The sequence below is a fragment of the Micrasema longulum genome, unplaced genomic scaffold (assembly GCF_059751315.1).
Source record: "Micrasema longulum isolate JH-2025_06_02 unplaced genomic scaffold, ASM5975131v1 h1tg002263l, whole genome shotgun sequence".
Classification (NCBI taxonomy): domain Eukaryota; kingdom Metazoa; phylum Arthropoda; class Insecta; order Trichoptera; family Brachycentridae; genus Micrasema; species Micrasema longulum.
The window spans coordinates 1-137,784 of NW_028279421.1; the positions used below are offsets into that span (position 1 = coordinate 1).

General features: G+C 33.2%; 2 protein-coding genes and 1 long non-coding RNA gene across 3 annotated transcripts; all 3 read right to left on the minus strand.

Annotated features, from left to right (window-relative positions):
- Window positions 1-782: 782 nt before the first annotated feature.
- LOC148272632 (uncharacterized) lies at window positions 783-62,850 on the minus strand. Its single transcript, XM_088239780.1, has 2 exons — window positions 61,956-62,850; window positions 783-1,661 (listed from the first exon to the last, which is right to left on the minus strand). The coding sequence occupies exons 1-2, from the start codon at window positions 62,317-62,319 to the stop codon at window positions 1,585-1,587; spliced, it is 441 nt and encodes a 146-aa protein (XP_088095906.1). The 5' UTR covers window positions 62,320-62,850; the 3' UTR covers window positions 783-1,584.
- LOC148272633 (uncharacterized) lies at window positions 10,517-11,781 on the minus strand. The gene is made up of 3 exons (XR_015824810.1): window positions 11,492-11,781; window positions 11,001-11,091; window positions 10,517-10,844 (listed from the first exon to the last, which is right to left on the minus strand). It is a non-coding gene; the product is annotated as an uncharacterized LOC148272633 (long non-coding RNA).
- Window positions 62,851-81,047: 18,197 nt separating the features above from the next.
- LOC148272634 (uncharacterized) lies at window positions 81,048-137,437 on the minus strand. The gene is made up of 2 exons (XM_088239781.1): window positions 136,544-137,437; window positions 81,048-81,237 (listed from the first exon to the last, which is right to left on the minus strand). Exons 1-2 carry the CDS (start codon window positions 137,028-137,030, stop codon window positions 81,179-81,181), a joined length of 546 nt encoding a protein of 181 aa, XP_088095907.1. The 5' UTR covers window positions 137,031-137,437; the 3' UTR covers window positions 81,048-81,178.
- Window positions 137,438-137,784: the final 347 nt, after the last annotated feature.

The window sequence follows — 137,784 nt, forward strand, 5'->3', positions numbered from 1 at the left end:
TCAGCGGCTCAATCACAACTAACTATCGACGCGATAACAATTTCTCACCATGGTTGTTTATCGTATCCGCGATCACAATGCAACATCCGTGAACACCTAATATTAAATGTTAAAATGTTTTAAAATTTAACAAGTAATTTTAAAATACTTGGTACACTTCCACTTATTTATTTTGACCAATTAGCGCTTTCACCCTCTAATGGGCATCTCCAGACTGGTGAATATTATACAGTGTAAGGATAATTGATATAAAACTAAATATTATCTTGAGTGTAGGTACATTTAAAAATAAGTTGAAAAATATACAATACGCAATATTTCAATGGAACACAGTGAGACAAATTATTGAAACATGGTGAAAGCGCTAATTGGTCAAAATAAATAAGTGTAAGTAAATTATATGTGAATATAAGTTATTACATCATAACTTGTTTGTATTCGATACTCCTTATTTATTTATTTAACACTTTATATACATATATCATATATATACATATAAGGGCGGGAATATTGCCTTAAAGCAATTTCTTCCTACCTACCCAAACCGTTTAGTTTGAGAAAATTACAAATACATGGACATATTGAATCTTACAATTTTATACAAAAAATAAAAACAAATATTAACAAAATAAAAATAAATTTAAAAATTAACACTATACTATGAAGAGAGGAGAGGGGATGGGAAGGAAAGAGGAAGGATAAAGGAACAATTTAAATATTTAGATAGTGACATTTCAATCTTGACTTAAATGTAAATAAAGAAGGTCTACTATTATTTTTTATAGGAATCGCCGATTTTTCGCCAATGAACTGTATTTATTTACGAGGAAAACAAAAAACAAACCTACACGAGCGTTGTTTTAGAGATTACACACGCGTTGACTTATGACTTATGAGCATTAGCTTTTTTGTTCCGGATAATTACCTTGGACAGCGTCAGCATGGACTGTTTCACATTCCAATATACAGGACCAACCTGCCAATGGTTATGCCTGTCGGAAGGTCTATCTCTATGTTGAACAATATCACTTTGGACATTGATATTTTTCACGTCTCTGAGGGAGTTTTTCGTTACAAGATTCTCTTACTTTTTTAACTGGATATTATGTACACTAATGTGTTTTTGTTTATATTTACCTAATCTTTTCTATATGTATGAATTAAGATATTTCATTTTGTAATGTACATATTTATGAATAAATAAATAAAACTGAAAATTGAAATTAAAAAAAGACCGCGCTAACTTAAGCACGTTCATTGTGTATAAATTAAGATATTTCATTTTGAAATGTACATATTTATGAATAAATAAATAAAATTGAAAATTGAAATAAAAAAAAGACCGCGCTAACTTAAGCACGTTCATTATTGCTCAAATGCTAAGCATGTTTTTAAGCACGTCGATAGTTATTTGTATAGAGCTACAGAATCACCTTCGATATTTAACATTGCAATAGCGTAAAATATATCGTGTAATTTATCAGGCAGCTACATTTTGTTTTGTTCCGAATCCCTGTAACTTAATTTAATTTTACTTTCAATGTCATATTACCGAAAAGCAATAGCGGCTTTGAAACATCGAAATTATAATAAAACACTACGCTTACCATTCAGAAAAATCTTACGGTTGTTAGTACGAAATGTATACTGTCCAAACATACCTGCAACAAAAGAAAAAAACAAACATTAGATCATCGGATACGCCATACAAATGATACGGAATGCAGGGGAAAGACAAAAAGTGGTGAGCGAGTTGAGTTTCGCAAAGTGGAACACAAATTTACTACAATGGAGGAACAGGTATTCTAGAATCCACAACCAGCCGAGATGGCGGGAAACCAGGCACACGTTGAACCGAAAGCAAGGAGATTCGTTCTGTAGACTGGTCGTGAATTCAATTCAGATTTGTTTGAACACGATTTCACGGGGAAAAGTGGGTAGAGGATTAAAAGGATTCCTGAAGAGGAATGTCGGGGATTAATTAGAGAAAAAAGCGCGCAACATGCGGAGAGAGTGATGGTTGGTCGTCGCTTCAGGTCGTTTTTATCCAACAGACGGAAACACAAATCTGCAGAAATAAAGCTTTAAAGTTTTTTTACGGACTAAGCGCAAATAATGACTAGAACTTAAGACAAAATTCTTTTGAAAAACACAATTTTTTTCTGAGGCTTTCTCAGAACCCTTGTACATTTAACTAAATTTCGTTAAAAATGGTCTGTGGGACAAAAAAAACTTAACCCTCCCTCCCCGGTGATGTGTAGCTAGTACACATTGCGTCTAATAACTATAATATTTTTATAAATATAAAAAATATTGGGTTTAACAAATTACAACAGGGATGGAGAATACTTTAAATAAGGGAATATGGAAGTCAAGGCATTTACAGGGCTTATGACCTGTCATTGGCTGGTTTAAGTGGCCACTTTACACAATGAACATTCACCATTTTGCCTATGTTTCAACATCCAAAATTCTTCAATTCTTCCATTTGTTGATTTTAGTGAAATCAAAGAGCTAAAACCTTTATTGTTGTGAAGAGATTCATCTGACTGAATTATTTCACATACTAGGCAACGCCTGAAAACAATTTTTCAATTTTTAACTTCTTCTTGGACCAGTTGGTCCAGTTACAATATTTGAGTTTATCCAAATGTTCGTAGACAAAAGACAGGATTTCACCCCCTCGGGAGTCATTAAGATTAACAAATTACAACAGGGATGGAGAATACCTTATTCCAGTATTCCTCCATTACACATTTACGTATCGACTGAAATAATTTGTTATTAAATAATAAGTACTTATAAGGCACAAAAAAGTATTTATATGAAGTGTTACGAAGTGAATGCCGATTCAATTTAAAAAAAAAAACACTAATAGGCTTGTTTTTGCGTTTTTAATATCAATTTTCGGAAACAGAGTTTCATGATTGCATGAAATAACTGAAAGCCGATTTGATCAGTGATCAGTAATTTCCCATCACTAATGAAATTAGTTTGACAGCGGTCATTCTAATATAGTCATAATAGATTTGTAACAATGTCTCCCGATCATCCTTCTATACCTTTACTAAGCTCAAAACGAAGAACGGAAAAAATCACTTCAACCATCGAATTTACATAAATATGTTTGTTCATATTGTGTAATGGCAATAAATGTTAATAAGTAGATAGTGAGAGAAAAGGGGGTTTGAAATGACAAGTTTCAAGGTGTGGCCGATAGAAACATAAATTTAATGCTTCTTTAAAGGTTTCCTATACTTTTTCACCCTCGCTACGTATGTATGAAGTGTAAAGGAAATCGCATCCTCGATCAATGTAGCAGAACGTGCCGCGAACAAATGCTAAGGACACCGATCCGTAGAATCCAAACACCACAAAAGCAAAGGATCAGAGGTGTCGCAAGATGTTACACAATACAACAATAGCGTGTCTATAGAATTTCAAATAGAGGCATCAAACTAGATTACCATCCAAATAGCAAACTTAGTAGGAATTGTAAGAATTATTCCATTTATTTACCAGTTGATAATTCGCGAGTTGTTGGTTGAACGAGATGAATGTGTCTTTTAAACGCGATCTTTTCATATTATATGCGTATAAGATGAGGGGACGGGCGGGAGGTTAGGAAGTGGTTTGCATCTACGAATTCTTACGCATTTGTCCGTAGATCGCGTAACGCTTACTCCGTCTCCCTCTGGGTAAAGCTTGGGTTTCCTAGGAAAACGGTGCCGATATCTTAACGGCCGTACGAACGGTGATGCGGTGAACGGCCGCCGAAACGGTGACTAGAGAGTGGTTTCCTAGGAAAAACGTTGTCATATCTGGCGGCCACGGCAGCTTATCCGTCAAAAATATGCCCTAGAATGCGATCTGTCATATTTGTCGTTATTTATGAATAGTTTGTCACAGTTTTATTTAATTTTAAACATTTTCGAAGGCATGCGACCTTCTCGTGCACGAAAATTGTATTAAAAAAAGAGTCAACTCTTTTTAAGATTTTTAAGACAGTGAATTCAAGGAGAAATACTGTTTTTCGAAGGAAAATATGAGGCGCATAATTACTCTAGTAAAACTCGATTTGGAAGGACACAAACGAGATGAGAAAATACCAGTAGAACTCCAGGGCCTATTTGCTATTCGGTACTGGGGTAGTAATGAGGTATGTAATGAATAATAATTTTGGCAATATGTAAGTATCGTTTCTGTCAATTCATTTGACAATTTTAAATACGTAAATGTTTGATGCCTATAGATATTAACTTTTTGATAAATCTTCCAGATTCAAGACGACTCTGCTGATATACACGAATTTAGTCACCGAACTATTTCAACATCAACATCAATTGGCATGAAAAACACCGGACTATATTATAATGAAGCCAGTGTCCAGAACAAATGTAGTTATATCCGGCTTATTTTGTATGAGAGGATTTCTTAAAGTTATAGGTGCAATAGATTTTTTTTTTTTAAATTTATTAATAACAAATTTAAATACAATATTAAATACAATTTTTTAAATTTTCAATTACATATATTTACATTAACGTTTCCCATTACGTAAAAGAAATAAACAATTCTTGTGTACATAATGGGGAGTGACGTCTTATAATAGATTATTTTATTTTAATCAATATTATTTTTAGAATAACATAAATAAATTACAAAAAAGATATTAACGATGTTTTCAATCAGTGTTACATAAAGAAGAATTATAGATGTAATTTTTTACTTCTTTCTTAAATATATTGTATTCCTGACTGTACTTTTTATTATCTTTGTTCATTTCATTAAAGAAAAATATTCCTCTGTAAGTATAATGATGTTGTGCAGTAGTTGTTTTTAATTAATTTAATCCATCACAATAGATCTTCACAGGTTGCAGTGACGTCAGGAGTTTGTATACAAGGCCTACTTCACAATATCTTTGATATCCGATAATAATGCTATCAACAAAAAAGGCATTTGAATTGTTTCAAACAGATAAAATATTACTCCCTAGTTTACCTCACCCTTTAGATAATAGTAGAACTTTATTTTTCAAATTTGATCCTGTACTTACATTTAATTAAGTGTGTTTGCTTAATTGGATCAATTCAAAATAATCCTCATTTAAATGATTTCAGTATAATATTAGATGCTCAATTTCAACATTCGAAATTCATTAATGATCTTGAAAAAAAAACCTTGATCAAATTTGGGCACATGATATCATACAAAGTCCTATATCCAAGCAACATTCTAAAACAAAATGTATCCCTAGAGTTAAAAGTTTTTAATGAGAAAACAATTGGTGGGTTTAAAGTGCGTAGCGCCTAAAAATCCAGAACTGTTTGTAGAACCCGAGAGTACTCTAGATTTTAAAAGTATATTTTGTAGATGGTGGAAGATTGTAAATGGGTAAAGTGTATTTGAATTTCAGAGATTCAACAATCTTCACAAGGAACCCATTAGAGAAGATAGTGTAGATCATAAAAATTTTCTAAGAAACATGTCCCTTTGGTTAAAAACTTGGAGACTCTCAATACCTGAGAGTTAGTCTCTAGGTGTATAAAAATTTAAATCCCCCATTACTACATTGGATGCGTTTTCAATGTTGATCCAATATATATTTTCCATGCATAAAGTAGAATATTTACTCTTGAGTAAATTTCAAAACGATAACTTAAAAGCGAGGTTCGGCTGTTATCGTCAAACGAGTGGAGCTTATTATTGTATTATTTATTTGCAAGTCTTAGAGAGTGAGAGAAAGCTTGATTTAAATGTGCTGTAATATTGCTGGAGTGGAGTGAGGTTTTGGTAGGTATGTGAATATGAGAGTTAGTGTATATGAGTGTGAGGGTGGGTTTGTGGAAAGGGTGAGTGTGTGTTTGATACAAGTGGATAGAAACATCTTAAATTTATAATGTAAAAACAAATATATGATTTATAGTTTATATAATATATGTTTAGTCTCTCTGATTTGATGTTATATGTTAAACTTTAAATAGTATTCCTTGAGTATGTTGGATTTATAAATAAATATTTGCAATTTGTAAAATATCATAATTACTTATAATCACATCTATATAATAACTAATTTTAGTTTATTTAATCCTGTAATTATTGTTATTAATATCATACTAAATGGGATATGATAAGGTTTGCTGACGATATTGCTATGGTTGCTGAAAGTGAAGAAGAACTGCAAGAGCCCTTACAACTATGGAAAGCATTCTTCAAAATAACTACAGTATGAAGATAAATAAAGACAAAACAAAGCTACTGACTGTAGGCCGAATGCAACACCAGATAAGAGTAGTGATGTCGGGAATACCACTAAAGAACACCAAGGAGTTTCTCTACCTCGGGAGCAAAATAACTTTGGGATGGTTGGTCTAAGAGCGAGGTCGACAGCCGTATACATCAAGCTAGACTTGCATTTAATAAAAGGTCCAAAATAAAAGAATAAAATAATATAGACCTAAAACTAAGAATACTCCTAATCAAGACCTATTTATGGAGTATCTTGATGTATGGCTGCGAGACATGGTGCCTATCCGAAAGAGATAAACGGAGACTAGAGGCTTTTGAGATGTGGTCCTATAGAAGACTACTAGGAATTTCCTGTAGAGACCACATTCAAATGAGGAGGTTCTCCAAAGAATCGAAGGTGGAAGGCACCTGCTCAGGACCTTGTCCGAAAGGCGAGCGAGATGGATCGGTCATGTAATACGTCAAGAAGGCCTGCATGTGCAATGGAGGGGATGACCGGGGGAACAAATTCTAGGGGATGCCCACGCCGAGAGTACCTGGAGGACCTATTAGAGGACGTGCGCTGCTCATCATATGTTGACTTTAAATGAGCCGCACAAGACAGGGAGGAATGGAGGAGAAGAATGAAAGGAATTGCTGCCAGCCAATCCCAGGATTGAGACCAGAGAAGAAGAAGATCATACTCAAATAATTTTTAAAAATACATTACATAATAATTTATAAAATAAAAGGTGTATGTTTTTGATTAAATAAAAATAATATATGCAATAACTACATTTTTATTTGTAACTGATCTTGGTGCGTTCTATTCCTTCACAGGGCCAATTTCTAGTGTTTTGGTGAACAAATCATGATATCATGTAAACAGAAATAAGAGAAAGAAATATTTTTTTCTTTTATTTAGGAAACATTAAGTACTATTACATAGTTTTATAGTATGCAAAATTTTATGTCAATTATGTTTTTAATACCTCTTATGAATATACACATTATTGTTATTCCATTTTGTATTATAATTTTATATGTATTCTTCTCCTTTTTGTAAATCATGAGAAATGGAGTTTATACTCACATAATATATTCTCTATTGCATAATATTTATGTAAATTTAAGATCATAATGAAAAGTTCTCAAACGATAACGATACTAAAACGATTTCTTGTTTAGCATTAGGTCTTATACCCATATATATGTAACTCATATAATATTTGTACTTTTATACAAATATGAACCAAACTTTTCTTTTTTAAATATCTCTTTGTAAAACAAAAGAACCAGAATTCACTTTACTTTATGTTTTCTTTAATATTCATTTATGAACTTGTAAATATTATAGTAACAATTTATACTGGAACATCAGAACTTAATATTGCTTACTTTATATAAACTCTACAGATTTCTTCTGAAAAATTACAATCATTATACACTTACTTCTTACAGACACCATAATATATACTTATAACTTTCATATGTAATAATATACAAAACTAATTATTCTTTTCTCACTTAAAATTTTTATCTATTTTTTATTTTTTTGTCACATTTAATGTTTATATCTTTTTAATTTATGAAAACTTAATTGGTCTTTTTATGTTAAAAAATTGTTGTTTTTAATACTTATTTTTTATTTTTTTTAAAAAAGAAATATTTGCGTTCTTATGATTTACCCAAATATTTAATAAAATAAAATAAATAAATAAACTACAAACTGTAAGTTCGAAACCAAAATGTCTTCAGCGTTTAACTAATAATTTATGTACCTCACAACACAGTATTGTATAACTTTTAATTCTTTAGGAATATCATCTGCTCCATATCATACAAGTATATGTCCAACCTCTTTGAATCATAATTAAATTCATTTTATTAGTCTGTCAAAATATAATATAGTATTTTACATAGTAACAACAAATATAAAGAATACATTTGTCATTACAAAGCAGACATTGTTATCAATTCATTATTACTCTATTATAGCTATGTAAGTACTCACCTAGAATTTGCATCCATAATTTGGAATCCACAATACATTACTTATATTGACAGGCTGGAGAAAGTACAACATATTTTTTAAAACATTTGGATTTCTGATGCTTTCTTACATTTCGTGAGATTACTTAGCATTAGGTCTTATACGCATATATTATATGTAACTCATATAATATTTGTACTTTTATACAAATATGAACCAAACTTTTCTTCTTTAAATATCTCTTTGTAAAACAAAAGAACCAGAATTCACTTTACTTTACTTTTTCTTTAATATACATATATAAACTTGTAATAATTGTAGTAACAATTTATACTGGAACATCAGAACTTAATATTGCTTACTATATATAAACTGTACAGATTTCTTCTGAAAAATTACAATTATTATACACTTACTTCTTACAGACACCATAATATATACTTATAACTTTCATATGTAATAATATACATAACTACAAACTGTAAGTTCGAAACCAAAATGTCTTCAGCGTTTAACTAATAATTTATATACCCCACAACACAGTATTGTATAACTTTTAACTCTTTAGGAATATCATCTGCTCCCTATCATACAAGTATATGTCCAACCTCTTTGAATCATAATTAAATTCATTTTATTAGTCTGTCAAAATATAATATAGTATTTTACATAGTAACAACAAACATAAAGAATACATTTGTCATTACAAAGCAGACATTGTAATCAATTCATTATTACTCTATTATAGCTATGTAAGTACTCACCTAGAATTTGCATCCATAATTTGGAATCCACAATACATTACTTATATTGACAGGCTGGAGAAAGTACAAAATATTTTTTTAATATATTTGAATTTCTGATGCTCTTTTACATTTCACTTGAAAGACTTTTATTCTTTCTTTTTCCACTGCTGGTTTTATATTTTTAAACTTATTTGAATTACTTTTAGAATAGCATTTAAAAGTAATATATTGCTTTTTTTACCACAATATGTTATTATTTTTTTAAGATGTTTTTTTTAAATTAACTTAAATTTATTGTCTTTTTTTCTTTAAATATCTCTTTTTACAAAGAGATATTTAAAGAAGAAAAGTTTGGTTCATATTTGTATAAAGAACTAATATTTTATGAGTTATATGTATATATATGAGTATAAGACCTAATGCTAAACACGAAATCATTTTAGTATAGCATACTTGAGGATTTTTCATTATAATCCTAAATTTACATAAATATTATGTAATAGAAAATATATTATGTGAGTATAAACTACATTTCTCATGATCTAAAAAACGGAGAAGAATACATATAAAATTATAATACAAAATGGAATTACAATAATGTGTACATTCATAAGAGGTATTTAAAACATAATTTGCATCCAGGTAAAAATAGTTTGCTCTTATTTATTAGTACATTTTTGTTTTTATGATCAGTATTATTCTGGGAAGTGTTCATTTCAGGGGAGTGTCTGCCTTCCTGGAGGTGGATCTGGTGAGTCCGAAGTAAGTACTGCTGTGGGTATGGTGTCATTGGATTTTTCCATCACAATAGTGAAGGTAGATTTCAGAAAGTCTTGTCTCCCGTCTGTTCTACATTGTATGGCGTTCTGGAATGGTCTTCTGTGGCAGTCAGTAAATATAAATACGTGGCTCGTGTTGAGAAGTTCTTTGTGGATAAAGGTTTTCTTTGGACTGTGGTGGATGCCTGGTGTTTGTCTGATGTCTGCGAGTCTGAGTCGTAGGTCGTTGACGAATGTTCCCTTGTCCTTGCATGTTGAGGCAGTGAAGAAATCGCTCGGGAGCCTAGTAATTTCTGCTGGCAAACATTTGAGTTCGACTTGCACAGCAAATCTAGTAGTACTATCGGGAGAGTATCTACCCTCTCACTACTCGTATCTTGATCTGCACTTGGGTGAAAATAATTTTGTAGTATGTACTTAATCTGAAAATAAAATTCACAATGAATATACAGGAAAGTTATTGCAACCTACCTTATGTATCTAAATAAGAACTTATTACTGGTGTTTATGGAGTTGCTATAAAACTAGTTTGAACTTGTCTCAAATATAAATGGGAGCTCATTTACATACCATATTATTTAATTGAATTCGGTGATAAGAATCCTGGAACAAATGTATTAATAAGTCCCAAGTATGTCTACATTTAATCGTTTTTCTGTGCCATAAGTTTACTCATTAAAAACAATGTTTTGAGTATGTCCAAATGTTTGCAGACAGGCTGGATTTCCTCCCTAGGGAGTTATCTAGTTCTAAATTTGATGCAACAGAGAGGGAAAACATTTTCGAGAAGGGAATATGGAAGTCTAGGCACTTACAGGGCTTATGCTCTGTCATAGGCTGGTTTAAGTAGGCATTTTACACATTGTAACATTCTCCATTCTGCCTATGTTTTAACATCACATTTCCTCAACTCTTCCATCTGTTTTCTTTTGTGAAGTAAAAGAGCTGAAACTTTTATCATTTGGGTGAGATTTATTCGCCTGAACCAATTCACCTACGACGCAAATTCAGTATTCCCTTCTCAAAAATGTTTTCCCTCTCAGTTGTAACAAAAATTGTTTATATTGGTGACTACTCTTTGGTGTTTGTAGCTTTCTAGAATAAATAAATGTAATAATTAATGCAGAAAAAATATTATAGTAATGTTTATACAAGAATTACATTGGTATACTTATTTGTATCCATCGACAAATTTGTTGTATTCATTTCATGTTCAAAGGGCATATTTTATTTAAAATTCATCAAACTTACTCTGTTAAGATTATGTTCCAGGCATTTTTCTTGGCTCTTTAATATTCATGGAGAAATCCTTATTTTAAATCACACCCATGTGACTTTTAATCTGAAATGTTGTGTGTTATTTCATAAAATGTCAACTTCAAAATAGGTTAGGATTTGGTAAGGTAACCTAATAAAAAGTTTGATAATGTCCTTACAAGACAAAATGCGTCACATTTTACACCCTTGTAAATAAAAAAAATAAAAGGATAATTGAATCCAATAAAAGCGTTTCACTTTGGATACCTTACGAAATTTTAATACAGAATTCAACCAATTATCTGCAGACACAATAAATAGGTTAGGATTCCTTGGAATCTATTACGTATAAACAATGTTATAATAAATGTTTTGAATTAGAAAAATAACATTATGATAGATGCTTAGCTTTTTTCTTGTAGCTTATAAACATTTGCTCTGTTATTTTTATATGATTCTATTGTTATTTACATTTTAGTACATACCTGATATTTCAAGCGTTGTCCCGATATTTCTTCACGAACTTTGTTTCAACTCGACTTTTTAATAGTCTTTGCCCTTCCATTACATAAATCGTCATGATTTTTACAAAATTAATCAATATTTCGTCATTTTCAACATTCCGCACCACGTTTGCACTCATTTTGACAGCTAAACGGTAACCGCTTCGCGACAAAAACCGTTCGAAAACAGTTCGCACCGCTGTGACGGCCGTCCTGCAAATGGCGGCACCGTTGCTTCGACGTTACGTTCACGGTCAACGCTCTCTAGGAAACCGGCGCCATTGATTTACATAGTCAACGTTTTAATGACGTCATCCGCCGTCCCGTGACGGCCGCTTTGTGACGGTACCGCTGTCTTAGGAAACCATAGCTTTAGGGGATAGTGAATAGGAGCATCTTGTTTATTCGAGAGTCAATGGCCGCGTTCTCCTCCGACCTCATACACTCCTGATACACGCTCGGTTGTGAGAAGAGATCTTGTCTACTGTTTTCGCACACATACAGACTAGAATGTACAAAGTTTCTCTTTTTGTTAAAAGTTGTGTTAGCAAACTTCGTTTCCGATCATTGCAAGATGTAATTGAGATAAAATACTGTCTTGGAATTGTACGCGGTGCGTAGATAGTTAAATCACAATTGATATTTCCACCTGTTGCTTAACGGGCAGGTGTTTTTTCTGTTAATTTATGTACATACTATTAATGTGATCTTCATTTCTTCGCAGAATTGGCTCGAGGAAGTAAAACAGGCAGTTTAAGAAATAAGAACTAGGTATGGCATGGTAAATATCTTATGGATTTACTTGAAGAAAGGGTAATGAAGTCAACTCATTTCTTCTAGGTTTAGAAATGAGTAATAAGTTACAGAAGCAAAAACAAATTGCAACAGTCGAGCTGTAATCGCACGCCCATTACAATTTACAGCTATACAAATGTGTACACGCTTTAAGCAAGCGTTTTTATAGAATGTATCGAGGCTTGCATACATAATGAGAAAATCCACTAGGTAACGGCCTTAGAACGCCACCAGCTCGATATAAATATACAGTCACATTTGAAATTCCATTTCCAATGCCTAAACAGATCTTACTTTCATTTCTCGTGCTGACTTAAAGTAATAGTTTGCTTACCTTTGCATTAAACCACTCGGATTTGTCAATTTTTTAAGCCGCGTGTTGATAGACTGCGAAAAAAAGTCCGATAGAAATCAACGAGTTAACTATTGTAAGGCATTAAACATTATTTAAAAATAACCAAATAACAGCTTTTTTAGTTAACTGTCTACCTGTTTTTATATATGTGATAATATTTATATGGGTTTAAGGACATGGCGAATAGGGTGACTCAAGTGTTCATTGATAAGACCAGTTCTCCTTGGTCAGACGCAAACAAATGAAAACATGTTAATTACACCTTAACGAAGGGGTCACTTTTCACAGTCTGGGGAGCTAAAATAATGGACAACAGAATTACTTATGTAAATGCAAAATGTTATTTCAATCAAAGAATCAGGGAGCTTCAAATAAAACATTAGGTACTATGTGATGTTTGCGAAATTATTCACTTATTTGGGAAAAAAACAAAAGATTTTACATATACTGCATACAGACAACAAGAATATAGGTATATAACTAAAATTGAAAAAAACAGTCAATGCAAATTTTCCACGGTGATGTGCAATATAGGTATTATTTCAATCATTTGAATAAATCCGTAGCATGTGATAACAAAGTAAGTTGTTAAAATTCAAAAAGATACAATTAAATTTATTTACTTATAGAATCACTTTGTAAATCGCCTTTGAGGAATTACATTACGAAAATGACAATCAATAAATTATCCATAATATTTTTTATTTTTATTTATTAAATTGAAAACATATTATACACAATTCTATATAATATTACCAAGGAGTTAAAAAAAAACTCATTAAGGGACATGCAGATAACAATATTTATTTAAAGACGTTTTTATATTTTAAACTATAACATTATTTACAAAAGCAGAATAAAAATTATGATACACTACAAATTAAAAGGGTATGAAAAATATTTAAAACTAACAAAATAAACATAATACCTAGGTATGGAAATAAATTCAAAATGATGTATACATTATACAATCTGGGAAAAAAAAATTAACAAATATAAAAAGTTTAAAAATTACATGTATGTATATATACAAACTGAACTAGTACGAGAACGCAAAATGTTAAAAATTACAAGAATGAAAAAAGTTTTTTTAAATGAACAAAATATGCGCACCCAAATATGGGTTAAAAAAATATCGAAAACGTATTAAAATTACATATACATAATACAAGCTAAAAAAGTATAAAAAAACACAAATAATATTTCAATAGTATAAAAAAACACAAATAATATTTCAATAGTATAAAAAATTACATAATATACATGTTCAAGATGTTAGTTTATCCAGAGCATTCTCTGGATAAACTAACATTATTTATTCAAAGTACTTCTGGAAAAAATAATTCTTCAATTCGCACGTCCTGTTTCTATATTTTGAAATTGGTACTTTAAATTTTTGTGGCAATTAATTATATTCCTTTTTTTAATTTCATTTAATAATAAAATAATGGGCTTATTATTTTCATCCTATGACGTGCTAATCACGTGGACAAACTTTCCGCCTCCGTTTAGTAAAACTATTGGACCTAGCTAAAACTACCTGTTGAAACTAAATTCTACCCCCGAGACACACGTTATTACGGTCGGGAGGGGTTGATGTATTGTTTATTTATTTATGGGTTTTTTATTGTTGAGATACAGCAGACGTACAGAAACAATCGCATCAACACTTCGCCAAATCGGAAAGGGAATCGGACAAAGGCATACGGAGGCCTCTAATTATAAGGCTATTATACCCACCGGGGATCCGAAGACAGTGTTATTTATTACTAAAGAACCTGCACAAGTAGCGACTCAGCAAAACGGTCATGAATAAGATTCGGAACAAAGAGGCTCGTCCTAAAACGTGTCAATTATTTTAATGATTTTCGAAATGTAAAGGCATACCACAGGTTCATAACAAAGCAGATGGATTGTCTGGAAGATATTATTTCAAGTAATAAGCCCGCTAAAGTGCACGGATTTGTAAACTTGAAGTTACTACAGCTACCATCACGCCATTTCCCCATAGTGGTAGGCGGAGGGAATGGACCGCCATACACGTCTATCCTGGCATACATTCCTAGATTCTTCCACATTCATACATGCCCTTCGGTTCTGTCTGCTTTTGACATGACCAGACTTAAGATTTTGGTTTATCCGATCATGCCACGTCTTCCTTGGTCGTCCTCCTATCACGTTACCGTTCATTTTCGGCATATATACTTGTTTTACCATTCTTTCGTCGTCCATTCGTTCTACGTGACCAAACCATCTCTGAGACGCTTTCTTAATCTTATCAATTATACTTCTCAGAATTACACTCTCGCCTGATTTCATCATTCGTAACCCTGTCATACATTGATTTCCCACACATTCGTCTAAGAGATCGCATTTAAACCGCGTTCACTCGGCTTTCATCCTTCCTCTGCCAGTTCCATGTTTCACTTCCATACATAAGTGTTGGGACTAAAACTCCAATGTGCACTGCCAGTTTAGCTTCGATTGACATATTTTTATTAGCAATTATTGTGTTTAGTGCGGCGTTCATTTTTTTGCCCGCATTCACTCCTCTTTCAACATCTTTTTCTACTCTTCCAACTCTTGAAAACATCCTTCCCAGATACAAAAATTCTTCTACTTGTTCGAGACATTCGTTGTTTACATTTATTATGCAGTCAACTTAATGTTTAATATTTAAAAAAAAACACATATTGTTTTAAAATCTCCTTAGTATAACGAAAAAAATAATGTTGCTAATAAAATAAAGGCAGATAATATTTTTTTTATTTCATAGAAATGTGTCAAAGCCTCTTTTAAAAAAAATTGTCTTATGTCCAGTACCTTCATGAATTGGAACAATGTCTCAGATGGAAAGTGGGGGGACAACTCAGCATTACTCTAAGTATTAATTTTTGTACGTGATGCATGATTAAAAGCGATATAAGTTCCTTTTTATTTTTTAACATTCTTTTACAGATTTTGAAGCGTTATTTTCCGTTGGTTTGTAACTGATTATTTCACGAGACTCGATCGATGCATAACCTTTTTTCTCGGTCAGAACCAGATTTAGTTACACCACAAAAAATCTGTTAGAGCGGACAAAGATATAAATAATAGGGATGCCTCGTGATACCCGTTCCGAATGAGGTGATTACCTCACCCACCTTCCATAACAATGACCCGCGATCGTTGTTCGGTGGACGCCGCGTAACACGGGCAGCCGATAGCTGTACCTTCGTACCTTGCATCACCAGGCAATCCCCCTGGCCGTGCTCTGCCGCTGCCCGCTCCCACAGGACTAGGGATTAGGGATGCGCACGTTACATCGACGATGGTTCAGAAGAAATGGCGATTATTATTATTTATTTATTCATTCAAAATTACACTAGTTTAAATATTAATGAACTTATCGAGGCTTTTTAGGCTATGCCCGTGTCAAGCCATAATCATCAACAAAAAAATACGCGGTAAAATTAATTAGATTAACTTATAATGACATGTGATGCAATAGAATAGCAATCTAGAAAAAAAAGTAAAATATAAATTATACAAATTTAGATTCACACATAATCAAATAAACAGAATAATGTTATCATTAAAATCAACAAAATAATAGTAAAATATAGTAGCATAAAATTTAAAAAAAAATATAGTATCATTGAAATCAATAAAAAAAGAATATGTATATAAAAACATAGTTAAAATGATATTTGAGATATGTTTTGTAGAAACTCACTCAATACTATAGTAAGAAATATAAGAAATAGGAGTAAAAAATAAAATGCCATAAGAGTGAGTATTAAATAATACATAATGAAAAAATATCAAGATGATTTAATTCTTTATATTGTATTTTTTTAAATTTATGTCGTTTGTATAAAAAAAGTTTGTCAATTTTCTGTCTATTGTTAGTCCTAAGTATTTAACATGTTCAATTTCTGTAAGTCGTTCATTATTTATGTAAGCATCATAATTTTTATGTGACAACATTTACAATAACAATATTATGGGGAAGCCTCTTATTGGACTTTATGATATATATTTATAATATAACTGCATCTTATAAATTTATATATGCCTGTTGGCTTTCAAATAAAATAATAAAAAATCGACAAAAACATAGATTTATCGACGATTTTGGCAGGCGATGTTGCATCCCTATGCAGGACGGGTATTGTAATGCGATGTTAATCTCTGCATCTATACTAGGCGGGGGAAGGGGTACGCTGGACCACCGGAGAAGGATAGACGCAATAATGGCTATCCCTGGGTCATTATGGACGGGAATCTTAAAGAAGGGTTTATTTATGTTCTCAGAGGATTTAAAAACAACATAAATATCGATATTATAGTCGTTAAAATATAGCTTGATTAGAACGACAGCTGTCAAACTAATTTCATTAGTGATGGGTAATTACTGATCACTGATCAAATCGATTTTATAAGTTATTTCATGCAATCATGAAACTCTGTTTCCGAAAATTGATATAAAAAACGCAAAAACAAGCCTATTATAGTGTGTTTAACACAATTATTCACCAAAAAATGAGACATTTTTACTTTTTTCATGAACAACATCAAATGATTTTTTTTTTTATTCGATCAATTTATATTTATCAATTTGTCCCATCTCTAACGTTTTTGCAAAATGATAGAACCTTGTAAGAACGTCGTTAATAATTAGGTTTATTTTAGTTTTCTTTTAGTTTTAAAGCTGATTTTATATATTAATGTTGATTTATGTTTCAAGCATTGTATTAAAAAAATAAATCACACGCCAGATAGAAATGATTTTTCGTGTGTCAATATAAATAACTTCTTTGACGTTACTACAAAGTTATGTCGTCACTTTTTCTGACAACTGTCATTCTAATCATGTTACATTTTAAGGACTATAGTTTATACCGATGAAGATAGCCGTTCATAATCCCGGCCTAGAAGAGGAGATAGGAGTATGAGGACGATAGTAAAATGTGGTACATATACAAAGATTCAACTTTATTTTTTATTTTTAAAGAGACATACTTGAGTTATTTACTCAAATGTTTAAATTTTCAGTCCGTTTCCGAAAAGTTGTAAATAACTTGTGTTGGAAAAATGGAAATCGAGTTGTCGTAGAGTGGGATTTGAACCTCGGACCTTTGGCCCGTGAGTCCACAATACGTCCACGGGACCACAGCCCGGTTATAACACAACATGTGTTGACGTTACTAATTTAAAATACATTAGTATAAATACTGCTATTAAAAAATAAATTGTTGCGCAGGGTACGTACTCAGATGAGAAGTGAAAATTTATCTTTAATTTTATCTGCAAAGTAAAATTACGTTTTCTTTATGAAAAATACAATATATTTACTTTTTTTTTCTAAACATGTTCAATTACCGGTTACCGACGAAGATACTTTGAATTTTCATACAAATATACACACTTTCGTACATAAATTTCAATATTAGTTTATACCGTCTAAGTATATACCGATGAAGATAGGCGTTCATAATCGCGGCCCGAATACATGTTCAGCGTAGTAACGAAATTCATTGCTATCCTAGGAGGGATAGCGATGAATGTTAAGACTCACAAAAACAAGAATCCAGGCAACTCAGAACAATCTGTACCATAAAGGAATTAAGATGTTTAATGAGTTGCCAAAAGAAATTAGGGATGCTGGGTCTGTCTTTTTGTTAAAAACAAACATCCATATAGATAGAAAGAGTGTCATCGGAAAGCGTCTGGGATTAATAACAATGTTCTGTTTTTGAAATTATTTATATAAATGTTTATATATTGTATAAGGGTTGTTCAAATATTTTTTTTTTTTGGTACAACTATCTAAAAAAAATACACTACTAAGGTTTCGAAGCGGAATCTTGTACGATTCAATAGATTCGTTTGATTCGCATTTTTTCACCGATGACGAAAATCCAAAAGTATATTATACATTTAAAAAAAAAAAAATGTTATTACTATTTTATTTTATTTTTACATCTGAGCATGTTTTTCATTCTTTATTTCCATTCTTAATTCTTAATTACTCTTACAAGTTTTCTTCATTTTTAATATTATTTCCATTTGTAAATACTCACTACAAACTACAAACCTTAAAATATATTTTTTTCACTTAAATTTAAATTTTTGAACAACTTTCATTTATGTTTTCTTTTTCCTTCTCTTTTTTATACTTTCATAATTAACATTAGATTTAATTGCTTTTTAATATGGAAACTTCACTGGTCCATTAGAATTAAGTCCAATTGTGTAAAATATTAAACTTTGTAACTGTACTGTATGTTTCCTGAATAAAAGAAAAAAAAAAATACATAAACGCATATTATACAGTAAACGGAATGTATTTACGAGTTATCAATAAATAAAGTTAACCGGTCTTCAATATACAGGGTGTTCTTTAAACCCTGTCACATCCGAAACCACGATGATCAGTAAGGGCAAGAAGACATATTAGAATGTTTAAAAAAATATTTAGAACAGAAAAAAAAATAAAAATAAAATATTTAAAAATACAAATGATTGCTTACTTCTGCAGGGGAGAAGTGAGGGGAGCGCGGCGCAGTGTCAGACTCCCCCCCTTCCCCCCTCGTTATTTTTAATAGGAGCAAAAATTCATCAACATCATCTTGTATACCCACGAACAGGCCATGCCTTTGTGGGATATTTTTGTTTACTATTTTTACTATGAATGTGTATTTCATTGCTATGTAATTATGCTTTATTTTTTTAATACTCTCTTTTACCTCTTATGTATCTTGTAAAAAAACAAAAAAAAATGTATCTTAGTTTTTATTCACGCGTACTTCTACAATTAAATAAAAAAATTGTTATATATTTATGTTCAAGTGACATTATGTGTTCTCATTATATATTAAAATAACTACTATAGGGCGCATCTATATACCAATATGTCAATTGAAAATATGGTTTTGTTGGTCTTCCCAAAAACAGTGATCATGAACCAAGGCGTTTTTGCTTTTAACCCCCTCACACGCAATAAATTTAAAAAATAATTTCTATTTCAAAAACGGACCACAGATCTCAACTTGAGGACTCCGGGAAAAGGTCAGGTTTGAATTTTTTATCTGAATAACGAAGTATTCGAGCAACTCCGGCCGATGGAAGCGCATAAATCGTCCCGAGCGTGCAACGCATTATGACTTTTTTTATGCATTTACAGGGCGACTGTCTTACGAATGCATTTCTCGTGCGCGTTTAGTGACGCAGATAGGACGGAGAAGGGGAACATCCCAATCTAAACTGGGATAAGAGGGTTGAGTTTTTCTCAAAAAAATCTTTATCAATGTGTTCTGGTGGCTTAGTAGAACCCTGACACATCGCCTCGAGGACATGGACATGGAAGGATTAAGTTTTGAGTCCTAGTAATAATTCAATATTATTTAATTCCGTGTTCAATGCAGTCCATTCAAATATTTATTAAACCTTTGTTTATGAGTGAAAGCGGGCAATAAAATAAACAGCGCACTAAGCACAGTAATTGCTAATAACAATACTTCGATCGAAGCAAAACTGCCAGTGCACAACGGAGTTTTAGTCCTAACAATTATGCACGGAAGAGAAACACGGAACTGGCAGAGGAAGGCTGAAAGGCGAGTGAACGCGGTCAAAATGCGATCTCTTTAATCTTAGTCAGGTATAATCGATAAGATTAAGAAAGGGTCTATGAGATGGTTCGGTCATGTAGAACGAATGGATGACGAAAGAATGGTACAACACGCACATATGGCAAAAATGAACGGTAACGCGAGGCGAGGACGACCGGGAAAGACGTGGCACGATCAGATAAATCAAAATCTCAAGTCTGGTCATGTCAAAAGCAGGCAGAACCGAAGGGCACGTATGAATGTGGAAGAAGCTATAAATGTATGCCAGGATAGACGCGTGTGGCGGTCCATTCTCTCTGCCTACCCCTACAGGGAAATGGCGTGATGGTAGTAGTAGTTTATTATTATTTTATTTTTTCTACTCAATTTCGAACTGCTAATTTTGCACCTTGGTGAACATTTATAAAATTGTCGATGTTTAAATAATATATTTGAAAGGAGGGTGAGTGCCGGGAACAAGTGAACGGTGCACTGAAATCTACTTTGGCAAACAGATATTTATCGAAGGAGGCTAAACTAGCAGTTCACAATGGAGCTCTAGTAAATTGGAAAAATGATGATGAAAGTAGAATAAAGGCTGTCGAAATGCGATCCTTTAGGTAAATTTGTGGTAAAAAGATTTATGATAGGTGCACAAATGTCGAGATCCTTGAAGTGTGTAAGGCTGAGACATGCATTATCGACAGAATCAAGAAAGGGGTGCTGCGTTGGTTTGGACATGTAGACCGAATAGACAGCGAAAGAACGGCTCAAAGGATCTACGATGCGAATGTTGATGGATGCAGAAAACGAGGAAGACCAAGAAAGACATGGCACGATCAAGTTCATCAAATTCTTAAAGATGGACATGTCAAAAGTAGGAATAATCGGCGTGCGCGCATAAGAAGATGTATGAATGTAGAGGAAGAGAGGCCTGTATGCAAAGATAGAGTGATATGGCGTCTTATCCTCTCTATCTACCCCTACGGGGAAACGGCGTGATGGTTTAATGTTGTTGTTTTTTTTTTTTTTTTTAATAAAAACCTTTATTAGCATAAATAAGTAATAAATTTAGTAAAAGAATGTAACACTAAAGGTTGAACTTGCCAAAAAGGAGTCAGGCTCTTGTGTTAGGCAAGTTTACAAAATAACATAAAAAAGAAACAAAAAATGCAAAACAATATAATAAAATAAATAAAAAATTAAACAATTTAAAAAATTGAGAAAATATAACACTAAAAAATATTAAATAAAAACACAAAATTTATACATTTATAAACACAGGCACATTAAAACATACATCTCCATTTTCAAAATACAGTTAATGTTGATTATGTCAAGAAGCTTTTCTTTCATTTATCCTTAAATTTTCCGTAATTTATTTCTTGACGCAGATTTTGTGGTAAATTATTGAAAAGCTTCCGTCCTATGTAAGTATAATGATGTTTGGCCGTGGTAGTTTTAATTCTCTGTAGAGCGAGGCATCCTGCTCTTAACCTTCCCGTAATACGGTCCGATGGGAGGTTCTCCTTATGCACCTGGAGCATACAACACTTTCCGTAGATATCCTCCACTCTTAATACATTAAATTCTTTGAACAGTTCGGTAGTCGAGAACAAGGATGGTTTATAAAGTATTAATTTAATGATTTTTTTCTGTAGAACTTTAAGGGTCTAAGATGAGCGTTATAAGCCCCCCCCCCCATCCAACTATTGCATATTGAATGATTGACTGTACTAGAGCATAATAAACTGTCTTCAATTGATCCGTCGATAAAATATATCTAAGCTTTAAAAATATGTTATTATATTTGCGACCTTTTTATGATGCAATAAACGGGTGACACTTACAATGCTTACGAGGAGGAAATAGTAAATTATGATTTTTGAACGCAATATTGTGAACCAACTATGAGCTTGATAGTTTGATAGCCTCCGCATTATTGTGATTAGGTGTGTACCGCTTGTCAAATTATTGTTGTACCACGTGATGGGGGTTCATTAAACTTGAAAACGGACGATACATAAATACTGAACGCGTGTATGTATTTACTAATCTCGCTAGGAGGGAAGCGTGGATTCCTATCCTGCGAGGTAGTCAGGTGCGCGGTGCTAGCCGCTAGAGGCTAGGCACTAGGCACTAGGCACCAGGCACCAGGCACATACCTCGTGCGTACTAGATACTGGAGCTTGCTCGATGTGCCGCAGGCGTGACAACTCAGTCCGTCCCTCTTTACTATATCTATACCCGGTAACGACTAAAAAGGAAGACGGCACTGAATGAAGACCGATGCAAGGGGACACGCGCGTGCGACGAAACATGGGCTCGCGTCGAGCGGAAAGGAGACAGAACGAAAACATCCGTAAAAACTAAATATTTCGATCAGAGTGCGTTGCGCCTTCATCGAGCAGCACTCGGAATAATAAAACAGGATTCTCGTTCCTTTTCCGAAACGCTCGCGAGCGACCGGGACGCACGATCGTCCGCGGCCTTTCCCAGCCCGGCTGCCGGCGGCGGACGGGCGTCAGAGCCGCCGTCCTTCGCGCGAAACCGTCCCGTGCGGCCGGGGAGGGCCGAGGACGCGAGGCGAGAATCGAGTGCGGGAGTGGTGCGACGCGCGACCTATTGACGGCAGGGGGCTTCAGGGTGTAATGACCCAATGCTGGATCCTGACGTCACGCTAAGGACGACGTAACAGGCTTGGATTTCGGTAGTTTTTGTGGCAACAGAAGTAGAGGGCGGGCAGGGGGCGAGGAGGGGTGGAGCGTGGCTTTCCTAAGAACAAAGCCCGAAGTCAAGTTCGAGCATGCCACCGAGTTCGGAAAAACTTAAAACTGAGAGTTGTTTTGGAATGAATGCGTTTTGTGGACACCGTCGAACGAACTCGGAATTGATTTTTACTATTTTTTTATTTAGAATCATGAAATAAGGCACACATAAACTATTCTTGTGTGAGCTCTAATAAAAAAAATGTACGTATTATATTTCATTCATAAATTGTTTAAGACATATTTCTTAACCTTCTGTTTGAATTTTGATATTTTTTTTATTCAAAAATGTTTTTTTCCCATTTCAAAAAAAAAATTTGATGCCTTGTATAAAATAGAATTTTCTGACTTAGCCTTTATTTTAAATGGAAGTCTGATTTTTACATTTTCTCTAGTATTGTGATCATGTTCATGAAGGCTTTGATAATTTTTTTCCAAAATTCAAATTTTTTTTTTTTGCAATATTTTATTTTATCAAATTAATTTTTTACCAGCCAATGGCATCGTGCGTTTTGATCGAATAAAAAACAAAATCAATTTTTAATAGAAATTTTCAGGGCTGAATAAGGGGAAGGATTAATACAGTTATATTGGTGTTCAGTTATTTCGTGTAAATTAAATATACATCTTTGTTGCTCTTTTTATATGAATGTGTTATGTGTGTGGGTATATAACGTTGATACTAAAAATTGTAAATAACTAATGTATGAATGAATATACATATCATGTTTTCATCGCTCCCATTCACATTATGTATGGGAATTCAATAATTATGAAAGTAGGTTGAATGCCGTCGAAATGCGATCTTTTAGGCGAATGCGTGGTAAAACAATGCACGATAGGTACACAAATGACAAGATCCATGAACTACGTAAGGCTAAGACAAGCATTACCGATGGAATCTAGAAAGGGGTGCTGCGTTGGTTTGGACATGTAGAGCGAATGGACAGCGAAAGAAACGCTAAAAGGATCTACGATGCAAATATTGATGGGTGCAGAAAATGAGGAAGACCGAGAAAGACAAGGCACAATCGAGTCCATCAAATACTTGAAGATGGACTTGTCAAGAGTAGGAATAATCGGCGCGCGTGCATGAGAAGATGTATTAATAAAGTACAGGAAATAAAGTATGTATGCAAAGACGGAGTGATTTGGCGTTCTATCCTTTTTGCCTACACCAACGAGGAAACGGCGTGATGGTTTGTTGTTGTTGTTGTTGGTTTTTCACGCGAAATATAATTTACTTACAACAACAACAACAACAACAAACCATCACGCCGTTTCCCCGTAGGGGTAGGCAGAGAGGATAGAACGCCATAATACTCTATCTTGGCATACAGACCTCGCTTCTTCTACATTCATACATCTTATGTACGCACGTCGATTATTCCTACTTTTGACATGTCCATCTTCAAGTATTTGATGGACTTGATCGTGCCATGTCTTTCTCGGTCTTCCTCGTTTTCTGCATCCATCAACATTTGCATCTTAGATCCTTTTAGCCGTTCTTTCGCTGTCCATTCGCTCTACATGTCCAAACCAACGTAGCACCCCTTTCTTGATTCTGTCAATAATGCATGTCTCAGCCTTACACACTTCACGGATCTCGACATTTGTGCACCTATCATACATCGTTTTACCACACATTCGCCTGAGGGATCGCATTTCGACAGCACTCAATCTACTTTCATCATTATTTTTCTAATTCCATACTTCGATCCCATACATTAGACATTTTATTTTATTCAGAAAACATACAGTCATACAAAATAAGTATTAAAAACAACAATTTTTTTAACCTAAAAAACCAATTAAGTTTTCATAAATTAAAAAGATAAAAACATTAAATGTGACAAAAAAATAAATAAGAATTTTAAGTGAGAAAAGAATAATTGTTGACATTTGCGTTTTCCATGGAGGTAATAAATTAAAATAAATAAAAATACCGAATGTACACTCCGAGCCATCCACGCACACACATGAACGCACATATAAAACATACACATTACATGCGGCACATATACATAGCATAAACCACTCAAGATGCACATTCAGCAACTATCCCAAATAATCGACCCCATGAAGAAATTTTCTGTACAAATGCAACGTGCAGTTAAAAATGTCTACATCAATACTGAGTCCGTATATAAGCCTTTTAACTAAAAAAAACAACACTTAATAATTTTAACGAAATCAGCAGATGTTAACCAAAACTCATAAATGAAACAATCAATTAAAACACAGTGAAAATAAAAACAAACACAAAAGAGGTACTATTATAATTATGAAAGGATGAGTGTTGAAATTTAATACAGCCATTTTGAACGGGAGAAAAAACCATTTAGAGGCGTGGTGCGTTAAATCTGAGCCAATATACCAGAGAAAGGTTTTGTAAACAAATACACAGAAGACACGAGATTATTAGATGAAAAAAAAATAGGGCTGGTAACGAAAAAACCGCAGTAGTTCCAAGTTCTGGGAACTAGATATCATTACAAGGGATGACTTGTAGAGAATTCGTAAAAAAAAAGATTTCGTCAAGATAGGAGAAGACGTTGGGATGCTTTAGGATTCGGGTTAGAGGAGGGTTGAAAGCATCCACATTTGACACGGTTTGTGAAGAAATGCGAGCATTATCCGAGATCAGACAATAATTAGGTGTCGAACCAAATTCATCATGTTGAACATCCAATATGAAGATTCCTAGAATTTGTTTTAGATTCACAAAGTTAGACAAAACGTGCTGCCATTGTGTCGAATGAAAATATACAAAGTAGAGGACGCCAATTTGATCTCGCGACCTCATCAAAGATTCAATCTAGCAATCACATTTTCAATAGTTTGTACACAGAGCCCGCATTGGGTGGTATTCTAATTATACTATTCACTTTCGACCACTTTTTGCAGCTTTAGAAATCAAACAATGACACCTTGTTTAGACAAAAAATACACGTAAAAACGAAGTTCAAAGACCTTCATATTTATATCTAGAAGGCAAATTGGATTTCATCAAATGTTTTGTGCAGAGCGGCAATGCGAAGCAGAGATCTTCCTATAAATTATAATATGCGAAATACAACTTTGCTAAGTCCATCTAAAGTCCGATGTAATTGTCGCTTTTGTGATGTTTGCTATTTTTCAGAGAAAATATATTTACTTGAAACGGAAACGATTTCTTACTCATACAGTCACACATACAACAACGGAAATAACCATGGCCCGTATTCTAATGGGAAGTGCAAATTTATCGTCATTTATATCTGCAGAGTAAAATTGCGTTTTCTGTATGAAAAATATAATATATTTACAATTTTATTTTCATAAAATATAAATAAATTTTCAAAAAAAAAAAAAAAAAAAATTACAGGTCACCGAGGAAGATACTTTGAATTTTCATATAAATATACACATTTTCGTACAAAAACTTTGATGGGCGGACATAAGAGTATATCTGCAAGGGTGCAACTTTTCGGGAGAGCAAAAAAAATATTGCCCATTTACTAAATTTAATATTGTTACTGATGTTCTGTAAACGGAATGCACACATGAGTATAAAATAAATAAATATTACGAATCCATTAATCCAATATTGCTAAGTGCAGTTTTATTAAAAATTAACAGCGTGCAACGATAACATGACCCCGTAAAACGCGTCATCTCAGCGTAAACAGAGTCGTTGACATTTGCTTGTCATTGACACGAAAATTTCGTACGAAGGAACGGAAAATGAAATAAAAAGTGCTCAATTGATAAAATAAGCAAAATGAGTTGTTTTGGAGTTCGGAGGTGGGGGCGTGGTGGAAGGAGCGGATTGGAGGCGTCATTTTCCGCTCGTTGAAAATATTTACGTATGCTAAAAGGCCACGTGCACACGGCCAGATTTTATCCGACAGCGGAGGCAAGATTGGATTTTCACACGGCGGGCGCGCGGCGTAGCGTTCATACATGAAAATCTGGTTTACGAAGAACAATACAATTATCGCAAACGCCATTTATCACTGCATTTGAACTATCTTGTACTTTAGTAACTGACGCAATATTACAAATTTCGTTTTTATACAGTTAATGCATCGTCTCATATTTGGGTCATTACACTTTACCAGATGAAGCTGAAGTTTCTACATTAGCTTACCCACCACATACCGCATCTGAGGACATAAACCTCCTTGGCGGTGCCCACATACACGGAAAATTTGCTCTTTATTTATTTAAAATAAAACACTTTGTAAATTTACCACACAAGAGTTTATTACATTAAATACACGACTAGTTTCGGGTAATCATTATTACCCATCCTCAGGTGTAAATATAAACTGAGTTTATATTTACACCTGAGTTTATATTTACACCTGAGGATGGGTAATACTGATTACCCGAAACTAGTCGTGTATTTAATGTAATAAACTCTTGTGTGGTAAATTTACAAAGTTTTTTATTTTAAATAAATTCAAAATGTCTTTCCACAAAGTAAATGCTGAAACAATAAATAAGAAAATTTGCTCGTTGTCAAACGATAAAAGCTGCTCGAAGGAGCTCTCTGAAATCTGGTAGCCTTAGCATATTTGTGCTGAAAGAAAGTAATCCAGAAGCACATTATATGTACTTCATTGGATTGAGAAGAGAGGGAAGTGAATTCTTCACTGACTGGGATTAAATTGATTGGACATGATCAATTCGCCGAAATGATTACAAAACTTTTTAAAAGCCTCGAAATTCTTTTTAGAAGCCACCAGATCTGTATATCCGACAAAACCTATAACAGGGCTACGAATAGTAGTCAGAAGCTCCATTCGGTAATCATAGAGAAGGGGAAAGGGACAAGACCACAGGATGTGTTCAGAAGATTGGTTAGGATATCCGCAGCAGCACGAAGGGGAGTCAACAATATTAAAAACAAATAATTTTTGATTCCTGTTATTCGTGGCTGAATTGACTAGCAATCAAATCGCTCAAGCGGCCACACATTTCGTTATCTCCTGAATAGTGCAAAACTGCGTACGAATACCATTGAAATATAATATATAGAGACGACACACCATACAAATCCGAGCAAAAAGTTGTCCCCAAAAGAAAGGGAATGACCAGCGGAGGGAGCAACTGTCATCACGTTATATCACGTCGACTTTGGTAAGTAAAACACGTAGTACAGTAAAAAGCACGGACTGTTTACATCGGTCTACTGTAATTTCTATTCAGTATGTCGCTCCCTTCCGCATACGCGTCACCTTTATTTGTCGTTTCACTATGCGCCCGGCTAACTGAGCTGGAAACATATTAATAATAAAAAAAAAACATTAAAATAGCTATTTTAAACAAGTATTGATTAAGATAAAAACATTATTTACCGATTAAAGGTTATACCACCACTTTTTCTGTATTTTCTAGATCTGTGCAGTATCTTAGCGTACACTTATAGATATTTTAGTAAAATTACGAGGAGACAAAAGTTTAAAAGTAGCCGAACAATGCCCGCAACAGACTTAAGTCCGTTCTATCAAACATATGCCAATTGGCCGCAGCTTGAGGAACCATATTTCGTTTACTCTAGTTATATACCTCACGAATACGCGAAAATTTCATACAAATTAGAGGTCAAAAAGATCGGAGGGTTGGCGAATTTCACAAATATGTTTAAGATCCTGTTGACACGTGCGAGAGAACCGTAGACGTGAGAGCAATTAACGAATCAAATGACGTCGTCGTGTGCGCGTGGCCTAATGGTCTGCGCGTCAGTTTACGTTGTTTGTAATGATGGGTGTCCCAAAATTCACGCAAGAAATAGTTTTGATAGAAAACACAGGATTTTAATTAAAAACTGTAATAATTTTATTGATTTATAAAGTATACAGCATAGGGTTTTGTATGGAATAGCATATCGGATAAATAGTCTCCACGGCTTGCAGCACATACGCACTCTTTTGTAGAAATTTTTCATGACCGTATTCCATAAATGTGGCTGAATTTCGCTCTAAATTTTCTCCTTCAAGGCGTAGATAGCAGTGGCGAGCCGTGCTTTATTTTATAGGTAATCTATCAAAAATGTTCATTTATTTATACTACATATAAGTACTTACATAACATGTAAGTAATGTAATTATAAATGACATTTTTTTTGTAATTCTGTGAAAATCAACTCAAACAACAATTATTATTAACCACGCGATAAAAGTAGTTTTAATCTACACTATTTTAATACCATACTTGCACAAAAGTTTATTAACAAATACCACACTGACATTCCGCAGGTATTCCCATTATGATCTGTCATTGACAGTACTGTCAAGACTTGAGCACTGGCCGATTTCTTTTAAAATGAATAATGCCTAAAACGGCCACTGCGAACGCCACCTGTCCTATGTGATACACAATATGTCAACGGTATCCCTAATATAAGAAAAATAGTCCTTCGGAAAATATGTTCGAAATACTAGTTTCCAAATAGAGAATCTTCTAAAAATATTTGTAATCTGCAAGTACAAACTTGAAACAATTTAGTACTAAAAAAGCCGACTTGGGTTAAAGACGAAAAATACAGTGTACTTTTTTGTATGGAAGAATAAGCTGAGGTAATCGGCTAGTTTCATCGTTCAGTAAGAATGAGCTGGGCGCTGGCGCTGGGCGCGCATCATAGATATTTTTTTGTAGAAAGATATAAACGGTGATTTATAATAAATGACAATTACTTAATTTTTTTTCCCATAAACATGGTTACTATAATTTATTATTATTTAAAGTCAAATATAATGGTAAGCTGTGCATAATCGCTTACGTTGACGATTCGCCCCGGGTAGATAGTCGCGGGCTTGTTGGCTTAAACTTTAAACTTCAAAAAACCCGAAAGAAAAAAGTCAAACGGCGTTAAATCGCACGATCTGGGTGGCCAATTCTGAACACTAAAACGGGAAATACCCGACCAGGAAATTAATCACGCAGTAATTCAATTGTTTCTCCGGCTGAATGGCATGTGGCATCACATGCCGTCCACATCCATATCTTGCAATTCAGGCACAAAATCTGGATTGTCATGTCGCGATAGCGAGCACCATTAAGTGTTATTGTCTGACTAGCCACATTTTCTAAGCAGAATAGTCCGATGATGCCTCCAGCTCAAAATCTACACCAAACAGCGGAACGGCGAGGATGCGTTTGTTTTTCAACAATCTCTCGTGGATTTTCTATATCTACAACTTGACAAATGACGAAACCATCAAGGTTTAGCAGGAAAATCAGATATCGGAGATACAAGTTCTTCAGAACAGAGCTACCCAGAGCTACAGAGATATCCATGCCAAGGATATCTACCGACAGACAAAAATACTTCCTTTCAAGGCGATGCCACTGCATGACATAACCAATACTATTTTGAATATTATAAACTTTTTTGCTCACACAAATTTAAAATACACATTTGGTCATGATTTTCAGTTACAATACGCGTAACTAAGGGAATCTTCATGTATCTATGTTTCGCTCAACGAAGTTCGGCAAAAGGTCTCTGGAAAATATTGGCCATTCCGAATTCAATAATCTGCCCGATGAGCTAAAACACGAAAAGTCGAATAGCAAATCCAAAAGTGTCGCAATTAAAAAATATTACTTAAACCTTTTCGATAGTGATAGTTATTAATGTCATTTATATAGATGGTGTACTATTTCGGATGTATTAACTCTGTGTAAGACATAATATTATGTATTTCCACAAAAATGTTTTCTATTTATGAACGGTCCCTAATGAGTTTTTTTTAATAACTCCTGGGAGTATAATATTTACTACATGTATTATATGTTTTATTGATAATAAATAAAAAAAATGAGCCTCATCGCTAAAAACAAGTTTGTTCAGAAAACCAACATCCACCTGTTGTTTCATAATCCATGTGCTCTCTTCGCTGCGCGTGGTCTTACGTTAAATGACTTCTTGCATGAATTTTGGCTCACCCATTATTTAGTATTTATCTGCGCTAGCCACGACGACGCGGGCGCGGCCTAAATTATTAATGCCCCTACATAACAGAGAAAAATAACGGAAAGGCCAAAATCAAGACTTCGTGACGCGAGGACGCTCATGATAAATACTACGATCGTTGGCGGTTCGCTAGTCATGACTATTGCCGCCAATTATGGGGGCAGATTTTAATGCAATTGCATTACGCAACTGTTCAAACTACGGGCAAATGAAACAAATGTCTTTTGGAGACAAATTCCAATCATTGCTGTTGGCAACCGACCCACATTCATTAATCGATTTAAAGCAACTAAACATGCAGCGAAGATCATTCAAACACACGCAACATTGTCTTAATGATTATTTCGAGTACCGCAGCTGTCGGGAATAATTCTAGGGCATTCGGAGGGAACTTTACCTTCATAGTAAGGCACGCGACCGCTCACTGGAACATTACCGTTTATATTTAAATTTAGAATGTTTATTGCGACAAGCACGCGTTAAAGAGAGGGAGTTAAATGCATCAGTTTTGAAATGTACGTTTTAGGAACTTAAACTCACTAACTAAAGGAATTACAAAGATATAAATACAAAAGATCCGAGAACTCACGAGAAATTAGAGTCACGTGGCATACGATGCACCCGAGTACAGCCGGACAAAATCCGACACATCTCGATCGCAGGTTTCAGATGAGCCGAAACTAAAATCACGTAACTGAAACTTCGCTCGGTCGCTATTCGTCGCGTTGGGGAAACAAGGTTCTATGTAGAATCATAATTTTGATATGAAAGTTTGAAATTAAGACATTATTTTATTTAATATTTTTTATTAACATTGTCTTACTAAACTTAATAATAATATAGGATTGATTTAGTTTTTCTTTAAAATTTTGATGCAGATAGAACCGATATTGGAAAATAAATATAGTAAAATTTCAATGTAAAAAAACATATTTTGTCAGAAGAACCTTGTTTCCCAACGCGACGTATTGACGTCGTTCAAAATAGTTCGTTTATGTAAAAATCATTTATATTGTGTTTTTATTATTCGACAGGCGCCGTGGCGCGGTTGGTAAGACGGCTTACCGTGAAACTTGCGTCGCGGGTTCGATTCCCGCCAGTTGCAAGAAAAAAATCCAATAAAGATTTTTTCTCAATAGGTCTGGGTGTTGTGATGTATTTTTCATTACCACCTTCCATATCCTCTCTACCCCACCTGCTGAAAAGCCTCTAAATAGAGACTTAGCGGGTTATCCTTTAACCTAGCCGGACCGAAGGGGTGGATTCGAATCCCTCACACACCGATTTTAATTCGATAACTCGAGTATTGTTAAAGCTATTTGCACTATATTTTTTGTAATCGTGAAAATAATAGAAAAAACCATTTTTCTGTTATTGTTTTTAATTTTTCAAAAAGTTTTTTTTTTTTTTTAAATATTAAAGCAAAAAATACGTAAATAATACAAGGGTCAATTTCACTTTATGTACATTAGTATTCGGCAAACTAACAAAATGAATAAAATACACGAATGAGTAAAATATGTGTACGCGAAAACATGAATAAATTATTGCACGATCATAAACACTTCCAACGATTTATTCTCCTGACGCCATTAAAAGTAGGCGCTGGGGTCGTTTGGTCTCCCCGTTCGGATCATGTGTAATTTTTTGATGCTTAGTGAGCTTAGTTAATAAAAAAAAAACGTTTTCAAGAAACATTGCCGCACAATTTAATGCTCCAATTTTTTTTTTTTTACATTTACATTTTTTTTTTTTTTGCACCACAACAAACAGGCCAGGAGGCCTAATTACAGTGGTGAATTACATCACAGAGCACCCAGGCTTGAGAAAAATCACATTTTAATTTTTGTGTTCTCACCGGGAATCGAACCCGGAACCTTCCGTGCGTGAGTCAAGCGTCTTGACCACTACACCACGGAGGCCGCCTTTTAAAGCGCGTATGCTATATTTTTTATATCTAGTAGTAGGGTTGAATTTCATCATTGTGAAATGAAACGCTCGCCAGGATCCAGATTGTACATACGTAAATATTTCCCTAACAATCTCCGCAGTGTGTCATACTTTATCGCGCATTTATTCACAGTTTGTATTTACGCTCGGCACATGCGACAGACGCTAACCGCCGACACCAGCCCGAGGCGACCAGAATAGAAAGAACCCCACCAACTTTCTGCTCTCCTGCTCTCCCGCATAGAGCACTGTGGCGTCGTTGTCGGTGTGCGCGTATTGTCGTAGGTTAATATGGCACGCGTTGGGGAACCCACCTAAAGCCTATTTGCATTACGGCGTGTTGTAATTATCAAAAGGCACCGTGGAGCAATTGGTTGGACGGCCACTTGAAACTGGCGTCGCGCGTTCGATTCCCGCCAGTTGCAAGAAAGATTGTAGGCCAAACGATACGGCCTAAAATCTTCGGCTCAGCCGAAACCTGCGGTCGGGATTTGTCAGATTTCGTTCGGCTGTACTCGGTTGCATATTAAAGCACGTGACCTGCGTTGTTTCGGCTTTAGGCCGATGTTGACATAAATTATATGTATAATAATAATTATTATTATAAATAACTTATATAGCGCCATTTTCGTAATATAATACCTCAAAGGCGCTTTACAAAGTGATTATATAAAGATATAAATTTAATTTTAACTTTTTAATTTAAGAAAAATAATGTACTTTGTCACCACATGCTAAGCATTTATTCAAATGATTTAGAGAACAAGTGGGTTTTAAGTTTCTTCCGAAACATCACTTCACTCTCACAGTTTCGGACTTCTGATGGGAGAGCATTCCACGCCGTAGGGCCTGCGACCGCAAATGCACGTTCGCCGAATTTAGTGCGCTGTTTGCGTAGAGGTATAATAACTTTTCCTTTCGACGTAGATGTAGCTGATCTAAGCGTAAGACGTCTGTCAGCTAGTTCATCTGGAATGCATGGTTCCCTTAGATATTCTGGAGCAGAGTTGTGCAGTGACTTATACATAAGCCAACGGAGTTTGTATTCCACCCTCTGTGGAAAACGTAGCCTGTGCAATTCCCGAAGTAGTGGAGTGATATGACTGAATTTAGAGATTACAAAAATAAGTCTCGCTGCGGCATTCAATACAGAGTGTAGGCGAGTCATTTTATTCATTGGTAGACCTGCGTAGATACCATTACAATAATCGACTCTAGACACTACAAACGCATTGATTAATTGACGTAACATAAACGAAAGTAACATAATTAAAAAAAAATAAAAAAACACATGGATAAAAATTAAGCTACATAAACAAGAAATACATATAACAAATACAAAAACCTTACCAAGCCACTTATTATGGCTTGCTGCTGAAGTTTCATCATCGTAATCATCATTCCCTTTCCGCACCTAATAGTGCCTAGGACACTGCATTGGTACACCAATCGCAGCGTATTTTGATCATTGTTGTTACATGAAGATAAGGGGATCAGTCTTACGCTTCAGGTTCCAGTCTAGGGAATATGAGATATTCTAGTGTAAAAACACTCTTTCAAATAATAATAATGGTGAACAATATTTTGAGTTTGTCCAAATTTTTGTAGACAAGGACTGGATTCAACTCCCTGGGGAGCTGTTTATATTAACATATTACAACAGAGATAAAGAACATTAAATAGGAGGAAGATAGATGTTCAAATATAGGCAGAATGGTGAATGTTACACAGTGTGTAAAGTGGCCACTTAAACCAGCCATTGACAGGTCATAAGCCCTGTAGATGCCTAGACTTCCATATTACCTTCTCTTAAATGTTCTTCATCTCTGTTGTAATATGTTAATAATGGTGAAGTTTACCCACAAAAATATTAATTCTACTTAAGTAAATATCTTTACATAAACAATTACAGTCAATATAAGGAGCAGTAGTTTAGCTGTATCCGCTCAATCAAAAATAAGAAAAAAAAATAATAAGAAAAATAAATAGGTACTTCTATCATGAAAAAACAACAATATAAGTAAGGTTTAACAATAAGACCGCCTAATTTTTGGCGTTTTTTTTTGCACCACAACAGGCCAGGAGGTCCAATAATAGTGGTGAATTACATCACACAACACCCAGGCTCGAGAAAAATCACATTTAATTTTTGTGTTCTCATCGGGAATTGAACCCAAAACCTTCCGTGTGTGAGTCAGGCGTCTTGACCACTACACCACGGAGGCCGCAAAGTGACTTATTTAAATAAGTTTCTGTTTCGGCCGAAAATCTGATGACAAAATAAATTGTTTTACTCAAATTAAAATCATAGACTCACACTGTAAAGCGCCCTTGAGGTGTTATATAAATTATCCATAATAATAATAACATCAGTATTTACATAAGATAAGTTGGGATTTAGGAGACAGAGTTTAGACTTGATATATCTTTATAAAATAATATATTATAATGTTGATTCTACATTTTGTTTAGAGAATGTACCCCTCAATGTCCGCTGTCGGCGATTGAGATCGTACACAACATTTTATCTTCCAACCTGCAATAATAATATGGCGCACTTCAATGCATTATCACGTATGTTAAGATTGTATAATGTAGAAAATAATGCTGATATTGATATCTTTAACGATACATTCAATAATTATAGGAACACTCTAACGCAATTTAGTAAATAAAAAATAGTCACTTATGTTAGTTAGGTAAAATAGTTTGTAATATAATCTGTTACTAATAATTTATTGAAATAACTTTTATAACAATCATAGAATTCAATTAAGCTAGCCAATTTTAAAAAAATCAATTATATTTTTTTTTCTTTATTTGTGTATTGGTGCTGTGTTCACACACACAAATATATATATTTATTTATTAAAAGAAAACAACAGCCATTATACCAAAAAAATAAATATTTACAAATAAACCAAAATTGTAGGCCAATTATAGTTTTCTATACATAACTAAATACTATGTCAAAAAAAGAAGAAAAAAACTTTTCTTTAAAAACGTAACACGTAAAAAAATAAAATATTATGAAATAATAATTTAAAAAAAAAAAAAAAGTGTTTTGTTTACTCGGACTTAAAAATCCTCTCGCCGGCGCAGTAACCCCAGATCAGCCTTTCCTCCTTTCTTCTTTCAAACAGGAGAAAATAATTACAATATTAAAGTGCACAAAAAAATATTAGGTAGGTACAGTTAGATTAAATTATATCGGATCGGGTTGTGGTCCTGTGGGTAGTGTCTCGGACTCACGGACAAAGGTCCGTGGTTCGAATCCTACTCTACCCCAACTTGATTCCCATTTTCTAATAGTGAGTTATTTACAGCTCGTTGAAAATGGCCCTCAAAATTAAATATTTGGGTAAATCATAAGAACGCAAATATTTCTTTTTCTATAAAAAAAATAAAAAATAATGATTTTTTGGAATTAGGGTTCTAGCATTTTCTTTAAATTTTTTTAGAGTGGGGAAATATATGTATATCGATTTCAGTAAAAAACGTGTTATAATTATTTAGAATTCTGGGAAAAGATGCATTCTTATTATTATTTGTGCTTGAAATACCGACATTATGAACAATATCTTAAACAACAATTTGTGATTATTATACCGATGTCATATGTATTGTTTGTGAATCATAAATAAAATAAATTTCATAGACAAAACTACTCGTACACTAGCGCCCTTACTTGGCCGTTTAGAATTGGTCTGAGCTCTGACCGCAGTGAAAATTTTTTTGTAGATAACGTTTCATATTAAGCCCTCGCAAATGTTTTGTAGCAATCTCAAATTTTATCAACAATTTTCTCAACTAAGAGAACTTGCGAAGTCTGAATCATCCAATTGTTATAGATCATACATCAATGAAACTAAAACAATGTTGTCCATAAATCCCAAAAAGTTTTGGAGTTTTGTTTCTAATAAGCGTTTCAATAACGATCTGCCAATAAGTATGTTTCTTAAAGATAAACACGCATCTAATGGTACCGACATAGCTAATCTTTTTGCAACGCATTTTTCTTCAGTATATGTTAATAATTCTTCCAATGTTAATTCCTTATTTAGCTATACTAATACTGTAGACCTGAATAATTGTGAAGTGTCAGCTGAGGATGTCAGAATCGCTCTAAGTAAACTTGGTAATGGTAAATGTATTGGTCCAGATGGTATTCCTGAAATACTACTATCAAATTGTAAATCTAGTCTTGCCAAGCCTCTGTCTTTACTGTTTAATATGTCTTTAACAACGAGTGTATTTCCTGATATTTGGAAAATTTCTATAATAAGACCGATATTCAAATCTGGTGATAAATCTAACGTAACTAACTATAGACCCATTTCAATGATATCTCCTGTACCTAAACTATTCGAATCAATTATTACAAAAAAAATAACACCTATATTTAAAAATGTGCTGATTGAGGAGCAGCATGGATTTAGGACAGCCAAATCAACGACGACCAATTTGCTTTCTTTTACTGATACTATTTTTACAGCGTTCGAGAATAATCTTCAAGCTGATGTACTGTATACAGACTTCTCCAAGGCCTTTGACAAAGTTGATCACAACATTTTATGTGCTAAACTTCGTGCTGTAGGCATTAGAGATCCCTTTTTATCGTTTTTAAAATCCTACCTCTCACATAGAAAACAAAGTGTAAAAATCAATAACTTCATATCAAATAGCTTCCTAGTAACTTCTGGTGTACCACAGGGTGCCCACTCGGCCCCTCTTCTATTTAATCTGTTTGTTAATGATGCTGCTAATGTTTTTTCTTTTACAAAATTCTGGCTTTTTGCTGACGATAACAAGATACTTAAGCTAATTAAAAATATTGATGACTGTGTCAGACTCCAAGAAGACATAAATGCATTTCATACTTGGTGCAAAACTAATAACATGGAACTTAACATCGATAAATGCAAAATTATTTCATACCATAAATGTAAACATCCTTTTATTTTTGATTATAAACTTAATGGCCAAGTTCTTTCGATTGTCACCTCTATAAGAGATCTTGGAGTGATCCTAGATAATAAACTAACTTTTCTGGAACACTTTGATAATATAGTAAACAGATCCTTAAAAATTTTAGGCTTTATTAATAGAACTACGTCTGATTTCCAAAGTATGCTTACACTTAAAACACTTTATTGCTCTTTAGTTCGCCCTATTCTTGAATATGCATCTGTAATCTGGTCCCCTCATTATGCTGTTCATATCAAGCGCCTTGAATCAGTTCAACATCGTTTTATAAGAAAAATTGCATGGAAGATGGGATTGGAAAGAGGAGACTATTCATATTCTGATATGGAGAGGTTTTTAAGCATATCAAGTCTTGAAAAACGCAGATGCATTGCAGATATAATCTGCATGTATAAAATTATGAACTGTCTCATTGATGCCCCTGAAATTTTGCAAAAGATTCTTTTTAACGTTCCCACCCGTAGACTAAGAAATAATGAAATGCTTTTCCTCGGTCACTACAGGACCAATTATGGTGCACAGTCGCCTTTGCCCAGAATGATCAGGCGGGTGAACGATCATCAAGATCTTGATTATTATGGTGTAAGGATGTCTTTCTTTACAAATCAGCTAAAGAATCTGTATAGTTAGCCTATGCTTTTTACTTAATCTAAAAAATCTATCATCTGTCTTTGCTGCTTATTTCTGTTCCTTATATTTTTTTATTCCTTTGTAAAAATTTCTTTTAATTGTAATGTTTATAATGGACTTTGTCCGTAAATAAATAAATAAATAAATAAATAAATGTAACGATAATTATCAGATTACATACCCCAAAACGCCGCCCGCAGCCATACTTTCTACGACAGATACGAGATTAGCGATTAGTCAATAATGAGAAGAACAATGAATGGCACGACGCGCCATAATTAACGGGTTGTTGTACTCTCCTGACGAGACTAAATACCGCACGCCACGTCGTGTCGGTAATGTCAATTAAAGCGCGAACAAACATGAGCTTCCTGCGGGAACTGGTACACGAAATTCGGAAGTGAATGCCGAGTCCCGAATCATGTGTCCCTGATCCCGTGAGCGTGAGTAGGGATAGAAAACACCGCGCGATGACGCTGTTTAATTAAGAGAGACAGCTATGATGAAGATGAGCAGTGAAATATTTAAGGGAATATTGATATTTCTTGATAAAACTCCATAGTTAATGATTTTGACAGAGAAAACAATATTAAATTACTACATTTTGAAAACAAAGGGAAAAAATCAGATAAATTAGAATCATTAGAAATAAATAGAATAAAACTTAATGTAGTAATAATTAACCAGCAACTGGAATTATGAAACTCACCTTTATTTAAACCATTAATTTAATGTGTAACTACGCTCCGTTTGAGTTTCATGTACTCTCTTATGATAGAGAAAATCCAAAAGAAGTTTCTGAGATATCTCTACATGAGAGAGTGCTGGTATTATCCTTGGCTACAACAGTTTAGAGACTAGAAGGAATGTGTAGTTGACTACACATTTTTATCGATTGTTGCGCGGTGTGATCGATAATTCTGAGATTATGATGAGCATTGGTTTGTATGCTCCCGATAATTACCTAAGACAACGTCCGGCATAGATTGTTTCATATTCCGATATACAGGACCAACCTGCGATGGTTATGCCTGTTGGAAGGGCTACCGCTATGCTGAACAACATCGCTCTGGATGTTGATCTGTTCCATGTATCCGAAGGGGTTTTCCGAAGCAGGATTCTCCTACTATTTTGACAAGAGTCTCGATATGTATTTTTTGTCTTTTTATAATATGAACGTCTTAAATTTTTAGTTTGTAATGTACGTATTATTTCAAATAAATTAATTGAATTGAGTATTAATACAAGGCACAATAACCCAGAAAAACATCACAATGAGGTAGGAAGAAATTTCCTTAAGGCAATATGATGGCCTTATGTATTTTTTTTCTTTTATTTAGGAAACATACAGTACAGTTACAAAGTTTAATATTTTACACAATTAGACTTAATTCTAATGGACCAGTGAAGTTTCCATATTATAAAGCAATTATATGTAAGGTTAATTATGAAAGTATAAAAAAGAGAAGGAAAAAGAAAAACATAAATGAAAGTTGTTTAAAAATTAAAATTTAAGTGAAAAAAAGATATTTTAAAGTTTGTAGTGAGCATTTACAAATGGAAATAATATTAAAAATGAAGAAAATTTGTAAGAGTAATTAAAAATTAAGAATTGAAATAAAGAATGAAAAACATAAATATACACATATTTATTTTAAGGGATTCAAAGAAACGATGAGAAGAATCTTTAAGTGAAATATAATACAATAAATTTAAGTCAATTTAAAAAAACATCTTCAAAATTAATGACACATTATAGTAAGAGCAGCAATATATTGATTTTATTTACATATATAATATAAGTAATTAAAAGTAGTTTAAAAGTATAAAAACATGCCAATGCAGCAGAGAAAAAAGAAAAAATAAAGAAGGAATTACAAGTATAGCAAGTAATCTTTAAAATTTGAAAAAGCAATATAAGAAGAAGATTTTAAACCAAGAGAAGTCGATAAAATTTCATTAAAGCGATTTTAGTAGTAATACAAATTTCAAAAGAGAAAATAAAAAATAACAAAATAAACAGACAAAGAAAACAAAACAACCTCATGCAATTGGCTTTTTCGCTTGCAAAGGTACTCGACCGGGCGTTGTACGCGTAACGGGAATAATTCTACTCGTAAACCGTACACCAACTCGCCGTGTTTCGCGATCTTTTCTATTAGTTTTGTTTACCAAACATTCGTTGCTTATGTTAGGAACAAGGTTCCATATAATCAGTATAATGTAGTTTTATACAATGCAATTTAAGTTGCATCAGCAGAGATTTCCATTCCTCTGCATGCATTAATAACAACACTGGTCAACATGCTGTTTGTTTCACGAGTACCAATGGGTGCACGTAACGCAGTTTTTATGCTGCTCTCAAATATCTTAAAATTAGTGACGCAAAAATTAAAGAGGGAATATTTGTGGGTCCACAAATACGATCACTAATGCATGATGAAATTTTTGAGGAACTATTGAATCCACTGGAGTATGCAGCTTGGCAGGAATTCAAAAATGTTTCTAACAGTTTCTAGATAAGTCAGAATGTTCGAATATCAGGTAGTTAGGAATGGAGAAAGTGTTAAAATATTTTTTTGTTGCCTAGTGAAATATTTCTGACTGTTCACGACTAATTTATTATATGAAAAAGTTAAGATCAACAATCCTTCATTTCCAGGATTCCATCGATATGGTAATATTGTTTGTCTTGGCTCGGACACGTGGAGGGCTTTAACCTAAGTTGCCTATTCTTCACACTTGCGGGCTCCCGCCGTCCTGGAAGGCCGTCGATGACGATCTTTCGGCTTTATTCGGTGGAACTAAGGGACGCGGGATTGACGTAGGAGTAGGATGAGGCGAGAGTGCTTGCTGGCTGGTGATAGGGTCTCCTGGTGGCACCTGATGATGTCAACATGCTCCACTTAGGAGCGAATAAGGAAAAATAAAAAAAAGACGACTACCGTATAGTTACAGAACTGCATATTGTAGTCATGTAGGAGCATGAAAATTACTTGATTATGAAGTGTCAATATATATTATGTAATAATCGGATCTGTCTGATCGTTATAGTTATCCAGTGTCAAATTTCCCATCAGGGCTGGTATTCCAAACGTTCTCCGAGATAGACAGCTGCCCATGCAACGATGAAACTCCTCAAGATGTCCCTCACCTGTTGATGCATTGCCCCTTTTTCAGCTTTCAAAGGCAATAACTGGAGGCACGATGCAGAAGCCTGGGTGAGGATCTACGCAACATCCCATCGGTGATAGGTAATAAAGAACTCACACGAGAGGTAGTATCATACATGGTCAATATAGTGCAGGCAATTGGTAAAATAAACCAAAGTAGGGAAGAAAATGCCGAACACTCCTCTAGTGGAACGGAGGGCTTGTTGACAACTGCCAACAGGCCGGCTTCTCCTGAAGAGTTTTAAGTGGTTTCCTCTCCGCATGAGCAAATGATGAGAAGTTCCCGATTGGTCCACATAAGTATATCCCTCCTGATCCTAACAGTTTAGATAAATTTAATTGCTCAAAAACCCACCTTTTTATATATATATAAACCTTGTTTATTTTAAGCAAGGTAAATAATAAAGCAACTCTCATACAAAAATTAAAAAAAAAAAAAACGTTCTCGTGGCCGTATTATCTCGTGTATTTACATACAAAATACACGAGAAAAACTGTTTTCTCGTGCCAAGAGAGTGGTTCAGGATAGCACCCCAGGTGTAGTATTGAATACTGAGCAGTTGAATACTGGTAGTTTCAAAGGCGATAATAAGCACCGGAGTGAAGTATTTAGTATCGATTGAAACAATAAGGGGTTGCAGTTACCCCACGGATCGATATGGATAAAGTTTTCACACGATTGTTTACTAGGGTCGGCTCGATAAATAGACGCACATGACTAAATAATATAATACAGTTTGGGATCGCTAATCGATATGTTTCCCATGGCATGATGAATGATGCCCAATAAACACATTAGTTTGAAATAATAATAATTTATACAAATTAGCTTGCATTTGGTGTAGAGCCATCTGGTTGCATTGAGGAAATTTCTGGTCCTAAACGATTGTGTGTTTTTAATTATTCAAATATGAAAAAATAGATCCGCTGGTATGTTAGGTTCGTCGTAAAAACGGAGTTTTATTGCGTCACCGAAACCATTTGACTAAAAGGAAATCCTTTATGTATCTATCGATAACGATAACACAAAACGAGAAATATGACCACCTTTCTAACTATCGTAGGCAAATAAAATGGCTCAAAATTAGACAGGGAAGAGATTATCACACCCTCTCACTTTAGGATAACTAACCTTAGACTGTATACAATGTATTATTATTGCAATGATTTGGACATAATCAAACATTGTTGTATTATTATTGTATTTTTAAATATTTTTTTTTTATGTTAACTTATTAAAATTATTCTTATGTTGTTGAAATACCATTTGTCAATGCGTTTTGAAGCTACAAGACTTTTTGTGATGTTAGCTATCATATTATATGTATCATATTTTGTAAATGTGATCAACTATCAAATATCTAAATTTAGTAAATGGGGTCTAGAACTTCGACAGTCCATGCGCTCAGTAGCTGCAAGACTTCTTGCTGTCTTACTTATATTATTATAAATTTGCTTTTAATTTCGTTTTTAAAATGTAACTTAAACTTTAAACTTCACTGTTAAATAAAACATTTAAAAAAGAAAAATTTAAATAGGGGCTAGATTTATTACTGTCCATGCGCTCTGTAGCTGCAAGACGTGCTGGGATATTTATTTATTGTACAGCGCCCTTGAGGTGATTTTCACAAAAATGGCGCTATATAAATTATCCAAACATATATATATATATAAATCTACAACTCCAATTATGTATCCGTGTAAATTTGTCGATGAATCTCTTCACAACTTCACTTCACTAAAATCAACAGATGGAAGAATTGACGAAATATGAATGCTCAAACATAAGCAAAATGGTAAATGTTACAGTGTGTAAAGTGGCCACTTAAACCAACCAATGACAGGTCATAAGCTTTGCAAATTCCTAGACTTCCATATTACCTTCTCTGAAACGTTCTCCATCCCTGCTGTAATTTGTTAATATCTCTGTTCAAATCACACCAAAAAAAAAAGTTTATTCCTAGGCCGCGAATATTATGAACGGCTATTTTCATCGGTATATACTAAGACGGAATAAAATAATATCGATATTTATGTACGAAAGTGTGTATATTTGCATGAAAATTCAAAGTATCTTCGTCGGTAACAGGAAATTCAAAATGTTAAGAAAAAAACATGTAAACATATTATATTTTTCATATAGAAAATTTAATTTTACTTTGTAGATAAAATTGAAGATAAATTTAAACTTCCCATCAGAATACGTACCGTGACATATTAATGACATGTCGATATTAATTCATTTATACAGGATGTTCTTAAAACCCTGTCACATCCGAAACCACGATGATCAGTATGGGTAAGAAGACATATTAGCATATTTAAAAAAAATATTTAGAACAAAGAATTTTGTTTTAAATAAAATATTTAAAAAAACAAATGGTTGCTTACTTCTGCAGGGGAGAAGTGAGGGGAGCGCGGCGCAGTATCAGACTCCCCCATTCCCAACCCTCGTTTTACCCCAGCAGAAGTAAACAACCATTTGCTTTTTTTGATATTTTATTTTTTTAAATTTTATTCGTTCTAAAAAATTCTTTTAATGTGCCAATATGTCTTCTTGCTCATACTGATCATCGTGGTTTCAGATGTGACAGGGTTTGATGAACATCCTGTATATACACATAGCTAGGTTTTTCGCGTAAGTTTTAAAACGTAAACCATATCAATAACACCATTTATTTTATTAGTTGAAGAAATTTTCATTTGGTAATAAGTGCGCCACTACTACTACTACCATCACGCCATTTCCCCGTAGGGGTAGGCAGAGAGAATGGACCGCCACACACGTCTATTCTGGCATACAATCCTAGCCTCTTCCACATTCATACATCTTGTCATACATGCCCTTCGGTTCTGTCTGCTTTTGACATGACCAGACTTAAGATTTTGGTTTATCTGATCATGCCACGTCTTCCTTGGTCGTCCTCGTCTAACGTTGCCGTTCATTTTTGCCATATATACTTGTTTTACCATTCTCTCGTCGTCCATTCGTTCTACGTGACCAAACCATCTCAGAGACCCTTTCTTAATCTTATCAATTATACTTGTCTCAGATTTACACTCTCGCCTGATTTCATCATTCGTAACCCTGTCATACATTGATTTCCCACACATTCGTCTAAGAGATCGCATTTCAACCGCGTTCACTCGGCTTTCATCCTTCCTCTGCCAGTTCCATGTATGTACAAAAAGTTAAATTCCATTTTTAAAAAAATATATATATGTTTTTAATTCGTGTATTCAGTAAAACAAATTCAATAACTAAATAAGGTATTTTTAACGATTCGATTCGGAGATGTGTGTTTAGTGCGACGTTTTATTGAGATTTATAAGTGAAACAATCAGTGGAATCCAATGTGACATAATTTTATCAGTTTCGATCCGAGCATGACCCACTTAAAACAATGTGCAAAGCTTAATTGAATCAGTGTAAGATGAAATAAATATTTAAACCAATATGTTGCTAGGTGCTACACCTCGTATGCGAAAATTTGATATAAAATTACTGAGCTGTTACAGAAAGACAAAATAACAGAATGAGGAACTTCAGCCTACGGGAAATTGTATATAAAAAAAGGTTTTCTTGCGCGCGGTAAAAATTAAAGCATTAAATTGTACGGCAAAGTTTCTTGAAAATGTACGAAAAAATAATCAAAATATATTTTTTTTTAAACGCACTACTTTGAGCGACGTCACTGGTTCATATGAACCAACCAATGATATGAGAGCTGTGAAGGATATCTGGTTTGCTTATAGTCAACGAACCAATCGGAATAACTGACAGAGGAGAATCTCTGACGTCACACGCGGAGTTATTTTAGAAATACAAAACTTTCAAATATCATAGCGCTGATAATACGATATATAAAAATAAATAAATAAATAAAAAACACTGAACTTTCTTATTGTGGAAAATTAACAACTAAACCCATTTTTATATCAATCTATCTAAAGGCTATAAAATACCCGAACCTTTCCTTTTGATGGTTCTCTACTAAAACATTATGAAATTAAAACGTTATTATTTAATTACTTTGTCGGACCGATGTAAAACACATCGTAAAAATACCCTAAAAAATAATGTATCATAAAAAAAAATATACACTTTCATAAATTGACGAATATGCATTCTGCAGCGTCGATATATGTAGCTAAAAAAAAGATAATTCTGGCATTAAGATTTATATATACTTACCACTTGAATTTTTTTTAGTAGCGTATCTTAAGAAAAAATAATCTTACTGGGTATTTTTATTAATTGAAATGTTTTACAATAATTATTACCTATAAATATGTATAATTTTTTAAAAATTCTTATATTTTTATTTATTTTGTATGTTTTTACCATTTTTTTATATAAAAATATATAAAACAGTAATATATGGCTTTTGTACTCTGTAGCTTTATTTTACACCCCCTGAGCCCCAAAGTAATTCCTGAAGTACATGTATTTTTTTTAATAGATTTTATAAATGCAACAAAAAAATATATTTAAATCTGGTACTGAGAGGGTTAACAAAAACAAAAACAACAACAAACCATCACACTGTTTCTCTGTAAGGGTAGGCAGATAGGATGGAACGTCACGTCACTCTATATTTGCAAAAAATACCTCGCTTCCACTACATTCATACATCTTCACATGCAAACGCGCCGATTATTTCGACTTTTGACATGTCCGTCTTAAAGTATTTGTTGGATTTGGTCATGCCATGTCTTTCTCGGTCTATTTCTGCATCCATCAACATTCTCAAATAAAGTAATATTAGGTCTGTTAGAATCCTTCTATCGGAAATTTAAAAAAAATTTGCTAAAGATAACAATCGATTAAATAAAGCAGCTATGACATTGGACGCGCGATGTAAGTTATTTATTTATGAATTTATTGCACATACAAACATATTTATTATCAAATTATAACATTAAAAAAAGTAATAGTAATAATCTATACAACACAAGAGCATTTAAACATTAGGTTAGTCCGTTACTTAAACACACAGAAAACAAATTGCGACGCGATAACAACGCAATCGTGTGTAGTTTCGAACGAATCCGACGATAACGAAAACATTGCACGGTCGGGCGATTTGGCAGTTTCGCGCATGCCTCAGACCCAGAAAGACTATCCCGACCTTGCGTGATGTGGTACGAGACGTGAGTCATCTGGTTCGAAAACAAACCGCAAGATAATAATTTTCGTCGGTGTGGCAAAATGGCCGACGACACCTTCGGGAAATGTAAATTCCCCGTTCCGGGCGAGCAGAAACAATGGGGGTGTCGCTGGCAACGGCCGGCGGGATGCGCCAACGGTTTTCTGGTCTCCGCCACCCCTCCTAACCGACTAGTAGTGCGGCGGTGCGATATGGAGGGGTGGAGACAGATGTGCGCCCCGTGCGGGCAAGGGATACGGCCCGGTTCCTAGCACTCGAGGAGGAAATGTGGGTACGGTGACTCTGTCGGTGGCTCTGTACTGGCCGTGTGTCAAAGATGGCATCAGAGGCGTGTTCACAACGATGATGACAGATCCGCTGATAGCACGACGAGATAATCTTTGTATATTTCAAATTGTATGCTATGCTTAGAGTTCAAATTGTGGGAGAATTAAAAAAAAAAAAAAAAAAATTATTTAAAATTTATTTATCAACCCTTACGGATTATTACATTCATTTTACAAAAATAATATTTCATTTTATTTATGCTCTGTTGTTGAGAATTATATTTTTAACGCCTTTTGAAAAGTTTGTTTGAGTCTTTTGTTTAGTTTTGTCTGGTAGTTTATTGTATAATTCATACATATACATACATATTACAAAAAAATATAATAATAACGTATCCTAAACTCTATAAGACCAAGGGCCCTGTGTCGAGTTGGGATACAACACAATGGAAAGTGGAAGCACGTACATAATTAAATAATAGAAAAAATAAAATTAAATATGATTACATAAACATACATTTATTTCAAAGGTCATCTGGACAACACGCTTCATAGTATAAAAATCTATGTAATATATCGCGACAGTCTCCTGCAATGGTCTCTTCCCTTAGACAAAATCCAGACTTGTACACTCTTTCTGAAAATGGCTTTCGTTTTGGAGAATTTAATATGTTCATCCAGGAAATTGAACACTCTTGGGGCCACAAAAGAAAAATTAAATAATTCAAATTACAGGAAAACCTCGTACGAGCATTCTGCTGGGATCTACTCTTGTAGCCGCAAGACCAGAAATGTGTCGACGACTCTTTTTTAAAAAGTTTGCGATCGCGTGAAGTGCGATCCATCCCAAAGAATCCAAGTTGTGTGCAGAATTGACTAATCTTCACATTCTGGACATTGGGGCAGAAAAACAAAACTTGCTCACAGAAAAATTGATAAATAGTAGATTTTGATTTTATTATTTGTAAACAGTATTTTGAATTTTTACAAAGATTAATAAAGAAATGTGTTTCTCAAAATAAAAATAGATCTATTCAAATTATCTTTGCAAACAAACAAACAAACCATCACGCCGTTTCCCCGTAGGGGTAGGCAGAGAGGATAGAACGCCATAACACTCTATCTTGGCATACAGACCTCGCTTCCTCTACATTCATACATCTTCTCTTGCACGCACGCCGAGTATTCCTACTTTTGACATATCCATCTTCAAGTATTTGATGGACTTGATCGTGCCATGTCTTTCTCGGTCTTCCTCGTGTTCTGCATCCATCAATATTTGCATCGTAGATCCTTTTAGCCGTTCTTTCGCTCTAGATGTCCAAACCAACGCAGCACCCCTTTCTTGATTCTGTCGATAATGCATGTCTCAGCCTTACACACTTCACGGATCCCGACATTTGTGCACCTATCATACATCGTTTCACCACACATTCGCCTGAGGGATCGCATTTCGACATCATTCAATCTACTTTCATCATATTTTTCCAATTCCATACTTCGCTCCCACACATTAAAGTTGGCACTAGAACTCCGTTGTGAACTGCTAGTTTATAAGTTAGTAAATTATCTTTGCGCAAAGTAATACACGCATCAACGGGTCTCCCCTTCCCCAAATAGGGATAATATTGGTATGCATTTTGGAATGATTTATTTATACATTTTTTTATACGTATGAGTAACTGTGGAAAGGTAAACTGAAATGTGTTGTGGTTAGGTAAAATTTTACGTAAAAGTATGATTCAGCAGTCAGATATTCGGCATAACCACTTCCTTTAACCTTATAATGCTTTTTTTTAAAAATATAATCGCCATGTCTGCGTTTATACAATATTATATTCCTTAATTTCAACATAAAAATAAGTTTTATGTTTTTTTTTCGATATCAAAATCTAAATAAAAAAATATACGCATACACACATTCACATACACATGAATTCAATCGTCAGACACATACAATTACGTAAACTCTTTTCTTATATATTATGTGTCATTAGATTAACAGTGGATTTTTTTAATTGGACCTAGTATTGTCAATATATTTCTACTTATTTTATTTATGTCATAGCTGTAAAAATCATAAATAAAATAAATAAATAAATAACATGCCATTTATATTTGTTCTTCAATTTTTTTATTATTATCGGTATATTATCAAATTTATATTTATATTAAATTTTTATTATTATCGGTATGTTTTCCAATTTACGTTTAATTTCTTAATTACTAATGCTATATTTTATAATTTGTATTTTATGCTTCAATTTTTATTATTATCGGTATGTTTTCCAATTTATATTTATGTTTAATTTCTTAATTACTCAATGCTATATTTTATAATTCGTATTTATGCTTCAATTTTTACTATCACCAGTATGTTTTCTAATTTGTAATAATATGGTCTCATTTCTTAACTATTAATGGTATATTTTCTAATTAATATTTATGATTCAATTTTTATTATTGTTTTCTAATTTATATTTATATTGAAATTTTTTTTATGTGATTATTATTTTTTGAATTTATTAAGCCTCTTTTATTTATATTTAAAAAAAAACACTTGCAAAAAAGAAGGTCCTTCCTAAACACAGGAATTTCTTATCTAGTCGGGACCTGAAACGAAGAAACTCTGTGCATTTTAAAACTGTGAAATACATAAATAAATATGGAAATAGACGGAGAGGATAGTTATTATTATTTATGCTTTATTAAGCTAGTAATCACATCTTAAGAACTAATATAAACATTTAATTTTTGTGAAAGTAAATTATTCTACCAAATCCCAAAAGGAACACTCCCACACTAACAGAAGTCAAACTAGAGGATGGGTCATGGGGTCTATCACAAACTCTGAATTCGGGCAAAGAAATTTCAGGTTTCTGGGCCACAAAATATTCAACATGTTACCAAAACATTGCAAACCAATGACTCGGATTTAATTTAATAAATTTGTAAAAAAATTGGTTACTGGGTTTAGGTCGAGAAAAATCGGAAAATTTATTCAAAAACATTCTTACATAATAAATGGTATAAATTAATACTTTATTACTGTATAGTTCATTAACTAGTAGATAATAATGTTATTGTTTATTTTGCATAAAAAGGTCTGCCTTAAAACAGGTTGTACATAGTTAGGCAGACTAGACATGATCCAGAAAAATCTATTACCTAAGTTTGTATGTAGTAGATAAAGTAATTGTTATTTTTGTTAATAAACCATGATTATTATTATTAATAATAATATTTCATTTTTTGATCAAAATTTCTCAATGCTTTCTATTTATATTATTTCTTTGGAAGCTGTACAATGAATTGTACAGCTTCATCCCCTGTACAATGAGTTTTGAGACTCTGTTTTTCTCCTCATTAGTAACCTTTTTTTTTATTATCCCTAGTTTCATATGTATGACATTGTTGGTTAAATTTGATTATATATATTTTTAAATTTATTTTATTTATCCCCTTATTTATATTATGTACAAAAATCGCTACATTATATTTGGATAAAAGGGAGATTCATATTTTTTTACAACAACAACAACAACAACAACAAACCATCACGCCGTTTCCCCGTAGGGGTAGGCAGAGAGGATAGAACGCCATAACACTCTATCTTGGCATACAGACCTCGCTTCCTCTACATTCATACATCTTCTTATGCACGCACGCCGATTATTCCTACTTTTGACATGTCCATCTTCAAGTATTTGATGGACTTGATCGTGCCATGTCTTTCTCGGTCTTCCTCGTTTTCTGCATCCATCAACATTTGCATCGCAGATCCTTTTAGTCGTTCTTTCGCTGTCCATTCGCTCTACATGTCCAAACCAACGCAGCACCCCTTTCTTAATTCTGTCAATAATGCATGTCTCAGCCTTACACACTTCACGGATCTCGACATTTGTGCACCTATCATACATCGTTTTACCACACATTCGCCTGAGGGATCGCATTTCGACAGCATTCAACCTACTTTCATCATTATTTTTCCAATTCCATACTTCGCTCCCATACATTAGAGTTGGAACTCTTTTTTTTTTTTTTTTCATATTTTTTTTAATAACCAGCACTATATGATGCATATTATATATTTAATATTTCCAAGTACAGTAGAACTTCGTTTATCCGAACTCCTGTCATCCGGATTGCCAAATATCAGATCTTTTTAAAAATATTTTTTTTATTTAATTTAATTGTGCAATTAACTTTGCTGGACACGTTAAATAAGTTTTTAATGTGATTCCAAATTGCTGTATTATTTCAAAAGCAACAAAATCTGGCACTCATTAATCTGGATAATTGGACTTATACTATATTTCTTTAAATTAAGGCTATTTCTCCCTTATATATTTATTGTTTTGCAATAAAATCTGGCACTCATTAATCTGGATAATTGAACTTATACTATATTTCTTTAAATTAAGACTATTTCTCCCTTATATATTTATTGTGTTTTTTTTCCTCGAACAACCTTCAGAAATATACTTAACTTAAAATTCAGTAATTGGCCGTACTTTTGCAAATGTCATCATGTATTTTTTTGCCCAAGACTAAAAGATTTCTACAATAAATAAAATAAAATAAACTAATTGATCGCATTCATAAATCGCACCAAAACGCATACATAGGCTTACGTTAAAAGCTATATTTTAAATTTTGAAATATAAAATACATTATATAGGTTAACAAATTACAACAGGGATGGAGAATACCTTAAAGAAGGGAATATGGAAGTCTAGGCTTTTACAGGGCATATGACCTGTCAGTGGCTGGTTTAAGTGGCCACTTAACCCACTGCGTAACATTCACCATTTTGCCTATGTTTGAACATCCATATTTCTTCAATTCTTCAATTTGTTGATTTTAGTGAAGTTAAAGAGCTGAAACCTTTATTGTTGTGAAGAGATTTAATTGACTGAATTTTTTCGCATACTAGGCAACGCTTGGTCATAAACCCTGTAAATGCCTAGACTTCCATATACCCTTCTTTAAGGTATTCTCCATCCCTGTTGTAATTCATTGCATAGGTGTTTATAATGAACAAGATTTGCCTGCACTATTATCAATGAATTATTTTACTATCAGTTGGCGGCCCCGTAGGTTTAATGGTTAAGACGTTCGCCTCACACAAGGAGAGTTCCGGGTTCTATTCTCGGTGAGATCAAAAAAGTGTTTCAGGCCTCTTGGCCTGTCAGGTTAAAACATTGTAATAGTTAGGATAGGTACTTTACATCTAAAAAAATGACAGGCAAATAATTTATTTTGTCACAGCTTTAAGTGTTAAAAAAAAAGATGAACCCCACATTACGATATGACTATTTTGAAAGCAGCTCTGGAGACATAATTTTTCTTGAAAGAGCATCAGATTTTGGCATGGTTTAAGCAAAATATATATTTTGGAAAAAGTGACAGATATACTCTTTAACATCTGACTTATTTAAATTATCACAATTTACAAATAAAAGACAGAAAGTATGTTTCGATAGAATTATATAATTGTAATGCCACTATGCAATTAATTTATTATTCCCTAATGATGCATAGGGCACTGCATCGATATACCAATCACAGCGTAATGGACCTTCTATAACATAAAAATAAAATTATCGGTCTTACGCTTTAAATATCCTGTAACTAATTAAGTCATCATCCTCGGTTAGTATAAGACTAATTATGGTTTCCAGGAACCTCAACTCAGAATGATCAGATTAGAAATAAGTATATGAATTATTTTGGTTGTTAATAATAAAATTCAATATTCAATGAATGCCTTTTACCCATAGTAAATCTAGATCCCACAATGTTTATTTATTATATTTATTTGCCTTTTAAAAAAATGCTTTATTTCTAGTTTTATCTTACTGTATATAACTGTATTTTTTGTTATAATATATGTAAACATGCTTAAAATGATCTTAATCCGTACATTTATTGAAAAATTAAACAAAAAAAGAATACAGAGGAATCGAATCCGGAAACTTCGATCTATGATATACACAGTCTGCAAGAATTGATGATTTGCAATAAATAATCAAAAACACGAATATTATTCCGATAAATTATCATTTTCGGTGCAACAGAACATCATCAGATAAAGGGGTGGAAATACGGGGTGGATACACGCAGAACATACGAAGGGGGTGATATGACACGTGGGGTTTAAACAGCTGGGCATAATATATTACTAACCGGTTATGTTGGGATAATAAAATATTATACTTTTGAAAACTATTGCATTTTATTGTTTACAGTACGCAAAAAAATATTAGGGAAATTGGCGGCCTCTGTGGTGTAGTGGCCAAGACGCTTAAGCTAGGGTTTCCTAGGACAGCGGTGCCCGTATTTTAACGGCCGTAGTGAACGGTGATGCAGTGGACAGCCGTCGTAAAGGTGATTAGAGAGTGGTTTCCTAGGAAAACGGTGTTAAATGGTGTTGATAACACCGTTTTCCTAGAAAACCACACTCTAGTCACCTTTACGACGGCTGTCCACTGCATCACCGTTCACTACGGCCGTTAAAATACGGGCACCGCTGTCCTAGGAAACCCTAGCTTTACGCACTGATGGCTACGGGTTCGATTCGAGAACACAAAAATTAAAAATGTGATTTTTCTCAAGCCTGGGTGCTGTGTGTTCGTAATTCACCGGTGTTATTGGGCCATCTGGCCTGTTCCTGTTGATCACAACTATATATTAATTTAAAAAAACACATAGTTAAGAAATATTGTGCGGACCGATTTTACAGTTCATATTTTTCGTACCTACTGATGCATAAAGAAATGCATTATTGAAAGAATCGCACTGTAATTGCATTTTACTAGCGGATTAAAAAAAAAACATATAAAAAGCTTCAACCGCACCCGGTGGTGCTTATGGCACATCATTATTCATACAGCGCATTTCGACAATCTGTTATAGGAAGGCAAGGTGATCAGACTTACGCTTCAGGTGCAATGAAATGCTTCAGTGTAAAAGCAACTTTGAAAACAGATACTTCATGTTAACCTTCCCGGGACCTCACAAGCAACCGCTACATCAGAATCTTTACCCGAGAGTAGCCATATCGATCCAAACACTCTTGTCCAGAATTCTGTTTTTTTACACACATAGTATTGTTTTCTTTATCCGCCCGGACATAGAAATTTATTTCTAGTTACTTAAATTTTTGTGTTCAATTCCCAGTTTAATAAATATAATAGATAAGTTTATGAAAAAAATATCTATGCAAGAGAAAACAAAAAATGGCCGGTAAAATTGTTAAAATAAAAACATAAAATGCACGTTTCAAAACGGATAAACTTTAAAAAAAGAATTCGATTTTTTAAATAAAACCGCGAACATTAAATAACAAAATAATCGTTAGATGTCACTGTAGTACAACGCACGAACCGTTGAAAAATTCAAATTCTGAATACATTTGCCCGTCGCTAGCGGCTAGGGCTGGCTTCATACGAATCAACGAGTACACGGCGATACGTATCCTTATCTCGCTCTTACATCTGGGGAACTAAAGAGACGAAATATTCTAGACTGCGGCAGTCATCAAAATACAAATGCGCATTCGTCTCTCTCTCGCGCATTAGGGACAGAAGACAAGGAACAAGCGGCGTGCATAAAAAGAGTGATACGGCAAACGGATTTCGTTGTTTTTTTGCTACGGGGCGTGATTTGATTTCATCGGGTGAATTAATTTTAGTCGCGTGGTGATCGCGAGCGGGTTTCGGTAGTCGGCGGCGTAATGGCCGTCGTCGGTAGGTATTATTTTCGTCTCCACGTAGGCTCGCCAAACACTGAAGCAGATAACGCAACAAATTGCCACCGTTCAATGGCGGTAAACAAGTGAATGCGAATATTTTCTCGGGCGGGAAAATGGAAAGAACGCGGAAAGCGTGTTTAATGTTGTGTTTTGTTTGTTTACTTAGGTGCTAGAAAATTGATAGGAGATGGATTGTAAATTTTATCACAATAACATTGATAACGCATATTTCACAGCGCCATTTTTTACCACTTCGTTCACACATATACAGGATGGTCGGAGAAGTGACGTCCGAAGGTAAAATATAGGTTCCTAATATTGAGGAGAATTCGAATCACCTCACGTATGTTCCGCGATTTTGCGTACACGTTTGCGTGACGTTTATTGGTTTAGAAATAACGATTCCCGGTTGCGAATCCGTAAATATCCGATGCAATATCCACCCCGGTATTAGCCAAAACAAACCAAATACTTCGGGTTAGTTAATAAAAGTAACAACTGGTAAATGAAATACATAATGAAAGTGAGTTTCTACGTTTCATGTCTGATTTGCATGTAACATTTTCATATGGCATTAATTTTACTATAAACAACGTGTATTTTGGTAAGGATATCACTACCATGAATAAACTTAGTATTTGTGTTTGTTTGACTAGAAAATCAAAATGGCCGCATAAGGCACAGTGGATCAAATACCGTAATAAACAGTGAATCATGATCCATTGAGTATCTAAGTTCTTAGAAGTGTTTCTAAATACATATTTATTTACCGTGTACAGGGCACAGTGGATCAAATACCGTAATAAACAGTGAATCGTAATCCATAACACAAAAAATTAGAAAACTTTCCCATTTCTTCAAATCGATAAGTAACATCTTATCCCTAATTAAACTCAAACAACTATATTTTATTTTATGTAATTCAATTTTAACTTATGGCATAATAGGATGGGGAGGCACTAATAAATCTATATTAAAACCTTTCGAATCTGCTCAAAAATTAATAATTAAAATAATTTTTAAAAAGCCCTTCAAGTACCCCAGCGTCAAGTTATTTGAGAAATTTGAGATCTTAGATAAAAGGCAATCATATATTTTAGAATAATAATGTTTGCGAAAGCAAATTATTCTATCAAATTCTAAAAGGAACACTCCCACACTACCAGAAGTAAAACTAGAGGATGGGTCATGGGGTCTACCACAAACTCTGAATTCGGGCAAAGAAATTTCAGGTTTCTAGGCCCCAAAATATTCAATATGTAACCTAAACATTGCAAACCCATGACCCGGATTCAATTTAATACATTTGTAAAAAATTGGTTACTGCGTTTAGGTCGAGAAAAATAGGAAAATTTACTTAAAAACATTCTTACATAATAAATGGTATAAATTAATACTTTATAACTGTATAGTTAACTAGTAGGTAGCATTATTATTGTTTATATTTATTTGCCGTGTACTAGAATGAACCACCGTTGATTCATTTGTGATCCACTGTACCCACCCGACCACCCGACCTAGATTACACAGTGGATCATTTCCCATTTTTTTTAAAACCCTAAAAAAAACAATACATTTCGAAAATGCAACAACCACAGTGATACCAAATTTTAGTTTTCGTGTTCAAATCATTACAAAATTACAGCAATGTTTTGAGTATGTCCAAATGTTTGTAGACGGGCTGGATTTCCTCCCTATGGAGTTATTTAGGTTTAAATTTGTTGCAACAGAGAGGGAAAACATTTTTGAGAAGGAAATATAAAAACTAACTAGTATAAGATGTATAAAAATTTAAAAATGGTTTTAAGGCGTTGCCTAATAGGTGAAATGGTTCAGCCGGATGAATCTCATCCATACGATAAAGGTTTCAGCTCTTTTTTTTTTATTATTAAATCATACAATTTTTTTTTTGTACTCCCAACAAACTCATTTTGAGACAGAAAATATTTACATATAGGTATGGTAACAATAATAATATAGTAACAAGTAATAATATGTACATAAAAACTGAAATAAGATAGCAAGCAAATATATGATACAAAGAAATTTAAACAATAAAATAAAAATGATATATTTACATATTGCAAGAAAGAAATATTTAAGGAAAAAAAAGAACTTAAAACTAAATTTCACCCTCCACGTACCTCCTCAAGTAGTAATTTTTTTAATGAATACAGTTATTTTTTGACGTTCTATTGGACTTCACAAAAGTCAACAGTTGGAAGAGTTGGGGAAATGTGGATGATTAAACATAGGCAGAACGGTGAATGTCACACGGTGTGTAAACTGGCCTCTTAAACCAGCCAATGACAAGTCATAGGCCCTGTGAATATCTAGACTTCTATATTCCCTTCTCAAAAATATTTTACCTCTCTGTTGCGACAAATAAAAAAAATTACAGCCGTAAAAAAGGGTTAATCCTCTGTCGGCACCCTGACCCAATACATATCTCACTGTTCGCTTTAAATTAAATTGTAATGTTTATAATTTTGTGCATCCACTTGAAAACAAACATTGATAAGTAAAAAGGAAATAATGTATTTGATTATAATTTAATCGAACAAGGAAAACAAGCGGAATTCCTCGTTTTGAAACGTGTGCATCGTAATTCAAAAGATACTGATATAAATTATGTAAATGTTTATAAATTTCGGACTATAAAGATTATATAAGTATTCTTAATATCGTCGGGTTTCCGGAGCAAGCGCTGGTGAAGTATTTGACTACACATTTTTATCGATTGTTGCGCGGTGCGTTCGACAATCCTGAGATTATGATGAGCATTGGTTTGTATGTTCCTGATAATGAGGAAATTCAGTGTCATTTTTTTCTTTTTTTATTTGTTAATGGAATATTAAACTAAGCCTTTTTTAAAAATATATATCGTATTATCAGTGCTATTATTTTTTTAAGTTTTGTATTTCTGAAATAACTACGCGTGTGACGTCAGAGGTTGTTCTATGACAGTTATTCCGATTGGTTCGTTTACGGTGACCGAACCGGATGTCCTTCAAAGCCCTCATATCATTGGACGGTTCATATGAACCAGTGACGTCATTCAAAGTAGTGCGTTTTTATTAAAACATTTTAAAGAAATTTTACCGTACAATTTAATGCTCTAATTTTTACCGCGCGCAAGAAAACATTTTTTATATCCAATTTCCCGTAGGGCTGAAGTTCCTCATTACCTAAGACAGCGTCAGCACAGATTGTTTTATATTCCGATATATAGGACCACCCTGCCGATGGAAGGGCTACCTCTAAGGACAAGCCTCTAAAATAGAGGCTTAGCGGGTTAATCCTTTAAAAAAAAAACTTTTTTCTACAAACACACAGTTTCCCTGAAGATGGCTCTTGCAATGGTAGCCGAAAAGTTGGAACAAATCCAACACACACGGTATTATTACCCAAAAAAGAAACATATTGATTTATCATAAAATTTATATGCAAAGCAAAATTAAATTTTCTGAATGTGGCACAAGTGAAGAACCGATAGTTTTTGTACGGTTGTATTGTGTATGTTGCACGTTGAACACGAAGATACGATAGTTTACTACGATTGTATTTTACGCGGAACAGCTGCCAAAATATTTTGAGAAATACTTATTTTTATTTGAAACGTTTAGAAAAACTTCAAGGTAATATGGAAAATGGTGGAAGATAATATATATGTATTTTCAAATCGTGTTGTGGTCCCGTGGTTAGTGTTGCGGACTCACATATCAAAGGTTCAAAGTTCAAACCCCAGTCTACCCCAACCTGATTTCCATTTTCTTATGGTGAGTTATTTACAACTCCTCGAAAATGGCCACCAAAATCGAAATATTTGGGTAAATTATAAGAACGCTAATATTTCTGGTTCATAAAAAAAAACAATTAATAGTATTTTTTGACGTCGTGAAATTAAAACAAAAAATATTACGAAAGTTGCACTATTAAAAACATCGTTTTAAAACTTTCAAATTAGCTAGTAAAATTTCAGAGTGGGAGTTAAATTTTAAAAACGTCTACCTAATTCATTTGTAAAAATGAAAAAAACTTATAAAATATTACGGGGCATAAATAAAATTAAGTATCCCTATTTTTACAAAAAATACAATAATAACGTATCCCAAACTCTATGAGGCCAAGAGCCCTGTGTTGTTGGGATACAACATAATGGAAAATGAAAGCATGTACATAATTAAATAATAGCGAAAAATTAAATATTATTATATAAACATACATATATTTCAAAGTGCACCTGGACAACACCCTTAATAGTATATAAATCTATGTAATATCTCGCAGCAGTCTCCTGCAATGGTCTCTTCCCTTAGATATTGAATTATCTAAGACTGTGAATTCTTTCTTTTAAAATGAATTATTTTCAGAGATAATTCTTGCAAATAAGTATTCATTTTAGGTACAGTGTCGCATACTTAATAGTTTATTTGATGTCCCGACTATTCTCCAACAAATATCTCTTAATGTTCCTTCATGTACACTCAGAAATAATGAAATTCTGTTCCTCGGTCATCATAAGACTAATTATGGTTTCCATGCGCCTCTACCCAGAATGATTAGATTTGTAAATGAAGATCTAAATTATTTTGACTGTAAATTGAATTTTTTTTTAGACTGAAGGAATATTACCAATAAATTGACTGTATATTTGTAGAATTAACTTGGATTCCATAATGCCTGTCTAATGTATTAACTTGTCTTTGCTTTTCTTTCTTGTATTCCTTCTATTATTTGTTACTGTATTATTATTGTTTTTCGTTATATAATTTTTTTAAATTGGACATTGTCCGTAAATTTGTTAAATAAATAAATAAGAGCAACGAATCCAGAAATTAAAACATAACTATTTTTTACTTCTGGTCTAATCGGATCTAATACATGAAAATAGTATTTAATACTTTTGAGCATTTTTGGACACATTGGCGAAGAACAATTCCAAAATGTAAATGTTTTATTTTGTTACTAAAGCCAGATTGTTTGATCATTAGTAATAGTTAAAAAAGCAAAATAATAATTTAAAAAACATTTTTTTTTTTAATAAAAAAAAGAAAACTATTTTTAAATTTAATATCTCTTAGATTTTTAACTATTGTTAAAATGATCAAATATCACGGCCTAAGCGGTACTTACGCACATACATAGAAATTGAACGTGGGTTGGTTGAATGAATTTTGAGTATGCGCTTTGTAATTTTATTAAGAATGAGTGGATTATATTGGGCTAAAAAATTTCATGAATTTGAAACTTATTTTAAAATATCCCAAACATTCAATACGGAAAATCTACATAAATTATTTTAAGGTTAAACGGTAGACAATATTTACAAAATTAATTATTTCATACAAATTTACAAAGAAGAAAAAATAAACGAATTTGAATAAGTCACTCGGATACCAAAATAATATCTAAATTCCACACAAGTCATGGTCAAAATAGTTTTTTTTTCAAAGGAATAAAAAATTACAATAATCTCCCCAATGAACTAAAAACTATAAAACTAATACATCAGTAAATAAATTCAAGGCAAATTTAAAATTTTTTTTTGAACCCGAGTAAAATCAGCTTTCTATTCAAATTAGTCATTTATTCATCATTATTGCCTTTCCACATATAATGGTGCATTAGGCACTGCATTGGTACACCAATCTCAGCGTATCTTGATTATTTTTGTGAAGGTGAGATGATCAGTCTTACGCTTCAGGTACCAGTCAAGGGACTATGAAATATTCTAGTGTGAAAACACAATTGTTAATAAATATTTCACATCAACCATGTCGGGAATCAAACCAATTGTATTACTGTATTATTATTTTCTGTTTTTCTTTTATTTTGTATATTTTTTTTATGTATATTTGAAATTATATAAATTCAAATTAAGAAGTAATCAATATACCTTTGTTACACTTAAATATATAACTGATGAATGTAAAGGCCAGTAGGGCGTATAAATAAATAAATAAATAATGTCATAAAAAACAAAAAATAAACTTTTGTTTTCAAAATAATAAAAAAAAAACATTAATCTCCCCAATAAACTATTAAAACAGATAGCTATATCAGTTTATTAATTCAAAGTAAATTAAAAGTTTTTTTTTAACCCGAATAAAAACAGAATTCTAGTTTAATTAATATAACTGTATTACTGTATTATTATTTTCTGTTTTTTTTTGTATTTAGTACAACTTTTATTTTCATGTATATTCGAAATTATATAACTTCAAATTACCAAATGTCACTTTCCAAGCACAAGAGCTAGTCTCTTTTTTGGAAAGTTACAGTTAACATTAACTAAATATATAAATATAGATTGGATTATAGAAAAAAAGCATGTATCATTTATGTAACTATAATAATTAACGATAATAAGTAACTTTATATTTAAAGAAGAACTAACACACTTCTGGTCGAACAATTTTATTTGTCGCACCAAGAGTGTTCAATATTTTGGAAGAGCGTATTACGCTCTCGAGGACAAAAACTATTCTCACGAAAGGAGTTAAGGACTAGATTTTCCTTAGTGGAAGAGATTTGAGTAGGAAACTCCTTGATGATTTTCCGAATGTTTAAGTTTACTGTTTACCATATTGATGAGCCATATTTATTTGATTTATTTATTGTGTTTCTGGTTCACTATTTGTGATGATATAGTCATGTGTCTTAACTAATTGCTCGTCCCATCTCAACACAGGATTTTTAGTCCCATGGAGTTGGGACTTACGTCTCAAATAATGTGTAAAAAACTACATGCATGTAAATGAATATATAAATCATTTTGAATTGATCAAAAAAATACTTAAGTTTAGCGAGACGTATCCAATGTCTTGAAAACCTTATAAAAAATGTAAAATATTAAATAAAATGACATTCACGAAAAATTTTCTATTGTGGCGGGAATACGATTATTTTTATTTTTTATCTAGCGTTTTCCAAGGGGTTCAAATCATACGATTATTATTAGATTTCAGAATATGTAACGAAGTGTTAGGACAGCGGATTGCACAATTCAATGAAATATAAAAAAAATCTAACCTGTAATTTTGGTTTGAGTCATGGGTGATCCCAGGAATATGCGTTTTCTGGTTTCTATGACTGCTGCAGGTCGAGACTCTGTCTCCATAGGAGAGCCTATTGTACTCCTCCATTCGTATCTATGGGACCCGTGGAATGGACGCTCCGTTTTGAAGTTAAAGTTCCATTTTTCGCACCCCTGAGCCGTGGCTTCGGCTATTTCTTTCTCCGCGAAGGCTCTAGCCTCCGGCCCCGGGCTGCCGAAGAGATTTCTCCTCACGCCAGCCACGGCGGCTGGTCTTCCATTGCAGTTCTTAGGTCCTTTCATCTTCCGGAGCTGGTTCAGAACCTCCGGGTTCAAACATCTCGCGCTAACCGTAGACATTTTAAAGGTCAACACACGACAATTGTATATTTCAACAGGACACTGGTGTCACGATAGTTGCGTTTTATTTAGAATAACAAGTAACCGTACTATGAACGTACGTTTAATTTTGACGCGAGCGGCACACGTAAGGATGGTTACCAATAGCAAATGTGCTGATTGATTTATTTGGCGATTTACGCGAGAACTGACAACAATGTCACGTACTTGCACATATTTCGTATGAAAATACAAAAATATTTGGTACACTAACAATCTTTGGATAGAAGTCAAGTTTTTTCGAAAAATAAATGTGACAAGTCTAGCGCGCTTCTAACATTCAATAAAAATCACATCAGACATTTAGATCATCACTCGAAACGACACCATTTGAGTAATTTTATCACAAGTACGCAATATTTCGACACTGACATATGAATGTGTTTCGCAGTCTTCGGTTTTTGTTGAGGATGAAAGAAAAATGGATGCGCCCAGAAACAACAGCGAACCGCGCGCGACACGTCCGACGCAAATAACCATCGACAGCCAACTAACGAACAAACGAACTAACGCAAGCCTCAAAGTTAGACACAAACTTGGCTTTGACAGATCAGTGTTGTCATATACATATAAATTTTTTACTCGCTACTTTTACCACGATAAATGTAGCGTAATATTTGTAGATCTAAAAGTAAAACCTTAGACCACTTGTTTCTAATCAAATCGATTTCTATGGTTTTAAATGTTTGGATGTATTGTAACGAAATGTAAAAATATTTATTTACCTTTTGTAAAGGTGTATTGGTGATACTAAATTTTAGATTAAGAGAGTATTCTCCGAAGAAAAATATATCCGAGACATCTTTAACGAAAATCAAATAATACATATATTTAATAAACTTAAAATGAAGAATCAATAAAAAAAATCATGGCAGTGTGGAAAGGAACTTTGAAATATTGTTTGAACAATCCTACGTAGCTTATTTGTTTGTAAAATATTTGCAAATCGCACGGATAGTGACGAGTTCGATTCCTCGAGAGATCGCAACAATTCAATCCAACAATGTTTTGAGTATATCCAAATGTTTGCAGACAGGTTGGATTTCCTCCCTAGGGAGTTATTTCGGTTTTTCGTGGAAAGTGGAGGGAGTACTTTCACTGATATTTATCAAGCCTGTGTGTTCTGGCTTAATGTAGTGCAAAAACCAACACCAAAAAATTGAATTGCTTTATTAAAAATATTTTTTTGAAAATATTTTACTTTACTTAAATTAAAAATAGAATATTTTTTTGTGTATTCGTTTTTATTTTATTTATTTTCTTTTATTCAGGAAACATACAGTACAGTTACAAAGTTTAATATTTTACACAATTGGACTTAATTCTAATGGACCAGTGAAGTTTCCATATTAAAAAGCAATTAAATCTAATGTTAATTATGAAAGTATAAAAAAGAGAAGGAAAAAGAAAACATAAAAGAAAGTTGTTTAAAAATTTAAATTTAAGTGAAAAAAAAAATATATTTTAAGGTTTGTAGTTTGTAGTGAGTATTTACAAATGGAAATAATATTAAAAATGGAGAAAACTTGTAAGAGTAATTAAGAATTAAGAATGGAAATAAAGAATGAAAAACATACTCAGATGTAAAAATAAAATAAAATAGTAATAACATTTTTTTTTAAAAAAGGAAAAACATAAACACATATTTATTTTAAGGGATTCAAAGAAACGATGAGAAGAATCTTTAAGTGAAATATAATACAATAAATTTAAATTTAGGTCAATTTAAAAAACATCTTCAAAATTAATGACACATTATAGTAAGAGCAGCAATATATTGATTTTATTAACATATATAATATAAGTAATTAAAAGTAGTTTAAAAGTATAACAAGTATAAAAACATGCCAATGGCAGCAGAGAAAAAAGAAAAAATAAAGAAGGAATAACAAGTATGGCAAGTAATCATTTAAAATTTGAAAAAGCAATATAAGGAGAAGATTTTAAACCAAGAGAAGTCGATAAAATTTCATTAAAGCGATTTTAGAAGTAATACAAAATTTCAAAAGAGAAATTTAATTTATAATAATAATATGAATGTATGTAATTTGAGTGATATAAGAGAAAAAGGGACCAACCGGAGTTTTATTCAAAAGTTTTCAATACACTATTTTTAAATAATTGTAATCCTGTATGATATATATCTATATGGTTAAAAAAGCTGTTAAAAGTGGAACACGATCTGTGTAAAAACGAATTCTGGCAATAGTTCGTATTGACACTAGGTATTCTAAAGGTTGGGTGATTTCGTAGGGCACGTGATGGACAGTTAATTTGAATTTTATTTAGGAGCTGGGACGAATCAGCTAGACTGTTAATAATTTTATAGAGGAATGTGAGGTCCATTAATGTTCTCCTTTTTTCGAGGTTAATCAGTTTGTGAAAACGTCCAGATAAGTCATGATTTGGAAATATAAGAGAGCATCGGAAATTCAAATGTTTTAAAAATTTGTTTTGTACTTTTTTAAAACAATTATTGATTTTGAGCAAAAAAAAATCAAACATTTATAAAACCATTTTTTGTATTGGTACCTGCGTCATGTGAAGCCAAACTTCACGCGCCATTTTCTAGAAATTCGGAACATAAAAAAAAAAAATTCCGTCATAATTTAATTACATTATGACACAATTATTATTAAGAATTAGTATTTTATTATATAAGTAAAAAAGCGTTCTTGAGGTTTTATGTAAGGAAAATAGAGCTCTATAAGTTATCATAATAATAATATATGCCCTTTTGCACAAATTCCGAAATTTCACGGAACATAATGAAAATATTTTAGACTGGTAACCCTAAAATTCACTTCAGCGCCCTCTCGGTAAACCTGTAGTTTCTACGCCCTACGTTTAAATACCAAGTTTTGCATCCGACATCCTTTGTGGGAACACAATATTTAATGACGCATTTTATGAAGGAATTGTAATATAAATAAAAGATATTAATAGTAACATTTATAGTGTGTATTAAAATTATTGGTGTAGTTATATAAGCCCTCTAGCCGCGTGAAAAGTAAGTGCAGTCCTGAAACAAACGGCGCCAAAGTTATAAAATGGAGTTACAAACAATTCTCGCTGCTTGCCACGAGATGACGCTGATATACGACCGGGAAGTTCTGCCCCTAGTGGTAAAAATACGAACCTTGTTTTAAGAATTTGTGTAAAAAGGTCCGCATTGCAGTACGGCGAGTTTTCCGTATTAACGATAACAAGGTACACTTTTACTATGCCTTGCTTATTTAACAGTGAATTCTCATATTATGTAAATCGTGCTGTCTTGCGTGCGCTACACGATCCTAGTTTTGTAAAGATAAGACGGTATTTGGAAAACTAAATCCATAGGATAGTAATGATACAACATTACACATACGTATATTTGTCGTTACGCAAATATTTTATTTTAAAATATCCAATAGAAATCTCTTGAGTACCTATACACTAAAAAAAAATGGCGCTATCTATAAATTAAATAACATTTTAAATAAACAAACCCACATGTCATTTTCCCGTAGAAATAGGCAGATAGTCTTATTACAGAAAACGTTACTATTATACGTTTACGTACAAGACTCAATAATTATTATGTATCTTCTCTTACGCACGCCGAATATTTCGACATTTGGAATATAAATTTTAAGACATTTAACACTTTATACACATATGAAAACGTCAGCAAATAAATATTGTTATCTGCATGTCCCTAAATGAGTTTTTTTACAAAAACTCCCTGGGAATATTATATGGGAATATAAAATTATGTATAATGTGTTTTCAATATAAATAAAAATAAAATACATATAAGGGCAGGCATATTGCCTTTAAGCAATTTCGTCCTACCTACCCAAACCGTTCAGTTTGAGAAAATTCAAGTATATGGACATATTGAATCTTATGATTTTATAGAAAATTAAAAACAAAGATTAACTAAAAGAATAAAAATTTAAAAAAATAACACTACTATGAAGAAAGGAGAGGGAATGGAAGGAATGAAGAAGAAAAAAGGAACAACTTAAATATTTAGATAGTGACATTTCAATCTTGACATAAATATAGATAAAGGAGGGGCGTCTCTAACATTAGTGGGATCCAAAATCGATCAGCTACTACTGTGAAAGAGGTGGCAAGAAAATTAGAGCGATGAAAGGGTATTAAAAGGGTTCTCTCGTTACTAGAATGAAGAGATAGTCCGTGTTGTGACAGATGTTGGAAGAGCTCTCTCAGATAAACATGCAAAGTGGGATTATTCAAAATATTGCGAAGAAGTGATAGAATGTGAGTGTTAGCCAGTGTAGTTGCGTGCGGTATTCGGTTATGTGGTCGAATTTGCGAAGGTCAAAGATATAACGTATACAAACGTTCTGCAATCGTTCCAACTTATCAAGTAATTCAGAGTTAGCATCTGGATAACATACATCTGCATAGTCATGGTGTGGAAGAAGTGAGCTCTGGACTAATGTTTGTTTAACATTAATTGGCAAGAAATTATGTTCTTTTAAGTGAGTTCAAACTGCTATAAAGTTTACGACTAACTTCGTTAACCTGATCGTGTCACCCTAATATATATATATATATATAATATTATATATATACATAAATATATATATAGTTGGATAATTTATTTAGCGCCATTTTTGTGAAAACCACCTCAAGGGCGCTGTACAATTAATAAATATCCCAGTACATCTTGCAGCTACAGAGCGCATGGATGGTTGGGATTCTAGTTCCTCGTTTTCAATTAAGATCAATCAAAAATTATAACAGATAGGAGCTAGATTACAGGACGTCTTGCAGCTACAGAGCGCATAGACAGTTAGAAATTTAGCCCCCATTTACACATTGACAAATAAATTTATTGTATTAATGATATTTAAAAAATATATATATGAATAATAAAAAGGAGCAAGATTGCAACACGTCTTGCAGCTACTAAGCGCATAGACGATTGGAATTCTAGACCCCAATTAAAAAATTTAGGTATTTTAAAGTTGATATATGAAAGCTAGATAACCAATCATTGTGCAGCTACAAAGCGCATGGACGAATGGAATTCAAGCAAAGTTAAAATGATATCAATAAATTTATAAAAAATAGAGCATAGTAGTAAATTGGTCAACTGTTCATGCCAAGAAGTAAGCAATAAAAAACTAAATAAATCAAACACTGTTTCAACTCCATGGTTAACAAAGGGAGATAGATGTCCGAAGGGAAGCTTTTGTAGACAGTAGGTAGATACCGTCGCCATGTGGCCCACTGGCTGCTTGATAATTTCTGGAAGCGCACGTGTGTAGTTACTGGGGGATTATGCCTATTGTTCCAACGACTTGGTGTCCATTTTGGTCCGTGTTATTTCGTTTTATGAGACGCAGCATTCCTGTTCAATTCACTTTTTTACACGAATATTACACAAACGCGTGTATGAGCGGTTTGATTTATCATTTTGTATGTCATTAGAAGGCAGATATTTGAAATATTATGTATTTATCCCTACCCTAAATGCTTATGAATGATAATACCTAAGTTTTTGACAAAAGTCATGAATGGAATTTCTGTACCATCTATTTTGAAATGAGGAAGTGTGGAAAAATCAACTTTTGATTCGGTTTTTCACTACCAACAAGTACAATTAGTTCTATTTCGTTCTATCCTCTCCTGGCCTCAAATTTCGGGGGAACGGCGTATGTTTTGTTGTTTTTTTTATTTAATCGAAAATCATACCCGCACCCCGAATTAAAATCAACGTTAACCCCCATAAAATGCAGTACCCGATACATAACTGTTTTAAATAGTATCAGAGGGATTTCTTAGATCTATCATGCGGGGCCATACAATATAAATTTATGTCTTAATGACTCTTTATCAAACGCAATCCTTTTCACTTGAAATATTACTAAATGGTGTACCGAGCATTACGGAAAGAAATACGCATCTAATCGACTTATTTGTAGGGATAGTCAAGAACAACCTTTTAGGTACCAGTGGCAAATGGTGATTTTATTTACAGGTAAGCTTTAAAAAATATCATATATTTGTACCCCCATAGGAGGTACATAATATAATGTAAGTAATATATACCTACTATAAATTGATAATTTTCCGTGGTTCTGTGTGATACAACAACTCTCACCCATGAAATCAACTCAAACGACGTAACTCCGTGATATATAATATGACATAGATATAGCATTACTTTTTTTTATTTTAATTTTTATTATCAATAAAACATATAGTACAAAAATTACATATTATACTCCCAGGAGTTATTAAAGAAACTCATTTGGGACCGTACATAAGAAAAACATTTTTTGACAATACATAATATCATACAAATTAATACATCCGAAAAAAAAAGAAAATATTATTGTATAAGAAACATAAAACACTATCTTATATAAACTACATTAATAATTATCACTATCAAAAAGATTTAAGAAATATTTTTTAATTGCGATACGTCTGGATTTTTTATTCAGTTTTTCGTGTCTTGGCTCATCAGGCATCAGAATGGCCAATATTTTCCAAGGACCTACTGCCAAACTTTGTTGAGCAAAACTTAGACACATGAAGATTCCCTGAATAACGCGTATTGTAATTATATACGTAACTCATTAAAAAATAAATAAAAAATAGCACTATGAATTCAGTCGATATTAGGTATTCAATTGAAATGTCAACTGGCCGAATTGTTCTAGAAATAATTAATAGTGCTCAAAACGGCCACGTTGAGCGAAGAAAAAATAATACAAAATAAAAAATTATAATATTCCTTCTCGTCAAGGGTTTCATAAAGGTTTCAGCTCTTTTACTTCACAAAAGTCAACAGATGGAAGAGTTGAGGAAATGTGGATGCTCAAACATGGGCAGAATGGTGAATGTTACACAGTGTGTAAAGTGGCCACTTAAACTAGCCAATGACAGGTCATAAGCCCTGTAAATGCCTAGACTTCCATATTCCCTTCTCAAAAATGTTTTCCCTCTCTGTTGAAATAAATTTAAATATGAACAACTCCCTAGGGAGGAAATCCAGCCAGTCTGCAAGCATTTGGACATAATCAAACATTGTTGTCTTTCAATATTATTTATATGTACTTTATAATATGGTGACCATATAACCGAGTTGTATTCAAGTTGGCTACGTACTAAATCAATATATAAATTTTTCATTACATAAACTGAGTCAAAATCTCTGATCGTTCGCAACAGAAATTCCAGAGTTTTCATGCTTTTATTTGTTATGCTCTGTATATGTTTAATGAAATTTAATTTTTCATCGAATATAATGCTAAGATCGGTCATTTCAGTCATTTGTTCCAAATTTATAGAATTTATGGTGTAGTTGAAAGCTATTGGATTCTTATTTCGGCAAAAAGTCAAAACTGTACATTTGTCAACATTGAGGAACAAATTGTTCTTTTCACACCATACATTCAAGCAATTTAAGTTAGATTGCAGAGTTTCGCAATGACCTATGTTTGTTACCTCCCTATATATTTTTATATCATCAGCAAACAGCAAAACTTCGTTATCTCGGAAACATGATGTTATGTCGTTTACAAAAATCAAAAACAATATAGGACCCAGATGACTTGCGGAAGACCGTAGGTTGCAAAATAGCAATTTGATAGCGAATTTTTAATTTTAACATATAACAATCTGTCTGACAGGTAGGCACAAAACCAATCGAGAAACGCTCCACGAAATCCCAAACCAAATAATTTGGCAAGCATTACCTTATGTGAAACTTTATCAAACGCCTTGCTGAAGTCAGTGTATATACTATCAACCTGATGATTTTTGGTGAGAGCTTCACTAATAAAATTCTGATAAAGGATTAAGTTTGTGGCAGGTGATCTTCCTTTAACGAAACCATGCTGTTTACTATCAATTATTTCTAAAATTTGCGGTTGAATTCGATCAAGGATAAGTGACTCAAACAATTTAGGAATGACAGACTGTATACAAATAGGACGGTAGTTTTTTTTATATCCGTATCATCGCCATTCACTTTGTGGTATGACATTTTACACTTATTTGTTTATAAATTTGTAAAAACCACTTAATTTTTTTAATTACACTTCGACCGGTTTCGAGGTTACTACCTCATTGTCAGGAATTTAACTAACTTATAATTACACGCGTTTTCTAATAATATAGCACAAATTTTAACTAACAATATTAGGCCAGCTTTTTATACTAATAGTAACATAGGTAAAATATAAACAAATTGTAAAGATAAGGATGATAAATTAAATCATTCGGGAATTTAAAAAATTAAATTGTTTAAATTGCCCAAATTTCTATATTGGAAAAACTTCACGTAAATTTAAAGTTAGAATCAAAGAACATATAAGATGTCTGAGTAATAATAATTTTTCAGAATTCGCAAATCATCTTATATCCGAAAACCATGAATTTAATCAAGAAACGTGTGTAGAAATTTTGCATGTCAATAAAAATGGTTTTCGTTTAGATAATTTAGAACGATTAGAAATTAGTAAAGCCATTAATCAAAAACTTCAAATAATAAATAATCAATTAAATTTAACTTCGAGTCCTCTTTTAAAACTATTCCCGTTATGATTTATTTTATCTTCTTTCTCTCTCTTTCTTTCAATTTTCTGACTCTTTCATACAATATTTTATTATATAAATAGCAACGCATGTAATTATAAGTTAGTTAAATTCCTGACGATGAGGTAGTAACCTCGAAACCGGTCGAAGTGTAATTTAAAAAATTAAGTGGTTTATACAAATTTATAAACAAATAAGAGTAATGTTATTGGTTATTTTTTGCATAAAAATGTCTGCCTTAAAACAGGTTGTACCTAGTTGGGCAGACTAGACATGATCCAGAGAAATCTATTACCTATTAAGTGTGTGTGTAGTAGATAAAGTTATATATATAAAAATATAAAAGATAAAGCTCCCATACACTAGGGTCTACGTCGACAACAGGGTCCCGATTACAATGGGAAGTTAACATTTATCTTCAATTTTATCTGCTATGTAAAATTAAACTTTCTATATAAAAAGCAGAGTATACATACTATTTTTTCATTTAAACTCGTTCAATAATAAGTTACCGAAGAAGATACTTAAAATGTTTCTGTAAATATAATCATTTTCGTACACAAATATCGGTTTTTCTTTTTAGACAGTCGAAGATTACACTGTTAATTATTAAAAGACTGCGGTAAATAATTTCTTTGCACGCGGTGATGTAACATCGTGTTACCACAAGCAAAAGACGGAATATTCTAAAGTTCAGACATTAAAAAAATAAAAAAAACACAAATACATACGGTTTAAAAATAAAATTTCCATAATTAAATAAACATAAGATTTGGCCCTGTTATAGTAAAATAAATCATTAATACGTCGCTCATTTTACATGCGTGCGTTCTCCATCACTGTCAATAACCGACTAAATCTGTTTCACACAAACATCGGCAACAGAACAGCATTTCTGTCTTCCTTGTTATGAGTTCTATCTTCGTGCACTCTCTTATACAGATTTATTGCTGTATTGGCGGACCTTCATTCATCGCGTAGCAAGGGTAAACAATTTTTGTATTAAAATCCAGCATAGTTACCCAAATTTTACTTTCCAAATCCAGTGTGAAAATGGCAGTTTGAAGATTACAAAAAATAAGACTTCATTATTTAAAAAACTAAGAGAGATATATCAATTCTTGTATCATTTGTTCTATTGGTTTATATAAATTGGTTATGTTATTTATGATTATTTTAGTTTTTTATTGTTTATTATGTTTACGATAATTAGTTTAATTAGTTGAATTACGTTTTTTTTTATTGTTATTATTATTTAATCCCAGTCAGTGAATAATTCACTTCCTTCTTTTCTCAATCCAATGAAGTACATATTATGCACGTCTGGATTACGTTATTTCAGCACAAAGATGCTAAGGCTACCAGATTTCAGAGAGCTCCTTCTGGCAGCTTTTCTCGTTTGACAATAAGCTAATTTTCCGTGTATATGGGCACCGCCAAGGAGACTTATATCCTCAGATGCGGCGTGCGGTATGTGGTGGGCAAGCTGTTATTATTATGTCAACTTTGTTAAATAACTAATCTTAGGCATGTTTCACATTTTGTAAAATGTTTCCCTCGGCACGGGACACCCCAGTGAGAGAACATTATTATAACTAACTAACTAACTAACCATCACGCCATTTCCCCAGAGGGGTAGGCAGAGAGGATAGAACGCCACACCACTTTGTCCTGGCTCACTTCCTTTGCTTCCTTCACATTCATACATCTTTTCATGCACGCACGTCTATTATTCCGACTTTTCACATGACCACTTTCAAGAATTTGTTGTACTTGATCATGCCATGTCTTTCTCGGCCTTCCTCGACTTCTACAACCAGACACATTCGCATCATAAATCTTTTTAGCCGTTCTTTCATCATTCATTCGTTCCACATGACCGAACCATCGCAAAAGACCTTTCTTAATTTTGTCGATAATGCTTAACTCAGCCTTGCATTCTGCTCTAATTTCGACATTAGGGCACCTATCATACATTGTTTTTCCGCACATTCGCCTGAGGGATCGCATTTCAACAGCATTCAGTCTACTTTCGTCCCTTTTTTTCCAACTCCATGCTTCGCTTCCATACATTAGGGTTGGTACCAGAACTCCATTATGAACTGCTAATTTAGCCTCTTGCGATAGACACTTATTTGCTACGACAGACTTTAAGGCACCATTAACTCTGTTACCGGCACTAACCCTCCTTTCAATATCCTTGTCCATATTTCCATCTCTAGTAAACATACTACCCAGATATACAAATTCTTCGACCTGTTTCAAACTATCTCCATTTACTACAATCTTACATTCAGTCATAGTTACATTTCTTTCAAAGACCATGACGTTCGACTTTTGCACATTCATTAGCAAATCACTCTCCTTGCACACTTCGTAAACCTTTGTAACCAAGGATTGCAGTTCCTCTTCGCTGTCAGCTAGGAGGACTGCGTCATCGGCGTACAGAAGGCAACTGACAGTTAGATTACTCATTTTCGCTCCCACATCCATACTTTTCAATTCTTTCATACATTTATCCATGTATATGTTGAATAACCACGGTGACATTACACATCCCTGTTTGACTCCTTTAGGGATGTCAAACCAGGACTATTATGTAGGATTATTATGTATAAAAAAATAATACAAACAATGTAAAAGTATAAATAAATATGTTGACTAGTGTGACATCACAGCCACACAAGAGTTCACTTTCCACTGTAGGTAATTGGGGCCGTGAACTGCATTGTGAACTGCTGGTTTTGCCTGCTGCGAAAAACAGCTATCAGCGCACCGTTCACCCTGTTCTCGGCACTTACCTTCCCTAGTAAATATACTCCAATCTGGGTAGTGTATTCCTCCTTAAAACAAATATCAAAAAGCTTATACAGCCATAGAACAATTATTTCACCAACCGCCTTTATAAACTCTGCGGCTATTTTATGCATGAAGCAGCATGAACTATGGCTGTGCCAGAACCTTGTGCTTTCCTATTCTTCATAGAATTAGCGGTATTTTTAATTTCTTCAATACACATTTATTTATTTATTATTTTTTGACGGACTTATGCAGCCCATTCTAACGATGGTAAATACAATTTCTTATAATAAATACAGGTACTAATCAAATAAAATAAAACTAAATAAAATTAAAGCTAGGACAAAAAAAACAAAATTACTACCCCAAGACAAGATCCGGTCGATCTAAGTGATTTTTTTAATTTATAAAGACTTACACCAAAACGGTCCAGATCTCGTCTCGAGTTTACAATACGACACAATCGGGACATTGGTGCATGCAAGCCGTAGTTTGTGCTGTGTTGATCAAGGAACAGCACATTATTATTTCGCAACCGGCGGATTGGAACATTGAATGCCACTTGTTCCCGTAACGATGGTACATCAATTAAGCCATTCGGTAAATTAAACATGAATATGGAGTCAATGTTATTTCTACGTTTTTGTAGACTTGAGATTTTTAACATTGACTCCATTTCTCCGTAAGTTTAGTCTCCCTTCTCGAGGCCAATCATCCATGCTACGTTTCTTGGCAAGCGATGTTGCACCGATTCGATATGATTTATCCGGCCTACATGGAAGGTAGACCAGATCACGGATGCATATTCTAAAATAGGACGAACAAGTGAGCAATATAGTTAATTATTATATTGATTATAATTATCTCTTAATCATCATCATCTGCATTTATATCTACTTGAGAAGGTGGTGCACTGGCTACGTTTCAAAATATTCATTTCATCTCGTTTTCATTCCACTATCATTCGTCACCATTTTCCATCTTTTCCTATTACTGCTGTCGTACATCCACTGTCATGCTGTTTCGGGAATTTTTAAGCTTTCCATATTTAAATGTTTTCTTGAAAATGTTTTGACATTTTTATTCCCTCACTTTCCCTACTAAACACCTTTTAAAATAAATATATAAAATCAACCCTGTAGAGGATTGAACCGGAGGCCTCTTTCTGTCAAGGGGCTGACAATTCCTGGAAAAAAAGTAAGTTCAACAAATCGAAACAGGGATGGAGAACATTTTAGAGAAGGGAATATGGAAGTCTAGGCATTTACAGGGCTTATGACCTGTTATCGGTTGGTTTAAGTAGCCACTTTACACACTGTGTAACATTCACCATTTTGACGATGTTTGAACATCCGTATTTCCTCAATTCTTCCACTTGTTGATTTTTATTTTATAAAAATGGAAATATTTGCGTTCTCATTTTTTACCCAAATACTTCAATTTTGGGACATTTTTAACGAATTGTTCTCATTATTAGAAAATGGAAATCAACGAATTGAAGCTCATTATTAGAAAATGGGAATCAAGTCGGGGTAGAGTGGGGTTCGAGCCTCGGACCACCACCCAATTAATTATTTTAGTGAAGTTAAGAGCTGAATCCTTTATTGCTGTAAAGAGATTCATCTGATCAAATTATTTCGCATACTAGGCAACGCCTGAAAACAATTTTCCAATTTTTAATGTTCTTCTTGGGCCAGCTGGTTTTAGATATTTTACAATATTTTGAGTTTGTCCAAATGTTTGTAGACAAAATACTGGATTTTACCCCCTAGGGCGTAATTCAGATTAATAAATTACAACGGGGATGGAGAACATTTTAGAAAAGGAATATGGAAGTTTAGGCATTTACAGGGCTTATGACCTGTCATTGGATGGTTTCATCTAATATTTTGTCTACAAACGTTTGGACAAACTCAAAATATTATAAATAAGTAAGTGTTAAAATAAATCAAACCCAGTTTTGTATAGACTAGAATTTATTAAACAAGTAATAAGAATAATATAATATTTTCTTTGATACAGTAATTCTACTTACTAACTAAAGCACAGTCTTTATAAAAGAAATACACAAAAAATAGAGAAAGCGCATAATAAATACAGGATTATCTCAAGACACCTACGTCGATATATACATAATATTATCGACTTTAGAAGAACCATTTAGGATCGCAGGGTAGGGTCAGATTTAACAAAAAGTTACCTAAACAAAAAAGTTATTTGTAACGTAAAAACATTTTGGAAAATCAAATTCCGTCTTGATACAATTAATTATTACAATCAATCAGTTTTATAAAGAGAGCTAAATATTTTAGAATCTTTCTTTGGAATTAGAAGCCCTCTCTTCATATTTTATTTTGTATTTGATCAATGTAATATAAAATGTACAGCAAATATAATTCGACATAAGTACCCGGAAATAATATCGTACGTCGGTATTTAGAAAGAGACTTTCGGCTATATTTGGCTTTGTAGAGCTTCGTCTTTGTCATACACGTGTCACGTGTAATGTCCGCCAGTGGCTGTCAAGCGTTCTTAAGGACGGTTGGAACAATTTTAAATTACCCATCAATAAAATAAACTCAAATAAAAACTATCAAACTAAAAATAAAATGAACTATCAGAAGTTTCGACAATAAAATAACTGTAAGCATTTTTATAACTGATGACTTATGAGATGTCAAACGTTAGAGAAGAAATTATGTTTTTTTTTGTTTGATTTACAAATGAATACGGTATTTTTAGATTTAAATTTTTTTATTAATAAGGCCCTGCTCGGATTCGAATTTGAATCGTGCAACAGAGACGACGCTCTACAATGTCATGTTTGATGAAATGGCCGACAGACTGTTTCTAAGTGCCAATGTACGATATACGATTATAATGCCTGGAATTGTACATAGTATTGGAGTTAAAAGGTTAACTTATTTTACCAAGAGTGTAGTGCGGATATAAATTCAAAAAATTCATAATTTCAAATGATATCAACCGATATTATTAGTTGATATAGCAAGTCAATCGATTTGATAATGAACTAATCAATAATATAGCTAGGCACTTAAACCCAGTAACTAAGAAAATAGAGTATAATATTAATTTTGTGGCATTTGTGAAAAATATTTCAAAATTCAGACGCTTTTTTACATTCCATTTTATCTTGGTGCACTTTAAGGTGCAAATTGGTTGTAATTTTTATTTTGAGCTAAACCGCTCTTAATAAGGATTCGGGGCTCTGGTAGAACCACTCTTCTAATTACACTGTGCAACAAAAAAAAACTTGAAATTGAGAAAAATATGTGATTCTGATAGAATTTTTTCTCCTGAATTTAAATATATCGGGGTTTTCCCATCAATAAAGGTTTCCAAGATACAGGCATTTATAATTTCAATCATACATTGATTGATTTGGTGTTTATTTTGTAGAACTCCATATTTAAACTTATAATATAAGAAATTAAACACTGATTTGAGTCTACTGAACACTTTATTTTATTTTAACAAAAATTTCGTGACAATTGTTTCGCCTTGTTAGGGCATTTTCAAACGAATGTGAAGATTAGATGGATTGAATGTCCTTATATAGTTATATAATTCGAGGTACTTAAGTAACAAATAAAAATAATCGTATGAACTATGGCATGTACATTAATCGTAATTGCGGGGAAAAAAATAAAGTGTTCAGTAGACTCAAATCAGTGTTTGATTTTTATATTATAAATTTCAATCATTCTAAACTACACGATATTCGAACATTCTGACTTACCTAGAAACTGTGACTAACGTTGTATTATCCAGTGGGTTCAATAGTTCCTTAAACTTTTCATCATGCATTAGTGATCGTATTTGTGGACCAAAAATATTTAATATTACCTCTTTAATTTTTGCTTCACTAATTTTAGGAAATTTCCGTTTGAGATGCATGAAACCAGGGTACGTATTCTGATGGGAAATTAAAAGTTATCTTCAGTTTCTACAAAGTAAAATTAAGTTTTCTGCGTGAAAAGTATATGTTGACAATTTTTTTTTCTAAACGTGTTCAATTACCGGTTACCGACGAAGATACTTTGAATTTTCATACAAATATACACACTTTCGTACACAAATATCGATATTAGTTTATACCGTCTCAGTATATGCCGATGAAGATAGCCGTTCATAATCGCGGCCCAGGAGTATTATCCATGGCTTTGACGAAATTCTGTGGGTGATGGAAAAAATCCGAATACATATTTGAAAAACTGCATTAAGTACACTTATTGGTACTCGCGAGACAAAAGTCATATTGACCAGTGTTATTTACATATAAAATATAATTATATTTTACAGAAAAAAATAATGAAAATATCAACAATATTATAACCACGTTTAGACGTTTGTAGAAGAGTACTAGAATTCACACCTAAAAGAGTTTATCAAAATTAATGCGTACCTACTGCAAAGATAGAGCACATTTTTATAGAGGGGAAAATGGACGAATAGACATTTATAAGGCTTATGACGAGTTATTTTTGTGATTTGCTGGTTTATGGAGGTTAAAACTGAGAATGAATGGTAAGTGTAACACAGTATATAAAATAATCACGTAAACCCAGCCAATGACAAGTCATAAACCCTTTATATGCCTTTACACATTTCTATATTCCTTATCTCCTGTGAAAGGATATTCAGGTGTGCTGAATGCAGTATTAATTATTGATTTATTTTCCTTTTTTGAATACATAACTAGTGGTGTTAAGGGCACTGGGTAACACAAGAGGTATATAATAAAGAACCCCGTTCGGAAAAAAACACAAATTAAACAGTGAAAATCAATAAAACTAAATATATTAGTAAAATTGTTAAATTTCAGTGGTTTAAACCAGTTTATATATTAGGTGTTATTATACATTTGGAACGTTTTTTATCCAAATTTCAAAATGAGCACCAAAAGTTTTAAAACAATGGTAAAGGTCATTCAAAAGATTTTTTTCTGCTCTACAAGATATTGTATTACGTTACTTATGTAATTTATTAATTTGTTGTAAAACAATAAAGCAGAATGCCTTATTGACTAATTTGTTGTAAAATTATGAAGCAGAATGCCTTATCGACTAATTTGTTGTAAAATAATGAAGCAAAATGCTTTTTTGACTAATTTGTTGTAAAATAATGAATCAGAATGCTTTTTTGACTAATTTGTTGTAAAATAATGAAGCAGATTGCTCTTTTGACTAATTTGTTGTAAAATAATGAAGCAGATTGCTCTTTTGACTAATTTGTTGTAAAATAATGAAGCAGAATGCCTTATTGACTAATTTGTTGTAAAATAATGAAGCAGAATGCCTTATTGACTGATTTGTTGTATTTATTTTTGTGTTCTCTTTATTTGGAAAAAAACGGTCAAAAGTAATGTTTACAACCCAATGTATATATATTTTTTTGTTTTCTGTGTTTATTTTTATAAATTATCAATTGATTAATAATTTAATATTTAAATTAAGACTATAAGGAAGAACTAATGTAGTAAACTCCGTTTATCCAAACTCCAGTCATCCGGATTGCCAAATATCCAAGATAAAAAATAAAGGAGAAGGTTTTTCAATTAAAATTTAATTTTGCAATCAACTTTTCTGGACTGAACTTTTCAAGTTTTAAATGTGATTCCAATTAGCTGTTTTATTTTAAAAGCAATAAAATCAGCCACTCATTGATCAGATAATTGGAGTTTTACTGTACCGCCGTTATTTCAAAATAATAAATAATCGATTGAGTTTTTTATGTTGACGTATTTACAAACAAATCAATATTAGGATAAATTGTGTTATCAAATAAATTTGTTTTCCCTAACCACAGATAAGCGTATATTATAAACTACCACCGTATTAGTAAACACACAAATTTTAATCTGTTTATTTTTACTTGTTAATAATAACTATTGTAAGCTGTAATTGAAAAACTTAGCCCAAACACAGGACATTCTATTCCGGTAATTTAACGATACACGCATATGTATCGATTAATGTATCGATACATATGCGTGTATCTACTATTGGAGCAAGTAAAAAGATTTTTTTTATCTTTGTTGTTAGCAAAATATACAAACGTATTACGTTTCTACTGTTTATAACAAAAAAGTATTAAAACTGATACATTATAGTCGTCATGGTGGTGAAAAAACTGAAAAAAAAAATCACACTTTTAAATAATTACGAAGTTTAAAAATCTGTTTCTTTCGTGCATTCAACTAGATACTTATTATGTAGGTTAATTGAAAGCTTTAGGTAATATTTATTGCCGAATGTCCCACACATTTCGAAAGAGAATGTCATCAAAAGGTTTGTTGCAAAATATAATTTTTCACTACAAAATCAACTTTAATTTGAAATTACTATAGTCCTTAAAATGTAGCTTGATTAAAATGACAGTTGCCAAACTAATGTCAATAGTGATAGGAAATCACTGATCACTGATCATGTACCGATAAAATCGATTTATCAGTTTTTTCATGCAAACATGAAACTCGGTTTCCAAAAATTGATATAAAAACGCAAAAACAAGCCTATTATAGTGTGTTTAAGACAACGATTCACCAAAAAATAAGACATTTATACTTTTTTCATGAACAACATCAAATGAATTATTTCTTTATTCTATCAATTTGTCCCATCTCTAACTTTTTGCAAAATGATGTAACCTTGTAAGAACGTCGTTAATAATTAGATTTATATTAGTTTTTTTTTTAGGTTAAAAGCTGATTTTATATAATTATGTTGATTTATATGACATCATTGTATAAAAAATTAACATACCAGATACGAATGATTTTTCGTGTGTCAATATAAATCATTCCTAAGACGTCAATACAAAGTTATGTCGTCACTTTTGCTGACAACTGTCATTCGAATCAAGCTATATTTTAAGGACTACAAGACCCAGTACATTGTATGATTTATTTATAACATTTTTTTACAATTCTAGTAACATAATATTTTGCTTTTCATGACTGTAGTTTTTTATTAAACCCAATTATTCTTAAGGCGCATATTTAAACTAAAAACATTATTTATATCTGAAAGCCTTTTGCATTTGTTAATCGTGTTTTTTTGTTATTGCGGTTTCAATTCATTTATAAGTATTTATTGCACTTAATATTATGAATACACATTTCGCCGGCGACATAAGATGTATAGTGCTATATTAAAAAAATCATTGAGTTTTTGTACTGGCGTTTCTTGGTGGAACTGCACGATGGTAATGAATTTTCACCAAGAAATGCCAGTTAAAAAAAACATTCTAATAATAACAATTTATTTTTGGAAACTAAATAGCAACATAATATTTTTTCAGTATTTTTCCAGTGTTGTGTATGAAAACGGTTCAACAAAAAAAAGAAAATGCCTATTATGAAAGGATACACATGTGAATAAAATAAAATATATTGGTGTTTGCGATTTTAACTCTAAATAGGTAGATCTGGTGTTTAATTTTCCTTGTCGCTGCAGGAGGATGATTCGGAGAATTTGCGGGACCTCCAATAATCTGAAAAGATAAAAAAATACATTTAAATTAAAACAGTCATTTAGATTGAAATGAAAACAGGTGGTTAATAAATTTTCAGTATTTTAAATTAGATTATTCATTAATTATGTTCTCTACGGACATTTCTTGGTGCAATTGTGTTTTAATTATAATAAAATAAATAAAAACAACTTTGTTTTTAACCGGTTTTAAAGCTGTACAAGCTTCTTTACCAAGGTATAATTAACTAACAATGTTTTGAGTTTGTCCAACTTTTTGTAGACAAGGACTGGATTCAACTCCCCGGGAAGCTGTTTATATTAACATATTACAACAGAGATGAAGAACATTTAAGATAAAGTAATATAGAAGTCTAGGCATCTACTGGGCTTATGGCCTGTCAATGGCTGGTTTAAGTGGCCACTTTACACACTGTGTAACATTCACCATTGTGTCCATATTTGAACACCTGTATTCCTTCAATTCTTTCATCTGTTGATGTTTGTGAAGTTTAAGACCTGAAACCTTTATTAATGCGGGTGAGATTAATCTAATTGAATTATTTCACCTACATACTAGGCAACGCCTGAAAATGTAATTTTTTCAATTTCTATACTTCTTCATGGACCAGGTGGATTTATCAGCAATGATGTTGATAAATTTGTTGATAAATCGTTAAAAAAAAGGAATATAGATGTTCAAATATGGGCAGAATGATGGATGGTACACAGTGTGTAAAGTGGGCACTTAAACCAGCCATTGACAGGTCATAAGCCCAGTAGATGCCTAGACTTCTATATTACCTTCTCTTAAATGTTCTTCATCTCTGTTGTAATATGTTAGTATAATTAACTGATGAATTCTACCCTTTTTTATTATATCGGTATTATGCTACACATATGGAACTAAATAATCAAGTCTTTTTGCCTTTTAAGGATTGGAAGCGTTATTTGAGATGAATACGCTCAAAACTAGACAGGAATGGACTAAAAAAAATTTGTTTATTATTATGAATCGCTTTTTTAATTTCTGAGATTTCCAAGTTGTCTAATTTAATATTTTATTTTTAACATGCAGAACTTTTAATCCAGTGTCTTTATTAGAACAATGATTATATTCTATCAGATGGTTTGCGAATTCAGAAAAAATATTATTATTTAGGCGCCTTATGTGTTCTCTTACTCTAATATTAGTTTATTTTGGTTTTAACAATGTAGATTAATATATATACAAGATTGAATTCATTAGTTTAGTATACTTTTATAAAGAAGCTTGTATATCTTTAAAACCGGTCCGTAGAAAAAAAATGTCGTTAAAACCAAAGTTGTTTTATTAATTTCACTATAAAAATATATATATTTGCGTTCTAATGATTGGAAAAAATGGAAATCGAGTTGTGGTAGAGTGGGATATGGACCTCGGACCTTTGCCCGTGAGTCCACGATACTACCACGGGGCTACAACCCGGTTCGTACTAAAGTACTGTATAACATTTTACTCCCAGGAGTTCATATAATTAGACATTAATTAATATAATTTTTTTGTTATTTATTTTGATAAAATTATAAATAAACTTATCAATGAAACTTCTTCGTTTAGTTTTACTTTTAATTATTTTGACCAACGAGCGCATTCGCCTAAGAAGGCAGTCTTGAAGATGCCTACTTAGGCGAAAGCGCTCGTTGGTCAACATAATAAAAAATAAAACCAAACCAAGAAGTTTCATTGATAAGTTTATTTGTAATTTTATCATAATCATTAACTATGGAGTTTTATCAAGAAATTTCAACAAAAAACATCAATATTTTTTTAAAATCTTAAAATAGGGTACACAAACATATTATTTTGTGTGCTTTAATAATAACAATGTACATATATGATCGAATTACAACAGGATGGAGAACATTTTAAAGAAGGAAATATGGAACTCCACGCATTTACAGGGCTTATGCCGGTCATTGGCTGATTTAAGTGGCCATTTTACACACTGTGTAACATTTGCCATTTTTGCGATTTCTGAGCATCCTTATTTCTCCTATTTTTCTATCTGTTGAAGTGAGTAAGGTTAAAAAGCTGAAACCTTCATTGTTGTGAAGAGATTCATCTAACTGCCCTTGAAAAACCGCCCTTGAACCTGTAGCAATTGCACAGAAATCTTTAATCCGAGTCATCTTAAAAAAAACATTTCGCTATCCAAGTGACTTGCTCTTCAAAGAATTCAGAGTACTGAATATTATTCAACAGTATATATTGAGAACGGTAGTGGTTACACACATAAAGAGAGACATTTACCCAAGCGTCAACCACAACCATAATACAAGATACTCTAATAGGGATCTGATACTAAGTGAAAGGGTCAACACTGTTCTGGCATCGAGACAACACTATAACGTAGGCAAAAAGGTCCATAACCTTTTGCCAGAATCATGGAAAGACGGGAGTGTTGTCAAGTTACGGAAGGTGTTGACCTCGCTCTTTCATGACATTGGTCGTAGGGAGTCAGAAAAGTTGATGCATGCCACGGATTGGAGAACCTTACTGGATGTCAAAAATAAAATATAAAAAATAAAGAATAATTTAAAAAATATATATTTATAGATGACAACCATGAAGTTTCGCATAAATAAATTGTCTATGTTTTTATGAATGTATGTATGTGTATGCGCATGGGTGTATGTACGTGTGTGTGTATGTACATATGTATATATGTGTATGTCTGTATGTATATGAATCAAAATGTGTATCCGAATAAGTTTATATTTTGTTTGTCTGTGCTCTATATTAATTTGTTAAGTATTATAATATATTAAAATGTAATTGCCTAGCTTGGAACGGGGTATGTACCCTTGTTAGCTGGACAAAGTGAATATGGAATTGTATTTTGATAAAGAGTGTGAATAAATAAATAAATAAAAATAAATAAATAAAACTGAATTATTTCACATACTAGGCAACGCCTGAAAACAATTTTCCAATTTTTAAACTTCTTCTTTGACCAGTTGGTTTTATTACAACATTTTGAGTTTGTCCAAATGATTGTAGACAAAAGAGTGGATTTCACCCCCTAGGGAGTCATGAAGATTAACAACAATTTGTTAATCTTAAGGAAATAAGAAAAATATATAAATGTTTGTGAATAAATAATCGTTTTTACTTTATGGATAATGATTGGAGATAACTTTATCAACTTCCCATTATAAACGTGGTCCAGATCTTAGCTCAGGATCTTTTTTTCTTCCTTCATAGTACGACAGGCCAGAAAGCTCAATACAATGGTGAATTACAGCACGAACACCCGGGCTTGAAAAAAAATATTTTTTTTTTGTTTTCAACGGGAATCGGACCAGTGGCCGTCTGTGAGTGAGTCAAGTATCTTACCCGTATAAAGGCTGACATTTAAAAATAAAAAAATATTTAAAAAAATCTTGTATAATTTTGTAACTAAGGGACTTTCTAGCCCGTAAATAAATAAATACATAAATCTTCTGACCAGTTTCCTGATCTACAATGCAGTGCCCTATGCTCCATTACATAATGCCTTCTAATAATATACAAAATTATAAATCAAACCGCTTATACACGCGTTTGTGTAATATTCATGTAAAGAAGTGAATTTGAACAGGAATGTTGCGTCTCATAAAACGAAATAATACGGACCAAAATGGACACCGAGTCATTGGAACAAAAGGCATAATAGTACTACGCACGTGCGTTTCCAGAAACTATCTACTAGCCAGCGGGCCACATGGCGACGGTATCTACCTACTGTCTACAAAAGCTTCTCTTCGGACATCTATCTCCCTTTGTTAACCATGGAGTTGAAACAGTGTTTGATTTATTTAGTTTTTTATTGCTTACTTCTTGGTATGAACACTTGACCAATTTACTACTATACTCTATTTTTTATAAATTTATTGATATTGTTTTAACTTTGCTGGAATTCCTCTCATCCATACGCTTTGTAGCTGCACGATGATTGGTTATCTAGATTTAATATATCAACTTTAAAATACCTTAATTTTGTAAACGGGGTCTAGAATTCCAATCGTCTATGCGCTTAGTATCAGCAAGGCGTGTTGTAATCTTACTCCTTTTTACTATTCATATTATTATTATTTTTTAATACACTGAATTTATTTGTCAATTTTTAAAATGTGTAAATGGGGGCTAAATTTCTAACTGTCTATGCGCTCTGTAGCTGCAAGACGTCCTGTAATCTAGCTCCTATCTATTATAATTTTTGATTGATCTTAATTGAAAACGAGGAACTAGAATCCCAACCGTCCATGCGCTCTGTAGCTGCAAGACGTACTGGGATATTTATTAATTGTACAGCGCCCTTGAGGTGATTTTCACAAAAATGGCGCTTTATAAATTATCCAACTATATATATAAGAATAAAGTTGTGATGATGTATTCAGGGCGGGACGGATTTAGAAACAACTGGTAGAATGTGGTGCCATCTGCCAAGCTAATTAGGAAGAAACAAGTATTGTACGGTGAATTAAATAAATTTGTAAAAAACACACCCTTATGATGATAGGGGCCGTTCGATGCACCCTCACTGAATAAAGTTAAACGGCAATTTTGTGGTATTTCCTGTAAGGGTGAAGAGATACATATTGTTTCTGATGTAGACATTAATGAAATTGTATTCTTGTCCTTCGGTTTATAATAATAATTATTATTATTATGGATAACTTATATAGCGCCATTTTCGTAATATAATACCCCAAGGGCGCTTTACAAAGTGATTATATAAAGATATAAATTTAATTTAAACTTTTTAATTTAAGAAAAATAATGTACTTTGTCACCACATGCTAAGAATTTATTCAAACGATTTAGAGAACAAGTGGGTTTTAAGTTTCTTCCGAAACATCACTTCACTCTCACAGTTTCGGACTTCTGCTGGGAGAGCATTTCACGCCAAAGGGCCTGCGACCGCAAATGCACGTTCGCCGAACTTAGTGCGCCGCTTGCGTAGAGGTATAATAACTTTTCCTTTCGACGTAGATGTAGCTGATCTAAGCGTAAGACGTCTGTCAGCTAGTTCATCTGGAATGCAGAGTTCCCTTAGATATTCTGGAGCAGAGTTGTGCGGTGACTTATACATAAGCCAACGGAGTTTGTATTCCACCCTCTGTGGAAAACGTAGCCAGTGCAATTCCCGAAGTAGTGGAGTGATATGACTGAATTTAGAGATTCCAAAAATAAGTCTCGCCGCGGCATTCAATACAGACTGTAGGCGAGTCATTTTATGCATTGGTAGACCTGCGTAGATACCATTACAATAATCGACTCTAGACACTACAAACGCATTTATTAATTGACGGTGAAAATTTTTGATATTCGTTTTAAAGATCACACGAGTGTCTCCACAATAAAAAGTTGCTGACTTCGCAAATCACCTAATCAATTTTATTCATGATTTTAATAAACATACTGAAGTTAAAATCTTACACAAGCAAAAATAAATAATTGGAAATAATAATTGGAATTTAATAATTGGAAATATTTCACATTAGGATGGTTTTGAAAAATTATATTCCTAATCACGTAAATACACAGCTTTTTATTTTAAATAAACTTTTCCGTGACGATATCTTTTCGTTTTTCTAAAATAGTTATCGTGTTTGTATACCTGCCGTAGCCCGAAGACGGCAGATAAATCTTCTATTGACTCTCTTGCAATATTCACTCAATGACGCATTCATTGTGCGTTTTTACCCTCGATATGTAGATGCAGAAGAAATATAAACAGTTAACTGAATTACAAGTAAATTTCTTAGTAAAATAAGCTATTTTTGTGACGAATCATGTTGTTTGTCTGCAGCGTAAAACAACAAGATGGCGCGTTGCCAAGGAGAAATGGCGGGAAAACGCCGAAATGGAGGGAAATTGATTCAAATTGATTGATTTAACGTGAAAAATGAGTATAACATTCAAAATATGTAATATCATGAGTAGAGCGCTTATGATTTATATTGAAAATTGGGAGAAAACACAGAAAATGTCGCGATTGGGCGGGAAAAAATTATGCATATTTTTTGTGTATTTAAATGGCGGGAAAACGCCCTCATCATCAATGTTATTTTCGCTCTCAGGGCACAGAGGGGACTGAATTTGTAAATCAAATGCGTCGTATTTCAATCATTACATGAAGGTAACGTGATCAGTTCTACGCTTCTTAATTTGTTTATTTATTTGACACTTTTTATACATATATAATATATATACATATAAGGGCAGGCATATTGCCTTAAGGCAATTTATTCCTACCTACCCAAACCGTTCAGTTTGAGAAAATTATAAATACATGGATATATTGAATCTTACAATTTTATACAAAAATTAAAAACAAAGATTAACAAAATAAAAATACATTAAAAAAATTAACAGTTTACTATAAAGAGAGGAGAGGGGATGGGAAGGAAAGAAGAAGGATAAAGGAACAATTTAAATATTTAGATAGTGACATTTCAATCTTGACTTAAATGTAAATAAAGAAGGGGCGTCTCTAACATTAGTGGGTAGATTATTCCACAATCGAGCGGCCACTACTGTGAAAGAGGAGGCAAGAAAATTAGAGCGATGCCAGGGTATTAAAAGGGTTCTCTCGTTACTAGAACGAAGAGATAGTCCGTGTTGTGAAAGAGGTTGGATGAGCTCTCTCAGATAAATAGGCGAAGTGGGGTTATTTAAAATATTGTGAAGAAGTGATAGAATGTACATACTTCTTAATGTACTGCAGCGAGACATGGTGAAAAAGACAAAAAGAGACTAGACTAGAAAAAGAGACTTGAATCAGGAGGTTCCTTGTTTGCTCTACTCTCGCCTGAAACCCACGGATCCTGCATTTTAGGGGATAATCGAAAAAAGTAACCTTACCTTCCCGAAACGTTTCTGTTGCAAATGGTCTGTAGTGATGATTTACGTTCATTATTGCCTCATTAAATCTCCCTTAGAGTAATAATACGCCACTGGCTAATAGAGTCGCCCATACGGACAAAAACCATTACATGATTATCAACCACGAAGTAAGCTACAGCTTATACCAATACTTTCTTCATCCTCCTTTTCTCTTTCTTCAGCCTTATTATCTCCACTGCTGGATAAAGGCACCTTCTAAACGTCTCCATTCCTTCCTATCACCCACTTTCATCATTCACGTTTTGCCGGCAATAGAGGCAATGTCGTCGACCCATCTTTTCTGTTGCCTTCCATCACTTCTTTTGTTTGCCCAAGGTCTCCGCTTTATTATTCTGGGTGTCCACCTGCCATCATTTTGCCTCGCCAAGTGTCCTGCCCACTGCCATTTCAATTTCGCTGCACGATCTATGATATCCATGACTCCTGTTCGGCACCTTATTTATTCATTTCTTACTTTGTCTCTTAGACATACACCGAGCATCTGTCTTTCCATGGATCGTTGCGTGCATTTTAATTTCTAGCTACTTTTTTTTTAATGCCAAACATCTCCAAACAAAACAAAATGCACTAGAATTTTATACCAACACAACGGGCAATAATCCCACTTCGCCTGTTTATCTGAGAGACCTCTTCCATACTCTATCACAGCATAGTCTTAAATCTTCGTTCTAGTAACGAGAGAACCCTTTCAATACACATTCACAGCACTATTTTTTTTTGCTTCCTCTTTGACAGTAGTAGCTGGTCGATTACGGAATAATCTATCCACTAATTTCAGAGACCTCCTTGGTCTACATTCAAATCAGATATGAATTGTCACTTCCTGAATATTTCAGTTTTTTTCCTTTCGCCTCCCGCTTTACCCCTTCCTCACTTCATAGTATAGTGTAGATATTTAGTCAATTTTTATTTCTTTAAAAAATGTATATGTTTATCAATATTTTGTTCTTAAATGAAAATATTATAATATACCAACAATATGTTGATATACCACTGATATTCTCTAATTGAACGGTTCGGGTAGGTAGGAAGAAATTTCCTTAAGGCAATATGCCCGCCCTTATGCATATGTATGTAAACTGTATATGTACATAAAGTGTTTTAATAAATAAATAAATAAACGGGCCGTAGGTACTCAGGTCGAGAATTGCAAGTGCAAACCGAAACCGTCCGTTACACGTTTGCTGTTAAACTTAAAACCGAATAAAAAAATTGAGACGACTTTCTTATGCAAAGAACTAATTTGCTTCTTTAGCGAATGATTACTGTGGAAAATCTCCCAATCACTAACGGTCTTATAAATTTAATATGGAAATGATCGAATAAGATTAAGTATTTACTGTTTTTTCCCGAATGTTGTATTAATATTATGAAGTTCAATAGCATCTAGGTTAAAATTGTATTTTGATGTTTTCTGACATCGCCGCCATGCGTTGTAAATACAAAGTAAAATAAAAATGGCTGTGACGCGTACATACGTCGTGTTTGTAGTTAAGCGGAAAAAGCGGGAAACTATCTCAGCCAATCAAAACGCGTTTATTTTGACAGAAATATTTCATTGCATTACATTGATTTACATTCTTAATACCTCAATAAATCTCCCAATCACTAAAGATCTGATAAATTTGACGTAAAAATTATAAAATACGATTATTTAATGAATATTTTTCCCAATACTACAATAATATTATGAAGTTCAAAAGTATCTAGGTTGAATTATTTGTGTTTTGATGTTTACTGACGTCGCCGCCACGCGGTGGAAATGCGAACTAAAATAATAATGGCCGCGAAGCATGCGCATGTTGTGTTTGTGGTCGAGTGGAAAAAGCGGGAAACTGTCTTAGCCAATCAAAACGCGTTTATTTTGACAGTCAGAAATCGAATGAACAGTCTCCTGTTACTTTTACATTTAATGCAATATGTGTACGTATATAATGCACACATACCTCCAGCATTTTAAAATACATTCCACAGACAAAAGATTCATGTGAACCAAATGTGTAATAAGCACCAAGCATTTTTTATTTATATCGCAAAATAAACCTGCACGATGCGATCATGGATTATGACGAACTTTTATTAAAATTGTCCGTCTCGTAGTTAAATTGTCAGGGCATTTGCCTACAACGCAAGAGATCCCAGGTTCGATTCCTGACTGGGTCGATAGGAATATTTATTTAAAAATGTGTTTTACGCAACAATACTGCATAGTATGACGAGGTTGTCAATTTTTTTTAAGTTTGAGATTAGCAATTAGCAAAAATTGTCATTTTTATTAAATATTTTTATATATTTTAGTATGTATTTGTGTATTATTTAATTTAGTACTCACTCTTATTTAGCATATTATTTATTACTCCTATTTCTTACTATATAGTATAGAGTGAATTTCTAGAAACCATATCTCAATTATCATTTAAATTATGTTTTTATGTATTTATATTATTTTTCTATTGATTTCAATGATACTATTATTTGGTGTTTTTTTTAATACTACTATATTTTCATATTATTTTGTTGATTTCAATGATACCATAATTTTGTGTATTTTATTGTATATGAATCTAAATTTGTATAATTTAAATTTTAAAATTTATATCCGATTATCTTTTTTACATTGTATTCTTTAGAATTTTATTATTTTTAACTTATACCTTGTTTTTCTGGATTGTTATATTTTTGCATCACATGTCATTATAATTTTACTATGTATTTTTTATTGTTAATTATTATGGCTTTACACGGGCCCAGCCTAAAAAGCCTTAGTAAGTTCATTAATATTTAAACGAGTGTAATTTTAAATGAATGAATAAATAAATAAATAGTTCCCGGGACTGGCACTTAAAGCGTAAAACTAATCATCTGACCTTCATGTTACAAAAATGATCAAGATAGGCTGCGATTGGTGTACCAATGCAGTGACCTATGAACCATTAGGAGGAAAGAGATTAATAAAACAATAATAAATAAATAATCATTTAGAAGAATAATCATAATCATTTATAATAGATAATCAAGAAAAGAGCTCTGCGCTGGTTCGGACGTGTAGAACGAATGGACAGCGAAAGAATGGCTTAGAATATTTACAATGCGAATGTTGATGGATGCAGAAATAGAGGAAGACCGAGAAAGACATGGCATGACCAAATCCAACAAATACTTGAAGATGGACATGTCAAAAGTCGGAATAATCGGCGCGCGTGCATCAGAAGATGTATGAATGTAGAGAAAGCGAGATCTGTATGCAAAGATAGAGTGTTGTGGCGTTCTATCCTCTCTGCTTACCCTTACGGGGAAACGGCGAGATGGTTTGTTGTGATTGTTGAAAAATATGACTTTTGACAGATCGCGTACTTATTTCAGCGTTATACCACATAATGTGCAGGTATAAGTTTCTACGGTCGCTATCCCAGATTTAAACTGAGTTTAACTGTATGCGAGGTTTATAAGTAATATTTTTTGCTATACCATCATTATTCTATCACTATTCTCAGGCTTAACGTATAGCCGATTTATAAGTAAGGCCCATAGTGTTAAAAATAAATTCAAACCGCTCTCACGTAAAGTTGAAGAAAATCGTATGCGTCGTTTTTACACGATAATTACGATTTGTATAAATTGTGAAAATTGTTATAAATTCAGAATTTTTCCCTGATGGCATTGATATCGGCGTTAAATAAAAAATATTTTTCAAGTACGAACAAGGACGAAAAGCCCGCATAATAATTCAAATGACGCCCACGTAATTTACGGCTTTACTTCAGCATCCATACCCGGCACCGCTGCCCGCGGTGCGTAACCAGGTAGCAATAGGACGCACCCATAAACCGCACCTCGCACGCGCGCGAATGGACCCCAAGGTCGGGATTGGTCGACAAATCGACGATTAGCAGATAAAGGAAATATTTATGAAGCTCAATTAATAATTCATTAAAAAACTGGCTTTTGTCCGGGTGGCAATAATTAAAAACATCCTTGGCGGTAAATTTTACGAGACGATAAATGATTAATAATATATCTTTGATCGGCGGATATTAGAGTATGACTGAATTTTTGTTCATTTTGTGATTTATATGAGAACACCTTGGAGTAATAATACGCCACTGGTTAATAGAGTCGCCCATACGGACAAAAACCATTATATTATTTAGGTTTGTAAGTGAAAATTCTTAATGAAAGTTCGTTTAATTTGTTATAGAAAATAAAAGACAAATGATACTTTAATCCACAAATTTGGAATATCCACTGATCAATGTAATCGCTTTCGCGACACCTTCATTGAATTTTTTGATAAAGATACCAGTATCGAAGACGTCGCGAAAGCGATGAAACCAGTCACTGTATATTCCAAATTTGTGGATTTAAGTATCACTTGTCTTTTATTTTTTATAATACATTATATGATTATTAACCACGAAGTTAGCTACAGCAATACAATGAGCCATAGGTACTCAGATAGAGAATTGCAAACGCAAACCGAAACCGTCCGTTACACGTTTGTTGTTGAACTAAAAACTAAACCAAAAATTTGAAACGCTGTTGTTCTATCAAATAGAGCCAAAGGGCCTTTCTTAAGCGGGAGTATTTTATTACTCTAAGGCAGTGTTTCCTACGGTAGGGCGTTCGCCCCAACGGTAGGGAATAACGCCTCAGAGGTCGGGCACCATATTTCAGAGATGAGACACGTCGGCATTCCACATATAAAGAGGAATACTCATCAGTCATACAAAAAATGCCTGAGATGTACAAAATTAAAATATACGCCAAATTGTACTTAAAGAATGAAACCCGTTACTATTTCAATAATTATCTAAAAACATAGAAACTGTGCAGGATGTAGCTGTAGATGTTGTATTGGTACCGGGCCCAAGCTGTATAATAGTAGTGTGGTATTTTGATAGTACATTGTTATAGGTATGTCAATGCGCGGAAGACGTGTCTATAAAGGGCACCATACACGTATTTATTTTATTCTACTTAATTACATTTTCAATTAGTGTTTTGTAATAATTTCAGTTATAATATGTGTGTTAGAATAGGTTTCATTTAATTTCATTAGGGGTTCATATGTTTACAAACATATTACAAGATAAATTGAAAATTTACCTGCTGTTTATTTAAAAAAGATGCAGGTGGGGCATCTGACTTTTGAAAAGGCTACGGTGGGGCATGGCATAAGAACACTTACAGAACACTTACACGACTACTCAAAACATAAATAAACAACTTTGTGTCAAGTAAACATCGGTTTTAATCAAATAAGTACGCACATTTGGGTCATATTTTCAGTGGCAAAAATAGTAGGCACAAGATGATATCAGTAATATAAGTAGACTCATTACTATCATTAATTGAGTAGTACAAATAGTATAAGTAAGTTCTAGTAGTATAAGTGGACTCATTTCTGTCCCATCTTTAACGGTTCAAGAATTAGTATATGGAATATTTCTGTTATTTATACGAATATGTTTATATTGTAAGTTTTGTAAAAGGCAATTTAGCCGTATATGTCAATTAAGTAAAATAAATAAATTACACAAATGAAATATTCTGTAAATAATATTCCATTTCGCAAAATATATGTTCTGTACCTAATAATTGGGTTCATAATAACGTTTTTATACTCTTCTGAAGTTACATTTTCACATACTCTATCAAAGATATAACAGTGCAATAAATGCCAGTTAATTTATTTTTACATGTTTATAAAAGTAGACTTCGTTTAGAAAATTTTAAAAGATAAGAAATAAATAAAGCTATTAACCAAAAACTTCATATAAAAATAATAAATTAATTTGATAAAATGAGTTATCTTCTAAAAATATGCCCGTTTTCTTTTTATCTGTCGTTTTTAATTTTTTAAATCTTTTTTTACAATATTTTATAAAATAAATAGTAACGCTAGTGATTCTAAGTTAGCATAAGTCCTGAAAATGAGATAGTAACCTCGAAATTAGTCGATCTAAAGCTAAAAATTAGAGTGCTTTGTACACATTATTTAACAAACAATTTAGTGTAAACAAATACGATCATATTATATGTAAAAGCTGACCAGCGCTTATAAGGAAGCTCAGTGCTACGGGAAAATGGATTTAAAAAGTTTTCATAATTCTAGCATTAAATTGTACGGCGAAGTTTCACGAAAATGTATGAAAAAAATATAAACAATGGTTATAATAAATAAGAACTAGGTAAATACTTTGAAACGCCATAGGTTCAGGTGAACAATAACTAATAAATTATATCATTTTTACGTGCTGTGATAGATTTCCGTTAGCCGCGTTAATGTTTAGTGTGTTTTGACTGGTAGGGGGTTCTCCTTTTAAATGTCAAGAAAACTCACTGACTTGAACTCGTGACGTCACGGGCGGAGTAATTTCAAATTTAAAAAACTTTAAAAAATCACAGCAATACGATACATAAAAATAAATGTTTTTAAAATTTTGTCCTAGTTTGATAGCCTATTAACAAAAATAAAAAAAATACCACTTAACTTCTTCATTGGAAAAGCTGTGACAGCATTTATAAGTGTAGAATTTTTGATTTATTTATTTTTAAAGCTCACAGCGCGCTTTTTAAATTTTTAAAATCAATACCCGTGGCCTCGCGATGTAACGGTCAGCGCATTTTCCTACCATGCAATAGGTCTCTGGTTCGATTCCCGTAATGGTTTTATAAATGGAAATATTTATATTAAAGGGAGTTTTTAAACTATAATATTTTATAATCCCTGGACTAGTACCTGAAGGGTAAGACTTATCATCTTACTTTCATTTAACATAATTGATCAATATACGCTGCGATTGCCCTATGCACCATCAGGTGCAGAAAGGAAATGATGATGATGATGATACATAAGTCGGTTTTATTTTCATGATACTTGATACCAGCTTGACTAAAGTAACATATCACGTCTCTCTGGAATATTTAAAGAAAATGTGATGGGACCAACACAAAGAATCAGAAGATATTTTATGATTATTTTACTGCATTGAAAAAACGATTTATTACTTTTATTACATACGAGGACCTTCACATACCGTCCAGCCAAAAAAAGATGACTTGCAAGAACGTATTGGCCAATGAAAAGTCGGGATGGCCATACAGCGTACGATTTTGTGAGGTAAACTTCGGAGTGGCGACCGCATCGACCGCAAGAAGTAATCATCGCCGCAGGGTTAGCAGTGGGAAAAAGCCTTAATGTAATTCTCGGTCTCTGGGTGAAATTTATTTATTTATTTATCCCGTCTTACTAAAATATCGAATTTGTAGAGTTTGTCCAAATTTTTGTAGACAAGGACTGGATTCAACTCCCTGGGGAGCTGTTTATATTTACATTTTACAACAGGGATGAAAAACATTTAAGAGAAGGTAATATATAAGTCTAGGCATCTACAGGGCTTATGACCTATCAATGGCTGGTTTAAGTGGCCACTTTACACACTGTGTAACATTCACCATTCTGCCTCTATTTGAACATCTATATTCCTTCAATTCTTTCATCTGTTGATGTTTGTGAAGTTAAAGAGCTGAAACCTTTATTTATGCGGGTGAGATTCATATAATTGAATTATTTCACCTACATACTAGGCAACGCCTGAAAATATTATTTTAAAATACAACTCAAAATATTGTTGGTAAATTACCTGGTCCATGAAGAAGTATAGAAATTGAAAAAATAATATTTTAAAATACAACTCAAAATATTGTTGACAAATTACCTGGTCCATGAAGAAGTATAGAAATTGAAAAAATAATATTTTAAAATACAACTCAAAATATTGTTGACAAATTACCTGGTCCATGAAGAAGTATAGAAATTGAAAAAATCATTATACGTCTCCAGATGAGCCCAACCTCTAGCTTATCTTTCTCGAAAATCGACGTTGAACTGATTCAATATTCTTGATGTGAACATCATAATATGGAGACCAGATAACAGAGGAATACTGTAGGTGCGGGCGAACTGGGGAACATAGGAGAGTTTTAAGGGTATTGATATTTTTTAAGTCAGTTGTGCTTCTGTTAATAAATCCAGGCGTTTTAAGGATTTATTGATAACATGTTCAATATAAATTGTAAAATAAAGTTTAGTGTCAAGTATAATCGTATACTAGATACAGATGATAATATTTCATCGTTTAGTGAGTAGTCGTATATGATTGGATTTTCCAGACGAAAAAATATCACAACCTTGCACTTACTTAAGTTGAGAAGTAGTTTATTATTTTAATTAATCTCATTTCTTACTACAGTATAGAGTGAGTTTCTAGAAACCATATCTCAATTATCATTTCAATTAAGTTTTTGTTTTTTTTTCCATTGATTTCAATGGTACTATTATTTTGTATATTTGAACGTAGTTATACAGAAAGCAGCCAGCCATAGAAAAGTGAAACTGAGATAATAGTCATTTTGTGAAAAGAGTGAATTATAAAATCTTCACAATAGTTTGAATGTTTTTGACTTTAACAAACGATAAACAATGAATACATAAGCTTTTTTATATACTACAAACAAGAATTTTATTGTGTATTTGACCAGTTTAAAAGATTTTTAAAGTACCATAAGATTTTTATAGTTTTGTGGGTGTTTTCTGCAAATTGAGAAATACCGATTTTGTGATCGACACCTTTTTCCGGAGGTGATTAATACAGTTTTTTATATGAAAACGGTCTGGCTGTTTTTAGCAGAACATAGAATCGACCTTACTGCACCCGATAACATAAATATCTCATTTTTCCGAAATTGTGGACTGGCTGCTTTCTGCATAACTACGTTCATTTGATTATGTATGAGTCTAAGTTTGTATGATTTGTATTTTAATACTTATATGTGATTACTTTTTAAAAATTGTCTTTTTTGGATTTTATTGTTTATTTTATATACTTTGTTTTTTTGGATAGTTATTCTATTGCATCACATGTCATAATAATTTAATTTAATTATTTTTACTATATTTTTATTGTTAATTATTCTGGCTTGGCACGGGCATAGCCTAAAAAGCCTTAATAAGTTAATTGACATTTAAACGAGTGTAATTTTGAATGAATAAATGAATACAAATATGCATGTTATTCCTATTTTTGTATAACTTCCGTTTTTTTTTGTTTAATACGTTTTGAATCTTTATTATTATTATTTTTAAAAAAATATATATATTTGCGTTCTGATGATTTACCTAAATATTTAATTTTGAGGGCCATTTTCAATGAGTTGTAAATAACTCATTATTAGAAATCAAGTAGGGGTAGAGTGAGATTCGAATCACGGACCTTTGAGCCGCGAGTCCGAGACACTGGCCACGGGACCACAACCTGATTATTACAATTACATAAATAACACTTTTATTTTATTGGCTGGTTGAAAACAAAAGGCATTTGACAATAAGCCCGGCATTTTACAATTCATACCTATGTACAGAAAGTTAAATAAATGAAATAAAATAAAAATATTTTTTCTCCCGTAAAACATTGTTTTTGTCAGTTACGATGTTTTGGCGATAATGGCCTTTCTTGGCATCTTCTCTGCCTACCGCTGATAGTAGCAGTGAGGTAGTCCGACGTACGTGCAGTTTGTGCCCTTTCGTCATCTTGTGGATATGGGTTGGTTTGTATAAAGATAAAATGGAGGATAAAAAAGATTTAACCGTTGGAACATGTGTTCTTTGGGTCGGTCCAGGTAAACTAGTAAGCCACGCAGAGCTAGAACCCAGTGGACATGTTAATATTTTTATTGATATTTTTTCTAAATATGTTGCATACTAGCTTTTGCCCGTGGTTTCGCTCGCGTGCTATTATGTAGAAATTAGTCGATTAATTAGTTTTGTCGTTAAACAAAAAGAATTATCGAGATATAATTATATAATGCATGAAGCCGAGTGAACGCGGTCGAAATGCGATCTCTTTTTGACGAATACGTGGAAAATCAATGTGTGACGGGGTTACGAATGATGAAATCAGGCGAGTGTTAATCTGAGTCAAATATAATAGATAATATTAAGAAAGGGTCTCCGAGATGGTTTGGTCATGTATAACGAATGAATGACGAAAGAATGGTAAAACAAAAGGTCAAAAGTCGGAATAATCGGGTGCATGAAAATATGTATAAGTGTAGAGAAAGCGAGATCTGTATGTAAAGACAGGGTGATATCGCGTTCTATCCTCTCTGCCTACCCTTACGGGGAAATTACGTGACGGTTTGTTTGTTTTTTGTTTATATATATATTTTAATATGTATTTATGCTTTATTAAGTTAGTTCATAACATCTTGCGGCCTCCGTGGTGTAGTGGTCAAGACGCTTGACTCACGCACGGAGGGTTCCGGGTTCGATTCCCGGTGAGAACACAAAAATTAAAATGTGATTTTTCTCAAGCCTGGGTGCTTTGTGATGTAATTTACCACTGTAATTAGGCCTCCTGGCCTGTTGTGGTGCAAAAAAAATCTTAAGAACTAATATAAACTTTTCATAACATTACAATTTTTTATCAAATTTCTCAAGAACACAGTGTTCTAATTCATTTTGAATATTTCAATCCATTCCATTTATTTTATTTCTTCAGGTAACTCATTGTACAGCTTCAATCCCTTGTACAATGAGTTTTGAGATTCTGTTTTTCTCCTCATTAGTAGTATTTTTTTTTATCCCTAGTTTCATATAAGTGACATTGTTGGTTAATTTTTTTGTATTTAAAAAAAAAATATTCATCCCTTAATTATTTCAAATATAAAAAATGGTACTTTCTATTTAATTTGTTGCTTGACTGTGAGCAAGCCAATTTCTTTGTGCATTCTTTCGACATTAGAATACATATTTATTTTAAGTAATCCTCATCGCCTTATTATGAAGAATTTTAAATTTAATACATGAAAAATAATAGAAGAATAGTAATTTATGTGTCGACCTATTATGATTGTTTTATATATAAGAACACTATTCTTTATATCTATGACTTTTTTATAATTTTATTTTGTTAAAAATTAGAATATTATTCTTTCTTTCCTTCCATACTTTTACTATTATTTGTTTTTTATATATTTTGATATTTTTTTCATTATGTATTTTTGTATTATTTAATTTAGTACTCATTCTTATTTGGCATATTATTTATTACTCCTATTTCTTACTACAGTATAGAGTGAGTTTATAGATACTATATCTCTATTATCTTTTCAATTATGTTTTTATATATATTTTAATAATAAAAATACTTTATAGTTTAATTCCACTTTTATTTATAATTATTTTATAATTTTTTTACCAGTGACCGGGTTTCGTCGTGGCCGACATCGTCAGACTGCATGAGTGCATATATTAGTGCACTATAAAGTATTTTTATTATTATAATTAAAATGCAGTTCCACCAAGAAATGTCAGTAGAAAAACTCAATATATTTTTCTTTTGATTTCAATGATACTATTTTTTTTGTTGATTTCAATGATACTGTTATTTTGTATATTTGATTATGTATGAATCTAAATTTATGTAATTTATAATTTACATTTTAATATTTATGAGTGATTATCTTTTTAAATTGTATTCTTTGGAATTTTATTATTTATTACTTATACCCTTTTCTATGAATTGTTATTATATTGCATCACTTGTCATTATATTTGAATCTAATAAATTTTGACTATGTATTTTTTATTGTTATTATTTATTTCAACGAGTGTAATTTTGAATAAATAAATAAATATGCACTAATCTACTGGGTTTAGAGGGAGACTGGTCCTTTGCACATTTGTTCATACAGCAATGTAGTGACAGGTGGTCGGTTCGCAAGATGTTTCGTCCAGACGTGTCCTACTTTTTACTAATAGTAATACATATATATTATATATACTGTAATGTATTGTGTACCTAGATGATTATATATGCACATATGTACATATTTTCGGAAATCATGAGTCGTGTGGTACTCTCTTCTGGGCAAATAAAAACTGACAAACACAGTCCGCATAGTCAAGTTATCACTACCAGAATACGACAACACGATCTAAAGTATTGTCGTTGTTTAACATGGCGTCTGTATGGCTTAAAGTAAAGCAAGATCAGGTTCGATCACAATGGCAAGTTATCATTTTTCTTCAATTTTTATCTACTACTACTACTACTACTACTACCATCACGCCATTTCCCCGTAGGGGTAGGCAAAGAGAATGGACCGCCACACACGTCTATCCTGGCATACAATCCTAGCCTCTTCCACATTCATACATCTTGTCATACATACCCTTCGGTTCTGTCTGCTTTTGACATGAACAGACTTAAGATTTTGGTTTATCTGATCATGCCACGTCTTCCTTGGTCGTCCTCGTCTAACGTTGCCGTTCATTTTCGCCATATATACTTGTTTTACCATTCTTTCGTCGTCCATTCGTTCTACGTGACTAAACCATATCAGAGACCCTATCTTAATCTTATCAATTATACTTGTCTCAGATTTACACTCTCGCCTGATTTCATCATTCGCAACCCTGTCATACATGGATTTCCCACACATTCGTCTAAGAGATCGCATTTTAACCGCGTTCACTCGGCTTTCATCCCTTCTCTGCCAGTTCCATGTTTCACTTCCATACATAAGTGTTAGGACTAAAACTCCGTTGTAATGCTCCAGATACACAAATTCTTCTACTTGCTCGAGACATTCGTTGTTTACATTTATTATGCAGTCAGTAACCTCACTATCCCTTTCAAATACCATCACCTTTGACTTACTTTCGTTCATCGCCAATTCGCTCTCCAGGCATACATCATACATTCTAGAGACTATTTGCTGCAAATCAGCCTTGCTGCTTGCTAACAGAACTGCATCATCAGCATACAACAAGCAGTTTACTGAAAAATTATCAGTTTTTGCTCCAATACCCATACATTCTATCTCTTTCATACAATTTTTATCTATTTATTTATTTACGACAAAATACAAGGTTTTTAAACTTTACACATTACATTTTATTACACATTTTATTTGTACGAAATATTCCCAATCAGCAAAAGAGCTGGTATGAGAGGATATTATATATAATAGACATTTTTAAAACGCCAATTATCAATTTTAAAACGTTCTTAAATGCACTGTTTGAAACAAATTATTAATGTCGTAATAAAACTTTCTTTTTCATACAATTCTTTCTCTGTTTTTGATGTGTATTATAATTATCTTATCTCTTTCTGATATTAATTTATCAAATATTTTTGTGTACCGTATATTATATTATTTTTACATATATACTTACTGTTAACTAATTTTCATTATTTGTTTTTAACAATAATTTGTTGATACCGTTTTTTTATACTTATAAGTATATGAAAATGTATTTATTTTTTTGTTTGAATTCTTTACAAGTTATTTACAATTTGCTTTTTAATTCAATTACTTTTATTGGATCCATTTATTTTTTTTTTCTTTTTTACTATGTAAAGTTTCACTTTTTATTTTGCATGGCAGTATGCTTTTTATTGTTTCTAAATGTATAAAAAAAAGCATTGTTTATCTTTTAAATTTTTACGCACTATGTTTGTACTTACCTGTATATTTTTTGTAAATGCCCGTTGGGCGTATTGTAAAATTAAATAAATAAAATAAAAAAATAATAATAACACAATAGTTTAAATAAAAATTTGATAAAATAACATCACATATCACTCGTCACACGGTCTGTAAGAACGGTTTTATTTAGGTGTTTTTTAAGTACGTACATGTTTTGTATATTTAACAGATCATTAGAAAGTGAATTGTAAAAATTGATTGCTGTATACAAAAAACTGTTTCTTTTTCTGTTGGTCCTAGGTGTTTCGCAAGTTAAATTATTTGATGCTCTTGCATTTATTTTATGTATGTTGTAGTTAAAATTGAATTTAATATTTGTCTTTATTTTATTCTTTTCCATCTTAAACATAATATTTTTTTCTGTGTAGATCAATTCCATCTACAAAGTAATATTAAGTTTTCTGTATGAAAAGTAGAATATGCAACCATTTTTTCCTTCTAAACATGTTCAATTATAGGTTACTGATGAAGATACTACAAATGTTTATGCAAATATACACACAAATATCGGTTTTTCTTTTATAGACAGTCGAAGATAACTCTGTTAACTTCCCACTGTATTCGGGGCCTGGATTATGATGGGAAGATAAAGACGTCATACCTTCACCTTGACGGTATAGTTGAAGATAAATTCTCTCTAGCGATTACGAAGATACACTACCGACCTCCCTCCTTCAAGTTTTGGGTAGGAACATCGATATGAAACAAGGGGAAGCGTACGTCACGGTACACATATATACGCACTAAAATGACATAGCTTCAGTATGACGTCATAGTTGAAGATAAAATTCTCCCGACCGATTTCTAAGATACATAGCTGTGTATAGATGATAATAACGTTTATAATCGCAACCCAGTGGTGGTATTCTGAATCTTCTCTACGGGGTAGAGAGTGGTTAATTTGGGAATTATTATTTTTTTATACGACGACACGTTTCTTCATACAATGGCCACACTGATATTAAACGTCAAATGATGAATAAAACAGTTTAAAAAGAGGAAAATAACTTATGCGGAATGGTCAATTTAACCTAATTAATAGGTATTTAGAGTAATTCTTATATTAATAGGAAGTTAAAATATTATATCAAATCGTCTTTTAAGCAAAACTGAATTTTCTGAACGAAAATATGAATATTTGAACGGTTTTTAAAACATATCCAAAACAGGTTACCGACAAAGATACATGATTATTTTTTACAAATATATACATTTTCGTACACAAAATTATATTTTACTTTATTGACAATAAAAGCTGTTTACTTCTGATTGCAATACGAGTCCTTGACTTATCGTTAATTGTCTATAAACGAAAATCTAATTCTCTGTATGATAAATTAAATGCAGTGAAATTCCAACTGAAAGATAATTACACCACATAACCGTTTTATAGACGGCGGTGTTTTTTGCCAGTAAACGAGACTATTCTTTTGAAATTTTTATTGTCATATATCGCGATTTTTATTGAATTTAACTCTACTACTTTCACTCCCCCTTTCACTGTGAGTTTGGCAAATTATATGGAGGGCCTTTGTTGGTTATTGTCATTCATCCTCACGACCATATTGCAAACACGAATGGTAGCAAAAACTGTATTTACTTGTTCCACAATAAGAGTAAAACTCCATTGAGGTAATTAACCAGAGTGAGCATAAGCGTTCGAAATATGGTCCCTTAAGCTGCGCCCAATTGGCATATGTTTGATAGAACGGCTTTAGTCTGTTGCGAGCATTCCTCGGCTACTTTTTAATTTTCGTCTTTCCTCGCAATCACTAAAATGCCAACATGTACTAAGATGCACAGATCGTTACAGAAAAGATAAAAAAAGTGATGGTATAACCTTTCACCGGTGCGTAATGTGTTTATCTTAATCAATATTAGTTTAAAACAGCTATTTTAATGTTAAAAAAAATGTTTCATTTATATGTTACCAGTACTTTTTAGTCGTAAGCTATCTCTTGTCTCTGTCCTTCTCAGCTAACCGGGCGTAAATAAGAGATTCAGGGAAGGGAGCGACATGCCGAATATATCTCACAGTAGACCGATATAAACGGTCCGTGCTTTTTACTGTACTGCGTGTTTGGCATGCCAAAGCCGATGTGATATGACGTGATGACACTTGCGCCCCCAGCTGGCAATTTCTTTTCCTTTGGGGACATATTTTAAACTAGGATTTGTAAATTATATTTCAATGTAAATCTCCAACAATCCGGATTAATGAGTGCCAGACGTTATCATATAAAAAAATATTGTAAATTTCCAACAAAGTTAATTGCTTTGACGAAGAAACGTGCCGGCCACGGGCGCTCTTTTTCATGTTTCGGCTGAGCCGAAGATTCTACCAATTCTCGGTCGAAACCGAAACTCGTTTTATTTGCCGAAACCGAAACTTTGGTCGGACAATAATAACGTTGTCATAGTGAAAAAAATCTTTACCTTTAAAAAGACGTTCCAGCAATTGTTTTCGTATGTTCGGCATACTAATCGCAAAGAAAGCTTTAATTCTCCTGTATTATCAACAGTTTGAATAAATAAATAAACAAACCGGTGGAGATGTGTCTAAAATCATTTCCCGTAAACGGAAACCAGAGGACGTGCTACAACACACATCCGAAACGGCGAGAGAAGGCGGAATATGTACGTGAAATTAATGTATTATTATCGACAAATACGTGTCATCATCATCATAGGACTGGATTGTGGTTCTGTGGTCTTTGGGTAACGTCGCGGACTCACTAATCAGAGGTCCGAGTTTCGAAACCTGCACGGCCACAACTTGATTTCCATTTTTTAATAGTGAGTTGTTTACTAGTGACCGACCAAAGCAAGATTTTCAGCCGAAACCAATGGCGAATTTCGTCTTCTGTTCTGGTTTCGGCCGAATCCGAAACATATTTAAATAAGTTTAGTCACTTCAAAACGCCCAACATTAGGGTAAACATTACGAGTTCATTCAAATGAGTGTTAAATAAAGTAGGCAATGAAATAAAAGGCATAGGTACATTTAATGGATGACAAAAGAATGGTAAAACAAGTATATATGGCAAAAATGAACGGTTAAGTGAGACGAAGACGATCAAGGAAGACGTGGCATGATCAGATAAACTAAAATCTAAAGTCTGGTCATGTCAAAAGCAGGCAGAACCGAATGGCATGTATGACAAGATGTATGAATGTGGAAGAAGTTAGGAATTTATGCCAGGATAGACGTGTGTGGCGGTCGATTGTCTCTCCCTACCCGTACGGAGAAATGGCGTGATGGCAGTAGTAGTAGTAGTAAAAATTTGTTTTATTTATTTTACAACACCGAAGTCCTTTTTCGTCATAAAAATGCATTTTTAGGTTGAAATAAAAATCTGAAGTCAACTTTGTTTTAATGCAAAATACAACAGTAGGCCCCAGTGGTAGTATTCTAAATCTTCTCTATCCCCTAGGGAGTGATTAATTTTTTTTTTGCATGCATGCATCTAAACATTGCTTCATTTACGAACATTACGAAAGCTCACCGGTTCATCCTGGGGAGCATCTTCACATGTACTCCGCACTTCTGGCTTGGGTTTGTGTGTCTCTCCGCAGCAGAGTACGCTTGTCCCGTTTGGCGGATGTCAGCGCATGCCAAACAAGAGGATATTGCTGTAAATGACATGGCGCGATTGGTGTCCGGCTGCCTTAAGCCCACACTGGTGCACAAACTGTATCCTATTACAGGAATCGCTCCACCCAACATCAGAAGAAACGTAGCAGCGGACACAGAGAGACACAAACAGACCCGTGACCCTAGACACCCCTTTTACGACCATCGAATGGCTCCTCCGAGACTGGGATCGAGAAGGAGTTTCCTCAAAGTCACAACTGACTCGGAGAACTCTGCAGAAAAACGCAGAGAGGATCTGTAGAGAGAGGAACTCGGCGATAGGCTCTGGATAATGCCACCTGAAAGCACAAACACCGCCCACAATTTGGACTTTCCTACGTGGAAAGTTCTCAGTAGATTAAGGGCAGGGGTGTCTAGGTGCAAATATAATCAACGGAGGTGATGTTTTCTAGAGTCAGATGACATGAACTGCGATCGTGGAGAGGTGCAGTATGATCCTCATCTGCTGCGGTGTCCACAAATGCAGTTAACTTGTGATGATAATGATTTGAGGATGGCCAATGAAAAGGCAATATCTGTCGCTGCACACTGGAGTGGCAAGGTGTCAAGTTCGGACCCGATAAGTTTGTAACTATATTGATAAGTAATAGAAAAAAACTTTTTTCAAAATTGTTTTTTCTGCATTAAGAACTTGTCGATCATATGTTTGTTTTCCCGATCATGCTCAAGAATGTCTCGATGCCATATTACCTTGCTTTAAAATTTATCTCTTTCTCTGTTGAAACAAAAATCATTTTTTTAAATTTGGTTACAAATGGCGAATCGCAGTAGGTTATGTATAAATACATATACACCCTTAAAGTATTAGACACGGGGGATGCATCCCAACGACGCATTATGTACTATTAATAACTTGGCATATTGAGGGATTAGCAGATGTGAGAGTATTATTTTCAAAACGCATGTGCATTTGTGCATCCCTTGCAATTCGGCGTCAAAGGGGTGTAAAATTGGAAAATATTTGTTTACTATTTGCACATTGCACCTTGGTGCCTAAATATTGAATAGAAATAGATAAATGGGATAGATAACTCTAGTACTTATGTATTCAGGGTCTCGATAACAATGGGGCGGGCGGCAAGACATATTTACAGACGTCGATAACTTGGATTTTGCAATCCAAAATTAAAATATTTGCATTAAATTTAGTTAAAATACTACAACAGAGATGAAGAACATTTTAGAAAAAGTCATATAGAAGTCTAGGCATCCACAGAGCTTGTGATCTGTCATTGGCTGGTTTAAGTGGCCACATTACACTATGTGTAACATTCACAATTCTGCCCATATTTGAACATCTTTATCCCTTAAATTCTTTAATCTGTTAATGTTTGTAAAGTGAAAGAGCTGAAACCTTTATTTATGCGGGTGAGATTCAATTTATCTAATTGAATTATTTCACCTACATACTAGGCGACGCCCCAAAATCTTATATATAGATGTTCAAATATGGGCAGAAAGGTGAATGTTGCAAAATGTGTAAAGTGGCCACTTAAACCGGCCAATGACAGGTCGTAAGCCCTGTAGATGCCTAAATTTATATATTACCTTCTCTAAAATGTTCTTCGTCTCTGTTGTAATATGTTAATATTAACAGCTCCCAGGGAGTTGAATCCAGTTCTTGTCTAAAAAAATTTGGACAAATTAAAAATATTGTTAATACTTATATTTATGGTTTTTCAGTACAAAATTTTGACCAGTCTATTTTTTGGTTGGCTGGAAGATATTGTTTTTAGCAATAAGTTCGCCAAAGTATTTATTCTTTGTACTTGAAGTTTTCAATAAATAAAAATAAATAAATATATGTATGCTATTGTTTTACTTGGAGGCATTTAAGTAGCATTTTACTTCCTCATTTCTAAACTATGACGTTTAAAATGTTTCTCCTCATTTCGCATGAGTAACAGATTAAAAATTCCTCAAAGTAACGAGCACGCATTCCTGCCATGTGCATTCTTAGTAAATGCACGCATCAACTTCCTATCAATATTTCCTCGTCAAGCCGCAACCACGTGTCCACTTTTCCCGCCCGAGTCTTCCAGAGATGATTTCATCCAATGTTTCCAATCAACACCACGCGGGCCGAAATCGGCCCATGGTCAGATAAAATGCCGCTTTATAATGCGCGTACTTTAAAATTGCGCTAGTGAATAAACTAAAGACAATAACAATTATTTTCTTAAATTTTTCTGAAAAAAAAATGAGCTTAAAAGTTTTCATATAACTTGATATATTTAACGACTCAGCTCTCCGCTACAAACGGAAGCCGAGTCTCATTAAGTACGAATCTAGAGGAAGCGAGATCTGTATGCAAAGATAGAGTGATGTGGCGTTCTTTCCTCTCGGTCTACCCTTACGGGGAAACGGCGTGATGGTTTGTGTTTGTTTAAAAACATAATTACTTTTCGACCGGCAGTTTACGCCTCTAAAAATTCAGTGCTTTGCCATAGTGGCAAAGCGTTTGCGGCGCAAGTGTAGTGTCCATAGTGAGCGCGCGGGCGCGGCAAGGCGCCGCAAACGCTTTGCCAGTATAGCCAATCACTTAGACTTAACTTGGGTACATTGGTACTTATTTAAAGAAGAAATTTTTTTTTAAAGTGTTTTCTTTATAATGATTTAAAGATAATGAATTGAACAGGAAACTTTTAAAAAAAGTCTATTTTTTTAAAATAAAAAAATAATTTTGAATCACAAAAGTTTCATGGTATTTTTCTTAAATTTCATGTTGAAATAAAAGGCCTTTAATTTATTGATTTATTTTACCACTTTATATATGTACATGTACAGTTTACATACATATATTTGCATAAGGGCGGGCATATTGCCTTAAGGCACCAGTGGTGCATAAGGCGCAACATTGTTTCTACAATTATGTAGCTTATCCTTTTCACTTTTGTTGCATGGAAGGTAAGGTGATCAGTCTTACGCCTTAGGTGCCAGTCCAGTAATATTGAAATACTGCAGTTTAAACTACTCTTAAAATTAATTGTACGTCCACCCTGTCAGGAATCGAACCAAGGTTCTCAAGAATGGTAGGCGAACGCCGCTCGATTTTCTTATTCATTCATTTACCTGAGTGTAGCCATCGAGTTAAAACACTCGTCCAGGGTTCTGATTATATTTTAAATCAGTACCTGAAACTTACGCGGGAATAAATAAATATTTGGTCAAAATTCATCAGATATAAAAATTGACAATGTGGCACTTCGACCAAATAAAACAAAACCCCTGATCTAACCTAAAAAAATATATGAAATGATAAAATGCGCGGGAATTCTCATTGACCAATCAGCTGATTCCTTGCAGACATGCCCTTGAAAGAAACAACATGTGCGTGGCTGAAACATCCCAGTAATTCAAAAGGGCAAATGTGATCGTACGGTTAAAAACGCAAATTCAATGTTAGGAATGACTTTTCGATTAGGTGCTTTGGTTTTAGCGCACATTTTAAAGCAAAACGGGCTTGTGGGTAAAGGTGCAATTTTTTTGTCTGGTACACCTGTGATTCATTGCGCGGGAATTTCGTCTTCTTCTTTTGTTAGAATGATTTTTTTATGTGAATGTAGGTAGGTGCTATTTAATGGCTTCTTTGACTCATGGTTTGAACAGCTTAAAAATAAGTATGTGTATTGTAGTTTAGGCGGGAAAATAATAACAACCGAATAAACAGCATACTATAAAAATTATGAAGTTCAGAACTACGGGAAATTGGATATAAAAATGTTTTCGTATGCGCGGTAATTTTCTGCTTTACAAGATATTGCGTTTGCTTTTATTTATTTATTTATTCAATTGACGGACTTATGCAGCCCATTCTAACGATGGTAAATACAATTTCTTATAATAAATACAGGTACAAATCAAATATAATACAACTAATTACTATTAAAGCTAGGACAAAAAAAACAAAATTACTACCCCAAGACAAGATCCGGTCGATCTTAGTGATTTTTTTAATCTATAAAGACTTATATCAGAAAAGTCCAGATCTCGTCTCGAGTTTACAATACGACACAATCGGGACGTTGGTGCATGCAAGCCATAGTTTGTGCTGTGTTGATCAAGGAACGGCACATTATTGTTTCGCAATCGGCGGATTGGAACATTGAATGCCACTTGTTCCAGTAACGATGGAACACCAATTAAGCCATTCAGTAAATTAAACATGAATATGGAGTCAATGTTATTTCTACGTTTTTGTAGACTTGAGATTTTTAACATTGACTCCATTTCTCCGTAAGTGTAGTCTCCCCTCTCGAGGCCAATCATTTATGCTACTTTTCTTAGCAAACGATGTTGCACCGATTCGATATGATTCATCCGGCCTACATAGAAGGGAGACCAGATCACGGATGCATATTCTAAAAGAGGACGAACAAGTGAGCAATATATTTTACGTTACATGTTTTTGTTTTTTTGATTGTTAGCTTTCAAAACGGAATGTCAAGTAGAAGAAAGTTGGCGTTTTCAAAACCTCCTTCTGTTCGATTTCAATAGAGGGAATAAGCTGCCAAAGCTGCTCGCGATATTTGTGCGGTGTATGGTGAAGATGCTAATGGAGGTGAATACATTGGCTAATTTGTTGAAATTTTGTTGTTGTGTCTCGTGCTATGTTCACAAAAAAATGGATACAACTCTTAGTAAATATTGAAATAAAATTATAAAATATTGAGTTTTTCTACTGCCATTTTTTGGTGGAACTGCAATTTAATTACAATAGTAAAAATACGTATATAGTTTTATTCCACTTTTATTAATAATTTTTTTACCAGTGACCGGGTTTTCAGGCCAGTCTGACGATGTCGGTCACGACGAAACCCGGTCACTGGTAAAAAAATAAAAATTATAAATAAAAATGTGAATAAAACTATACACGTATTTTTATTATTATAAAATCTTCCTTAAAAGTATATATGCTCGTATATATATCTCAATTATCATTTCAATTTTGTTTATATGTATTTATTATTTTTCTATTGATTTCAGTAATACATTTTTTTTTTAATGGTACTATATTTTGCTATTTTTTTGTTAATTTTAATGGTACTATTTTGAATCTTAATTTCTATAATTTATATTTTAATATTTGTATCTGATTATCTTTTTTGCATTGTATTCTTTGGAATTTTATTATTTATTACTTATACTTTGTTTTTGTAGATTGTTATTCTATTGCATCACATGTCATTATAATGAAATCTAATTAATATGCATTTTTTATTGTTAATTATTATGGCTTGACACGGGCATAGCCTAAAAAGCTTAAATAAGTCCATTAATATTTAAACGAGTGTAATTTTGAATGAATAAATAAACAAATATAAAACAATAACAATAATAATAAAGTTCACGCAGGGGTCCACTTTTTGCCGTTTTGAAGTTAAAAATGCAGAAATTATTGCAATTAGCCATTTTATACGTAAATAAAATGCCGATAAAATGCCGATAAAATTCGTCATAAAAATGTTTTTTTAAGTTGAAATAAAAATCTGAAGTCCACTTTGTTTTAATGCAAAAACATCCGAAGTCTTCCGCTATTTTGATATGTACTATTATTATCAAAATAATCATTACTTCACATTGAAAGTCTTTTATAGAATGAAATTATCTCAATTTATTTATTTATATTTTAATTTTACAAAATATAAACAATAATAAAAATAATGTGACCTCACCGGGGTTACTCGTGCCGAGGACACTTAACAATATACTTTTTTGAAATGTTTTTTACATTTGAGAATAAACATAGAAGACTAACTTGATAAACAGAGATAATTAACAAAATATTCAGACTGTTTTAGTTCAAAATTAAAATTTCAAATTCAAAACTATGTACACCTATATTATTTATATTACAAAACGCACAATGAAAATAACAAAAACCTAACAAAAGCTTGGTTTTGGCGAATGAGACAATCCATTTTACTTCTAAGTAGCTCCACTATCTATTTTTTCATAGCCTTTTTGAACATTTTCTCGTTACTAATTGTTTTCATAGATAGTGGAAGTAGGTTATAGATTTTAATTGAATAATACTCAAAATCCCTTTGTCCGAAAGTGGTATTAGTTTGTATTTATTTAAGTTGTCTTTGTGTTGAGAATTTAGTGATTACATTATTTGTATGTGATGTATTTTCATTTCATTTATTTATTCATATATAGGTAGATTACAAAATAAAATATCTTAATTCATACATATGGAAATAATTAGGTAAAATTAGGTACATATAAAAAAAAACACATTAGTTTACATAATATCCAAAGAATAATATGTTAAATAAAGTAAGAGAATCTTGTAACGAAAAACTCCCTCAGAGACGTGATAAATGTCAATGTCCAAAGTGATATTGTTCAACATAGAGATAGCCCTTCCAACAGGCATAACCATTGGCAGGTTGGTCCTGTATATTGGAATGTGAAACAGTCTTTGTTGACGCTGTCTAAGGTAATTATAAATATATATATTATTGTAGGGGTTATGTCTTTTATTTGAGTAAGAGTAGTTTTGGTTTTAAAAGTTATGATGTTTTAGAAATCCCCCAATCACAAAACCTCGTTTCCTGAACATTTCGGTCAATGTGACCCCGTGGTTTTTCTTTTAAGGTACATAAATACATTAAATTTAGACGTATATAGTTTTAACAGCTTCATCTCTGTTAAAAAAATATTTCAAATCAGATAAAATCTTATCTGTTAAACAAAATTATTATTCTGTGTTAAAAGCTGCATCCTTTTATATTAAGTGAAAACTATTAGTTGGTTAAATGATACAATATTGATAAAATGGGTAGATAATGGTGAGACCTTTGATCCAAATACGATAAAACACATCCGTTCTAACAAATTAGTAACAATAATGTTAAGTGAAGATTTGGGCCAATTTGTTCAATTCGTTCAGCCTCGTCTGTATAATTAAGGTTCAATATCTGCGCTGGTATTCTTAACGCTTTTATAGCCCAATTTAGTACGTTAATACGCGCTATAAAAGCGTTCAGAATAGCAGCGCTGTAATCTATATATCACAATCGAGTTACATCAAATGTATCAACGTTTTTTGTAGACATTTCTCGATTAAAATATTGATAATATTTTGAGTAGGGATGTAACGATACATAATTATGCCGATACGATACCGATCATTAGAGTAAATAATCGGCGATACTGATATCGGTGGCTTAGTAGAAATAGAAAAAAAAACAAATAAATAATGAATAATCGTCTTTATTCTGCGTAAAAGTTACCTATTTTTATTAGAGACTGAACCTTGAGAAGGTTGTAAACCAAAATGTTAAATTAAAATTCAAAGAAAACATTTATTTGTATGGAATAATCAAGAATATTATCAAGCAATCAAAGCGCTAATTAAGAATGTAATTATCATTCAATTACACAAAGTGTAAAGTAAACCGATACACAAGATAAAGTTAAGTTTTGGTAGATTTTTGTTAAGAAAACAAAGTTTGTTCAAATTATTAGCAGACAATCTGTTACGCAAACCATTTTGTATGAGACCTGCTGTTGAAAACAGACGCTCTGAGGCAACTGAGCTCAGTTGATAAGACAAGTATTATAGCTTTTTAAACTCTTAATATCGGCTTTATATAATCGGCGTTGCCGATATATCGGTATCGGTATCGGAATCGCTACATCCCTAATTTTGAGTATGTCCAAATGTTCGTAGACAAGGCTCGATTTCACTTCACAAGGAGTTGGGCTTGCCTTGTAAGTGAAATAATTCAATCTCACGTAAGAATTGAAGAAAAACGAATTTACAAACAGGCACAATGACGAATGTTTCACGTGTGTAAAGTGGCCACTTAAGCCAGCCAATGACAGATCGTAAGCCATGTAAACACTACGGCAATCAAATACTACTGTAACATTTAAGTGAAATAAAATATATACAAACATTTGTATAAAGAAATCACTTATATATAGTTAGAGAGGAACAGTCAAAAACTGGTAATCCAAGCATGGAAAAGATCCACCTCTCTCGGTAGGCTGTTCAACAGACCAATCATCCTCCTTACTGGCAGAATCAACGGTAAATTTGTCCTGCATTCAGGAAGAACAAATGATCCTCAGTAGTTGCTCGGTACATATAATTTTATGCGCTCCAAAATGTTGTGATTATAAATTAACCAGTTCAGAAGTTTGAAGGCCATCAAAAACACTCCTTCTGACCCGCAAACTTGAAATACCAAGCATACCTAACAGGAACAATCATGGTTTATTGGTCTTGAAGATGCTTACTAAGGCGAAAGCGCTCGTTGACCAATAAATAAAATAATAAAACTAAACCAAGAAATTTCGATAAAAGATAATAAATAATTTACTATATTCAACAATGTTTGATTATGTCCAAATGCTTGCAGACTGGCTGGATTTCCTCCCTAGGGAGTTGTTCATATTTAAATTTATTTCAACAGAGGGAAAAAATTTTGAGAAGGGAATATGGGATGAAGGGTCTGCAAGCATTTGGACATAATCAAACATTGTTGAATTACTACCTGGAAAAAGAAGATGTTTTAAAATTGGAAAATTGTTTTCAGGCGTTGCCTAGTATGTGATTTGGTTCAGCCGGATGAATCTCACCCACGTGATAAAGGTTTCAGCTCTTTTACTTCACAAAAGTCAACAGATGGAAGAGTTGAGGAAATGTGGATGTTCAAACATGGGCAGAATGGTGAATGTTACACAGTGTGTAAAGTGGCCACTTAAACCAGCCAATGACAGGTCATAAGCCCTGTAAATGCATAGACTTCCATATTCCCTTCTCAAAAAAATTTTTCCCTCTCTGTTGAAATAAATTTAAATATTTACTATATTATTTATGGGTGTCTTTAGTTTATTGTTCACTGATACTCGGTTCATATTTATTTCCCAGGCCGAACTGAAATGTATCACAGTTTGAATTTGATATTCTCAGCATAAATTGGTTGGTTTGGTTACTTAATATTCTGTGACAACGCGACGTTTCGGATATTGTTAAGTGACACGTTGTCGGGTTTCCGCTTAAGGAATATTTAATTTTTTTAATATTTTTTTTTTATTTAAATTTTATTGATAAACCCTCACGGGTTACATACATTTAACAAAATGTTTTCACTTTTAAAATTCACATTCTACTGTTAATAATAATATTTTTAACATCTTTTGTAAAGGTTGCCTTTTGAGTCTTTTGTTTAGTTTTGTCTGGTAGTTTATTGTATAATTTCAGTCCATGGTTTATAAGTATCGATTGTCCTTTTCTCGTTTTAAAAGATTGTATATGATATTTTTCTGATATTCTCGTATTGTGTTCATGTTTACTACAATTTTTTTCAAGTTTTAATTCTTCGTCTACAATTACATCAGTGGCTAATTTATGAATAAATTTTAAAGATTCTAGTTTAAAGAGTTCAGTTACGTTTAATTGTTTAGTTTGTTCAAAAAGTTCTTTAGTTGCTGTTAGATAGGGAAGGTCATATACTAACTTTAATATTTTATTTTGCTGTCTTTGTGGTCTGTTTATGTCATTTTGATATCCTGTTCCCCATAGTAGTTGCATATAACATATTTTAGTTTTTACATATGCTTCATACATTAAATTTTTTTCCTTTATTGGAACAAAGTTTTTGATTTTAAAAAATAGACTCGATAAAGTTGCCACTTTGCTAATTAAATTGTTGATATGAATTGTCCATGTCAATTGTCTGTCTATTAATTAATTATGGATAACTTATATAGCGCCATTTTCGTAATAAAATACCTCAAGGGCGCTTTACATGGTGATTCTATTCTAGAACACGCACAGCGCAAAGATCTATATTTCTCTGAAAACTGCACGTAAATCGGTTAAGCGGTTTAGGAGGAGTACGGTGACTTCACACGTACAGAGGAATTATATATATAAAGATTAGAATTTAAACTGAAAATATTGTTGATTAAATTGAAAGCCTTTTGGCTGTGTTTAAAATAGCGATTAAGAGATTTTCAGCAAACATCCAACCAGGAAAGCAGAAGTAAACAACTGTGCTGTGTGAAAATGGTCGTTCACTATAAAAATTTCACATTGAACGAATTTGATGTACATTTAGAACCTAATTCAAACTCAAAATATTAATTGTTAATTGAGATAAAAAAAAAATGTGAGTTAAAGTTGGAAGGTAAGTGGTACACACAAGAATATATTTATGTGTTCCCTGTTTCAAGATTCAAAATAAAATGAAATAAATATTTTTGGGTGTTTAAAGGTAAAGGTGATCGGTGAGATTGGTCTAAAATGGCGGCCACGAGTTATGCAGCAAACATCAGGTACAAGGGAAGCAGAAGTGGACAGCTGTGCGCTGTGTGAAATGGTTGATCGTTAAATTTTCTCATTGAGAGAATTGCATGTAGATTCAATTAGATTTTAATTCAAATTCAAAATATTAATTAATCATAATTATTAGGGAGTTAATGTTGGAAGGTGACCTGCATGCATCAAACATTAGGTACCAGGGTAGCAGAAGTGAACGGCTGTTTGTTGTGAGGCTGTGAGACAATGGTACTTCCTCCTTGAAAGAGTTTGATTATACCTACATACATTTTGTGTTTTTTTAAGTAGATTTTATTAAAACTGAAAATTTTGATGATTGATGTGAATATTTCTCGATGTTAAGTTGAAGGTGACCCGTGAAATTGGCCTAAAATGGCGGCCACGAGATATGCACCAAGCACCCGGTACCAGGGTAGCAGAAGTGAACAGCTGTGCGCTGTGAGACAATGGCCGGTCACCTACCGCCTACAGACTGACAGGTGGTTGCTAGTTGCTAAGTGTTCTCGCTTTTCAGTTCTCCGTTCGCAGTATTGGATACCAGATCGTGAGAACGTCGCTAAAATTATTAATGCGAGACCCCGTGACAGGGGCGGTTTGAACAGACTCCGAACATGACCTTCATACACAAATTACATCACATCAATACTTTTTGGGTTTAATAAAATAAAAATAAAAATTTTCTGTCAAGCTCTCGTAGATGCCAACCCGAGTACTGTGCGCAAAAGACAACTGTACGTCAGACTAATTTTGCCTAACTAAAATCGTCGCTCCGTTGTTCCGTTTTCCAAATCCCTAAACTAACGCGATTTGGTTGTTTTTTTAGAAAAATTATCGGAATAAAATTTTCTGTGTCGAAACTTTTTCCGTTTTTCAAATAATTTATCATATTTGTGCATCGTACGTCCGAAGACGGCAGATAAAACTGGGCACTTTTGTGGGATTTCAGATGGCCCTAGCTCTCGTAAGAAACAATTTATTAAAAAAATAAAACAATAGGAACACGCCAATGGTATATATCTATAGTGAAAACACTTCATTGCTCTAGCGCCATAATCCAGGGAGAAAATGCTAGAATACGTTTGTACGAAGAAAGGTAAGACCGTGTTTCCTTTAAGGCTACAGCAGATCCCCACACTATTTGATTTTGATTACCCAAGTCAAAATTACTGCAGACAAAAACTCCTCCAGGAAGTTTATAAAGAATAATAGATATTTCAGAGAAGATGGAGAACCCTTGTGGAGTGTATATGCCGCAAAGCCACATCTAAGGTGCCCTGTGACCGGCTGGTCACAGGGCACGAATCAAGATGTTGGTATTCATGAATCACCAGTTACTGTAAGGAGAAGGCTCTTTGAAAGTGGTTTGAAAGGATGTCGTCCAAGGAAGAAACACAAGATTACGCCAGGGATAGCAAAGAAAACTACAATGAGTTAAGGGTTTGAAGAATTGGACAGTAGAAGACTTAAATAACGTACAATACATCTAATTAACATTTGAATAATTACATCTTTTTGATGTTCCAGATTTTGTCAAATGTATCTATTTTAATGGCCCCCATTACAATGGGAAGTTAACAGAGTTATCTTTGACTGTCTATTTATTTATTTAAACGCCTTTTAGGCTTTTACATGTTTTAACATACATATATACAAATTAAGACAGACATGTATTTTACAAAGAAGTAGCAAAAAATATATAAATGATTTTTAGAAGAAAAAGAAAAATATCATCCCTACATATTAGTATAAAAGTGGAAAGAACAGAAGTCCCTTTTTAAATATGAAGACAGAAATGCATTTAACACAAAGAAAAGAGCAAAAAAATGAATTAAGAAGAGAAAGAAAAATAAAAAAATCATTACATATTAGTAGAAAATATATGAGGATACATAATAATACATACATAAATTGCAGTGGAGAACATTTTTTCGTATAAGTTGTATTAAAATAATCTTAAAATTAGAAGAAGTCTATAAAGGAAAACCGATATTTGTGTACGAAAATGAGTATATTTGCATGAACATTTAAGTATTTTCATCGGTTACCTACAATTGAACATGTTTGGAAGAAAACATTGCATGCTTTTCATACAGAAAACTTAATTTTAATTTGAAGATAAAATTGAAGATAAATGTTAACTTCGCATTGCAATCGGGGCCCAGGACCCCAATATCCACAATTGCTGTAAAACTCTTATATCGAGTATGCCTAAAAGTATAAAAATTATGATAAATAATAAAGGGACGCATACAAAGTACTGATAGATTAACACAAACTGATTTATGCGGATTTTTTTCAAGAAATTCTTAAAAACAGAATATTTGTGTTTTAGTCTAGTAATTTGAACACATCGGTAAATGGGGTTCTCCTTCGCTGTTGGAATATATGTAAATTATCATTTCTAGTTCGCCACTGCCGGAGACGTTCCTCCAGCCCATCACGACACTAATGTTCAGACCAAAACATAGAAATTATCTCAAAAGTTCTTTTGTTGCATTCAAATCGTAAAAATGCCTTCAATCCGTTTTGCTTCGATACAATTTGGCCGTTTTTTGTACAAAACAATTTATAACTCGACTCCATAATTCGTAAAAGGTTTGCAGGTCGTGAAATAGCAGACGCTTACAAATAAAAATAACAAAAACCATTTTTTTTTTTACATTTAAGTAATTGTTTAATGTGGAAGTTCTGTGCTTTTTGCATATTTTTTTATTTATTAATAGACTATCAAATGAGTCAATTTTTATTATTATTATTTCTATGTACCATATTATCATCGCTATAATTTTTTAAGGTTTTGTAAAATTGAAATTTCACCGTCCTTGACGTCACGAGTTGAAGTCGGTGAGTTTTTCTGACATTTAAAACGAGTGCCCCGTATCATCCAAAACACGTCAAACATGGCTACCCGGAAACCGGACATCTATCACGTGTTAACTTGAACAAGTAGTTCATTATTACCGTGTGTAAACATTTTTTATATTAAATTTCCCGTTTGTGAAAAATTAAATTAATCGGGTTGTGGTCCCGTGGCTATTGTCTCAGACTCATGGCTCAAAGGTCCGTGGTTCAAATCCCACTCTACCTAAACTTGATTCCCATTTCTTAATAGTGAGTTATTTACAACTCGTTGAAAATGGCCCTCAAAATTAATATTTGGGTTAAAGATAAGAGCGCTAATATTTCTTCCCCTTTAAAAAATCACTATACCCTTTCCGCATCTAATGGTGCATAGGGAACTGCATTGGTACGCCAATCGCAGCGAATCTTGATATTTTTTGTTACATGAAGGTAAGACGATCAGTCTAATGCTTCAGATACCAGTCCAGGGACATATATTTTGTTTACTAACTTTGTATTATTTGTGGAAATCTGTTATTAGTTCTGAGTTTATACACTATATCTGTTTGTTTACTATAAATATGTATGTATAACTGTTGATTTCCTAAATAAAATTAAATAAAATGCTGTCGAAATGCGAAAACGATGTATGGTCCACAAATGTCAGAGTGATAGAGACACGCATTATCGACCAAATCTAGGAAGGGGTGATGCGTTGGTTTGGACATGTAGAGCGAATGGAAAGCAAAAGAACGGCTAAAAGGATCTAGGATGCGAACGTTGATGGATGCAACAGCCAATGACAGGCCATAAGCCCTGTAAATGTCTAGACTTCCATATTCCCTTATTTAATGTATTCTCCATCTCTGTCGTAATTTGTGGTCTTTTTATGTTAAAAAGTTGTTGTTTTTAATACATATTATGTATGACTGTATGTTTTCTTAATAAAATAAAATAAAATATGGCGTTCTATCCTCTGTGCCTACCCCTACGAGGAAACGGCGTTTTTTGTTTTTATCTAAACAACTCGACATACTTAAAACATTTCTGAATATACACGTAGGGACCGCCGAAATGTTACAAAATGCGAAAATAATTGGTCTTTTTATGTTAAAAAATTGTTATTTTTAATACTTATTATGTATGACTGTATGTTTTCTGAATAAAATAAAATAAATAATAAAACTCAAGGACTCGCGAAACAACCCGAAGAGTCAAATGATAAAGGTAATAACATGGTTGGACGGTAATTTGATCCTGTTCCTATTCTTTAGTTACAGTCTAGGAATTATTGCTGAATATAATGCTTCTCGGTATTATTTACCCAGTACAGTGTACCTAGTTGCTAGGCGGAAATCAAAAATTAAGTGCTAGTTGGTATTAACCGTGAACTTGGTAAACTCAAAGCTTTTTCCCCTGAAGACCCACGCTTCAAATTCTTCACTCCAAACGTCCTACGCTGTTAGAAAACGACCAAATCCAATCGGGCACTCATTCCTTTTAAGGCAACTGGTCCAGGAGTTTGTATCAGCCAAACAATACACTCGAAAACCAGAAGTTAAAAAGCTAAAATTTATCTAAATATAAAAGAAATTTACTGCGACAGAGAAAAAATATTTTTGAGAAGGGAATATGAAAGTCTATATTACAGGGGTTATGACCTGTCATTGGCTGGTTTAATAATAATAATAATATTTGGCTGATTTCTATAGCGAAACATACTGAAACATACATTCTAGCTAAGCTAAAGTGATATAATATATTTTCTTATTTAAAATTGGGGGTATGATAAACTTAAAAAGTGAGATTTTAGTTGGGATCTGAACTGACTGGGACTGTCGATGATTCGTAAGTTTGAAGGCGATCGGTTCCAGGCAGAGGGGCCGGCAACGGCAAAAGCACGATCTCCGAATCTAGTGTTTGGGGAGCGCCGGATTTCGACAAGTTTTCCTCTTCCTGAATCAAGTGCTGACCTAAGAGCAGATTTTCTTTGACATGTATTTTCCCTAATACATATGTCCGATAGGCATCTTGGAGCCATTTCATGAAGGGATTTGAATACTGTCCAGCAAAGGTTGTATTGTATTATCTCTGGGCTTTTTAACCAGTGCAAATCTCGAAGATGTTGTGAGATGTGAGAATATTGTTTTACTCCCGCAATGAGCCTTGCTGCAGGATTGAAAGCAGATTGAAGTTCATCAGTTTGGTATTTTGGGAGATTTGCGTATATCCCATTTCAGTTATCTAGACGCGAATCGGCAAAAGCACCGCGCCACTTTACACACTGTGTAACATTCACCATTCTGCCCATGTTTAAACATCACATTTTCTGAACTCTTCCATCTGTTGACTTTTGTGAAGTAAAAGAGCTGAAACATTACCATGTGGGTGATATTCATCCTGCCAAACTAATTAACCTACTAGGCACTCCTGAAATCAATTTGTATACTTCTTATACCAGTTAGTTTAATCAACAATGTTTTAAGTATGTCCAAATGTTGTAGACCAGCTGGATTTTGGGAGTTTTTTAGATCTAAATTTGTTACAACAGAAGGGGAAAATATTTTTGTGAAGGTAATTTGGAAGTCTAGATAGTCCTAGCAGCCTTCTGTTTTTTATTTTTATTTTATTTTATTAGGTAATTCAACAAATATACATACTAGAAAACATACAATTTAAAGCATTCGTCGAAATAATTTAACATGCATATATATCTTCAATTATAGAATTACACAAAATAGATTTATACGTTAAGTTGTAATACATATTTTTTAATATTTTTGTTTATACAGGATACAATGCAATAAAAAATAAGTTGTACGTGTGTACTTATTGAATAAGATTTATTCCTAAGAGATTATTCGCAAAAGCTGAGAGAGTATCATGAAAAATGTCAATTTTATTGTTTCGGCAGTACATATTATATTCCCGACACATGGGGGCCATAGGTGTGTGGTATGTAGCATTATTTGAAAACAAAGGCAGTTTAAATATTTCCCGATGTCTGAGTGTTCTCAATCCTGCATTTATTTGTATTTTATTTAGAAGGTTAGTATCTACTTTGTAGTTGAATATTTTATACAGAAATTTTATATGGAAAACAACGCGGCGTTTTATCAGAGAATTAAAATGAAAAAGAGTTAGAAGTTGCTCGTAATTTGAATTTGAACGTGGGTTAGAAATTGAGAATATTTTATTTATTGGTTTGATTTTTGTACAATGCATACCTACAATATGCACGTACTACGTAGGCTTATTTCTTTGAATAATATCTTCCTACCATCCAAAAATAGACGGATTTACGTCGGTCTCGTATTACACATTCGATGGATGCTTCCTGAGAGACCACGCTTGCCTACTTTACACGGCATTAATCAGGTACTTCGACATTTCATGACAGACTACAGAAGGCAGTCTGACTTGAAAAGATGCAAATGATTTGGCTGTCGAGAGCGAAGTCTTGAGACAATATCTACTGTGTTCAGGACAGACCACAGACGAATTGTTTTATTTATTTATTTTGTTCATTAACGCCCGACGGGCAATTACAAAAAAAATTAAAATACATGCTAAAATGCTTAAAAATAAAACACAAAATATATAGAAAGAAGATGTGAAATTAGTAAAAAATAAGTTGGAAATTTAGAAAAAATTAGACAGGATGTAATAAAAAAGTTGTACAAAGACGAAAACGACTCAACTCAAAAAATCTACTTTTTGGGAAATCGCATAAGAAGAATGTAAATTGTGACACCTTCGGATTGTTTCGTATTTTTCGATGTAAGCACCAATTTTTGAGTTGGTCACCAATTACACGTTTTTATTTATTCACGCAATGACATAAACGTAAATAAGTCACTAAGATTATCGGCAAGTCGGAACGAAACAATCACAAAGCTAAATTGGTCGTTTTAATGTAAAAAAAAGTAAACATTCCATTTGTATCGTAATAAAATTGACTCAACCGGCTTTCGGTCACTATATGTTTGTCTGCGTTGCGCCCTTCACAGCGCAATGTAAACACAACACTAATTGCGCCGCTTTCGTACTGACACGGAATCTTAATTCTCTACGTAAAAAAGAAACCGATGTAACGGTTTTGTCATATTCCCACCCGAATGCTGCGTTTTTTTAAACGCAGAAAGATAAATAATGTTTATTAAAGTAGTTTTATAATACTAACTCATTTTAAGCTTTATTGAGTAGAGTCGTTTTCGTCCTAAAGGTTCGACATTTGGTTCAAAAGTTGTGTTTTGGAAATAGCAGAATCATAAAATCTTGTTTCCTGAACATTTTGTTCAATGTGACTCCTGTGGTTTACCTTTTAAGGTAAATTAACATTGTTTCTTTTTTGGGTGATACCGTGTGTGTTGGATTTTTTCCGACGTATCAGCTACCATTGCAGGATCCATCTCAGGGTAAACTGATTGTTTTTGTAGAAAATAGTGTGTGTTTAAATACTAGTAATTTGTAACGTGTCGCAGTCGGCAGAAGCACATTTCTATTCATTTTGTAGTATGTAGTGCTGCGAACCATGTTGACACGGTACAAATTTCTAGTACTTAAACACACATTATTTTCTACAAAAACAATCAGTTTACCCTGAAGATGGCTCCTGAAATGGTAGCCGAAACGTCGGAACAAATCCAACACACACGGTATCACCCAAAAAAGAAACATATTGATAACAATGACCGTAAAAAACTTCGCACCTATGTAAATTAACATGTAAATTCTCTTTAAAAGTATTAACGTTGAAAATCACTATCACAATCGACTCCAAGACCCATTTCACAGCAAGGCAGAGAATCGTCGGAACCACTTCTTCACTGGGTTTATAAAGCAGTGATGTTAATTTATAAGGCAATAAAATTAAACCAACTCTACCAATTTGTTTATTTGCCAATAAACTTGAAAATAAGATAAGGCTACAATGAAGGGGTTCTGTTGTTGAAAAAAAAAGAAAGTGCAGTCGGAAATACAGTTTTTCAACCTTTAATCTTCGAATCGATCAAGCTATGAAATCATCCAATTTGAAACGTGTCAGGTATGAAGCAATACGCATTTTACCTGTGCAAAGTCATGAGTCATGAAGTATCTTTATATATTTAGAATATATTTCTCCAGTCTGGTCGCCCCATTAGAGTGACGTATATTCTGATTCCCTCGAGCACGTCCAGAAGAAATTTCTAAAATATATTAATTTTAAACTACATATTCCAGCTGCTTTATTATATTATCAATTGTTATCTTCAGCAAATGTTTTAAAACTTTCCGATAGAAGAATCCTAACTGACCTGATATTACTTTATAAAGTGATCATTTCATTCATTGACCGTCCAGATTTGCTGGAGTTGGTGTGTTTCCGTGTACCTGGTCGACATACCCGCCACAAATATCCTTTTTGTTCTGCAAGTTCTAGGACCAACTATCACAGCTCTCGCCTATCCCTAGGCTCCACAGATATGGTAATATGTATAAGGACAAGTCTGATATATTTGGTTCTGGACTCGAAAGTTATAAAACTAGTCTGATTTCTTTTTTCTTTCGCAATATAATTCTTAAACTTAATATTTAATGTTTTCCTTTTTTGCTTTTTCATATTTATGTATTTATTTCTTTAATATTTTTGGTTGCTTATGTGTATTTACCTACTTGTTACTATTGTTATAGTTATGCAATTTTATCATTTTTTGTTATTTATATGTGTATTTTTTTTTTCATACTTAAGTTCAATATATGTTAAAGGCAATTTATGCCGTTTATGTAAATAATAAATTAATATGTTATTCTTCTATACGTGCAAACCTTTTACCGATTTACGGGCGGTTTTTAGCGAAATGTAGATCTTTGCGCTGCGCGTGTTCGTAGATATTAAAATTTTCAATCTAATCAGTAAAAAAAAAGTTAGGAGCATAAATATTTTTTTCATCGAGGGTTACATTCGACGAGAATGCATGTACAAAAAAATGGAAGGATGTTGTTTTTTTGTGTTTAAAAAGGTTTGTTTTTGAATGTTTACAAACAACATTCGTTTCGTTCATTTTTATGGATCCCAATCAGATTCTTTCCTTAAATTACTTTTAATTTATTCCCATTTATTTATTTTTAATGGATTTAGTTAATACTTAAATTATATAAACACCTGCAACACGCTGTTTGCATTATTTTTATAAAATTTACTGATAATTTTTAGAACGGTTTGCGCTTGCAATTCCCGACCTGCGCTGCGATTATGAACGCTATCTTCATCGGCACATATCGAGACGGTATTTACTAACATCGATATTTATGTACGAAAATTTGTATATTTGTATCAAAATTCAATGTATCTTCTATTATTATAATGGCTTAACACGGGTACAGCCTAAAAATCTGGCGCTGTATTATTTCACTTTCATGTTGGGAAATTAGAAAAAGGTGATTGTACTGACCAGGGCCGCGATTATGATTGAAGCTAAGGACGTCATACCTTCACCATGACGGCATAGTTGAAGATAAATTCTCCCGAGCGATTACGAAGATAGACTACCAACAGATATATGGCACATCAATATGGTAAATAGTAAACTCAAACATTCCCACTCAAATCCCTCCCACTAAGGAAAATCCAGTCCTTAACTCCCCTTGAAAATAGTTTTTGTCCTTGCGAGCTTAATACGCTCTTCCAAAATATCGAACACTCTCGGTGCGATAAATGAGAGATGTCTCTGAGCAAAAGTCGTACGGGTTTTTGGTGTGACTTTTCTTGCTCTGGGAAAATCCCGTGCAGATACTTTGCTGGAATCTCTCCTTATTGTTCGACCAGAAGCTATCTTATGTAAGCTTTTTTATACGTGAAATAAAATTCTAAAAACCAAATTGCTTTTATGTAAAAAGCATCAATAGTCCCAGATTCGCTAATTTAATATCTACTATTATTATTTAAATAATAATTATTTTATCTGAAAGTTGTTTATATTGAAGTTATATAAAGTTGTGGAGTATTGGAAATGGCACGATCACAAAATTGTGTTTCCTGGTGCTCAATCACAAATAACTATCGACGTGTTGATTAGCGACGTGATAACAATTTTTTTACCGTGGTTGTTTATCGTATTCGCGATCACACTGGAACATCGGTTAACACCTTATATTAAATGTCAAAATATTAACGTTTCGCGACGTATAATCCTGCTGCGCAATCACATCTTTGAATTTCACCGGTGTAAATATGGAAAATATTCCAAAACTGCTATTTTTATTTATTTATTATTTATAATGCTATTAATTGCATTTAGCCGGCGGTTGGCAAGCCAAATGTCGAAAAAAGCAGTCGCCATAGTAATTGTAATTTAATTTTCACTTTTTTGTATCAGATACTCCTTACTATTTTGCAAATTAAATATATTGTATTATTTTTTATAGTAAACGTCGATTTTTTGCCAATGAACTGTATTTATTTACGAGGAAAACAAAAAACAAACCGACACGAGCGTTGACTTATGACTGCGAAAACTTAAGCATGTTCATTATTGTTGATTGTGATCGCTCAAATGATTAGCATGTTTTTAAGCACGTCGATAGTTCTTTGTGATTGATCTACTTAACAGTCGTTCAATGTGACTCCTGTGGATCCTTTAAGGCACAGAGATTAATTTTAAATTCCTTGAAATTATTTTATTCTTATCTTTATTCCCTTTCCATAGGGCACTGCATTCGCATTGGTATACCAATCGCAGCGTATACTGATGTTTTTTTGTTGAAGGAAAGATCAGTCTTACCCTTCAAGTGCCAGTCCAGGGACTATGAAATGTTAAAACACCATTTTAAATAAATATTTCACGTCAACGCAAGCAAACTCGCTGACCACTACACTACGAGGCCGAATGATTTAGTTATGTTTCCTAAATTAAATAAAGATAAAAATAAATTATAAACAACTTTCGATTTAAATCACAGAAAATTAATTCAAAATCTGAGAACATCATAGTGGGAATCCACGCCCTAATACGTCACGGTTCGTTTCTCCTGCTTATAAACCACCTAGTCGTTATGACCAGGGCACTAAGGCACATTATCGCTTGAATTTACCACCCGATTCGCTTCGTTGAAGATGGTATCAAGATTGAAGATAGTTTCAAAGATAGTTAGAATTAAATAAACACTTCTTGGTAAGTTCGACGCACATCAAAGGAGTCCTCGTGGCCTAGTGGTTAGCGTGTTTTACTAAGATGCATAACGTTGCTCTAGATGTGACACCTCGTATATACAAACCAGTCAACCTAACAGGGGTGATATTTCAAACGCTCTCGCAGCCGTAGAAAACAATTTTATGTAAATACGCGAGATAAAATTGTTTTCTACGGCCGCGAGAGCGGTTTAGAATAACACCGCAGGAGAGAGAAAAAACTTTTTTGACAAAAAAAAATATCACATACTACGAATACCCATAAAAATATGTGAAATGGATTGAGAAAAAATAAACTTATTTTCAAAATCAATGTGTATATTGTAGAGAAATGTTTTCATGCATAACTTTTAAAATAAAAATGTTATAAAATATATTTTAAAAATCGAAATACAAAAACGCAACATTTTTGGCCTTGACAATGGTGACGTCAAGATTCGTGATGATATTCGATTTAAATTTAAACGGTCACAAACAAAGTTTAAAATTTGACCGAATCGTGATGTATCGTGACGACTTATCCGGTCGGATACCTGGTAGTAGTTTAATATCTAGCGGATACCCAATATCAATTTGAAAGCGAGGATTTCTCGAAATCAACGCCACTAAATTGATTCATTGATATCGCTTTTGTTTGCGGAAAAGTATCTAACGCTCATTATTTAAAAAAACAACTTTTTTTATAAAAACGTTCGTCAGTTTTCAGTATAGAAAAATAATTTAATCACCATACAAAAATAATTTAATCCGCCGCAAATAAAACATGTTTTTCAAAAATGATTTTTAGACAGTGGGCTAGATATCCGGCTACTTGGCTTAGGAGCTCGCCGGATATCCGGTATCCGGCCAAACCACTATCCGTTTCATCACTACTCTAAACCCTAGTGGCGAGAAGTGATTAAACTATTTGAAAGCTATGTAAGAATATTTATTTGTTATATATACGGCCTAAGCCAATTACAACAGTTACATGAAGAAACATAAATGCAAGAAACTGAACAAAAATAACATAAAACTATTTAGCAAAGACAAAAAAGGGCAAAACAATAATGGTATACAATATATTCATAAAAACGAAAGACCTAAGATTTCGAGCTAAACCATGCCAATCCAACTTCATCCCACACTGTTTAGTCGCGAAGAGATCTACGAAAAGCCGGAAGATCTATCCCTAAGAATTCCAAGTCGTGTAATGAATTGACTAATCTACACATTCTGGACATTGGGGCATAAAAACCTGAAAAAAAAAGTTGCTCTTAGAAGATTTTATAAATAGCAGATTTTGTCTTCTGGTGACAAGGTTGGGAACATGAAAAGAAATTGATTGCAACAGAGATGGGACATCACTTATAGCATAAAGTATTTTGAAAATGCATATAAGGTCCATCTTAGTTAAACGTCTCTCCAACGAAGACAGATTAAGAGATTGCTCTATTTCAAAATAGGAATAATTACCCCTTTGTAATCCGAGCAACCATGCAACTTTTCTTAGAAAACGGTGTTAGACAGACTCAATATGGTCAATATGAGTCCTGTAAAATGGAGACCAAATAGGAGAAGCGTATTCTAGATGGGGTCGAACTAGTGAGCAATAAAGAGTTTTGATGGTATTAATATTTTTGAAGTCCGTCGTCACTCTATTGATAAAACCGACAAGTTTGATATATTTGTTTACAATATAATATAAGAAGGTTTTGTAATTGTTGCCTCGACTTTTGTTCAGCGGAGCATAAACTATTAAAAATACAGGACGTGGGAATTGCAACATTAAAAAAAAGTCTTTAAAATCATGGACGTAATGCACCTACATATACATCGACTACAGTAGAACAAATCATATTTCGTTTTAAATGCGTTTGTGTGAGTTTTGCGAACGCGCCAGCTTTAGTTAAACAACCATTACATATGTAGGCGATAATTCAGTCATATGAATTTTACCGCATCAATAAAGGTTTCAGCTCATTAACTTCACAAAGATCAACAGATGAGAGAAATGAAGGAATGTGGGTGTTTAAACACAGGGAAAATGGTGAATTCTATACAATGCGTAAATTGTCCATATTAACCCCGTAGATGCATAGATTTCTGTATAACCTTCTTTAAAACGTTTTTCATCTTTGTTGTAATTTATTTTAATACTGATAACTACCTAGGGGGTTGAATCCAGTCCATGTCTATAAAAAATTGTACAAACTCAAAATATTGTTCATATTCTAATCAGTGTCTTGAACGAGTAAAAGAATTTGTGTATCTGGGAATAGAAAAGATGTTAAAAGGAGAGTGAAATGCGGACAACAAAATGTACGGCACACTAAGCACCCAGTTTTTTTAGTCTTTTTAATTCACTCTTATGTATGGATCGGCGTGCGTGCATGAGAAGATGTATGAATGTAGAGGAAGCGAGGTCTGTATGCCAAGATAGAGTGTTATGGCGTTCTATCCTATCTGCCTACCCCTACGGGGAAACGGCGTGATGGTTTGTTGTTGTTGTTGTTGTATGGAAGTGAAACATGAAACTTGAAACAAACATTGATGAGTAGTATTCTAATCTAAAATGATATATTATTTATTTATGCTTTATTAAGTTAGTTCATAACAAATTTTTAATTGAATCGGCATTCACTTCGTAACACTTCATTATAAATTATTATGAAAATAAAACTTTGTTATCAGTGTTACACAATTTTATTATTTTACAAGAACATAACTATAGTTTCGGGAGAGCACTCCTCCCATCGACGGGTGCTTAAAACTAATATAATAAACACGGAATATTGTTCACAAAGTCATCGAATCTAAACAAAAAATAAACAAATTAATCAGTGAAACTTAGAGCAGGGGTTTTTTTTTCCTTATCTAAGGTGTTCGCATATGAATGGATGGTTATCTTAAGTACAGATATGAAAACATGGACAGAACATTAAGTCGAATTTATTTCTTAAAATTTAGCACATAAGTGGAAGTTGCAATAAGTAAGTCTAAGATTTAATGTGTGGGAAGACATCGCTCGGCTAAGAGAGTGTTGACAGACGCGGGTCTAAGAGGGTGAGTGCGGTGAGGGTGGTCGCAAAGGGAACATAGTCAATAAAGGCGAGGGGTGGTCAAATGTGTGATTATTAATGAGGTTGTTCTCAGAATTTAAATTTTTGTGAATTTCTATAATTTCTAAATTGTTCATATTACTGCCTTTGTTATTTACTTGGTGCAGGAGTTTTAGGGTGTGATTATGTAACATTGTGTAACACTGATAACAAAGTTTTATTTTCATAATAATTTAGTTCATAACATCTTAAGAACTTTTAATAATGTTACAATTTTTTTATAAAAATTTTTCAATAACATATTTTTTCAAATTAATTTTTAATTTTTTAATTTTTTCTATTTCCTTTATTTCTTCAGGTAACTCATTGTACAGCTTCAATCCCTTGTACAATGAGTTTTGAGATTCTGTTTTTCTCCTCATTGGTAATCTTATCTTTTTTTACCCCTTGTTTCATATGTATGACATTAAGGGCCGGTTTTATAAACATCTAATCAAACTTCCGTAAGTGTAACGAACCGTTGGTCGTTCGTTACGATAACCGACGGTTTTGTGTTCTATAAACCATTTTTGTTAACGGACGGTCGCCGTTAACCATTTTTATAGAAATTGAAATTTTAGTCGCAGCTTCTATATTTTTTTGTCAATTGTCTATGGAAAAACATTTTATCTAAGCTCTTTCTGTCAAATGCGAACGGTACGCATTCGCATTGAATGAAAAAATACATCAAATTTAAGAACTCGACAATTTTGAACAAAGTTTCCACACAAAAAAGAACTATGAATTGAGAGTACTATGAATTAAAATTAAAATTATTAAAAGCGAGCACCTGATCGTACCTACGATGGATAGTTTTTACTATTATCTGTTATTTTAGTATACATTTATATCATTAAACCATATTTAAAAAATTAACTGCTGAATATATTTATCCATCAGACTAAAGTTGATTTTATACCACCACGAAGAGTAAAAAACATATAAAACTGATAATTCAACTAAATCCCAAAATAATGACTATCTGGATGTTAATTGGGCGGAGATTTGATCAAATAACAATGTGATAAAACAACTGTCATGTCTAATACGGCAGCGGCGCTGAAGGTAAAGCTAGGGTTTCCTAGGACAGCGGTGCCCGTATTTTAACGGCCGTAGTGAACGGTGATGCGGTAGGCAGCCGTCGTAACGTCGACTAGAGAGTGGTTTCCTAGGGAAACGGTGTTAAATGGTGTTGATAACACCGTTTTTCTAGGAAACCACACTCTAGTCACCGTTACGACGGTTATCCACCGAATCACCGTTCACTACGGCCGTTAAAATACGGGCACCGCTGTCCTAGGAAACCCTAGCTTAACGGATCGTAATGCATTTAACCGGCCAAAATCGGCCAGTAACCATTTAACCATAGATTTAACGGCTCGTAACGCTACTTATAAAACGCAATAATCGGCCGGTATACCAAATATTAGTTAAAAATGGTATCAAGTTAACGAACGGATGTTTATAAAACCGGCCCAAAGACATATTAAGACAAAAAGACCCAACAAACACAAACAACAAAGATTTCTAGTGGCGATATTTTTACAATATACGTTATAATATATTTATTATCTTTCTTATATATATATTTCTCTACAGGTGAACTTCCTGCTCGTAAATTATATCACCCTGTGTATACAATATATTACCCAAATACTATACTTGTAAGGACCATTGATAACAGACGGAAGGAGACCATAAAATCATCATTGAGATACTTTTGAGTTTCAAATACAAAACGAATTTGAATAAAGAACTTTACAACTAATGGAAGCATTGTAACGGAATTGCATTCCTTTAACCTTTCCCTTACTGTCCTAAAAACACCCGCGCATTACGGTGCTGTGTAGTCACTACACATTTAAAAATAAGAGATTTAAAAAGGGAAAAATGGAATATTGATAGGGAATGGATTTAATTAACCATAATTTAATTCAAAGATGATAATATTTCAAATCTAACTGCTGAAAACATGAAAAAACCATTGGGTATCGCTAACGACTCGGGCGAAACGTGCACCCGCGCCAACTTCCCGAGAGCTACTAAGTAGCTAGTACTGGACATGTAGTGGACGTGTAACGCCAAGTGTTATTGGTATACTTTTATTTATAAATTTATTGAAAAAAAAAATATATACATACTTAATAACAGAAAATCTATATAAAACCAATTAATGTAAAATGAAAACGGAGTGTTCTCTGTTTATGATAGTCTCCATCTAATATGGCACAGCCTGTTCTAAGATGGAGATTTTCTATCTTTAGAGCATAAGTAGTCCTATACTAATAAAACAATAACATAAAAAAGAAAAACTAAAACTACTTAATTATAAATGCGTAGCTAATCAAATGTAAGAAATTAAAAATCGTTATTATACAAATATAAAGTATAAATATGTGCCAATAATACATGTTACTTAAACACAAATAATATAGTATAATATATAATAAAACAAATATAAAGCAATGAAATACATAAAAATATAAATAATATGTGTACCAATTATATAAAGTACTACGTTTTTTGATTTACATATATTTTTCAAAAAAATCTCTCGCTACACAGAGCAGTTATTTTTATTTTAAAATTTGTTTTAAATTTTGAGTCTTTTATATTTGGCAATAAATCATTTAATATCTTTGGAGCAATTATATTGTATTGCTTTTTACCAAAGGCGGTTGATACAAATGGGACAATACAGTTAATTTGTGTTGCTGAACGAGTGTTTATATTTTGTTGAGTTCTTTTGACCTCACTTAATTTATCATAAAATTTAAGTAGTTGGCACTTCACGAACAATTTTCTTACTTCCAATATCTTTAACTCAGCGAATAGATCTTCCGTTAAATACCTAAAGGGTTTTTTGAGAAAGGTCTTTATGATCCATTTTTGTGCTATTTTTACTGGTTCAAGGATTGAACGAGAGAAACCTCCCCAAGCTAAATTGCAACATGATAGTTTGCTTTGGCAAACATCAAAGTAAATTTGTCTCATAAGTTGAGCATTCAAAATATTTGTAATTTATCCCAGATTTCCGATAAAATGCTTTTTTTGTGCCTAATTAAACTTATTACTTAATAACAAATTATTTCAGTCGATACGTAAATGTGTAATGGAGGAATACTGAAAATCTAAACCCAATATTTATTATATTTATAAAGATATTATAGTTATTAGACGCAATGTGTACTAGCTACACATCACCGGGGAGGGAGGGTTAAATGACATGTTGATACTTTACATGGTGTTTTAGGGCCAGACCACGATACTTCAGAGAAGCATTCCTCTTCATAGACTTTAAAAAAAATCTTAATAAACTTTTACCAAACACTATTTAAGATTTTTTTGTATACTTTGAAAATGGAGTAAATCTTTAATCTCTCAGACTAGCATCGCTTCCACAAACCCTTCTCTACAAAAAATGACATAAAAAACGAATTCGGCCAATGAAGCGATACGCACCGGACGCGGACAAGGGAAGCGGTTGGGAAGGAGAGGGGTGAGGGGTTTGTGGAAGGGATGCTAGTCCAAAAAATTTAGGATTTATTCCAATTTCAAATTATACATAAAAAAAGAGTCTTTGGAAAAAAAATTTAAGATTGTTTTTAACGTTTACCGTGAGGAATGTACTGTACTGTGTAATACTTCATGCCTTGATGCTCAAAACCCCTGACTCTGTGGAACCAAATCATCGAAAAGGTCGAGAGTTTCAAATACCAGGGAGAATATGTCACAGAAAATGGCAGCTTTCAAAAAGAAAAGAGAGTGCGGTTAGTAGTAGCAGGCGCTACATTCAACGGTATGAAGGTTGTCTGGAGATCGGATATTTACTCAGTGAAAACCAAATGCCGCCTATATAACGCCTGCATAACACCTATTCTCCTCTACGGATGCGAATCGTGGCGCCTCACTAGGGCCCAAAATAGCAAAATTCTGAGTTTTGAGAATAGGTGTCTCAGAAGAATTTTGATGTGCGGTGGTTGGACTTTGTGAGGAATGAGGTAATAAGAGAACGGACGCAGCAAACTCCGGTGACAACTGTCGTCAAGCGGAGGCGATACGGTTGGCTAGGCCATATGCAGCGGATGCCTCCTGAGACCCTTAATCACGCTTGCCTACTTCACAAGGCATCAAAGGAGTTGGCGGCCGACAGAGATGCATGGAGGCTCTTTGTGGATACCATATGCTCCAGCTAGGGAGCGGACATGGAATGATGTGAGGAATGCTCCTCTAAAGCTTCGCGGTCTGGCCCGGAAACGCCGTGTATAAATATTTAGATTGACATGACCATGTCGTTTTACAAACCCACACTGTTTTTATTTATTTTAATTTTCGCGAATTTACGGACGAGGTACATTTTTAACAAAATACGTACAATAACGAAAAAGACAATCATATATAGTAACATAACACTAAAAAAGAAACAATTAAAGAAAAAGCAAAGACAAAAAAATGTAACACACAAACATTATTAGGTTTTCCTGCAATAACTAACTAACTAACTAACTAACCATCACGCCATTTCCCCGGAGGGGTAGGCAGAGAGGATAGAACACCACACCACTCTGTCCTGGCACACTTCCTTTGCTTTCTTCACATTCATAGATCTTCTCATGCACGCACGTCGATTATTCCGACTTTTCACATGACTACATTCAAGAATTTGTTGTACTCGATCATGCCATGTCTTTCTCGGCCTTCCTCGACTTCTACAACCAGACACATTCGCATCATAAATCTTTTTAGCCGTTCTTTCATCATTCATTCGCTCCACATGACCGAACCATCGCAAAAGACCTTTCTTAATTTTGTCGATAATGCTTAACTCAGCCTTGCATTCTGCTCTAATTTCGACATTAGGGCACCTATCATACATTGTTTTTCCGCACATTCGCCTGAGGGATCGCATTTCAACAGCATTCAGTCTACTTTCGTCCCTTTTTTTCCAACTCCATGCTTCGCTTCCATACATTAGGGTTGGTACCAGAACTCCATTATGAACTGCTAATTTAGCCTCTTGCGATAGACACTTATTTGCTACGACAGACTTTAAGGCACCATTAACTCTGTTACCGGCACTAACCCTCCTTTCAATATCCTCGTCCATATTTCCATCTCTAGTAAACATACTACCCAGATATACAAATTCTTCGACCTGTTTCAAACTATCTCCATTTACTACAATCTTACATTCAGTCATAGTTACATTTCTTTCAAAGACCATGACGTTCGACTTTTGCACATTCATTAGCAAATCACTCTCCTTGCACACTTCGTAAACCTTTGTAACCGAGGATTGCAGTTCCTCTTCGCTGTCAGCTAGGAGGACTGCGTCATCGGCGTACAGAAGGCAACTGACAGTTAGATTACTCATTTTCGCTCCTGCAATATGAATTATTTTATACCAAAAACACGCAGGGCTTTGGTGCAGTGATTTTTTTTTGTGACCCCAAGAGTGTTCAATGTCCTAGATAAATTAAGTTCGCTATTTTCAGGAAAAGTGTACAAGTTTGGATTTTGTCTAAGGGAAGAGACCATTGCAGGAGACTGCTGCGAGATATTGCATAGAATTACATACTGTTAAGCGTGTTGTCCAGATGTTTATTTAAATTCATGTTTATGTTATAATTTTCATTTTTAGTATTCTTTAATATGCAGGCTTCCAGTTAATATAAGGTTGTATCCCAACTTAACACAGGGCTCTTGGCCCATAGAGTTAGGAATACGTTTTTATTTTTGTAATATGTATCTTTATATGAATAAATAAATAAATAAATAAAAATTGAGATCCAGGTTTATTATGGATGTAAGTGATTTATTGAATATTATTCTTTCCTTTTTCATTGATTAGTAAAGTAATAAAATGAAAAAAATCTTTTAAATGGTTTCAATGGAATCCACAATTTGAAACGTCACAGACTCGTGTGAACAATAAACAATCAGTTATTATAGCGTTGTTGTGTTGTGATAGATTTCCAGTGTCCGGGTAGCCATTCTTAACTATGTTTCAATTTGGTTTTTCTTTTATTTTTCTTTTCTTTTATTTTTATTTTATTTTCTTTTCATGGTTATGTCATACCATATATATGTGCCATAAACGTTTTAATAATTAAAAAAAGGAATGGCCCACGCTCAGACGCTGTAGTCTTTGTGGGCATTTTTTACAATTCATGTCATAGCTTAATTTTAAGATGTATTTTTGTAATTATATTTCTATGTAACTAATATATGTATGGAAAAAAAACAAATAAAAAAAAAGGGTTCTACCTTTTAACGTCAGCACAACTCAGCGACGGCAACTCGTGACGTCACGGGCGGAGTAATTTCAAAATTACAAAACTTTAAAAAATCATAGAGATGATAGTGTGATACACATATATACATTTTTCAATTTGGGTTAGTGTGATAGTCAATTGACGAATAAAAAATATCAAAAAATCACTGAACCTCCGCATTGATTCAAAATATAAAAACATGTGCTCTTTTTTCATTATAAAATCTTCAATTGACTCGTGCAAACTCCACTTTTTAGTCTAATTCGTAAAGCATTTTTGCATAGTTCACGACTTACAAACCTTCGAAACGCTTATCAATTCACAATCGGCACTGAATCGATACAGAAGTATTTATGGAATAATTTATCCAACTTTCGACCTTTCGTACGCTGGCTAGCAGTCGCTGCGGACCCTTATGCTAATCTTCCATACGACAATATAAATTATGTTAATATAACACACATGGCATATGATACGCTAATAAAGATGTAAAAGAATTGTATAAAAACGCACCTGTTACGTGAGATTGCCTCGCTCTTCTCAAATGCGACTTTTCCTTGTGCATCTTCAGCGACTTCTTCCTTTCTGACTTGCTTTTCTTGGATTCTTTTTTGCTTTCACACGAAGGAGACATATTAGTGTCTTCCAGCAACACTTTCAACCCTTTCCTAGGCGTGAGAGGCGCAGCCCTCTCGGAACTATGCACGTTTTCTTTATCTTCGATCAGAGACCGCAAGCTTTTTCTAGGAACTTTGTCTTGCACAGCGGCTTTCGTGAAGTTCTCCGATAGAATGTCGAAGCCCCATCTTTCGATCACCCGTTCGCGTTCTTCGTCGAACTGCTCCGAGATCATGTTGAGAGTGAACTCGGGGTCCGGCTTGCCGAACAGGCAAATCCTATTGCTGGGGTATCGAGACATATTTTCGACAGATCTGAGAACTGACATCGCGGCCGGGGACAGAAAATTTGTGTCTTCCGGCATGTCGTTGCCGAAAAGCATAATAAATATTATAACACTGCGAGAATGTTAACCCAAATTCAAACCCGTATTGCCACAATTTAATTCTATTAAGAAACGATTTGACAACTGTTCCACACGACGCACAATATAAATTAAAAATGCACTCAGCCAAGTAGAAGTGTCAAGTGTACCAAACGCCGGCGATTGCTTCACTTATTTATTGTAACAATTTCACAGAATTTAACTTTTAAAAACGATGAATTAACCCAATATTAAATACACAAATGTGAGATGATACCGAGGAATTATTATGATGTCATTTAGCATCGAAAGCAGTGCAGAAATCACTTTTTTCTACGACGCTTTACACCTGGGAAAATATTTCCCGCCTTTTGCGTGACACAACCTCACTTCAGACGGGTTAGCGACTCAGTGAGCGCGGGAATAATGATGAAATGAAGGGACATGTTCCGATGCAGGTAGAACGCTTGCCAGAAAAAAACGCAAGCCCGGTATAGAAAGATCAAATCAATTTGTGCGCTTCTTTATCGCGTGGATACAAATGTATTTACTTTTTAGTAAGGTCTTTAGGGAAGCCGTCAAATTGGTGCCGCTGCAGTGCGAAAGAGATAGCGCACGGTTTTGCGAAGTATCAATGCGCGAGAGCGAGACGGAGGCGGTTGAATTTCATGATTGTGTGATTGTGTTTCTGTTTTCAAATTTTGCAACATTTTTTTACCCGAAAATTATTTCTAAAAGGTGGGAAAAAGTACGTGAATAACACAAATATGTT

What these genes read in the sequence shown, in the direction of transcription:
- LOC148272632 (XM_088239780.1), bottom strand. Translation starts at nt 62,319, where the DNA reads ATGTCTACGGTTAGCGCGAGATGTTTGAACCCGGAGGTTCTGAACCAG. An exon ending in GACTCAAACCAAAATTACAG is followed by an intron (nt 1,662 to 61,955) that starts GTTAGATTTTTT and finishes CTTTTGTTGCAG; the next exon opens with GTATGTTTGGACAGTATACA.
- LOC148272634 (XM_088239781.1), bottom strand. Translation starts at nt 137,030, where the DNA reads ATGCTTTTCGGCAACGACATGCCGGAAGACACAAATTTTCTGTCCCCG. An exon ending in GAGGCAATCTCACGTAACAG is followed by an intron (nt 81,238 to 136,543) that starts GTGCGTTTTTAT and finishes TTATCTTTTCAG; the next exon opens with ATTATTGGAGGTCCCGCAAA.